Consider the following 144,179-nt stretch of genomic DNA (forward strand, 5'->3'; position numbering starts at 1 on the left):
TGAATGAATGAATAATTCATGAATGAATGAATGAATAATTCATGAATGAATGAATGAATTAGTGAGCAGCATAGCATACAAGCCAATAGAAAAGCCTCTGGAGTTAGCTAAACGTATCTGTCAGGGAGTTATACCTAATAAGTCATGAATTTTTGTTTCCTTAGACCAATGTACATTTTAGATGTATTATCAGGATTTTACAGAATCATAAACTAGAGCAAAATTTTAAGGAAGGCATTGCTGCACACACATTAATATTAGAAGCACCATATTATCTCTAAAGTCATGAAGGGTAAGTGTCACAGAAAAGTAAGCCATTGGATTACCTCTAACATGCACCATTAGAATGTGGTCCACTCACATTCCCAAGTTTTGAAATGTTTTTTAAAAAATTGCTTATTTTGTTCATCTTTTCTTATAATGATCAGTTTTTCTCTATTGATATCAGACCTAAGATAATTTTATATATGAACCATCACCTTTCTTAAAACATTCAAAACTCATAATCTATAAGAAACGAAGTTCATTCTTATTATTTTTAATTGCTTTGAAAAATAAGAATGCTATGTTTATTTTTCATTGCTTTGAAAAATAATGCTTTGATGCAAAAAATAATTACGTCTGAAAACGAGGAACAGTGTGGTTATTAATAAAAATCTGTAATTTAACTAGAATAATAAAATAAAATCTCAAAAATCTTTATTGTCTTCCTTCTCATTGTTTCATAAACAAAGATATAAGTGTTATTGAACAGGACAGAAATCCTCTTTCTTGGAAGAAATCTGTCGGTATTTAAGGTTCTGGAATGGAAAAGAGCTAACTCAAACCAATGCTCTACCATTTGCTACCTAAGTATAGAGTAGAAGAGGCCAGGTGGGGTGTTCACTCCTGTAATCCCAGCGCTTTGGGAGGCAAAGGTGGGTGGATCACTTGAGGCCAGGAGTTCGAGATTAGCCTGGCCAACCCTGTCTCTACTGAAAATACAAAAATTAGTTGGGCGTGGTGGTGCATGCCTGTAATCTCAGCTACTCGGGAGGCACAAGAATCACTTGAACCCAGGAGGTGGAGGTTGCAGTGAGCTGAAATCACGCCACTGCACTTCAGCCTAGGTGACAGAGTGAGACACTGTCTCAAAAAAAAATAGAGAGAGTAGAAGAGTTATAAGGTCTGAATGTGCCCTTTAAGCTTAAATATAAATGATGAACAGGAGCCAAATAGAGGAGTATGTGAGGAAAGATCCCTCCAAGCTGAAGGAATAACAAGTGCAAAGCAGTAGGCAGGAATGAGCTTGGTGTGTTTGAGAAACATTAGGAAGTTATCCCTGATGAGTGAGAAGTGCAGTAGTTGTGGTAGAAAATGGTAGGTTTCAAAGTTAGAGGCCCAGCAAAAGCCAAAAATATACAGGTTTGTGGGCATAGTAAGGGTTTGGATTTTACTTCAATTGCAATGAAATCTATCCAGAAAGTTTCAAATAAGGATAAAATGTTTAGTTGAGGCTTACATTTTTAAAATATTACTCTTCCTGCTTTGGATATGACTTATGAGTTGTCAAAAGAAAGTTCTGCTAAGAAGCTACAGCAGGAGTACAAGATTGAGATGCTCTTGATTGGACTTGGGCAGCCATGAAAAGGGTGTGTGCTGGTGGTTATCTTGTGATGTGTTATTTTGATGTGTTATTCCTTCTGCCATCTTACCCGTACTGTGGTTTATCCCCAAGCCCCTCACCAGCAAGTCTGTGCTTTAGACTCTGCCTATTCCAGGCACTGACAAAGATTCAGAAGGAGAAGAGTTATAATTCATTATTTCTTCTGCAGTAGTGCAGCAGCTCAGATTCCTGGAGTGGTGGCAGTGGAACACTTCTTAAAATCCAAACTCTAGTTGCCCTGTCCTGCTTTGTGGGTGAAATTTTGGCATCGACTTCTTGCAGTTTCGTAGTTTCTAGATGGCATCCCCAATCCTTACAGTGACTTCTTTACCCTCACCAACATTATTTCAAACAACTGATCTTGGATTAAATCTGTTTGAAATATATAGACTGATTTTCTTCCCTGACTGAACTCTGACTAATACAGTATTTTTCTTTGTCCAGTAGTAGTTCCAAGAAATCGTCCTGCAAAGATGGGAACCTGGGAGAGATTTTCTGTCCCGGATGGGTTTGATCAAAATTATGACCTGGACTCCAGTATAAAATGGGATGTCAGTCATACATAGCATTTAGACAAAGTAGCCTCGAGTGAATGATTGCCAGGGTTCTGTGGTGGACTCTGGCTACACTGGAAAATGACATAAAGAAAATTTTGGGTTCAGTGCTTTAAATTCTACTTGTCAAGTTACGAGCAGAGAACTGGAGTATTTCAATTACCGCCCTAAAATAATCTCTTATCTCTTATTTACAAGAGATAGGATGGCCAATATGGCAAAGACCAGATCCAAAATTTAACACTGTGGGTTTGAAAAATTACAATGTAAATTGAATTCAGAATATTAATAGGCCTCTTATTTGAATTTTTTTGCATTGAATAAAGGGAATAAGACACAGGGAGCTGGATGCGGGATATTTCAGCTGACAGATAAATCTGTTAAACTTGAACCTCTAAGTCCCACTGTGTGTCCTGGAGGAAGCAGCCCCTTCTTCCTTGAGTCAGGTGACAAATCCTTCCCTATCTCATCTGAAGCAGTTATCTCACAGAGTGGCCAATCTCTTCAACATCCACTCATCACCTCTCATTGTCTCTAGAACCATAATTGGAACATGGCTTAGGATCAAACACACACTATGTGCCTGAAAGAGAACACATTGCACAGAACCTGAGTTGTCACATGGGAGTTCTCAGCCTTTGACTTACATTCTATACGTCAACCAGTTCAAACAACTGAAGCCCTTTGAATGAACTCTGAGAATCTGCCAAAAGTATTTATTGAAAGTCATCCTCCTAACCTTCCCCAAAGGGACCCATAGACATTTGCCATGGTCACTGCGCACTGAGGAGGAGGAAATACTCAAGCTTTCGAAACATTATTGGATATTTAATCTCAGTTGACACTATTTCCCAGGAACTGAAACTGCCTCTATGTTCTACCAGTCAAAAAGGGGATTTCCAGGAGTCATGTGATGAAGATTTAGCTCAAATCCATCAGAGGTGGATCCAGATGATCTGTCAGCCTCTCTCTCCCAAGTCTTTAAAGGTAGCATTAATCTGTGTTTTCCCCAGAAATGTGGTATTACATTTGTTTTTATTATTTTGATAGGGACAAAAATTTCCAGATCCTTATACTTGGCCCTATCCATTATACTGGTTCTAATTGTTTTTTCCTTGCTTCAAACTGGGCAATTAATATCAAATTATTGAAAGAGACATCTTTATATACTTGCCTTTTTAGTCTATGACAAGATAGGTAGGTCATAGGAAAAAATAGCAAACTACTTTGAGTAGGCAGTGACACCAATTGCAGTTGGTGTTCCAAGTGTGATCTCTTTGCTACAGCAAATTAAGATACCCATTCTCATTAAATGTGCAGATTTTGGTCTGGCAAGTGCCCCCTCACCAGGATTGTAATTATTAGACCATACTGGCAGCAGCAAAACTTCATTCTATTATTTGGGGAATGTGTCCATTTTCTGATTATCTTTCATACACCAATGTTCAGGGCACTTGATCACTCACCGTCCCACAGGATATTATACTGGTCCAATACATTTATGACATCATTCTGGTCAGACCTGGTAAGAAGGAAGCAGCAAATATCCTAAATATGTTGATAAGATATATCCATGCCTAAGGGAAGAAATAAATCCCGTGAAAACTCAGAGATCTGTCATCTTCACGAGGTCCTAGGAATCCAGTAGGATTGAGGAATTCCCAGGTATTTCTTCTAAAGTGAACAGCAAGGTGCTTTGCCTTGCATCTGTATGACACAGAAAGAGATGATGAATGAGCTTCTTTAGATTTTGCAGGCAGTGTGCACTTCATAAAATATGCCGTTCCGAATCATACAACAGGAAATTTTGACATTAGGCAGGATAATGGCCCTTCATAGATGTCCAGGTCCTCTGGAAGCTGTGTATATGTTGCATTATCTGGCAAAAGGGATTATGCAAATATGATTAAGTTAAGGACCTTGAGTTGGGGGAGATTATCCTGGATTATCTAGGCAGGCTCAGTCTAAGCAAATGGGTCCTTAAAAACAGAGACTATTTCCTTCTGTTGCAAAAGAAGGACATGCAACTATGAAGAATAGTCAGAAATGTAGCAAGGCTTGATTTGAAGATAGAAAATCAGGGAAGATCATAAAGCAGGGAACGTGGGCAACCTCTAACAGCTGGAAAAGCAAGGAAATGATTCTCAACTAGAGCCTTCAGAAAGGAATGCAGCCCCGCCAAACCTTGGTTTTAGTGCAAGAAGACCATCTTGAATTTCTGACTTACAGAACTGTAAGATAAAAATCATTTTTTGTTGTTTTAGTCCACTGACTTTGTAGTAATATGCTACAAAACAATGGAAAACTAATACAGGGCCACAACAAAAATAGGTTCTAAAGCTGGAGCAGGTATGGTGCAGCTGCTTTCCTGCTTGGGCTTTAAAACCCAGCAGATTCAAATGTGCTCCAAATGTCTATTGCAGATAGGAATGCGATGGACTCTCTGGGAATCCTGATAGAAGAATCATGATGCAGGCTCCTACAGCTTTTGATTGCAGCTATGCCTTCTTAACACACATAACTTATTTACACTTTGAAAAGCAGCTCCTGGGCATGTTCCTAAGATCTGGTAAAGCCTGGGTTCCTGGCATTCCTGTCGTGAAATGCCAAGTGCATCTGAAACTAATCTGCCTGTCTATAAACTCATTGTTATCTGATCCACCAAATCATAAAGTTGCGTGTGCATCGCAACACTCCATTCTCAAGAGGAGTTACATAAGGCTTTAGCAGTGTCTGAGAGCACAAGAAAGTTTCATATATATTTGGTTCAGAGTCTTGTGGCACCTGTTTCTCCCGCATTATCCCATCACTCTCAGACAGCTCCTTTTTGTAACTCCCCATGAACACTGAAAGGTTAAGGAAAAAAAAAAAAACAAAAAACTTCACCCGTATCAACCAATATTCAGCAAAGTTCCCTACTAGAGAGGAGGTTCTTAATAATCAGGTAGACAATATAATCAGTTTTGAGTGTTATCACTCAGTCTTTTTCTACAGTTCATGAAAAAAAGCACCTATACTGGCAAGACTGTTAAAGTTACGTATAGGTTTAGCAATAAGACATTCCTTTTAACAAGCCTTATTTGATTCCTGTTCCTGCTGTATTTCCAACCTGCCAACAGCAGAGATCAAGGCTAAGTTTCTAATATAATTCTACTACCTAAAGGACTGACCAGTCACCTAGGGGCAGGACAATTAAATTAAAATCCTTATACCATGGAGGAAGCAAATTTTCTCTTCACTGTAAAACATACTTAATCCGGATGTGAATATACCTGCCTTGTCCACAATGCTTCTTCCAGCACCATTACCCATTCTCTTATTCATGATTATGGTAATTTACACAACATTGTTTCTGTCTAATGCTTTCCAATTCTAACATCTATCCCATCATCCAGAAATAGTCTGCCTTATACAGTGGCAGAAGACCTGTTCAAGATTCAGATATGGGTCCAGTTGGAAGAACACTGTGTCTCTAGGGTGCTGTCCTACAAATGCAAAATAAACTTTGAATATTATTTTGACACCATAAACAATGAAAGGAGCTGTTTATTCTAAAGCTAAAACAAAAGGGTCTTGGAACCAAGGAGTGGAAGCTGGTAGGAGTGGCTTCTATCTCTAGCACACCTACTAAATCGCTCAAAAAAATTTCGCTTGATCCCAGAAATTTAGATGCTGATACCTTAATGTAACTAATTACCAAGAAAAGAATGCTTCCGTTAGGAAATACAACAATATTTTGATGGAAATAAAATTGGTACCTTTTTGTGGTATGCTTCATCTCAGCTCTGTTGCCTGCCTTTTCCTCCTTCTTATCCATATATGAAGCTATCGCGTATATGTGTATATATATAAACTTTTAGTTCCGATTGCAAATTCTTAGGAAAGCACATCTGAGTGTTCCTGCTGGCATCAGACTCTAACTCCAATCTTATTAGCAGGGGCCAGGGTGCCACTAATCAATGCCAGAAGCCAAAGAGAAAAAGGGGTCATCATTGTCTATTTGTCTCAACACCCACGTAGTTATATTCACTATCTCATTAAATCTTCACATAAAATGCAACCGAGGTGTTAACTGAGAACTTCTTGCCCTTTGAGTTACAAATATGATTAACTTGAAGCTCCAATTACATGCTCTGTGGAGGTTCAAAGTTTTTTTCCCCTAAAATGTCAGTAAATTCTCAAGAGACTTATATTCTCCATCTACAGGGTCCTGTTTCCATACTTGTGTCTCTGCTCCATTGTACTCTAACCCAACTGTAAAGCTCAATCACTTATTTAATTTTCACTGAAACAAAACTATTTACATACATCATGCTCCATACGAAGTGTTTAGGAATATAGAAAAAGTTGCCTAACAGCAAAACATCAGGAAATCCCATTGTAATTTCTCTCATGAGATTTTTAATAAGGCCATCAATGGTCCTTTAATTCATGCATTGAAAAATTACAATGTAGTAATTGTAACAGGAGTTACAAGAATGAGATGCTTTTGATTGGACACGGGCAGACATGGAAAGGGTGTGTGCAGTGGTTACCTCCTTCTCCTTGGTCAATTTCCATTCAGAAAGCAGAAAATCAAAACATAATCAAAACATCAAATTTTCTTATCCTGTACAACTTAACTCTCTTTTAGCTGTATTAGTAGGAATACAATCTTCCAATTCAAAATATTTATCAAGTTTTTATCTTCCTCCAAAAAGAAAATCTCTTCTTCAAAAATCTATCAGCCATTAAATGATTAATGATACGATAAATTTATTAAATGATAAACTTAATAAATTCTCACATAGCTAAATGATCATGAAATATTAGAATGATTATCTTTTTTTTCTTATCTCTATTTTAAAGAAGAGTAATATTAGACCAAGCAGTGGTAAGTTAAATGCCACATTAGGAAGAAATGGAGTTTTAATCCACGTATATTTTATTCCAAGTTCATGCTGTTTTCACTGCAGCAGACTTCTTCCCAGATGTTTATTGAGGCCTTGCTATATGCCAAAGACTTCATATATTACACTTCATTTATTCTTCACAGTAACCTTGTAAAGTCAGCAGTCAAGATATTTAAAAATCTGGCATGTAGTCAAGATATAGTCTAACTCACTGTGGCATGCTTTCAAATCTGTTTCCCTATCAGTAAAATTAGACATTTGGACTTAATTATTTGGGTAGCCACTTTTGATACTAATCTTAGGAGATCGTATTATGTTTTCTGTCATTCTTCCTCACTCTGTAGTAACAACTTTACTCTAACTTCAAAAAATCAAAAGGACTCTATTTCTAGCACTTATATATTAGAGTTAAATTTTTTATTTAACTCTAATTTTATTGCCCTCTAGAATATGTATCTGTTATATTCTAGAGGGCAAACCAAATAATATTTTTATGTTCCCAATGTCTGTGTATAATTAAAGACTTAATGAATACTTGTTGACTAACAAATGATTACATATAACTATATAATGTTGGTCTGTATATGAGGGAATAATTCATATTTATTAACAGGATAATATTCAGTCCAATTCAAGGGAAAAACTCCTTTTCTGGATATATTTTATTTTAACAAGTGTAGACAGACACAAAGACATCTGTCTGTCCATAATGAACTCTTTGGAAAACAAATACTTATATTCATTATCTTTGCTATTAGTTATCCGTACAATTCATGCATATCTTCTATGTGGAGAAATACATAATTTTTCATTGATGGGATTTAGATGAAAAGATCAGTAAAAATTTCGATTGTACTTTTTCTTTGTTTTCTCTATTTTGTTGTCCAAACACCTCCTGAACACAGGTTACATGGACAGCAGTGTGCCATGCTGTGGGGCATCATGCAGATGACAGCGTCTGCTTGACTGCATTTCTGGAGGAGAGTCAATTGATTTTTACACGTATGTGCATGAGAGCTTAGAGTGCATTAGCATATTCTTTTACTAAAAATAAATAAATAACTAGGAAAATGGTTCCAAAAATCAGTGTTCATCTTGTTAGCTGTTGAATTTTTAAGCTGTTTTGTAACAGAATGTTTTAGATGTAAATGTTATTGGCAATTAGGTTCGCTTATTTGCCTTTCTTGTTTTCTTCAGTCAAAAGCATTATCTTATAGATAACATTATTTTGTGGAGCTAACTGGAAATGAGAAGCGGGAAACAATTTTACCAGCCAGTGTGATTAGTGGAGATACATAATTGCCTGCCTATTTACTTTGAAGTTGCCATTTAATGAAGTGGTTCTAACTAAAGCTCTAATGGAGAAAAATTCTTAATTCCTTTTTAATATTTCCCAATGTCTGGGAATGTAATTTAAAATAAATTTGAATGTTGATTGTTAAATTATATTCTTCCCCATCAGCACATCAAGTTGTTTCTGTTTATAGACAAGGAAACAGGTCATTTAAGATGTTCAAAGTAAACAGCCAATCATTAAAAAATAATCATAAGCACAACCAAAATGTCAATTCTTATACAGTAAACCCAATTTGAATGTTTATTTTTTCATCCAGTGTTCTTCATATATTTATTCCAAAAAAGTTATAAATTTTCATACATTTCCTGCATCATGTTGTGTATTAAAATTCTTTATTATGAAATCAAATGGGATTGTGTGCATAGAAATTATACAATCGATATGTTTACATTTCTATTCAGCATCAGGCTAAATTTTAAATGTCAATCTCAAAAGTCTCTTACCATATGATTCCATTTATAAAACATTCTCAAATGACAAAATTATAGAAATGAACAGGCTAGTAGTTGCCAGGTGTTAGGAATGGTGAGGGAAGGAGGACATGTGTGACTATAAAAGGCTAATCATGAAGAAATTCTTTGTGGTGATTGACTGAATCTGTATCATGATTGCAGTTGTGGTTATCTGAATCTACACATATGATAAAACAGCATAGCAACTACACACACACATTGTACAATGTCAATTTCCTGGCTTATATCTACTCTGCTTCTGTAGGATGTAACCATGGGGGAAAACTGGTAGAAGGCAACATGAGACCTCTCTGTACTACTTTTGTAATTCCCATAAATCTATAATTATTATTTCAAAATAATAATATTCAAAATAAAGTTTTAAAACTATAATTGATGTACTATAGTGTAGTAGTTGAGTTCATGAGCTCTAGAAACAGATTGCCTGGATTGGAAACCTGGCTTTATCTTTTACCAGTTCGTTTCATTTCTTACCAGCTGTATGACCTTGGATAAATCCAGGAAATTTAACTGCAGTTATCCTTATCTGCAAAATGTAGATAATAATACTCCTTATGTCACATGTAAATAATTTAATACATTTTCTGACATATAAGAAGTGCTATTAAAATGTTTTTATCATCATCATCATCATTATCATTATCAAGATTATGAATTCCATGATTCATGGAATCATTGATTCAGAATTTGCCTTAGAGTAACAGTTTTTCAGAGACAGTTACTGTTTAGGACTCTTGTCCCAACCTGCTTTTTTATTATTATTAATTATTATTATTATTGAGACAGGGTCTCACTCTTTCACCGAGGCTGGAGTGCAGTGGCACAATCTTGGCCCATTGCAACCTCTGCTTCTGGGACTTAAGTGATCCTCTCACCTCAGCCTCCAGAGTAGCTGGGACCATGCTCAGTGCTCACCACCATGCTCGGCTAATTTTTTTATTTATTTTTATTTTTTTGTAGAGACAGGGTGTTGCCATGTTACCCAGGCTGGTGTCAAACTCCTGAGCTCAAGTGATCAGCCTGCCTCAGCTCCACTACCCTCAGCTCCAACCTACATATTATTACTGTCCTCTTTCATTCTTAAATGTGTCCTATTGGGATTATAAGACATATGATCGCCTTCTTTAAAAGTTTATTACACTAAATTTAAATCCAGTACATGCTGATCCTCTCCTGCACCCTAGACCATGTTGTATTAAAACCTCTGTCTAAAACAATCAACAATAAAAAACTAGTAATTTCATATGGAGCCTGTTCTTTTTTAGGCATCACTAATTGTCAAAAACATCTTTATATGATTGAGCTGAAGTCTGACTTGCTAAGATGATCCAAAAATTCCTGTGATCCTAATCTGTCTTCCAGAGCTATACAAATAAAGTTAATTTCTCGTTTCATGTTCTGCCTTTAATATCTCTGAAGCTAACTATACCCAGTATGTTCTCAACCCTGTCTTCTCCCTGCCTACCCACCTTAGCATTAATTTTTGCTTAGGCTGAATATTTTCCATGCCATCCATCACTTCTAATCAGAAAATATCTTCATCTCATTGCTTTTCCCAGAAGTCATTACGATTTGCCCAATGTTTCTTTAAAACTGTGGTTTCTGGAGACAATACCACCTAGACATGGTCTACGTGCTGTATAGAGTGACACTATTGCCTACTTCATTTAAAACTTTGAATGCATTTATTAATGTGGTTTAATATCATGTTTGCTTCATCGGCAAGCATAACACATTATGTAGGTGCCTGTGTAATTAATATTTGAAATTGAATGCTATTACTTTCTTGACAAATCCCATATTCCATATTAGAATAATTTTCCTGATTGTAACTAGTCAGGTTATATATTTCATAAATACATAAATTAATATATAATAAAGTATATATTAAGTATGTCAATAATGAATGAATACTTATTTGGAGTAAATTATATAAATTATATGTCAAATATATAAATTATTTAGTTAAAATCATAAGTAATATATTAATGACAAAATTATATTTGTTATCATATATTCTTTTATGTGCATATGTATAATGATCTACCTGAGAAAATGATCTCAAGTTACATAATATTTTATCATGTTTAGTGAAATGTAAATGATAGACAATATAATACATACAACTTTAGTTTGGAGAGAATAAAAATATTTTCAAATAAAATGACTCTAAGATTTCACCCTGAACATAATAACAGGTGTATTTGGAGAACACGATGCTAATGAATGTCATATTACACTTAGGTATATTTATATTAAAGACATTTTTTGTTGAAGCTGGCTTGTCTATTCCAATGCAAACAGGTTCTACTACTTATAATTTTTACAACCTCCTTCTAGTCATAAACCATCCCAATATAGTCCCCATGGTTAGCTATATTTCATTCGTGCCACTTTATAACAGCCTGTGTAGAGATATCTTTGCCATTCCTTCACATTATGATATATCTGAGTGCTACATGAGAGTGTCTGGGAATTGGGTAGTTAAGTCATCCCCGAGAAGATTTACCACATAGCAACTCATTGTTTACGTTGCCTGCAAAGGAATCCTGGCAAAGAAAAAAAAAAAAAAAGAATAACATGCTTCCTTTGACTTAGAATAAATTGACATGGTATATATTATGCAAAGTGATTACTAATGAAACAAAAAATAGTATATTTGTGCTTATGTATACAGCATAATGCATTATAATCAGAAACCTCTTAAAGTATTTTAATAACACATTTACGTGTGATTTTGGTGTAATCTTTTAAATTTACAGCCAAGCAGAGTAGTAGTAAGAAATAATTTTCTCAGTGTTGAGAACAATGACTAAACCATGTAAAAGGCATGAAAAGTATGAAGCGGAGATCTCAGGCCTAAGTTCTTGCAAATGAAGTACCTGGACTTTATAGAAATAAAGTCAAAGACTGGAACTAATCCTTGCTCTGTCACAACTAATCATACAACCTGAGAAAGTATTTACATTTACTGACCTTCAGTATGCTCAAGTGAAAACTGGAGATGCTGAGATAATAGGTGTGAAAAACTCTTTGATAATTGTGAAAAATGTCAGATTCCTGCAGTATGAACAGTTGATTCAAATGAAACATTGAGCTTTGGAGAAAGAATTGGCAGATCAGTTGTCCAAAAGTCAAAAGATGGAGGTTCTATTGTCACTGATTCTTGTGTTTCTGGAAAAGTACCTTAATGCTTCTGAAGCTTGGGTCTCTCATCAAAATACTAAAGTTTAATCAGATGATCAATAAGGCTACTTTCAAATCCAAAGTTTGGTAAATTAAAAATATATCATTGGGGTTGATGTGCATAAAATGAGGTGTGAAGTTTTGGCAAGTAAAATTATTATAGAAAACAATGAAGAGATGAAGATTATAAGGAAAACATTGAGGCGAGAGAGGAAATCCACAAAGGAGATACAAGCTTAGACTAGTTAGACTAGTAAGAAAAGAAGCAAAACATGTATTACCCAATAGGGGAAAAAGAAATAATTTAATATTTATTGTACACCTTGTGCCTATCAGCCATATGATAGATCCTCTACATGCTATATCTGATTTCACTCTCACAACAAACCACGAAGTGCATTTTTACTACTATTATTCTATACATGAGATGATTTAGGGCCCAAAAGCCTGAGCCAGAGAGGGTGCGGCTGCAGTTAATATCCAGGTAAAGTTTCTATCTTATGCTGCCTCCCGCTAGCCATGAAATATGTGGAAACCAAATTATAGTTATTAAAGAGAAAATGGTTGATAGTGAAACATACCCTGAAAGATTTCTGATAAAAACGTAAAAACCAATGGAGTGAGAGGAGTAACAGAAGCAGAAATGGGAAGAAAAGAGTAGGGGGCTTGGGTTCAATGAACACATCTGGCAAAGATCAGTTTGGGTAATAGATTGGAGTTAAACAGAAATAAATGGGCCATACTGATAAGGAGGACCCATCTGTGATCAGAGAATATGAGATTCCAGCAGATCTATTTGGGAGGCTATATTAATATGCTGTGGTAATACTTCTTACCTAAAGGACAGAATAAAGGGTGACAGCAATCCAGACTGGGTATTTTCAAGATATTCACAGAAAGATCAAAGAGGATATAAGAGCAGACAATGTTGGAATAGTTGACCATGTATTCTCAGTTGGGTAGGAAGCAAGTAAAAGTATGAAGAACTGACAGGTTACAGAAACACGAAAGGAATAATCTTTATCAAAAAGATATTTCTGACAAAACATTTCACATTTTTGCTTTAGCTCTGCAATCATAGGCACTTATTGTTTAAATGAATGATTTAAAACCCTTCACCAACAGCAACAACAATTTTTCCTCCACAGAGTTCTCATATAACCAATCAGAATTCGGAATATAAAAGTAAATAACATATTACATTGAACTACCAGTCAGAAAGTTGTCATTTTGCAGCCCCAACCAACAACAACAAAAAAAATGCACATACTAAGAATGGATGAAATATGAGCTCTAGCATTCAGTAAAGCAAACTCTATTTTTTTTTAAAAATCTCCTTTTTATTTTTCTATACTCTTAAAAATCATGAGTTTGTCTTTTATTATACGAATTTACTGCGTGCTTTTCTACAAGATTTTTAACAAGAGTGTAAAAGATAACTTTATAACTGATTTTTATAGTTTAATAGTGTTCTGCTTTTCTTTAGTTAAAAAGACATTAATATATAATTATATGCCATGGCTACTACTGGAACTAGGCTTTTTGTTTTTCACTTCTGGGAAAAAAAAATGCTAACCTCCCTTTCTGCTGCTTATTCTCCCAATCTCTCTTCCCCATTCCCCATCTGATAAACACATACTTTTCTTTCCAGAGCCAACTTAAAGGACACCACTCTTTACAGCCTTCTCTAACACCCAACAACAGTTAGCTTACAAAAATACTAACCCCTCTTGATTGTACCAAGGTGACAGGCACTTTGGTGTTACTTGTTAAAGGAACAGAATGGGGCTGGTGAGCCACCATCAAACCCTGGCTCTGATATGAGCTGTGCCATCTTGAGAAAGTCATTACCCTCTCTGAACCTCAGCTTGCTCATGATAGATATCAATATTATAGCTATTGTTTTGTATATATTTCTACATAGCATCTGATTAGTAATCATATATATGTATGTATATATAATATGTTAGACAAATATTAGACACATATATGCATATATTAGACAAATAAACTCAATTATGTATTGTCCCTATCCCCAGAATCTAACACAGTCCTCATAATAAAGAATGTAGCTAATAAATAGTTTTCTGAATTAGTAAACGAACAATAAAAACAACAGTAATAGCAGTCTGTTATTTACTAAGGCCACTGGCCCATGGCGTGTGTTAGCAATTGCACAATCTTATTTAACCTCAATAACCATTAAATAATTTATGGAGTATCTTCATTTTACTGTTGATATTGCTGAATTTTAGAGTTAAATAGCTTGTACTGCATCATATGATGAATATGAGCTCATGTTAGTCTGATGCCAAAACTGAATGAATAAATGAATGAATGAAACAAATGGGTTATTCAATCAAGTTAAGCCCACACGTGACAGAGGAAGAGATAGCCAGATCCTAAAATGGATCCTGCTCTCTGGCTTCTAGGTATGTGCTTTTCGTGTGTGAAGTCTCTTTTACTCACATTCTAGCCCTCTTGGACCAGGAAAGATGGAAAGAATGACTTGCACCACACATCACATGGAAGTACAAAGAAAATGTTTGCTTCCAGAAGCGTATTCACGAAATCTAGTCTAAACAACAAAAAAAATTATATTGTTTCCTCTTTTTTAAAAAAATGCCTCGTCAGCTGTAATCAAGAAAACAATTCACTTTTATATATCTTTTAAAAATAATCTAGGCCGGGCTCAGTGGCTCACGCCTGTAATCCCAGCACCTTGGGAGGTCGAGGCAGGCAGATCACGAGGTCAGGAGTTCGAGACCATCCTGGCCAACATGGTGAAACCTCATCTCTACCAAAAATACAAAAATTAGCCGGGCATGTTGGCACATGCCTGTAATCCCAGCCACTCAGGAGGCTGAGGCAGGAGAATCGCTTGAACCCGGGAGGCAGAGGTTGCAGTAAGCCAAGATAGCATCATTGCACTCCAGCCTGAGCGACAGAGCAAGACTCCATCACAAAAAAAAAAAAAAAAAAAAAAATCTTAAAAGCCACTTACTTGTGATTGCTACTTTTTAAGTTCCTTCTCTACAGTGTCTTAAAATGTCTAATCAGTTTTATAGACTTATATAATTACACTCTCAAGGATTGAAAAATTTAAAAATCTTTCATCACTTCAAATATTCGGCAAAATCCTTTTCTAACTATAATGTCATTCTGTTTTGGTGCAAAGTTAGATTTGTTCCCAGAGTTGGTAGGCAAATTTTGATGGTTTTGAGGCTCTGTATGGTTTCCTTTTTTTCTTTCTTTTGAGACAATGTCTTACTCTGTCACCCAGGCTGGTGTGCAGTAGTGTAATTATAGCTCACTGTAGCCTCCAACTTCTGAGTTCAAGTGATTCTCCTGCCTCAGACTCGCGAGTAGCTGGGACAACAAGTGCACACCACCATGCCTGGTTAATTTTTTATAATTTGTGTAGAAACAGGTTCTTATCATATTGCTCAGGCTGGTCTTGAACTCCTGGCTCCAGGCAGACCTCCAGCCTCGGCCTCCCAAAGTGCTGGGATTACAAGTGTAAGCCACCACACCCAGCCCTCCACATGTTGTTTAAAAAGAAACAAGTCTTCCATGCTGAGATCTCATGGTTGGCGTGCTTTGGAGCAAGCTGCTCTCTTACAACGGTGTCTCTACATTTCCTTTCAGGGGCACATTTGAACCCCCCTCTCAGCGCCTGCAGGAGATTGGCTGTACCTAGCAACAAAATAATCTGTGCAGTCTAGATTGCAAAGAGGATGGATCATTCAATAGGTCCATCCATTACATGTGAAAAGATGTTCCTTCAGGCAAGCCTACCCACAAATCCTGTATTTTAACTATTGTACTGACTCTGTTAATTTATATGTCTGTAGAGTTTCAGAATCCTCATCACATGGGCCTTTTAAACTTCCACTCTTCTGCCTGGAATATTCTCTTTTTAAATCTCATAAGGGCAACTCCTTATTCAGGACTCAGTTCAGTATCCCCCCCAGGAGAAACTTACCTGACCATGCGAATTGCACCCCAGTTTTCCCATATTTCATCATCTTCTATTATGTTCTTCATAATGCTTAGGACCATTTGAAATAATTTTATAATTTATTTATTTCTTTAATAGAACGTAAGCCTCTTGTTCACCACCAAGGTAACATCTAGGCCATAAATCAGCCAATAAATTTAAGAGAAAAGAGGCATTTTAAAAGACTAGCTGTGTTTTTCAAAGTTCTCATAGCAACTTGTTGAAAATTCTGCTATACAATTTACTATTTGGAAATATATACATCTAATATTTAATATATATATATGTAAAGTATTCCATTAGACCCTTACCTTAAAGAATGGTAATATTCCATTCATTTCATATACTGTATAGACAGTGTCCATCAAATATTTGTAGTTTTATTACATCTTTAAGCAAATATAGTTGAACATAGCTAAGTTTTAAGCAGAGCTGTGTTTTAAGCCAAATTATATGAATACCTCTCACTGATCACGTGGTCTTCAAGGTGTTTTACTCCTGCTAAAATTTTCTTAGTTCTTTGAACTTACTCTATGTCCAAGAATGTGTATGTAAAGCTAAAACTTAATAAAGTACCATTTCCTCCATCTTTTAATATTCTATATTTTTTTTGATAGCACTGAAATAAGGAGATCTTCACTGAATAAAATAAGTTTCTGTGTTTGGCAATTAATAGAAAAGTGATAATAAATAATACCTATATTACTAGTGCTTTAACTATTTTATATTCTATGTTTATGTTCTATGGAAACTCCATAGAGTTAGACAGGTTAAAATGTAGAATTAATTTTAAGTCACTTACTTTATGGTATAGAAAATGTCCTTCCGAATTCTGTGTCAAGAGGTGATTCTGTGTAGCTTGAGTGCTTTTGGATTCAAGAGGTTAAGAGTGACCTCTGGTGGCAATGGTATTTCTCATTCACCCTTACTCTAAAGGGGAGAAAACTGGCTTCCAAGATTGCTTTCCACATGCTAAGACTGGCAGAGTTTATAGTTCAAGAGAATTGGTCATTATTGGTCATGCATAAGTCAATGTTTAACCTGCTTTTTGGGGGCTGGGGGTGGAGAGGCAAAAGGCAGAAGAAACCTTCATCTCTAGTATTCGCTTATTTATTGGGTGCAAAATGTCTTTGGTGTAAATGCCAACCATGGCATTTCAAGCCATGTCAATGAGACATTCCTGAATGCAGAGTTGGAAAAAATTGGTTATCATCAGCTCTAGCCAGTGGGTGCAATCTGGTTCCAGTACACCATTGGTTGAAACTCTTTTTGGGAGCCCTTTACAACCCTCTCCTTGATACATATTCAAAGCTAGTCAAACAAACAAATAAGCAGGAGCACTGACAGCAGTGAGTTTTCTGTTATCATTATGGAGAGAATGATGCCTCCAGGAAATAGAGCAGCTGGATAAATTTCCCCAGGTAAATTTGAATAGCAAACAAAATGGCAATTTTTTTATTATAAGTATATCACAGCTATTACATGGGACGTCTTTATATTAATTTTTTTTTTGAGATTCACATTTAACTGAGCACATGTATTTTCATCTGCTAAATCTGACAATCTTAGAAGGATCACAGAATGAAAAGTTTAAGAGAAATGAAATATTGGCCAGGTTTAGCAGCCTGCAAATGCTCTCAACTAGTACTCTACAGCTGGTGGAGATCTCAACCAGTGATTCTAAATGATTTACACATAAGACAAGACAGATTCCCTGAGCCTTTGGGGCACCAATGGCAGGGCTGGGGTGTTCAGAGCCCCCAGCCATCATCACATGCTTCTAGAGGCCCAGTCCATATCTCCCAGGGTAATGTGATATTATCCCATCTACGTTTGTCACTGCTTGAGGAAGGTTGGAAGGTTTTCTTCTACGGTGCTTGTTCCTTCTCTCTTACCTCCACTATGGTCTACCCTAGTTGCCAGACACTGGTAGACAGAATGTTCATAGAGTTCTCCAGTCTGGCAACACGATGGGGCTCAGCTATAGATCCACTGATGACCATGAAACTCTACATCACCCTGGTCCATCCTGGTGGCATCCCTGACTGGCCATTGAAGTTTCTGCCCTTCTGAAGGAAAGAGAGCACATCTTTGAGATGCTTGAGGTTCATAAAAAGGAATTTTCAGGAATTGAAGCAACTTAATGAAAGCCAGACTTGAGAACACTTTAACAGAAATACAAAGACCTGGAAATCTCCAATTCTTTATGTTGGCTTTTTAAAAGTTACCTAGAAAAAAGACTGAAAGAAGAGAAATCTCAATGTTTAGAACAAGCTGGGCTGATAACAAATGTAACAAGAAAGATTCAGTGTTTTAATGGCAAATGATGCATCAAAACATTTAAAATATCAAGTAGCTGCTTCAACTAAATTTCAACTAAAACACTCTTCATTATACATCAGCAAAATGAAGCACAACTTCAGACATTAAAATGCTTTGATAAAAATTCTAATCATGAGGAAAGTATGAAGACTTTTTTATAAGCAGAAAGATGGGAAAGAAGAGTTCGTGAACATTAAATGAAATTCAGTGCTACAAAATGCTAAAGTGGTATGGAACAAGTTCTAAAAGTAAAAATCAGATCAAACTTCTAGGTGAACCCTTGCTGAAGCTCAGTGATCTGACTGCTGTTATTGGAGAAGATGACATGGATGGTGGGAACTTGGAATTTCCTAAAACAAATGTTTCAGGAAATGGAGATTTCTTAGAAGTTTTGAAGAAATGGATTGATGTGGCCTAGTAAAACTTACTGTGGAAGGCTGAATAATGTCCCACACTCTCCCTGGCAAAGGTGTCCACGTCCTAAGTCCCAGAACAAAAATGTAAATGTATTATATTCACTTACATGTCAAAAGAGACTTCGTAGATATAATTAATTTAAGTATCTTGAGATGGGGAGAGTACCCTGGGTTACCTGGGTGAGCTCCAAAGTAATCACACAGGTTCTTGTAAAAGGGAGGCAGAAAGATCCAAGTCCGGGAAGGAAATGATGCAATGAAAGCAGAGGTTGAAGAGATGTGGTTATGAATCAAGCAACGTAGGCCACCTCCAGAAGCTGTGGGAGAGAAGGGATGGATTCTCCGATAGTGCTGCTCGAAGAACTGCAGCCCTGTTGATAAACTGACTTTACCCCAGGGAACCTGACTTCAGACTGCTGATGTCCAGAATGCAAGATAATAAATTTACATTGTTTTAAGCCACTGTTTGTGGTAATTTTTTACAGCAGGCATAGAAAACTAACACACTTATTTTAACAGAGAAGAAATAAGTGAAATGTACCTTAAAACAACTGAAGAAGATAAAATAATCAATGTACCTAAATATTATGTTAAAAGTATTAAACTGAGCAGATTTGCTGCAACTAGGAAATCATGGTCAGAAAGTAAAAAGCAATAGTTCCAGAAGACCTTTCACGTCCTTCTTCAACTACATCAAGAAAAACAAATGGATTTTCATGAAATACACAATTTAGAGTAAATTTACCCCCCCAAAAAATAAAGAAGACTCTTACCAAACCAATTGATAAAAACAGCCTTTCATGTTAAGAGCTAGACACACCAAAATCTGTCAGAAAAAGTGTAAATGATTACTGGCAAGTATCATCGTCAGCTTGTTTCCCATGAGAGAAAAGCTCATGTTAGCGGGTTGAGAATTCTGATAATGAAGAGTAACTGATGAGTTCAGGAAGGAAAAATGGCAACTTTAGATGGAAAGTTTTTGAGTTAGAATTGAACATGAACATTTTAAGAAGGATCTTGATATCCCTGGTGTTCTAAATTGGACATTTGACAGAGGCCCGAGAAGCCCACCAGGGAATGCTCTCTAGAGTACACAAAGGAGTACACAAAGGAGTACTCAAGGAAGGAGTACACAAAGCTGTGATGGTGTAGAAAATGAGGGTCTAGTGGCTATTAAAGACAAGATGCCTCCCTCCCAGGGTTAGAACCCTAGGAGAAGGAGATGTACCAGGTGCTCCACAAGGGAAAGACAGAGTACATCATGATGCACCTTGTACTGGCATTTGCTGGGGACCTTCTTTTCATTTAACTCTCCCAAATGAAATGGAGAGGCTAGTCCTCAACTAGTCTACTCAATGAGTCTACAGCAAATGGGTATTTTTTTTAATCTTCTAAAGCAATTTTAATGTTTTTCTATCTTGGCAATATTAAGGACCACTGTTTAAGGGATTATATGATAGTGCAAATAGAAATTTTAAAGGTTATAATTCTTAGCATAGTACTTTATTAATGTATACATATTTTAATTTATATTATAAATGTAAATCTATAATGCATAAATATTTATATGTGAATCTGATTGTAAATTGTTTCTATTTTATTTTAATTTTAGATCGTGTAATTATAATATTTTTTGGTTGATATTTAGCAAGACTCTTCTCAGAAACACAGCAGTTTTTTTGCCTCTCTTCCAAAAGAAGAATTTCCTTTTGTTTAGTTTCACTGTTATTATACAAGCAAATGGAAAGGTGACAAAAATATTGTTGAGAATATTTTATATACCTCATTTATGTAAAAGTGAATTTCATGAGTAAATTATTCCCTTTTCTTCTATTTTGTAGCTAGTGAATAGATAGTATTTCAATTGATGGTGTTTAAAAAGCCCCCTGTAATGTGCACTGTAGTAAGGGTTTTATAGGAACAGTCTCACTTTTGGATATTTTCAAAATTCAAAGTCCATTTGTGTATGCCAAGGGCTGAATTTGCTCTAGCTTTCAGACTAATATGTTTACATGAATAAATTTTAGTTTAAAAGAAATACATATCTATGTCTCTTATTGAGCTTCTCATAAGACCCAAATCCGCATTATGGCCCATGAGGCCCTGTGTGAGCTGGACTCTGCTGTTCCCCCAGACCTCATCTAGAGCTCTCTGTGCTCTGGGCACCCTGACCACCTACCAGAAGCTCCAAGGCCCCACGCTGCTCTTCTCTTTTGTTCACTCTGTTCTTTCGAACTGAAATCCTTTTCTGCTTATACTCTGCCCATTTTCCAATTGAAATTAATTTCAATTAAATTTCCCAATTGAAATTAATTCCTCCCGTTCCTCTTTGCATCCTGTGCTTTTCCAAATTTCTTGGCTAATATTTATGACAATTTGTAATTACACAACTATGTATGCGATTATGTGTTGGATGTACATATCCATCCCACATCTCCACATAGTCAGGGACTGTAGCTTTTTTCTTCATTCACTATTTCCAACGTTTTTAGGGCAGGGGATGAAGGGTGCGTAGGGCGTTTGGATAGGACAGTTCTACCTTGTGCATGCGTATTAGGTAGGTTTTGTGCAATATCCGTGCATAACAAATGACCTTCAAAACTTAGGGGCTACGATGACAAAGATTTACTTTTTAATTGCAGTTCTGTTGATCAGCACTTGTTCCTCTGGGCTTTGCTAGGTCTGAGTTTCAAGTTTGCTGTCATCGGTCTGGTCTGTTTTTTATTCAAGGGCCCAGGCTAAAATTTTGAACAATAGCTACAGAATCATCTTCTTCTCATGAGGGGTACCCTAAGCACACTAGAGCAAGCAGAAGACAGCATACTTCTTTAAAGCCTCAACTTGAATTGACATGTTCTCACTTCTGCTCACTCCCACTAATTAAAGCAAGTCATGTGAAGGAGGGAGCTAAACCACCCACTTGTCAATACCCTACACTCATATAGTTCCCTACGGGGCTGATAGCAAAACTCTTCTCCCCTTACCCTGCTCCTATAGAGAACCCTTCCTAGTGCCTGCTAGACAATAATGACTAACTAGGTATTGTGAATAAACTTACTTTGACAAATTGTCGTCCAGAATGGTTTTAATAATGTACACAATATTTGGGAGTGTTATTAGCATTGATAAAAGGGCTTTCTATATTAACAATCTAAGTATAAATACCTAATTTACTTTTCTTGGAGGCTGTGGTTTTTTTTATTTTTCTTTTATGTTTTATTTTTAAATCTGTGATACTCTTGCCATATATAATTTAACCATTTACCAGCTTGTTTTTAAATGGTTTGAATATTTTGACAAGCAGAGGTTTTGTTGTTTGTTTCTTGTTTTTTTGTTTTTGTGTTTGTTTTGTTTCTGTTTCTGTTTTGACATGTTTTTTACCTCTTGTGCTTTTCTTTGATCGCATTAGTTAATCTTTTTAATGACAATTTATGGTCCATAAGATGAACATACCATAACTTATCTAATGTTTCTTGTTGTGAATAAAGTTGTTTTCATTTTTTTTCTTTTACAAATAATAATGTGATGAAGATCTTTGTAGGTTATGAAGACTTCATATAATTTTTTGAAAGATCCTGGAAAAAGACGGATCAAGTTCAAAAGTATTTTTAAAGTTATTTACATATTTTATCAAATTATTCTCCAGAGAAGTTGTACTACTTTTCCCTCCCTTGCACACAAGACTGTGCAAGAGCCATCAACCCTTCTCGACCTAAATGTTAACATTAAAGATATTTTGGACTAATTTAATGGTGAATGGTTATCTTATTTTAATAGTACCAAAGGATAAGTACAAGATTCTGCATTGTGGGGAGACTGCGGTACAAAATGAACTTTTAAAAGATATTTGGGATTAGACGAAATGGCCTGCTCTGCTGAGAAACTGAAAGAAAGGGCTTGAGACCCAGAGTGAAACGGAAGGAAAAGAAAATAGCACTTTGGGATGGAAAGGGGACGTCAGCACACCCCAGGTCTGTACCCCTGACCTTGCAGTCTTCGGGGTCCCTGACAGGCAGTCGGGCTCAAAAGGAGGCAGGGGGCTTCTCTCCGAGGGTCGCCCCGCAATCTCTGGGTTATGATCCCCACGCGAGTACCTGGGAGTTCCCCGCCACTCGGCCCCTACAGGAGGACCAAGCAGAGGAATTTCTGATTCATGTGTTTTTCCGTGGGATGCCAGAAAGGGAGATTTGAGAGCTCCTACACCAGCTTAGCTTGGGACCCCCTACGCAACAACATCCAGGTCCCGGAAGATGCCAGCTCTGCCTGGCGCCCGCAGCCTGGATCCCCTGCCCGGAGTATGGGGGCGCGGGGGCAGCCACCAAAGCTGAAATGTGACCGCGTCCCGGTGCGTTCCTGTTCTGGGGCGCGGAGCTGCCAGGAAAGGGGCTGCGGTCTCCAGAAGGGGCCAGGAGGCAAAATGGAAGGAAGCGCTGGATCTCCGCGGAGGAAGTCATTCTCATTCCCTGCCGAAGAGTAGAGGGCAGCAATCGACTTGTGCGAAAGGAGGGCACGTGTGGGTCTGCCAGGGTCCTGCAGGGGGGATGAGACCCTCGCTCCGCTCCGGCGATCCCTTCGCTCTCCACCCTCGGCCAGCCCCTCCTGTCCTCCATCAGGCCTCGCTGAGGATGCCTCCTAGGTTCCAAAGCGCGAGTTGTACCTGAGCTTGACATTCATTCCGTCTCAGAGTACAAAAGCCATGCCCGCGGGGAGAGGGAGAAAATTTCCTACAGGGGCCTCAAGACTGCGTTTCAGGAAGCCCTAGGACCCACTGATCCTGCAGCTGCGCCTCTCAGTTGCCTCAGGTTTGGAGTAATAGTCACTTTCTGTTAAGCTGACATTTATGGAGGGCCTGGTGCGTCCTGGGTGCTGCGCTATTTAGGCTGTTGCACAGAGGAGTGGCCAACTCCAGCAAGGCTCTTGCTTTGCGGCTTCCCTATTCTTCCTCCGCCTGTAATCCAGAGAAAACCCCACATTGTAACCAATCCAGGGGCAGCGTAGCAGTGCCAAGCGGGCAGCTCAGAGGCCGGTGGTAGGACAGGGCGTGATCAACAGGCCTTCTGGTATTTTCTAACATACGTATTAACAAGTAAGAGGAAATTAAAAAACGAAGATGGACAACAGAACTTCACTCTGACTTGAGCGACTTTTATCCTCATTTGGATAATAGTCTTCAAAAACTATTTGTGAGTGTATATGTGCTATTCACAAGGCAATGGCTACTGACCCAACATGTATTTACATCTATTCTTCATTATTGGCATTTCACTCCGTAAATGTCTTAGCCTAGACAATCAACAAAGCCATAAACCAAATCCTGATTTGTAGCATTTGCTGACTTCTGTGTTTAAATTACCCATCATAGCCAATTTTAAGTTACAATGTGTAGTCGTTGAATACAGATTTGGAGAGAGTCACAATTGCACACTTTTTTATATTTTTCCACCTAAAAGGTACAATAGACATAAATAACTCTAAGAACACAGATAACAGCAAAATGTAGCAACAAATTAGGAAGAAATGAATTTTGAGTCTCCATTACTTTTCCAGTAAAATTTATCTAACAAGTGTATTACAAACAAGTGTATGCAATTGAATTTTAACTCAAAATTTTAGTAATTTGAACAATTGATACTAGTTAGGGTGTGAGCTAGCTCCAGCACATAATCCTGTCCCATGAAGAGAAGTTTTATGGCTTATATTTTTAGATACATGTAAGTTTACTGGAACTCAAATACAGAACAAAATCCCACAAAAATTAACATGTAGTGTCATATATAAATATATACACTTTTATATGTATATATATATACATACATATATATGTATTCACATACATATATGTGAATACACACTTTAATACATATATATGTATATACTTTATGTATATATTTTTACATATGATATATTTTTAATATATGTATGTATCTGTATATATATACTTTTAATTAACAGTCATGTTTCAGAGGGCCTACTCTGACAGAAATGTACATCTCTCAGAATCATTATCATCCAGTGCAAGTGTCAGCTAACTACTGCCAATAGGCTAGATCTCTCTAGCTTGCCACCTAGTTTTGTACTGCCAGGGAGCTATGTATGGATTTTACACATTAATACTGTAAAGACCATTATCTTTTCCACATGAACAGTTGCTTGAAGAGTTGAGGGTATTGGCAGTAGCAACAATAGACAACTAAAGAACAAAGCAAATATCCAATATGTTTAGATGTGTTGACAGCAATGCTGTTATTTCCTTGAGGAGTTAATGTTGAGTTTGAAGTCACTAAAGAATCATCTCCTATGAATAGTCTGCTGGGAACAACTATACATGAGAATATTTTTAAAGAAGTTGAGAAAATATGAATTTAGTACAACCTGAAGTACAATCTGCTAAGGTATCTTTCAATTGAATCTGAGAGAGTATGTGGAAGAGAAAAAGTCTAATTTGAAAAAATTTACAAAGCTTGTGAAAATATATGGTGTTTATTTATTTATTCATTTTATTATTCATCAGTAGTACTTTACAGAAAATATTTTAATCTATCATTTGTTATTTAAACCAGCATTGTCATTGCTGAACTACATTCACTCTGGTGAACAGTTCAGACAACTAGAAATGGAAGATGAATACCCTGAGCTTGTCCTACTGCATGGCAGTTTGAAGGGTTAGGACTCAATTTTTTTTGAAATTTTTGAGCTTAAGGAAGAGATCAAAATATTTTTCTGTATGAAAAGAATTTTCCTTGGCCTGTACTAACAACCACTGAATGACTTTGGAAGTTAGCTTTTGCTGCAGACTTGATGTTTCTTTTATCTTTCTTTCTTTCTTTATTTTTTTGAGATGGAATCTTGCTCTGTCGCCCAGGCTGGAGTGCAGTGGCTCCATCTCAGCTCACTGCAACCTCCACCTCCTGGGTTCAAGTGATTCTCCTGCCTCAGCCTCCTGAGTAGCTGAGATTACAGGCACGTGCCACCATGCCCAGCTAATTTTTGTATTTTTAGTAGAGATGGTGTTTCACCATGTTGGTCAGGCTGGTCTCAAACTCCTGACCTCGTGATCTGCCCACCTCGGCCTCCCAAAGTGCTGGGATTACAGGCATGAGCCACCACGCCTGGCCTTGATAATGTTTCTTAATGAATCCAACCTGTATATATACAAGGCAAAATGGTGCTTATATATGGAAGTTATACTGCAATATATCCTTTAGATAATGAACGTTATATAAATCCCTAGTAATGTTGAGTTGATCTATAAATTTCTTATGTTGGAAAAAGTGAAAACAAAATGAACTCCATTGCCATACTATATGAAGCAGCTATAATTTCCCAGATCAAGCTACAGCTTCAATTACATTTTTCTCATCTTTAGGAAGGGACAAAGGAAATTCCCATATCTCAGAATCTGTTTAATTTTCCAATTGAGAAGCTGCCACCTAACTTTTCTTTTCTTTTTTATTTTATTTTATTTTTTCACATAGTATCTTTTTTTTATTATTATACTTTAAGTTTTAGGGTACATGTGCACAACGTGCAGGTTTGTTACATATGTATGCATGTGCCAGGTTGGTGTGCTGCACCCATTAACTCGTCATTTAACATTAGGTATATCTCCTAATGCTATCCCTCCCCCCTCTCCCCACCCCACAACAGGCTCCAGTGTGTGATGTTCCCCTTCCTGTGTCCATGTGTTCTCATTGTTCAATTCCTACCTATGAGTGAGAACATGCGGTGTTTGGTTTTTTGTCCTTGTGATAGTTTGCTCTGAATGATGGTTTCCAGCTTCATCCATGTCCCAACAAAGGACATGAACGCATCATTTTTTATGGCTGCATAGTATTCCATGGTGTATATGCACCACATTTTCTTAATCCAGTCTATCATTGTTGGACATTTGGGTTGATTCCAAGTCTTTGCTATTGTGAATAGTGCCGCAATAAACATACATGTGCATGTGTCTTTATAGCAGCATGACTTATAATCCTTTGGGTATATGCCCAGTAATGGGATGGCTGGGTCAAATGGTATTTCTAGTTCTGGATCCCTGAGGAATCGCCACACTGACTTCCACAATGGTTGAACTAGTTTACAGTCCCACCAACAGTGTAAAAGTGTTCCTATTTCTCCACATCCTCTCCAGCACCTGTTGTTTCCTGACTTTTAAATGATCGCCATTCTAACTGGTGTGAGATGGTATCTCATGGTGGTTTTGATTTGCATTTCTCTGATGGCCAGTGATGATGAGCATTTCTTCATGTGTCTTTTGGCTGCATAAATGTCTTCTTTTGAGAAGTGTCTGTTCATATCCTTTGCCCACTTGTTGTTGGGGTTGTTTTTTTCTTGTAAATTTGTTTGAGTTCATTGTAGATTCTGGATATTAGCCCTTTGTCAGGTGAGTAGATTGCAAAAATTTTCTCCCATTCTGTAGGTTGTCTGTTCACTCTGATGGTAGTTTCTTTTGCTGTGCAGAAGCTCTTTAGTTTAATTAAATCCCATTTGTCAATTTTGGCTTTTGTTGCCATTGCTTTTGGTGTTTTAGACATGAAGTCCTTGCCCATGCCTATGTCCTGAATGGCATTGCCATAAAGGTTTTCTTCTAGGGTTTTTATGGTTTTAGGTCTAACATTTAAGTCTTTAATCCATCTTGAATTAATTTTTGTATAAGGTGTAAGGAAGGGATCCAGTTTCAGCTTTCGACATATGGCTAGCCAGTTTTCCCAGCACCATTTATTAAATAGGGAATCCTTTCCCCATTTCTTGTTTTTGTCAGGTTTGTCAAAGATCAGATAGTTGTAGATATGTGGCATTATTTCTGAGGGCTCCGTTCTGTTCCATTTGTCTATATCTCTGTTTTGGTACCAGTACCATGCTGTTTTGGTTACTGTAGCCTTGTAGTATAGTTTGAGGTCAGGTAGTGTGATGCCTCCAGCTTTGTTCTTTTGGCTTAGGATTGACTTGGAGATGCGGGCTCTTTTTTGGTTCCATATGAACTTTAAAGTAGTTTTTTCCAATTCTGTGAAGAAAGTCATTGGTAGCTTGATGGGGATGGCATTGAATCTATAAATTACCTTGGGCAGTATGGCCATTTTCACAATATCGATTCTTCCTACCCATGAGCATGGAATGTTCTTCCATTTGTTTGTATCTTCTTTTATTTCATTGAGCAGTGGTTTGTAGTTCTCCTTGAAGAGGTCTTTCACATCCCTTGTAAGTTGGATTGCTAGGTATTTTATTCTCTTTGAAGCAATTGTGAATGGGAGTTCACTCATGATTTGGCTCTCTGTTTGTCTGTTATTGGTGTATAAGAATGCTTGTGAATTTCGCACATTGATTTTATATCCTGAGACTTTGCTGAAGTTGCGTATTAGCTTAAGGAGATTTTGGGCTGAGACGATGGGGTTTTCTAGATATACAATCATGTCATCTGCAAACAGGGACAATTTCACTTCCTCTTTTCCTAACTGAATACCCTTTATTTCCTTCTCCTGCCTGATTGCCCTGGCCAGAACTTCCAACACTATGTTGAACAGGAGTGGTGAGAGAGGGCATCCCTGTCTTGTGCTAGTTTTCAAAGGGAATGCTTCCAGTTTTTGCCCATTCAGTATGATAATGGCTGTGGGTTTGTCATAGATAGCTGTTATTAATTTGAGATATGTCCCATCAATACCTAATTTATTGAGAGTTTTTAGCAGGAAGGGCTGTTGAATTTTGTCAAAGGCCTTTTCTGCATCTATTGAGATAATCGTGTGGTTTTTATCGTTGGTTCTGTTTATATGCTGGATTACGTTTATTTATTTGCATATGTTGAAACAGCCTTGCATCCCAGGGATGAAGCCCCCTTGATCATGGTGGATAAGCTTTTTGATGTGCTGCTGGATTCGCTTTGCCAGTATTTTATTGAGGATTTTTGCATCAATGTTCATCAGGGATATTGGTCTAAAATTCTCTTTTTTTGTTGCGTCTCTGCCAGGCTTTGGTATCAGGATGATGCTGGCCTCATAAAATGAGTTAGGGAGGATTCCCTCTTTTTCTGTTGATTGGAATAGTTTCAGAAGGAATGGTACCAGCTCCTCCTTGTACCTCTGGTAGAATTCGGCTGTGAATCCATCTGGTCCTGGACTTTTTTTGGTTGGTAGGCTGTTAATTATTGCCTCAATTTCAGAGCCTGTTATTGGTCTATGCAGAGATTCAACTTCTTCCTGGTTTAGTCTTGGGAGGGTGTATGTGTCGAGGAATTTATCCATTTCTTCTAGATTTTCTAGTTTATTTGCATAGAAGTGTTTATAGTATTCTCTGATGGTAGTTGGTATCTCTGTGGGATCAGTGGTGATATCCCCTTTATCATTTTTTATTGCATCTATTTGATTCTTCTCTCTTTTCTTCTTTATTAGTCTTGCCAGCAGTCAATCAATTTGTTGATCTTTTCAACAAACCAGCTCCTGGATTCATTGATTTTTTGAAGGGTTTTTTGTGTCTCTATCTCCTTCAGTTCTGCTCTGATCTTAGTTATTTCTTGCCTTCTGCTAGCTTTTGAATGTGTTTGCTCTTGTTTCTCTAGTTATTTTAATTGTGATGTTAGGGTGTCAATTTTAGATCTTTCCTCCTTTCTCTTGTGGGCATTTAGTGCTATAAATTTCCCTCTACACACCACTTTGAATGTGTCCCAAATATTCTGGTATGTTGTGTCTTTGTTCCCATTGGTTTCAAAGAGCATCTTTATTTCTGCCTTCATTTCATTATGTACCCAGTAGGCATTCAGGAGCAGGTTGTTCAGTTTCCATGTAGTTGAGCGGTTTTTAGTGAGTTTCTTAATCCTGAGCTCTAGTTTGATTGCACTGTGGTCTGAGAGACAGTTTGTTATAATTTCTCTTCTTTTACATTTGCTGAGGAATGGTTTACTTCCAACTTTGTGATCAATTTTGGAATAGGTGTGGTGTGGTGCTGAAAAGAATGTATATTCTGTTGATTTGGGGTGGAGAGTTCTGTAGATGTCTATTAGGTCCACTTGGTGCAGAGCTGAGTTCAATTCCTGGATATCCTTGTTAACTTTTTGTCTCGTTTATCTGTCTAATGTTGACAGTGGGGTGTTAAAGTCTCCCATTATTATTGTGTGGGAGTCTAAGTCTCTTTCTAGGTCTCTAAGGACTTGCTTTACGAATCTGGGTGCTCCTGTATTGGGTGCATATATATTTAGGATAGTTAACTCTTCTTGTTGAATTCATCCCTTTACCATTATGTAATGGCCTTCTTTGTCTCTTTTGATCTTTGTTGGTTTAAAGTCTGTTTTATCAGAGACTAGAATTGCAACCCCTGCCTTTTTTTGTTTTCCATTTGCTTGGTAGATCTTCCTCCATCCTTTTATTTTGAGCCTATGTGTGTCTCTGCACGTGAGATGGGTTTCCTGAATACAGCACACTGATGGGTCTTGACTCTTTATCCAATTTGCCAGTGTGTGTCTTTTACTTGGAGCATTTAGCCCATTTACATTTAAGGTTAATATTGTTATGTGGGAATTTTATCCTGTCATTATGATGTTAGCTGGTTATTTTGCTCGTTAGTTGATGCAGTTTCTTCCTAGCCTCGATGGTCTTTACAATTCGGCATGTTTTTTCAGTGGCTGGTACCGGTTTTTCCTTTCCATGTTAATTCTTCCTTCAGGAGCTCTTTTAGAGCAGGGCTGGTGGTGACAAAATCTCTCAGCATTTGCTTGTCTGTAAAGGATTTTATTTCTCCTTCACCTATGAAGCCTAGTTTGGCTGGATATGAAATTCTGGGTTGAAAATTCTTTTCTTTAAGAATGTTGACTCATGGCAATTAAAAAATGGCAACTAGGGTGTTAATAGCCAGAGGCTTGAGTCATTACTGAGTATGTTAAGAGAACGAAGCCAGTCCAGTATGACCGAGTAGGAATATATAATTGTCATTGCACTTCATTTGTTACAGCAAATACTCTAAGCCAATAGGAAATCTAAGCTATATCTAGATTCCCAATTAGAACATGAGCCAAATACTTCTTGGTATACAGTTGATCCATTTATTTTAATGGCTGCCTTTTCATTTTCATCTTTTCTTGCTGCTACCCATCTATGTATGTAGTCATTGGGGGGAAAATGTAGCCACATTTTTTATGGGAAGACTTTGTGTTAAAAGTGAACATTTTGAAGGTTTTTAACTGGTGAAACTAGCCTGGAATGATGCCACCAGAGACTGAGTGGAAATCGCCCCTTTTGAAGGTGCCATTCTTATGAGCCAAAAGTTTGTCATTTAAAAGTTCATTTTGAGGGAATAACATGTAATATAATTTGAAATAAAGGTATAGTAACCTTAAAAAGAACATTATAACTGATTGTTGTGAATGGGGTGAATTTGTTAAATGAGTAACTTTGATAAAGTTTTTCATGCACAGGCAAAATGTATTCACTAGATTTCTACATAGTGATCTGCTTTTACTTTGTAATTTGTAGTTCTCAAAAGACTTTTTTTTTTAAAAAATAAAGTCCATACTTACACTTAGAAAAAAAAAAAAAAAAAAAGAATGTTGAATATTGGTCCCCACTCTCTTCTGGCTTGTAGAGTTTCTGCCAGGAGATCAGCTGTTAGTCTGATGGGCTTCTCTTTGTGGGTAACCCGACCTTTCTCTCTGGCTGCCCTTAACATTTTTTCCTTCATTTCAACTTTGGTGAATCTGACAATTATGTGTCTTGGAGTTGCTGTTCTCAAGGAGTATCTTTGTGGCGTTCTCTGTATTTCCTGAATTTGAATGTTAGCCTGCCTTGCTAGATTGAGGAAGTTCTCCTGGATAATATCCTATAGAGTGTTTTCCAACTTGGTTCCAGTCTCTCCATCACTTTCAGGTACATCAATCAGATGTAGATTTGGTCTTTTCACATAGTTCTTTATTTCTTGGAGGCTTTGTTCATTTCTTTTTATTCTTTTTTCTTTAAACTTCTCTTCTAGCTTCATTTCATTCATTTGATCTTCCATCACTGATACCCTTTCTTCCAGTTGATCGAATCAGCTACTGAGGCTTGTGCATTCGTCACGTAGTTCTCGTGCCTTGGTTTTCAGTTCCATCAGGTCCTTTAAGGACTTCTCTGCATTGGTTATTCTAGTTAGCCATTCGTCTACTTTTTTTTCAAGGTTTTTAACTTCTTTTCCATGGGTTCGAACTTCCTCCTTTAGCTCAGATTAGTTTGATCGTCTGAAGCCTTCTTCTCTCAACTCTTCAAAGTCATTCTCCATCCAGCTTTGTTCCATTGCTGGTGAGAAGCTGCGTTCCTCTGGAGGAGAGGCGCTCTGATTTTTAAAGTTTCCAGTTTTTCTGCTCTGTTTTTTCCCCATCTTTGTAGTTTAATCTACTTTTGGTCTTTGATGATGGTGACGTACAGATGGGGTTTTGGTGTGAATGTCCTTTCTGTTTGTTAGTTTTTCTTCTAATAGTCAGGGCCCTCAATTTCAGGCCTGTTGGAGTTTGCTGGAGGTCCACTCCAGACCCTGTTTGCCTGGGTATCAGCAGTGGAGGCTGCAGAACAGCGGATATTGGTGAACAGCAAATGTTGCTGCTTGATCTTTCCTCTGGAAGTTTTGTCTCAGAGGAGTACCCGGCCGTGTGAGGTGTCAGTCTGCCCCTACTGAGGGGTGCCTCCCAGTTAGGCTACTCAGAGGTCAGGGACCCACTTGGGGAGGCAGTCTGTCTGTTCTCAGATCTCCAGCTGTGTGCTGGGAGAACCACTGCTCTCTTCAAAGCTGTCAGACAGGGACATTCAAGTCTGCAGAGGTTTCTGCTGCCTTTTATTTGGCTATGCTCTGCTCGCAGAGGTGGAGTCTACACAGGCAGGCAGTCCTCCTTGAGCTGCAGTGGGCTCCACTCAGTTGGAGCTTCCCGGCTGCTTTGTTTACCTACCCAAGCCTCGGCAATGGCGGGAGCCCCTCCCCCAGCCTCGCTGCCTCCTTGCAGTTTGATCTCAGACTGCTGTGCTAGCAATGAGCGAGGCTCTGTGGGCTAGGACCCTGTGAGCCAGGCATGGCATATAATCTCCTGGTGTGCCATTTGCTAAGACCATTGCAAAAGCACAGTATTAGGGTGGGAGTGACCCAATTTTTCAGGTGCCATCTGTTACCCCTTTCTTTGACTAGGAAAGGTAATTCCCTGACCCCTTGTGCTTCCCGGGTGAGGTGATGCCTCGCCCTGCTTCGGCTCATGCTCTGTGCACTGCACCCACTGTCCTGCACCCACTGTCTGACACTCCCCAGTGAGATGAGCCTGGTACCTCAGTTGGAAATGCAGAAATCCTGGAGCTGCTCCTATCTGGCCATCTTAGCTCCATCCTTGCTGCCACCTACCTTTTCAACTGGAAATGATTACTCTGTAAAGCAATGACATAATAAAATACAAATATCAAGAAAATAGTCTGACAGAATTCTATCTGCCTTTTAAGGAATAAATACGTACAATCGAAATTATATGCTAATGGATTGATATCAGTATTTGGCAGTTCTCTTAAATGTGAAAAGCTATTTCAAAGACAAAATCTGTAAAATCTCGTTTCAGATCAGCATTAACAGATGAGCAATTATTTATGATGAGCACAACTTTGAACACTGACTACATAAAATGTTAATAAAATAATTATCAAATTGTACTTGATTTCTATTTTGTGTTTCATCTATAATACTAGCAAGAATTTTTCTTGTTATACGAGGATCTGCATATTATCCTTAATTTTGCCTTCAGCCTGGTAACCTAAAATATGTAGTATCTGGTCCCTTAAAACAATTTGCTGATCTACTTGAAAATAAAATTAGTAAGTATGAATTGACCCTTTAGAATTCTTTACAAAAACACTCTGCTTACCTGATTGCTGCTGGTAATCATAAATAAAATATTTTGCACCCCCCCAGCACTTTGAGAGGCCAAGGCAGGCAGATCACGAGGTCAGGAGATCAAGACCATCCTGGCTAACATGGTGAAACCCAGTCTCTACTAAAAATACAAAAAATTAGGTGCGCGTGGTGGTGGGCGCCTGTAGTCCCAGCTACTCTGGAGGCTGAGGCAGGAGAATGGAGTGAACCCGGGAGGCAGAGCTTGCAGTGAACCAATATCGCACCACTACACTCCAGCCTAGGTGACAGAGCGAGACTCCATCTCAAAAAAAAAAAAAAAATTTTACAAATTTTATAAAAAGTCTAGTACAATAATATATGATATAGATTCAGTTTATATTTAAATACTTGATATTAGATATATGGCCACTTAAAATATAATAATGAAAGAAAGCAATATTGTTTGAAATAAAATATTAACTGATATAATATCTATTATTATTCTTGACATATATTATGCCTGTATCATGTAGAAGTAATCTGTAAGAGTGATTTCAATCTTTCTAGCCACTTTCATCCAAAGTTTAATATATATTATTACACATCAGTAGGCCATGTATCAAAATGCAGTATCAGTCTATAAGCAGTCATTGCATTGTGACAAATTGCTTTCATGTTCCCTGTAAAGTTTTCTTCAAGGTACATTCTTATAACAAAGCTGCTTTGGAAAGATAACCCCTGACCCAGATGAAATTAGAAATGTTTTCTCATGGAAAAAAATCTCTCACTTTGCATTCAAAAGCTGTGCTAGTTGAGGACTTTATGATTTATATGATTGCTGTTTTCAGCAAACCAATCTATATGTTCTAGGGAATAATATATACATACATCTTATAATTGATATTTCTCTTGGCAATAAACCACTTCTTACCCTACTCCAGAGTGCAGGAATTGTTTTTCTTATTTTGCTTCCTTTGTCTCTTTTTGATGAGGAGTTTACCATGTGATCAACTTTTCTAAACAAATTCTGAATTTTTAATTTTGCAATGTACATATATTTGCTTATGGAGTTTACTGGATATAGACATAAAAACACCTATCACATGATATATATTATGGACTGAAAATTCCCTAAGTTTTTGATAACAGCAATACATTACTTCCCTACTTTGTCAATTCCACTCTTACAAATTGTATAATATTTTCCTTAGGAATAGGGGTATCTACATGCTCATCTTAAGTCTTTAAACTTTGAAAATCGGCGTGACGCGGTGGCTCACGCCTGTAATCCCAGCACTTTGGAAGGCCGAGGCAGTGGATCACGAGGTCTCAGGAGATCGAGACCATCCTGGCTAACATGGTGAAACCCCGTCTCTACTAAAAATACAAAAAATTAGCCAGGCGTGGTGGCGGCGCCTGTAGTCCCAGCTACTTGGGAGGCTGAGGCAGGAGAATGGCGTGAAGCCGGGAGGCGGAGCTTGCAGTGAGTCGAGATCACGCCACTGCACTCCAACCTGGGCGACAGAGCAAGACTCCATCTCAAAAATAATAATAATAATAAAAATAAATAAATAAACTTTGAAAATCAACTTTAAATTCCAGATCATTTATATAATGTTATATCCATACACTCAGAACCACTACAGGTAAGTCAGAAGCTCAAGGACTCTGTTGCCTTTTTAATTCATATATTCAGTCAGCATTTAAAGAATAAGTACCAAATGCCCAGCACTGACCTAGATGCTAAATCCAGCCAAATAATAGTCATTGTATCACCTTATTCTTATTCAATAATTTATTGATTTTAATAAGTTTCATAATAATGGAACGAAATGGGTTATCATTTTTAAATGTGTGCTTCAAATATCATAATTTATAATATTATTTTATTTATTTTCCTCATATCGAATAACTATTCTATAAAAGAATGTCAATGTTTATTCTTCTTCCTCAAGTTTTACTTTTAGTTATCTTTTACATTGAGCATGTAGAGTTGAATTTTATTCTAAAAACTAATTTCTTGAACAGGCCTTTGCTTTAAGCTTAGGTTTTGCAGTATGTTTTCTTATTCTGGGAAGATAAATATATTTAATATACTTTAAATTGGATCATATTTTATGAGACCTCAAGGGATCTATTCTTATATGAACCAAACATTATTGCATAATTATTACTTCAGATATCTTCAAATAATGATGACTAATTAAATATACATACAATACATTTATCAGTGAAAAAATTGCAATGACATTTTCTTTACCCTTTTGAAAGTGCCTGTATTCTTTGCAGAAGAAGTTTTAAGAAGGAGCCAGTATAACAACAACTGAGGACATGATTTAGCATTAATATTTCATAATGCAGTTGAGGTTCATGGTTAACTCAAGAAATGCCAACATCCTCCAGGTAAGCATGACTCTGGGATTCTCTAACAAGGTGATGCATAAGGCTCCATGGAAGATGTTGGTCTTTGTGTGTACATTTTATTAATGATAAATTTATTTTATTATTGATTTAGAAAAGTGTTCTGAAGAGACCTTCATTATAAAGAAAAAAATATAAAATCCATAACTCTCACTGAATTTACGATTTATACCACAAACTATGCTAACTTTTAGTTTTCTAGAATATCCATAGCCTTAATTCTAAATTGAGTAAAGAAAGTTTAGCCACTTGACCACTTTAACAAACAAAAGTTCCTGATGTGTTATTCTGGAACTATGGTCTGTAATTAAGCATTTACCAGGAGTATAACCAGTTAGTTATATTCCATTTGGAAAACACAAACAAATGTACAAACAAACCAATAAAAATAGGCAAAGGTAAAGCATAAATCTTTTACATGGTTCGAGAAGAACAATTTATGTATAAGTGAAAGATACTAGGCTGGTTGAGTTTTGGTATTATACCATACTAGACATTTTCCGTATCTACATTTTTGTGTTATCATGTCATTTCTTTTTAGAAATGACGCTGCTAGTAATTGATTTATTTAATGTATGTATATTAAATAAATACATACATTATTTATTTTGTCAGCATATGTTCATTTCCTTTCTTATTCATTTTCTATTTATTTATTTACTATTTACTCATCTTTGAAATACAAAGGCCCAGGAACTATGGCTGTGTGGGAGGCAAATGCACTGTTTCTCACAAATAATTTAACAAAAATCCCAAGCAGGGTGCCCCTTACATTCTCTCCTAACCAGAGATGAGCTTAGCATAGAAAGCACATGGGATGTGTCTGCCATAGATGATGACATTCTGATTTTCCTGTAGTTTTGTGGTATTTGAAAGGTACTGTTGATTATTTTTTCTTTAAAACATTCCTACAGAGGAGGGTAGAACATATCTTTCTCTAAATTCTACTAGAGAGTAAATTATGCAGTAACCTCTTGCAAAACAAAGTCTATTAAGCAAGTCCTTGTGTTTATAAGTGAAAGAACCTCTGATTTTCTGACTATTTGAAATGTTTGGATAGTTCAAACTCTGAGTTTGGCTCCTTTTCAATAGTTTTAAAGAAATTTAGATAAATCAGTGCCTAATGAAAAGCTTTGTAGCATATTCATGTATACAATATAAAAAGAATTTCCTATCATTTCCAGACAACTACTTACAACTAACAAACCATTCTGGGAAAACAAAGCAAAATAGAACAGCAACAAAAATAAAAGAAATACCTCAAACATAGCAAGAGCATTACTAGCTTTCAATATTTCTTGCTTTCTATTTTTCAGTAGAGGTCAGGAAAGTCCCTTCCCTCACCTTTTGTAAACTACTTTTTCATTTTCCCTCTGTGTAGTTCTTTCCCCCACTTAATAGCGCAGTATCAGTATATCTGGGAGCCTGTTAGAAATACAGCATTTCAGACGCTACTCCAAACATATTGAATCACAATCTTTCATTGAAGAAGATCCCAGAGTAATAAATATACACATTAAATTTTGAAAAAGAAGGGGTAGAGAGGGTTTGACCTGAGATCCCTACTACCTAGGTGAGGTACCTTTAATTTCAAATCAATGTTGCCCACTTGAGCTTTTCATATCTGAGGGAGTAGCTAAATGGTAAGAACATTCCTACTGCAGTTCATCAACTTTAATATGTGGACACAGATAGAGCCATATACTATTATCTACAATTGATATAATAAAACCCATTGGTTTCATCTACTCTGTATTGTTTAAATATTTTACAATAAGCATGGATGAAATTTCTTACATAACAAAAACATTTTCACTGAAACAAGGAACTAAATTCCATTGTGCAAATTTTGAAACCAACATTAACACTAATTAAAACTTGAAGATTTTAATTGACTCAGAGATTATACCATATATCATAAAAATCCTTGTACAACTTTAAAAAACAAACCAAACTTACACTGAAAACAGTTTTTACGTAAACATATGCCATATAACATTTTTAGAAAGAAAGAAGACTGCATATCCTCTCTACACCCACATACACAATACTACATAAGCACACAAAAGTCAGTTTGAAATAACTGTTCCATCTTTAGTGGATGAAGACAAATAGGAACATTGAGCAATTTTCTACTATGAGTTCCAGTATAAAAATCAAGACATTACCAAGAGACTATTATAATTAGCTATAGCCATGTTATTTCCTGAGTATGATGATTCTAATAGAGTCATTTTCCACGGTTTATTTCTTTGCTGTTGCCAAAAGATTGTCCAAAGAAGAGTCATTATAGTTGAATCTGGTTAATAGCCCTTGTTTCTTTGCAAAACTGGAATTGTAAGAGCATAGATGGATATTCAACAACAAAAATAAAGAAAACCTTGATGTGGATTATGCAAAAGGCTCTCAACTAAATTATTTGGGCAATAGAGTTTATGGAAGAAAGCAAGATAAAATGAAAGTATTTTAATGTATAGTGCATAATAGAGAATAAATGAATAAGACTTTAAGTTGTTAATGCCGAATGTTTTATAGAATTATGTGGAAAGAAATATCAAGGGAAATCTTGGGAACTAAACTATATGCACAAGCTCTTGTGCAATCATTTGTTATAAGTAACTGATTTTTAATAAAGAAAAGATGATTAAGCAGAGGCATTTTGTATTAGCTTGCTGTTAATTAGCACTCCAAGTCATGATTGAACTAATTCTTCATGATTCTGTATCAGTAAAATTACACTCATAGGGCAGAATCCCATTTACTTGGTTAAACTCCATATATCTGGCTTGTGTGAAGGTTCTCTGCAGAGACACAAGGAGATTATTTACCCAAATTAGGTAAGAGACACACCACAGATCATCAACTCTGTGTTCAGACATGCACAATCAAAAGAAAAACTGTGCCTAAAGCTCCATAAATTTGCTTTATAAGCTTCCAGTATTAAAACTGAATGATATTTCAAGCTGAATAAATTGCTTTGTCTTTAAAATTCATTTTTAAAATTTAATTACAGAAATGTGGAGGGAAAGGATTTTAAAAAAATAGTTTATTTATTAATTACTCTATATTTCAGATACTCTACTAAATGCTTTGTGTCCACCATCTCACATAATGTTTGCAAAAAATTTGGGAGTCAACTACTATTTTTATCTCTATTTGACAAATTAGAAAAATGGAGCACTGAAAGACTAGTAGACTAATTGACATATTTCAAAAACAAGGCGGAACTCAAATGAAACAAGATACTATGAATACAAATTTCTTTCATGTTATATAAATAACCCAGTTAAATTATATGTGGATACTAAATTCAGAGTGTTTCCACATCCTTTATTCTCATGAAATTTCTTATACTTTTTTCCAAAAAACATAATAAAATAACCTGCTTCCAAAAATGTATATTACTTTACCTTTCTCTGTGACTATAATGATAAAGTTTTTTTGTGTGCGTGATGTTATTATCTGGAGAAAAGTGGTGGGCAAAAATGCCATAGTATCACAAAGGTAAATAAAATGAACACAGAGAGGCCACCATTAGAGGCAACTGGGGTCACTGGTGACAATTGTAAGAATATTTTCAGGATGATAATGAAAGAAGAGTCCAGGTTGGATACTGACAGGAGAAGTTAGCAAATATAGAACATTTTTCAAGAAGCAGAATAGCAATGGAAAGTAGACAGGTAGTAATTTAGAAAGGAGTCATAGATTAGCTTCTTCTTAAAAATTAAATACAGAGACTTCAACATGTATAAATTAAAGGAAAGAATGGATTACGCAAAAGCAGGTCTGGAGATACCAAAAAGAAGATACATAATAGAAGGTTAAGGATAGAAGCAGAGTCAAGTAAAAGGATAAAGATGAACACAGCAGATGCAGGTTTAGAAAGTAGCAGGTTTATTTCTGTTGTGCTAGAAGTTTTAGAGATAATGGTAATGAAGAAAAATATCAGAATCACTGTTTTTTTGAGATTAATCTTCAGAAAATATTGTACGTGGGACCAATTTAAATGTATAAAGACACCTCAAAACTTATTGCAAAGAAAGCAACCCAATTTACAAGTTTTCAAATGGGCAAAAAAATTGAGTGGATATTTCACCAAAGAAGGTATAAGAATGTCTAATAAGCACTTGAAAAACTGTTTGAAATCATTAGCTGTTAGGGAAATACAATTTAAATCCATGATGAGATGCCATTACATACCTTTTTCAATGACTTAAAAATAATTCTGACAATACTGAGTGCTGTTGAGGATGCAGAGCAACTGGAACTTCCATACATTGTTGGCGCGAATACAAAAACAGTATACCCACTTTGGAAAACAGTCTGGCAGTTTTTTAAAAAATAAAGTTACATATTCACTTATCACATGACCCAGTGATCCCACCACTGGGTATTTATTTTAGAGAAATAAATATTTATCTTCATACAGAAGCAAATTTTTATAGTAGTTTTTATAACCATCCTAAATTGGAAACAATGAAAATATCCTTTAACACATGAACTGAAAAACTATGGTACATCTATGCATTGGACTATTATTTGGCAATAAAAAGCTCAAACTATTGATTTATGCAACAACTTAGATGAATTTCAAGGCATTATGCTGAATATAAAAAAGTCTCAAAATATTATATTAATATAATCTATAATTCCTGATATTGTCTGGCTGTGTCCCCATCCAAATCTCATCTTGAATTGTAGCTCCCATAATTCCCACATGTTGTGGGAGGGACCTGGTGAGAGATAATGGAATCATTGGGGGCAGTTTCCCCCAAATGTTCTCGTGGTAGTGAATAAGTCTCACAAGATCTGATTACTATAGAAGGGGTTTCCCCTTTCATTTGGCTCTTATTCATTCTTGCCTGCCACCATGTAAGACATGCCTTTCACCTTCCACCATGATTGTGAGGCATCCCCAGCCGCATGGAACTGTGAGTCCATTAAATCTTTTTTCTTTATTAATTACCCAGTCTCAGGTATGTCTTTATCAGCAGTGTGAGAACAGACTAATACAGTAAAGTGGTACCAGTAGAGTGGGGCATTGCTGTAAAGATAACCAAAAATGTGGAAGCGACTTTGGAACTGGGTAACAGACCGAGGTTGGAATCATTTGGAGGGCTCAGAAGAAGACAGGAAAATATGGAAAAGTTTGGAACTTTGTAGAGACTTGTTAAATGCTTTGACCAAAATGCTGATAATGGACAATGGAATCCAGGCTGAAGTGGTCTCAAATGGAGATGAGGAACTTGGGAACCGGAGCAAAGGTGACTCTTGTTAAAACAGCAAAGAGACTGGTGGCATTTTGCCCCTGCTTTAGAGATATGTGGAACTTTGAACTTGAAGGGGATGATTTTGGATATCTGGTGGAAGAAATTTCTAAGCAGCAAAGCATTCAAGAGGTGATTTGGGTGCTGTAAAAAAGCATTCAGTTTTAAATGGGAAACAGACCATAAAAGTTCAGAAAATTTGCAACCTGATGATGTTATGGAAAATAAAAACCAATTTTATGAGGAGAAATTCAAGCGGGCTGCAGATATTTGCATAAGTAATGAGGAACCAAATGTTAATTGCCAAGACAATGGGGAAAATGTCCCGAGGGCATGTCAGAGACCTTTGTGGCAGTCCCTCCCATCACAGGCCCAGAGGCCTAGAAAGAAAAAGTGGTTTCATGAGCCAGCCCCAAGTCCCTCCTGCTGTGAGCAGCCTCAGGACTTGGTACCCTGCATCTTAGCCCTGGCTAAAAGGGGCCAAGGTACACCTCAAGCCATGGCTTCGGAGGGTGCAAGCTCCAAGTGCTGTTGGCTTCCACATGGTATTGAGCCTGCAAGTACACAGAAGCCAGGAATTGAAATTTGGGAACCTCCGCCTAGATTTCAGAGGATGTATTGAAATGCCTGGATGTCCAGGCAGAAGTTTGTTGCAGGGGCAGGCCCCTCATGGAGAACCTCTGCTAGGGCAGTGTAGAAGGGAAATGTGGGGTTGAAGCCCCCACAAAGATTGCCCTCTGGGGCACTGCCTAGTAAAGCTGTGAGAAGACCGTCACTATCCTCCAGACCCCAGAATGGTAGATCCACTGACAACTTGCACCATGTTCCTGGAAAAGCTGTAGACACTCAATGTGAAAGAAGCCAGGAGGGGTCTGTACCCTGCAAAGCCACAGGGGCAGAGCTGCCCAAGACCATGGGAACCTACCTCTTGCATCAGCATGACCTGGATGTGAGATGAGACATGAAGTCAAAGGAGGTCATTTTGGAGTTTTGAGACTTGACTGCCCCACTGGATATCAGAATTGCATAGGGCCTGTAGCCCCTTTGTTTTGGCCAATTCCTCCCATTTAGAATGGCTGTATTTACCCAATGCCTATATCCTCATTGTATCTAGGAAGTAACTAGCTTGCTTTAGATTTTACGTGCTCATAGGTGGAAGAGACTTACCTTGTCTCAAATAAGACTTGGGACTGTGGACTTTTGAGTTAATGCTGAAATGAGTTAAGACTTTGGGGGACTGTTGGGAAGGCATGATTGGTTTTGAATTGTGAGGACATGAGATATGGGAGGGGCCAGGAATGGAATGATATGGTTTGGCTGTGTCCCCACCCGAATCTCACCTTGAATTGTAGCTTCCATAATTCCCATGTGTTGTGGGAGTGACTGGTGGGAGATAATTGAATAATGGAGGCTGTTTTCCCCCATACTGTTCTCATGGTAGTGAATAAGTCTCACAAGATCTGACAATTTTATAAGGGGTTTCCCCTTTCGCTTGGCTCTCATTCACTCTTGCCTGCCACTGTGTAAGATGTGCCTTTCACTTCTGCCATGATTGTGAGACCTGCCCAGCCACATGTAACTGTGAGTCCATTAAGCCTCTTTTTCTTTGTAAATTATGCAGTCTTGAGTATGTCTTTATCAGCAGTGTGAGAACAGACTAATACAATTCCATTCAAATGACATTCTCAAAAAGATATAGTGATGGAGAATAGATCAATAGTTGACAGGACTTAGGGATGGGAAAGGGGTACCAATAAAGAAATAGCACAAGAGAGTTTTTGGGGTGATGGAATTGTTTTGTATCCTGACTGTAGTGGTATCCTGAATATAGTTTTGTGTGTGTGTGTGCACATGCATACGTACATACACACAGATATACACCACCCACACACACACATGAATAAAATTGTACATCCCAAAAAAGTAATTTTACTGAATTAAAAGAATATGTTTTTGGGCTAGACTGGATAAGAAAATAGTTAGAGCTAAATTGCTATGTATAATACAACAATTGGGATTTGGTAGTTATCTTCCAGCTGCATAAGTGAAACATTGGAAGACTTGAAAAGGAGATGAGAGAAGAAAGGACTGACAAAAAAAAAAACAAGGCAGCAATATGGGACAGGCCAGGGCCTAAGAAGAAATTTGCTCAGAGAAAATTCCTTGCTGCAAAAGTAACCAACATAAAACTATCAGATTGTAAATTTCTTCCTCTTTTGTTGTTGATATCTCCCTTTTATTCCTTCCATTTATTTAATGAAAATTCTACTTTGAGCAGAAGTTTTGTGTTAGTTACTTTAATGAATATAGAAGAAATGGCCTCTGTCCACTTATGGTAGCTAGCTGCCAGAGACATGTGCATAGAACAGCAGCTGAAAGAAATGAGATGGTGAGAGAGAATTGAGAATATAGCGTAGCAAAAAGGGCATGGAAAATAACCACTCCTCCTCCCAAGGAATCCTGCACAACACTTTGATGAATGTTGCATCTCCCATAAAATGAGCACATTTACATCTAGTCAAGGGAAAGGTGGCCCAAAAAGGCTAGGGGATCTGGAGACACTTGGGTTACACATATGCAACTACAAAACCTAATTCTAATTTACTTTTTCTGAATTATGCCAATGATAATCACTGTGGGCATCACAAACATTATTCTCATCATTTAAATTATTTGATGTCTAAACTCCTTTATACAGTAGAATTTTTTCCATGAAGTCAAATATATGTTATTGGGATATGCATTTATATAGACCTAATTCTAGCAATCATATTCTTTACTTTTACACACCTTTGCAACTTTCACACTTGCCATTTTATTGGAATGTTGTTTTTAACTCGACATAAAAATCCACTTCAGCATCTGATAGCAGATTAAACATAACATCATTCCATATGTAACAGTGTGAACTCATGATGTAACTATTGTCCCTTGGTGGCTTGTGACCTCCCAGGCACCCAGGCTTCTCTAAACTAGTTAATAGCCCCAGAATGCACCAAGAGCTTTTTGGCCATTATCGTGCTGTCCATCACAGCATCTCATTCAAAATGCACAAAAGAAGAGGATGGTGTCATTTGCAGGCAGTTAAAACACACCAGAGAAGTATGCTGGATTCTGAAAAGCTCTGTGACATGTGCCATCACAGCCCTTTGTTTTCACTGCTGACTTGAGTGAAACAGGCAGTAATATAGAGCACCCTATTCTTACTATTATCCTGGAAGAATATAACTTGTATAAACCATTTTGGCTCTTACTTCATTTCTATTTACTTATTTTGAAATTATATACTTCTTCTACCTCTCACTCCCTATTTCTTTTTATTAGGAAAACCATGCTTTCTGTCCTGTGGAATAATCTATTTGGAGATACTTGTATTTGTCCGCCAGGACTGACATAGCAAAATACTGCAGACTGAGTGAATTAAACAATCTAAACGTCATTTTCACACAGCACTGGAAGCCAGAAGTCCAAGATCAGGGTGTTGTCAGGCTTGTAAACTGCTGAAGGTCCTTTCCCTGGCTTACAGATAGCTGTCTTCTCAATGCATTCTCACACGGACTTTCTTCTGCATGCTCATGGCTGGGGTGGTGGGGGAAAGGAGAAAGCAGGAGTTCTGGGCATCTCTTCCAATTCTTATAAGAACATCAGTCCTATCTGATCAAAGACCATCTCTTATGACCTCAGTAACCTTAATTGTATCATTAAAGGCCTTATATCAAAATATACGACAGTCACATTGGGGGTTAAGGCTTCAACATATGAACTAGGGGGACACAGTCCATCCATAATGCTTGGGTTCCGTTGAATCCTTTCTTTAATGTTTCATTTCTTAATTCTATGAAGAAATTTGCACAAAGGCAGAAATACGCTTTCTGAAGAATTCACTTGAACCTTTATATGACAATTTCTTTTATTGAAAATGCATCTCTGTTTCTTTTCTTCAGCATAATTATGTCCAGAAGGAACCTTGGATCTTCACCCATTGATTAGGTCTGCTCTGGGAGTCAAACGTAGCTCTCTGAGTTTCCCAATTGAATCACATTGCTCTTTAATGTCTCAGATTTAAAATCAATAAAATGGCAAGAGAAATGTGCACCATTTATTTCCATCACATGAAGAATGATATGAGAAAGGGTATGTTTAGTGATGTGATTGAGTGTTCTGGCCATGCAGCAAACAGTGAGACAAGTAAACTATGAAAGAAAAGGAAAATATATACTTAAAGGCAAAAAAGAAAATAAGGAAAGAAATCCTGATGTATGGGTTAACTAATTAGTTGAAAATACCGTAACAGCTCATTGGGCAATTTCATAATCAGATGAGCCCAAGGGATGAATATGATCAAGTTTATAACAGTTCATTTTCTTTGAATGCAGCTGTATACAATGCCTCAGGAGATTCTAGAAGCAATGAAACTACAGTGACTCTTTTGATTGATAACATATTCAATCTCTAAAATCCATGAATAGAAAAGCATATGGTTATGCCTTGAAGGGTATCCATAGACACTGTGGAGCCCCTTCTGGAGAGAGAGTGAAGTAGCTGAAAGCTGCTGTGAATGGAAATCTCAATTGTGTTGCTTTCTTAAAGATGGTCTTTTATTTTTATTTTTTTCATTTTTTTCTCAGTATCTAAGTTCATAGGGTTAAACTATGTTGTGATTGCTGTAATTGTAATTTCTCTCCCAGTGATTTTATAGCCAACAAGGGAACATCAGCACCCACTGATTCTTTGTGGGAAATAATCTATTTAAAGATATTTGCTTCAGTGGAATTTTTTTTAATGCTTCACTCCATTATTTTATTACGGAGAAATATGCATGAAGGCAGAATTGGAGCTTCCAAATAATTCATGTATCTCTATATTTATTATTCCCTGGAAGTGATAAGCCTCTGCTGATAGCAGCCCAGATGGGTGCTAGGGAAGCAATAATAATTTAAAACATAATGGGAATTCAGAGTTGCAGGACATCTGCAAACATCAAGGACTCTTGTTAAGGGGGTAATGCCACTCTCATCATATGACTTATTTCTTTCTTTTTCTTTCTTTTTTTAAATGTTATTATTATTATTATTATTGGAGACAGAATCTTGCTCTTTCACCCAGGCCAGAGTGCAATGGCACCATCTCGGCTCACTGCAACTTCTGCCTCCCGGCTCAAGTGATTCTCATGTTTCAGCCTCCCAAGTAGCTGGGATTACAGGCACATGCCACCACATGCCCAACTAAATTTTTGTATATTTAGTAGAGACAGAGTTTCACCATATTGGCCAGGCTTGTGTCAAACTCCTGGCCTCAGGTGATCAGCCCGCCTTGGCCTCCCAAAGTGCCGGGATTACAGGCGTGTACCACCACGCCCAGTGTGTATGACTTCTTTCTTAGAGTTGTCTCTCTCTCAGTAATTACTGGGTTTTCAAACACGTATATTTAACCAACCCTTTGGGTGGCACACAGGCATAGTCTGATTCAGCTATTTAAACATTGATTGATATGATATATTTTGGTAAGATACAAAACATCTAACATTACCCAACAATCTCTTTCCTTTCAATTGGTAGAAATTTACATTTAAAGAATATAGTAAACAAGGGTAGTAAGTAGTATGATTTTGTTAAGCAATGTCTGAAATATATAGTAAATGCAAATTTCCTTCTCTTACATCCTTTCTTTCTAAAGCCAAATGTGTTCTCATTTAGGGCTGCGGTTTTCCAGGCTTGAGGGTGGGGCCTTTGCTGGGGCATCACCTTCTTCTACCCAGTATTTCCCTGTCTCCTGTTCACATAATCAGTATTCCTTTATCCATAAAAAGGAGAATAGTTCTCAGATTACCCCATCATGGCATTTCTAAATACTGTTTGGAAACACTACTACAAAATAATTTTTTTTTGCACACAAAATTTCAATTTAAGTCAGTTCTTCAAAGTCTCTTTAAAACTTACAAAAGTTTATAGTTCCTTTTTTTGTCAGTACAGTGATTTGTAACTTTTTTTTTTTTTTTTTTTTGGTTTATGGATCCCTTTGAGAATGTAATGAAAATAAAGAGTCCTCAATATAGAAAAATGTACATGTACATAATACAAAATACAACTCCTAGGGTCCCAGGCTCCTGGGTCCCCTGAAGTCCATCCATGGGCTCCAGATTGAGAATGGCATAAGAATCCAAAGATCAATTTATTTACTACAGAAGATTCATATTTTAATTAGAATTTTATAAATTCTAAGTCATTATGAAGCTTGAAAAATCATCCTTTACCATTGCTAATATCATGAAGCGAAAATTTTGAATCAATTTGGTTTCACAGGCCATGTGTGAATATTGATTTCAACCTGCCACATAGCCTTTCTGCACACTAACTGAAGAGATTATTCTGGCTGCATTTCAAGGCAACACTCATCTACCTCAGTGATAAATGCTGAAAACAAGCCACAAGGGATCCAGCTGCTTCAGCCACATCACAGCCTGCTTCTATATGTGTCCAAAAGATTAGTTAAATAATATTGATAATTCTGCATACAGTAATTATTTCCTTGTTTCCATAGACTTGAGTGAGAAGTTATTTGAAATTTCCAAATCTATGTCAAAAGACAGATGATTCTGAAAAGTGCCAGGATTTTGACTATTTGTGGGTAAAAATCCTTAAATGCTTAGAAATTCGACAGTGATTATTTATTTTGTATAAATGTAAAATACATTAAAAGCCTACACTTTAATAAAGCTAAAAAGAAATGTCTTATTTTTTTCTGTTTACACAGGGCATCAATTTTACCCAGATTTTCATTTCCTTAACGCACTTATAGAGTATCATTTTAAAGTTGGTTCATTGTTCAGATTGCCTATAACAGACTATTTCCACTAAATATAATGCATAATCTTTTACTTACATGTTAAGAAATAGTTTCTATTGATTGGAATAGTTTCACAAGGAATGGTACCAGCTCCTCCTTGTACCTCTGGTAGAATTCGGCTGTGAACCCATCTGGTCCTGGACTTTTTTTGGTTGGTAAGCTATTGATTATTGCCACAATTTCAGCTCCTGTTATTGGTCTATTCAGAGATTCAACTTCTTCCTGGTTTAGTCTTGGGAGGGTGTATGTGTTGAGGAATTTATCCATTTCTTCTAGATTTTCTAGCTTATTTGTGTAGAGGTGTTTGTAATATTCTCTGATGGTAGTTTGTATTTTTGTGGGATCGGTGGTGATATCCCCTTTATCATTTTTTATTGCATCTATTTGATTCTTCTCTCTTTTTTTCTTTATTAATCTTGCTAGCGGTCTATCAATTTTGTTGATCCTTTCAAAAAACGAGCTCCTGGATTCATTTATTTTTTGAAGGGTTTTTTGTGTCTCTATTTCCTTCAGTTCTGCTCTGATTTTAGTTATTTCTTGCCTTCTGCTAGATTTGAATGTGTTTGCTCTTGCTTTTCTAGTTCTTTTAATTTTGATGTTAGGGTGTCAATTTTGGATCTTTCCTGCTTTCTCTTGTGGGCATTTAGTGCTATAAATTTCCCTCTACACACTGCTTTGAATGCATCCCAGAGATTCTGCTATGTTGTGTCTTGGTTCTCATTGGTTTCAAAGAACATCTTTATTTCTGCCTTCATTTCATTATGTACCCAGTAGTCATTCAGGAACAGGTTGTTCAGTTTCCACGTAGTTGAGCGGTTTTGAGTGAGATTCTTAATCCAATCAATAGAAAAAGAGGGAATCCTCCCTAACTCATTTTATGAGGCCAGCATCATCCTGATACCAAAGCCTGGCAGAGACACAACAAAAAAAGAGAATTTTAGACCAATATCCTTGATGAACATTGATGCAAAAATCCTCAATAAAATACTGGCAAACAGAATCCAGCAGCACGTCAAAAAGCTTATCCACCATGATCAAGTGGGTTTCATCCCTGGGATGCAAGGCTTGTTCAATATACACAAATCAATAAATGTAATCCAGCATATAAACAGAACCAAAGACAAAAACCACATGATTATCTCAATAGATGCAGAAAAGGCCTTTGACAAAATTCAACAACGCTTCATGCTCAAAACTCTCAATAAATTAGGTATTGATGGGACGTATCTCAAAATAATAAGAGCTATTTATGACAAACCCACAGCCAATATCATACTGAATGGGCAAAAACTGGAAGCATTCCCTTTGAAAACTGGCACAAGACAGGGATGCCCTCTCTCACCACTCCTATTCAACATAGTGTTGGAAGTTCTGGCCAGGGCAATTAGGCAAGAGAAGGAAATCAAGGATATTCAATTAGGAAAAGAGGAAGTCAAATTGTCCCTGTTTGCAGATGACATGATAGTATATCTAGAAAACCCCATTATCTCAGCCCAAAATCTCCTTAAGCTGATAAGCAACTTCAGCAAAGTCTCAGGATACAAAATCAATGTGCAAAAATCACAAGCATTCTTATACATCAATAACAGACAAACAGAGAGCCAAATCATGAGTGAACTCCCATTCACAATTGCTTCAAAGAGAATAAAATACCTAGGAATCCAACTTACAAGGGATGTGAAGGACCTCTTCAAGGAGAACTACAAACCACTGCTCAAGGAAATAAAAGAGGATACAAACAAATGGAAGAACATTCCATGCTCATGGGTAGGAAGAATCAATATCATGAAAATGGCCATTCTTTCCAGGGCAATTTACAGATTCAATGCCATCCCCATCAAGTTACCAATGACTTTCTTCACAGAATTGGAAAAAACTACTTTAAAGTTCATATGGAACCAAAAAAGAGCCCGCATTGTCAAGTCAATCCTAAGCCAAAAGAACAAAGCTGGAGGCATCACGCTACCTGACTTCAAACTATACTACAAGGCTACGGTAACCAAAACAGCATGGTACTGGTACCAAAACAGAGATATAGATCAATGGAACAGAACAGAGCCCTCAGAAATAATGCCACATATCTACAAGTATCTGATCTTTGACAAACCTGACAAAAACAAGCAATGGGGAAAGGATTCCCTATTTAATAAATGGTGCTGGGAAAACTGGCTAGCCATATGTAGAAAGCTGAAACTGGATCCCTTCCTTACACCTTATACAAAAATCAATTCAAGATGGATTAAAGACTTAAATGTTAGACCTAAAACCATAAAAACCCTAGAAGAAAACCTAGGCAATACCATTCAGGACATAGGCATGGGCAAGGACTTCATGTCTAAAACACCAAAAGCAATGGCAACAAAAGCCAAAATTGACAAATGGGATCTAATTAAACTAAAGAGCTTCTGCACAGCAAAGGAAACTACCATCAGAGTGAACAGGCAACCTACAAAATGGGAGAAAATTTTCGCAACCCACTCATCTGACAAAGGGCTAATATCCAGAATCTACAATGAACTCCAACAAATTTACAAGAAGAAAACAAACAACCCCATCAAAAAGTGGGCGAAGGACACGAACAGACACTTCTCAAAAGAAGACATTTATGCAGCCAAAAAACACATGAAAAAATGCTCACCATCACTGGCCATCAGAGAAATGCAAATCAAAACCACTATGAGATACCATCTCACACCAGTTAGAATGGCAATCATTAAAAAGTCAGGAAACAACAGGTGCTGGAGAGGATGTGGAGAAATAGGAACACTTTTACACTGTTGGTGGGACTGTAAACTAGTTCAACCCTTGTGGAAGTCAGTGTGGTGATTCCTCAGGGATCTAGAACTAGAAATTCCATTTGACCCAGCCATCCCATTACTGGGTATATACCCAAAGGACTATAAATCATGCTTCTATAAAGACGCATGCACACGTATGTTTATTGCAGCATTATTCACAATAGCAAAGACTTGGAACCAACCCAAATGTCCAACAATGATAGACTGGATTAAGAAAATGTGGCACATATTCACAATGGAATACTATGCAGCCATAAAAAATGATGAGTTCATGTCCTTTGTAGGGACATGGATGAAATTGGAAATCATCATTCTCAGTAAACTATCGCAAGAACAAAAAACCAAACACTGCATATTCTCACTCATAGGTGGGAATTGAACAATGAGAACACATGGACACAGGAAGGGGAACATCACACTTCGGGGACTGTTGTGGGGTGGGGGGAGGGGGGAGGGATAGCATTGGGAGATATACCTAATGCTAGATGATGAGTTGGTGGGTGCAGCGCACCAGCATGGCACATGTATACATATGTAACTTACCTGCACATTGCGCACATGTACCATAGAGCCTAAAGTATAATAATAATAAGAAGAAGAAGAAGAATAATAATAATAAAAAGAAAAAAAAGAAACTAAGAAGGAAATTTTTAAATTTCTTGAAACAAATAAAAATGGGAAAACAAGATAAAAAAAAGAAATAGTTTCTATAGCACAGACATCATTACCTGATTCAGCCTGAATGAGCTTTTTAAAAAATGTATAAAAATTCACAGAAATAGAATATATTAGTCCGTTTTTATGCTGCTGATAAAGACATACCCAAGACTGGGCACCTTACTGGACTCACAGTTCCATGTGGTTGGGGAGTTTTCACAATTATGGTGGAAGGCAAGGAGGAGCAAGTCACATCTTACATGAATGGCAGCAGGCAAAGAGAGAGTGTGTGCAGGAAAACTCTCATTTTTAAAACCATCAGATCTTCTAAGACTTATCCACTATCACAAGAACAGCATGGGAAAGACTCGCTCCCATGAGTCAATTACCTTCCGCCGGGTTCCTCCCACAACACATTATGGGAATTGTGGCAGTTACAATTCTAGATGAGATTTGGGTGGGGACACAGCCAAACCAATATCATACAATAAAATGCAAAACGTACTTTTAAGATGATATTGTATGAACGGTTTAGACAATTTTCAATAATGAATAGTATTCATTTTCAAAGGTATATCATGTTTAGAAATGTTATATTTTAAAACATAAAAATGAGCAGTCCAGATCAACTTTCTGTGATATATTAAATTTTGATTGCTAGTATATAAAAACAACACACAAAAAGCTGTCTTACACATCACTCTCTTTGGAAATTATTAAGGAACTTTTTTAGAGATGAACATTTAATTGAAAAAAAATAAGTTCTATGGAAAAGGTCACTTAACTCAAAAAAAGTTACAGATATAAGTCTATTATTCAAGTCCCTTGATATCAGGAGTCCAAGGTTGTATGTACAAAACCATGCTTTATGTCACATAGACAAATAATTCAGTTTCTACTCTTTTGATAAACATCAGTTTGAAGTCTCTAAGCTCCAAAATTTAGACTCAAAGTTATTACAGTACACTAGAATTAATTATATGTAGTCAACCCTTCATATCAGTGTGTTCCACATCCATGGATTCAACTGACCTTAAATCAAATATACTTTGAAAAAATGTCACAAAGTTCTAAAAAACAAAACTTAAATTTGATGCACACTGTGTACTACATTGAATCCATGCAAATGAAGTGATGTGTAGACCCTTTAGTATTATCCATAATCTAGATATAATTTAAAATATACAAGAGGATGTACATAGGTAATAAGCAAATACTATGTCATTTTATATGAGGGACTTGAGCATGTGGATTTTGGTATCCATAAGGAGTCCTGGAACTTATCCCCCATAGATACCAAGGGATGACTGTATACCAGTAAATTATAAAATAATATAAAAATAAAACAGTGCTTTCTAAATGCTTACTTCTTTTTCAGAAAAATAAACTTCAAAAATTATTTGATATTTGAAACTTCTTAAGTCTTCTTAAATGAAGACGACTCATCTATCACAACATATTTTCTTCAGACACTAGATCTGTTACTTTTTTCTTTAGACACTAGATCTTCACTTTATGAAGAAAATAATTCCACATATATTTAAAACATACTATATGCTCACTATTGGCTAAGTACATTACATGTATAATCTCATTTAATCCTTAAAATGACTCAATGAGTGATGTCATTTTACTGATGAAGAAAGTGAAGCTTTGAGAGACGAAATACCTCACACCACTGGCAGGATGGAGATTTCAGCTGCAGTCCTCTTGACTCCAAATTTTGAGCTCTACCCCCTACAACCATCATCCATTACAACTATCATGGTCTTAAATGTCTTCCCTAGTACTACAACTTGTGAAATGTTACACAAAATTTTAAAACATTGTCATCTTACTAAATAAAGGCACCATATCATTGTAGTTACAAGTGTGGGCTGTGGAGCAGATTCCTGATCCCACCAGCCAGTGGTCTAAATTACTTAAACTCTCGGTTCTTCAGTTTATACATCTGCAAAATTGGTGTAATTATAATGCTAATTTTATAAACCTGTTATGGTTATGAAATGAAACCTATCCAACAATACATAAAAATTACTAAAAAAGGGCCTTAGAACATAATAAATAATGTATGTTAATTGTTAATTAACTAGTATTATCAAGCTATCTTTTCTTCAAGTCACGTTTCCATGAAAAAAAAACAAAATTTTTATCAGACAGAAGTCATATATTCTGGTTTTTCTTCTCCTTTGAAATGGAATTGCTTTTTAATATATGAAGCTAAATATTTAGACTGTGTTTCACTTCACTCTCCAAGACAACTATTTTTCCCTAGGAATGAGCATTTCATATTGAAAAATATTTCATTCTATAATTAACCCAGCTAAAGTCTAGAACATAAGGAAAGGAAAGAAGAAAGAAAAACTAAAGAAGAGAAATAAAGCCCTGGAGGCTGGACATTTACATCACCTCTAGGAGTGAAAATAATAATGCCTCCTTCACAGATTCACTGCCAACACCTTTTCCTTTATACTGGGCGTACCAAGCTGTTTACCATATGGGTGTTATTTAGCCATCTCAATTGCCTAGGACTGATTGAATGGCACCCACACACACACAAATGTCTACACATTTTGTAACTTAAAAAATTGAATAATAGTTATTACTATTCTAGATAAAAGACAAATGTTTTACCTTTTCATTTCAGTTAATATTCTAGCAACATTAGCCAAAAATCTTCTTAAAACTGTCTTAAACTACTCATGATCTTTGATGATGCTTTTTTAATCTTTCTACTTACTTTATTCTAAAACATTGAAGCAAGTGATTAGCAGAGTGATTTAAAGTCAATTTCCTAAGCAATGAAATTTATGTAATGTTAATAATGTATGATCACACTATTAGGCCATATTGTCCTCTAGAATAAAGACACTACTTTATCAATGCAGGCCCTCCACACATATTACTAAACAGAACGCTAAACACTCCATAAGCTCATGGTAATGGCATACAAGAAGGTAGGAAGGATGAAGTGGTGGAAAATGTAGTTATTTCAAATATATTAACTTTAACTTGAGAAGAGTCAGAAAGTTTCCAACTCATTTGCTAAAATTTTATCTTGAATTTGTTAAAATAGAATATCTTCTTCAAAAGAAACATAGACTTTTAGACTAAGAAAATACCATAAAAGGGATATAACTCACAGACACACAATGGAAAAAAATTATTAGTATTAATCTTCTATATTTTATGGTAGGGGGAAAGAACTCTAAGCAAACGGCAATGGTCACTGACTGAATTTTGTTAAGTCATTTCACCATTTTGGCTTTTGTTTGCATTTCCACAAAATAATTGATCTAGAAATCTCTGAGTCCCTTCAAATATCTAGCTTTCTGCCTTTCTGCTTCTAGTAGTGGTAAACTCATTACATTTGTTATAGTTTGCTGTAAAATTCAAATTTTGATAATATTCTAGGCTTCCTATATTTTTATCCATCAGTTGTTTCTGTCAGTGACTCAGGAAACACTAAGCATACTCTCTCTTAGAATCTTTTACATATCTGCAAGTTTGCTAATGTGTCCTTTCCCCCACAAGTCTTCTCTTTTATAAGCTAAGTTAGTTCTGCCAAAGTGGAGTAAAAATAAAAACAAAAAAAAAAATAAATAAAAGGAAAAATAAATAAAAATGTAATACATCCATTTTAATGAAAACACATGGATTGCATTGAGTAAAACAGTAAATTTTAGATATTGAAGATTTCGTTAGAGCTGTTTTGCCCTAAACAAACAAAAAAAGCTATTTACTTAAACATCTCATTTTCTTCAAACACATATTCCACACAGCCTTCAGAATAATTATTCAGAAATACACAACTGAACAATTGTCCTCTTTATGTATTCTCTTTGTATCTCTTAAATTGTTCTGGATAAGATCCAAAGTTTCTAATATTTCACAGGGGAACTGATCACCTGTCTTTAGCTCACACTTTTGCTACTCTCTACCTTGCAGTTTTTGGTAAAGCACGGAATTGTCTCTGGTTCCTAAGCCAGAAGCTGCTGTTTCTTTCGTTCACTAGTTAAGCTGGTGCTTCTTCACCAGGCTGATCTATAGTCATTGTTTAAGCAACAACCAAAGCATTACCCCTAAGGAAGCCCTCTCTGGCCTCCAGATGAGATTGTCTCTTCTTATTACCCCATATCATCCAGTGCAAATATCTTAACATTATATTCACCACAGTGATTTACAAATAATGCTTCTAACAGATTCTTCTACACTCAATTCTGAGCTACTTGAGAGTAAGAGCTCGGTTTTGCTCATCTCTGTACCCCTCATGCTCAGCCCAGTGCTTGGCATATGTCCACCTATTGATAAGCACATGATAAGCACATGAATATGTGTATATTAAATAGGACAAATTCCAGTATGTAACAGATATTTGATCAACTGTGTAAGAAATACCATTGATCTGTACAGAATGTATGATAAGGGCAATGAAACAATAAAAAATAGGCACCTATTTATATTGCCAGCTAATTTGACACTTAACTTGAAGGAAAACTGTGACACATGGCGGATGTTTATCACAATCATGTAGAATGTTCCAGTTTCAAAGAGCATCACAAGTGATGTAACTTGAAAGTGGGAGGAAAGCTGCACATCCTTGAAACCCCCTCCTAGGTTCTGTTGTTGAAAGGGGGTGGAAAATGAGTAGAAACTGTATAGATGGCTGCTCACACTTGCCAGGGTAGCTGTGTCCAGCCCCTCTTTAGTTCTGCCAAAGTGGAGGTGGTGCATGGAGCATGGTCTGCAAAACAGCAGATGAGGTTGGCTTGGTCCCCATGGAAACCAGATCTCCCATTGAGAAGTAAACATGTTTGGTACTTTTGTAATCAGAATCCATGAAAAAGTAAAAAACAATTCATTTCTATTATATTTGTATTGTCTTGAAAGGTTTATGCCAAGTTAGATTCACTGGAATATACTTCCAGTTCTATCACAGACTTTGTCAAGTTATGCTTCATTTTAACCATTGACACGGAGATTGAAAAAGTTTCTCAGTTTGATTCAGTACTCTATAGAAGTCTAGAAAACTAATTCTATTCTATTATTTGATTAGGAATGCATGGTAAAATGACCAATATAGCCAAAGTATATAATTGTTCACTCCAGATCTCTACCTGGCGGCAAAGACATCTCAGTATCAAAATAATTTTACATTAAAAATAATGCTAACTGAAATTAAATAAACAGGTTCCTGGCCATAGCCCAGGTGACATCGTTTCCCTGAATCTTTAGACTATGCATTACACTTTTACGTAAACTGGAAAAGATGACTTTTCTTCCTAATATATTGATTTGGCAGTTTTTAGGAGCTGTTGTGAAAATATTCAATCCTACCTCTTGAAATTCTTTCTGGGTATTAAATTTTTATCTATACAAGTGAAATAATTCTGTACCTATTGTCATTAATTCATGTTGGAGGATTTGATTGGTGGAAAAATTATATGTATAGCAATAAATATCCAGTATCTGGAAAATTCTATCCCAGGTCCTAATTATAACAAACATTGTTACCCTTTCTTACATGTAGAAGTAATCCAAACTCACCTATACACTCTGGTTTTTGGAAAATTAAAACTTTGCCTCAATAATTTTATATGTATAAGGTTGAAACACTGAGATATAAAAAGTTTGTTTATTAACTGTACATTAGGGTCTAAGTGACATTAAACATGTAGATATTTCTAGGTAATGTGATATTTGATATACTATAGACAACTGAGAGGACTGTCCCCCTCATCTTAATATACACATTTTTGTATTGTCTAGGTCAAAAAGTAAAAATAATAATAATACAGCTTCCCTAAATATGAAGTCACTCCTTCTAATATATTTACATGTGAAGGTTCCAAAATTACTACATCTAAAACTTAGCAGATTTTTCGAATTCATTCCAGAACACTTGCCAATCTTGTATAAGATTCTTCTTTTGACATTATTTATAGAAATTGGCATCCATGTGTTTCTAATAGCTCATAAACACCAAGAATTCAGGCTGCTGTTTATTTATTAGGTTTGAGTAGATTTTTAAAAGGCTGTATTTCAATAAGCTGTGCTGTTGTCATGACTGATAATAATATTACAGAGAATTTTCTAATATTTTTGTTAGAAATGTCAATAGCATTTTGTATCATGTTCTAATATAACATAAAGTTTCAAAGTTATTACAAATATCTTAGCAAACTTTAAAAAAAAAAACCCAAGATTGAAAAAGTAACCATCTCAGGAATAAGCCCTTTTCATGTGTACATGATGTTCTGGAACAGAGCATTTCAAATGTGGTCTATGAAACCTGAGGCAAGGACAAAACCTCAGCTGCAGCAGGTTTTGACCTTGCTCGTTTACTAGGATTGAAGGGTCCAGGAATAGGAGGGATTTCTTCCAGCCTATTTGTCCAAGTTCTTTACAATTACTTTCCTAATACATTGCACTGATCCAGTACCTTGTTACCTCTGATGGCTTCAGTCAATCACATTTTCCAATGCTCGTCTCTTTTTCCTTGCTCCCTTACCTGACTTTCATTTGCATGTTTTACCCACTTTAGTAAACACTTCTCTCATTGGAAAGGGGCATAATAAAATTAATACACTAAAGCCAACACCATAGAGCCACAGTGCAATAAGCTATCTCATTCAATGACCTTTCCAATCGAAGAATGTCCCTTATAATAATATCAAATAGTAATTTCTCAACCTGTATTAAAGCACATCTTATGAGGGGTAATTTGCTCCTTCCCCAGAAGCCAATTTTATCTTTAGATGTGGTTGATTTTTAGAAAGGTCTTTCTTCTGTTAACTTCAGCCTGTTGGTTCAAGTTTTGCCCTCTGAAGAAACATAAAATAAGCCATTTTTTTCTATTATTCCCTTTTTTACATACCGGAAAAACAAATAGTGGCCTGTCTGATTCACCTACAGTACAATCTTATTTTATGGGTGTTTTCTGCATTTGGGAAGGAAAGCAGTTTCCAAATTGAGGTCAGAATCAAAAGTGGCTTCCCAACTGGCCACAAATGTGATGATCATGAGTCTTAGAATCTAATTCAATTGAGCATGCTCCCTGATTGAAACAGTTTAGAAATTTGCCTGCTGTTTAACCACCTCACTGTTACTATCCATTATCACTTACTGTATTTGTCAATGTTCAGTGAGAAAAGAGAGAACTCACTAGTTATACTAACAGATAATTTAATCCTAAGAATTCTAAATAGGCATAAAGCTGATGAAGGTAAAAGGCAAAAATAGAACACTAAGTCATCATGGAGCCAACGATTGCAGAAAGTGGCTGCCACCTGCACGAGTGGAGAAACAAACAAAAGAGCATGGAGTTATTAAAACTTAGTAGCTCAAAAGTTTCAAGAAAGGGCTTTAGAGCAGGCACCAATTCTCAGCTTAGGGGAGGGACCTCAGGGAGCTGGAATTCAGACCTCTAAGGAGGGGGTCCTAGCCTACTAGCTTGGTGTTTTTGAAGAGGCTGGCTTTATAAGTATTGAAGAAACTGCAAACAATCCAACAGCTGCTGCTATTGGAACAAACCAACACCGCAGGGAGAAGTAGCAAAGCTGGAGAGACAGGGACAGCAACAGAAAAACAATAGGAGCAAACAGAATCCCCTTTTCTTTTTCTAGTCTTTCAGCCTTCTTTTAGCATCCAAACTCATAGGGTCTAACAGGGAGCCAGCTGCCAAACCAGAAATGTGGTTTGCAGAGGCCCAGCCCAAGCTTTATGGAGAAGCATATGGGGTGGGTTTTGAAACTGAGAGATAATAGCTTAATAACTGACACACTTACTTTACTGTGTTTTTAATTATTTGCATAAATAACTGCTTTTTTAGCCTAAAAATTTCTCTTTGAAGGCAGAAAATACGTTTGTGTTCATTCCATTATATGAAATAGTATTTGATGTACTTTTGCTGTTGAATAAATGCATAGTTAATGTATAATGGCCCTGTGTTTATCCATGTTAACTAGCATTCTGTTAAATGTATCAATTGTTCTAGTTTTAATTTTTTCCCCCACAGAAATAATTCTGGGTCTCTTAGTTATTACTCCCAGCTTTTGGATCATCTGCAAATTTTGTATGCATTAACTATTATTACAAATAATTGATGTAAAATTTGTTGTGAAACAGTCTTTCTCTAACCTCAAAGGATGTAAACATCACCTGGTGAGCCACTTAAACGTAGGTTCCTGGGTCTTACTCCAGTGATTCTGATTCAGTAGATCTGAAGTGGGATATGAAAACTTATATTTCTAACAAACTCACAAGCATGCCGAAGCCGCCCTTCATTTTTAGTTACGTTGCTTTAGTAAAAAGTCAGAATGTGTCAGTCTTTTAAAGCTGCTTCATACTTTAATTCAACAAAACATTTATTGGCCACATAATATCTATAAATCACCCTGTTGGAAATTTCAAGAAATCCTGCAATGATTAAAATATGGTCTCTCTTCTCAAAGGGTTTTAAATTAATAACACAGTAGACATGCCTGACAGCTATAACTTGACTTGCACATTCTCTGAGAATGATCTTGTATGGCAGACACAACTGAATGTGTGTTGAGTTCCAAGCTCAGGAATCTGGGAGTGGCCAACCCGGAGATCCATTACTTATCTGTGAGGAAAATCTCAGCCCCTCACCACAACCACCATTCTGTGGAACGCGGGCCATGCAGGGAATGGAGGCCATGTGTTTTGGGTTAAATGAAGTTTTCTAGGTGGAGGTTGTTAGGGTAAGGGTGTTAAGTGAAAATGCTATACAAAGTGCACGATTTTTGTAAGGGATTGCAGTTCTTTTGCTCAGCCTACCACCACTGGGCCGTGCAATTATCCTGTCCAGCCTGCTGCCACTGGACTATCCTGTACATAATTCCCCCAAAAAACCCACGTGTCATTCACTGGCTCTGCGTCTCTTCTTCACCCTCTTGAAGCTGGTCCCATACCAGCTGGAGTGGATACGGATTTAGCATGACAATAACTTAGTATACAACCTACAATCATTAAATAAGGACTAAAACAGTGCAAATAATGTTATTTGGGATACACAGAGGAAGGAAACATAATCAAATAGTGATTTTTTGCATGTCAAATCTGAAGCTGACTTTGGAAAATTCATTAAAATTATGTATTACTTGTTTTTATTCTTAATAAATAAGTAATGTGGTTAGAATATCCCATTACAGATCAGTGTTATTCAGCTTCAACTATTTTATTGGTACTCTATATCCATCACTTAAGTAATTTCAGTGTCTATTCTTTACTCAGAGTTCTGCTTTTATATACTTCATGATAGAATCATTTTAAAAAATCAAAATAAGGAAAAAATTTCAGATAAACCTCTGAAAGTGGTGTAATGGAGAAAGTGAGAGGGACAAAAGTGAAGGAAAAAATGAGAAGAAGCTGATGATCTCTCTCCATGACTCCAAAATGCTAGAACGTCATCATCAGAGCACTAGACATTTGCTGCCACACATATCTACAGATCGTGTTCTCATAGCCACAGACTGTACTAAGTGTAACCAGATCATTTGTTCAGAAAGGGATTTCAATGGAATGATGAGAATGAAGCAGATAAAACCAATTTCCTGTAGTCAATACCGAGGGGAAATATCAATTTAAATGGAATACCACAGACCCACAGCTTTGGGCCTGATTCCCTAGGTTCAAATATTGGATTTCTTAGCTGTTAAGGTGCAAACTAATGTGGTAACTCTTATATAAGATTATTTTGAGGATTTAATGCATAAATTCAGTTAAGGCACTAAGAAGTATCTGGTAGATAGAAATTACTAAACATAGCTGAGTTGTTACTTTACAGATAGCTCAATAACATCATCTTCATCCAAAGTATAGTTGGTCTGTTATCCAAAAAGCATTATTTGAAGACCAGCAATTTTTGGTAATGCATTTGAATATTTTTGAAAATGAATTTAAAAATTACAATTTGTAAGACTAAAACATATTACTTAACATGTTTATCCCCTTTGCTTTCCTTTGTCTTATTGAGAAAGATAAAATAAGTAGTATAAAGAATAGTTTAAATAGATATTTGGATAAATATTGTGATGCGTTGTAAAAGTTTACCAAAATTTAAAACAGCATAGATAATAAAAAATGAGCAGTGTTTTATCTTAGTTTGAAAATATAAGCACTACTATGACTATGCTAACAACTTGTACATTATAGAACATTCAAGTTCTTGTTTTACACTTGTTTTGCATCTTTAAACCTTTAGCTGTTATTATTCGTTAAAATATCAAGGAGCGTTAAACAAGGCCAATAAAATAATATAATAAAATTCTTCCATTTGGCAATTAATTGTAATTGAAACATGGCTAAAATGGTGCTTAGTACTTAGAAATACTTAATGTTATATCTCTAAATTATCTGGATTCAGGCCACTTTATTATATGAGAAAGAGGCAAGCCCCATCTTAAAAGATGATTCTGCATATTTTATTGCTGTTTTGGCCAAACTATCTCCTTTATTTCTTCATCAAAAAAGAATTATCTCAAAAATACGATGTCTAGGGACATATTGGCATTATAGACTGATATTATATGCCTTTTCTCAACACATAATTGTTACAAAGGTTAACCTAAAACCAATAAGCTTATATGTGTCTGTATATGTGAGCGTACATATTTCCTCATCCTGAGCCCTGCTTCTCTCAGATACTTTTACATGTGTGGGCGTTCTTCATTCTTTTCATTCTCATGGTACCTAGCTGTGAAACTCAGAAATTGAGTTTCAGATATCATGGTAGAAGGAGGAAGATCTTGGGTCTATCCTGATTCATCTAAGTCAGTGGCTCTCAGCCTTAATTGCACATTGGAATTTTCTGGGGAACAGAAGGGCTCGGAATTTTTTTTTGTAAAATCTTTTCAAGTGATTATAAAATGCAGCTAAGTTTGCAGACCATTGCTTTAAATCAACAAGTAGGTGTATTTTCTTACTACTATATTCTTGCCACCACCCATTCAACCCATTTTACCTGGATCCTGCCAACCTCTGATTAAGATACCTATTGAGCATTAGTACACACACGTATCAGTGCATTCGTGATGACAAAAAGATTCTCCCTTTTTATAACAATTAACATATTTGGGAGATTTATGCTTAATTTTTTTTTAAAAAAATACTTATTTATGCCAGTGTATATGAGGCACCAGCCTAGCTGCTACTGGAAATACAAAGGTGAGTTGGATATAGTGTCTGCAATCAAGGAGCTTGAAATTTGTGAAAAGAGACAAATTCATGTGCAAAGATTTTTTAGTATCAGAAAGGTTTTAATGCAGTTTTTTTCAACACTGGCTGTACACTACAATCACCTGGAGAGTTTTAAAAAATGCTGATGGCTGGCCCCAGAACTGCATCAGGGTTCCCCAAGAACTGCATCAGAATTTTTCAAGTGCTCCCCACGCAAAAGTCTCTAATGTGCCTCTGGGACTGGGAAGCACGACTTTAATGTATGTTCTAACAGCAATAAAAGTTCTATGACAATGAGGAAAGAAATGGTTTTGAGGAATAGGGAGCATTGAATGTTAATGGAGAATGCTCATGAACTTACTGTATAGCAGATACTTTACATGAGTTAATTCACTTAATTATCACAAAAAAACCCTGAAATAGATGCTATAATCCCTTTTTTAACAACTGAGAAAACCAAGTCACAGAAAAAGTAACTTACCCAAGACCAAGGAGATAGTGGAGTCCAAACCTGGGACTCTAACGTCAAGGCTTGTTCTCAAATACTATGCTATTCTTCCTAAAGAATGGGAATTTAGAAAGTAGATCAATGTAAATACATTTCAGGAAAAGAAACAGAATGAATGGTATGGAGTAGTGTTTACAAGCAAAGGCCCTGGGGCCAGATATATGCCTCTTCAAATTCTGGGTCTATCATGAATTAGGCAAGTTACTTAGCATCTGTGTGCCCCAGTTTTCCCATACGTACAGAAAGAATAATAAGAGCACTTATTTCACAGAATTGGTATAAGATAAAATAAATCAATACTAAAATATTAGCAATGATAGTTGCTTTGAGAAAAAGAACAACTACCAGGGAAGTTGAAATGTCTGGTTGTAGAACAGTGAGAAGTCCAGTGTTAGATTATGGGATGCATAGTAGCCTAAATAGTTAGCATGTGTGTAATTCCAAGTTTAAACCTACTGTCCTATTGTAATAATTGGGAATGCCCGCTTTACTCTTAAATATGTCCTGGTTTGGACAATAAAGAGAAGATCTACCATCACTGTAGTATATAAAGTCTTAACAGCCCAAGTAAGGGGTTTATAGGAAGCATCAATAAGGGACTTCGACTTTGGAAGAGAAAAAAAATAAGATCTGTGTTTTTAAAAATAACTCAGGCAGCAGTATTTGATGGATCACAAATTTGTAAAATGTTATAACTTCCAAATGCAAAGCAGTATACACACGTGCTTTGAAAGATACCATGGGCGCTGGGGACATAAATCAGGGGGAGAAGATTTGAGAATGACATGTATCCTAGTGAGACCGAATCTTTAATCTTTGCAAACAAGCATCAAGCCAGGAACTGTTTCATTATTAAGGCCATGTGTGGCCTGAAACACTTAAAAAGACCAGACCTCAATAAATTTGGCCAAATTTTCAGTAGTGTGTGGGTTTTGATTTTTCTCACTGTGTGACATAATAGTAATCCAGTCCAGAGTGAAAAACACAGTGTCATATCTAAGTCTTCATGACCCATGGCCTGAGAATGGGGACCAGGTGAGCAAGCTCATCTGTGTGATAATAAAAGGGAGTGTGAAACAAGAAAAGAAGGAGAGAAGTGGTTGCTGTCAGTTGTTTTAAGAACTGTCATTCATCTGAAAGAGCACAGGTGCCCAGCTCTTGTGAAAAGGAGTAAGTCTGTGTTATTTTCCTTACCTAGCTGATTTTCATGTGTATATGATTCTCAGTCTGAGATCCCTCTAAAAGAACATATCAGCTCTCACACAACATTCAAGAAACATGGAAAATAAGTGAACCTATGACTGAAAACTGAAGCCAGAATTTCTGCATTCCTGAAAGTACCCATAGTTCCTTTAATTATACTCGGGGCTTGTAAACAGGAAAGTGTTTCACAGATATAGAGAATCCAAGGGGTGAGCCAAAAAAATAAAATAAATATATGGTTTGGGGAAACCAAACTAGATTAAAGCAACATGATTTTCTAAGAAAGAGAAATAGAAGAATAGTACCAACGATGGAATCATGAAAAATGCTACTTATTTGAGAAAGGTTCGTAACTGAGAGAGAGATTGTCAATTTTGATAAATATAACAAAGATACAGGAGATAAAATAAGAGGAAATATTTATTTAAAAAATTGTCACTTTAAGAACACAAAATCTCCTTTACCTATTGTCACATTTCCAAACTTTGCTTTCAGAGAGAGACAGAAAGATCCTAGAGTTTGTTACTTCTGTGGTAATTACTGAAAATAATATTGTAATAATGATCTCCAATATATTTTTACTATTAAATATCTTCATCTTGTTTTACTAATTCCTGTTTGTCTAATTTCTGAGGTTTTACAGGCTCTTTAGTACTGCATTGCTCTTAGCCAGATTCCCATCCATGCAACATAAGGTGGTCTCTGATGTCAAAATGAATCTCATATAATTTGGTAGTAAATCAGACCAACAATTTAAGAAGTAATTTTCAGAGAAAGCCCCATTGTGTTTAAATACATCTGCAAAGTACTTTGTTCCCCTCAGCATCTAGAAGGCACACATGAAATCGATTGAGGTTATTAGACATGAAATATTTCAATCAAGTTATTCCACAAGAAGAAATAAGAATTTATTATTTTCATTAGCAATTAATACGCAGGTTATCACTTGATTCATTAGCATGCTTTTGCAAACACAAGTTTGTTATCTAATTTGCCTTCCCAGAATTCCTCTCACTTCTCACTCTCCCTGGCAGGAAGTCGCTGTGGTGACATCTGTTTCTTGTAGAACTATCAAGAATGATAAGCAACTTCTTGTGTTGCTTAAGTCATGGATTTTTTCCTTCTTTTCTCCAACAGTGAATGTGCTTCTTTTCTCCCACATGGAATAGATAAATACCGGAACCTAAAATATCAGAGTACTAGAGAAACGAGAATGAAACTCTTCGAACACTGACCATGAAGGAAGTGCTTAAGAAGTACGTTCAAAGGTATTGGGGTTTCTGTGTTTTTGTTATTAAAGTAGTGACCATATCAAAAATGTTAGCTGGCAAAATTTTTCCTTTATATCATCCTATTCAAAAATTCAAATAGGTGCAAAGAGTTAAAATCATACCTCATTTCCAGTTATTTATTTCTGAACAACAAAACACCCCAAAAGTTTTTGACTTAAAATAACATTTTATAATTATCCTAGTGGATCTGTGACTGACTACGCTCAGCTAGGTGGTGGTCTCAGTTGGAGTCTCTTGTGCATTGCAGTGAGATATTGGCTGGAAGTGCAGCCATCTGATGACTCGACAGGACTAGATAACCACAGTGGCCCATTCATATCACTGAGAGTTGATGAACGCTGTTGGTTGGGAGTTCAGCTGGGGCTGCAAATTTTAGCACTTAGACAAGCCTCTCCTAGTGGCTTGGACTTCTGATGGTATGGTAGTTTGGTTTCCAGAGAGAGTGACCATAGTACTCAGATAAAAAATGACAAGTTTATTAATGACTCAGATTCAGAAGTCATGTGGCATCACTTCTGTCATATTTTACTGTTCAAAAAGTGAGTCACTGTGTCAACCTAAATTCAAGAGGTAGGATCACACAAGGACCTGCATACAAGGTGGCATGTCTCTTTGGGAGGAAGGGAAGGAATACATCGTTGAAGAGTAGATACCAGACCTCAAATTAAAACCTTATATGAAAAGCCAGAGATAAATTTTATACAAAAAAATTCAAATTTAAAGAATTTACAGATTCAGGGTCCAGTTTGTTTTAAAACATATAATTTCATTCAGTGTCTAAGATTACTTTACATAATACCCAACTACATTGGATTTTGTATTTATGAGTACATATTAACATACATATGTTTTAGTAAATAAGATTTCACATTACTATCACTACTGCAATACTTATACTACGGATAAGTTTTTGTTTTTCAATATTGATCATTTCCAATAATAATGGCTAATGTTCACTGAGGATTAACAAAGTTGTAGAAATTGTCATGCTTTTGGTATATTAATCCCACAACAAATCTATAAAAGAAGTACCATTAATATCCTCAATTTATAGATGAAGACAAATGCTCAAATATTAAGAATTGACTAATAATCTTATTGCTAATGAGTGACAGAGCTGAAACTTGTTACCAGGGAATCTGGATCCAGACCTCATACTCTTAAATATAATAGCAGCTACAAAATATCTCAACAAATACAAATGTGATCATGTTACCCTCTAATGGAATCTGGGTCAGAGTTTTAAGTAATGTCTATTCCCTCCAGCCAAAGACCAGGAACACGTGTAGTAGAACAAGCTGGGCTTATTACACATTGAGGCATGGAAGAACACCCAATGTGGAAACATGGAATGTCTCAGTAAGACGGTTTTAGAAAGAGCCTATTATAGGATTTGGGCTTTGACTGGGTGAGTTTTGATAGGTTCTAAGAAAGCAGTGATTTGCTCTAGATTGAATGCCATAAGAAAGTGGTGGCAATAATATGATTGGGTATCTCATGAAATATTATCTAAAAGAAACAAAAACTTCAGGAAGGATAAAGCTGTAATTAAGTTAAAGAAATAGCAGTCCCTCATACTAGCCAAGAAACAGCAATTTTTTGTATTTGGTGGTTTGCACAGTGACCTTGTTTTTGTCTGTGTTTAAGCAAAATTATTAAATGTTAGTTTTTATTTCACTTTATCATGATTCTCATTGTCTAATGTTGATGTTCTGTATGACTGTTTATATCCAGCTTCTGTCCAACAGCAGAACAACATGGCCTAGATGTTAGTGTCAGACCAATTCCTGGGTCAGAAGCTGCTTTCTTAAAATTTCTTTAAAAAATGTCTTAGTAGGGGCTGGGCACGGTGGCTCACGCCTGTAATCCCAGCACTTTGGGAGGCCGAGGCGGGTGGATCACGAGGTCAGGAGATTGAGACGATCCTGGTTAACACGGTGAAATCCCGCCTCTACTAAAAATACAAAAAATTAGGAGCTTTTGGGCAGAGACTATGGGGTTTTCTAGTTATAAAATCATATTATCTGCAAACAGAGATAGTTTGACTTATTATTATTATTTGGATGCCTTTTCTTTCTTTCTCTTGCCTGATTGCTCTGGCTAGGACTTCCAGTACTATGTTGAATAGGAGTGGTGAGAGAGGGTATCCTTGTCTTGTTCTAGTTCTCAAGGGGGATGCTTCCAGCTATTGCTCATTCAGTATAATAATACTGGCTGTGGGTTTGTCATAGATGACTCTTATTATTTTGAGATATGTTCCTTCAATGCCTAGTTTGTTGAGGGTTTTTACTATGAAGGGATGTTGAATTTTATTGAAAGCCCTTTTTGCAGCAAAATGTTTTCTTGGGACTGTTTTGTTGTTTTGTTTTTGGAATTTGTTTCAGAAAATATAAAACAGGTGTGGATCATCTGTAGTCATTTAAAGAAATTTATAAGTGAAATTTTGAGTGTATACTTCATAAAACATATACAAAGCTTAATTTCAAAAGCAAATAAAACAAATGTTTATATGTATAAATACCACATAAAAAGTGTTGAAATTAATATCAGAACTTCAAAAAATGAACCCCCAGTGTCTAGAATGCTAAGACAAGAACAAATAAAACAAATTTGTTAATTCACAGATATTTATAGCCATATATAAAGTACTAAATATAACATTGCTATAGACTATTATTCAGGGCAAATTCATATTTTTTTTTGAAATAAGACCTTACAAAAAGGTCTTAATAGTTTTATTCTATAAATTACTAAGCAAACATTATGAAATTAGCCTTATTTTGTTAACTATTATTACTGTTAAGTACAAAAAATGAGCAAATTCTTTCCAATAATTCCAGTTGCACCAATTAATAATAATTGTATCAATTGTAATACTATCTAGAGTAATCATTCTATCTCTTATAATTTTATTATAGTCTGCATGTAGAACAGACCTGATTTGATTCCCAAATATCTTGAGGAAAGTGTAAATGATGTAATTCAAAGAGGAGCCATTTTTTTTAATAAAGTAAAAATAAATATTTTATTCATTCTTCCTGAAAAATGCATTGTAACCTATTAGTACTAAGATGAAATTCAAATCTTGTATAATGAACCACAGGAAATTTACAAACATATTCGTATATCTGAATGGAGCCATATTTCTGAGGAATAGGGAGAAACAAACTGCCAAAATGGAGGTTATAAATAGGTTTTCTTGGCTTTACTCACATAGATCTTTAGATTCCCAGTTAGAAAAACATGCACTATAGTACATAGATGTTTTTAGTATAAATATATGAGAGACACATAGTAAATTTTGGGGAACATTTTATGCCATTGTAACAGTGAAATATTTCACTGCTAAAAGAAATCTAATAGAATTACCACGAAAGTGTACAAAATAGCACTCTATCCCATCCTTTGCCCCCTCACCTGGGTCCTGACAGTCTCTCCCCCTCCATCTTTCTCCTATTCTCTGTCTCTCCAACTGTTAAATCCTAAAAGTTGGAAGTAATTTTTTATATTAAAGAACAACATTTTATCAAAAATTTTTATTGCTAAACACCTGAATATTTGAAGACTTTATTCATAAGATATACTCTATAACTTAAAAAAGTAGCAGGTAATAATTCACAGTCCAAATGCTATTGATCATTTACCAAATAATTATTACACCAGCATCTGTGATCTAAGTTATGTTGCTAGTGATTAGCATGACTGTAACCAACCTTTAGGTGTGGGATATTAATAAAATTTTCATTAAGTGCTTGCTATATGCCAGATGAATACTTTGTGATAACTTAGGTTCATAGAAGCTAAGTAATTTGCACAAGGTTATAAAACTGGTAAGTGGCAGAGTCAGGATTAAAATATAGCCAGACTGGCTTTTGTACCCCCACACTGAACCTCTACACTATACTGTCCTTGCTATAGAACATCTGGTGGCTCTTCTTTTATAGATAAGGAGACCAACATCCACTGAGTTAAAATAAGTTGTGCAAAGTTATTTTTCTCTCAGTATCATAGATTTCCACTTTTCTTGTTCTAATTGCCCCCTTGTAAAACCTGTGCCTTTCTCCAGGGATCCAATATTTTATTTGCTCCATCCACAGGCCAGCCCTGGGCAACGTTCCTGGTGTACCTTGACTTTGGTTTAGGCCATTTGGCCAAAGTAGAAAGGTCCTGAAGTATACGGGCTAGGCCAGAGAGTCGCAGTTTTAGATCAACAACAGAATCTGAAAAAGAGACAGATAAATAATGAGGAGAGGGAGAAATCTTGCAAACATAAAAGGGGAGAATGGGGGAAATCAGTCTGCAAAAGAGACAATCTTTAGAAGAAGAGAAAATTTTCTGGATTTGAATATTTGGGGAATGATATATTGGTTATATTCTAGTTGCCTCTCTACTATGACTGAATGTTTGTTCCACCTACCCACCAACAATTTATATGTTGAAATCCTATTCCCCCAAAACAATGGTATTTGGAGATAGGGTCTTTGAGAGATAATTAGGTCATGAGAGTGGAGCCCTCAAGATGGGATTAGAGCCTTTATAAAAAAAGACAGGATAGAACTTGTTTCCTCTCCCTTGGATCTAGGCCATGCAAAGATACAGCTACAAAGCAGCTGTCTGTAAGCTATGACGTAGTTCATCACCAGACACCTGATCTTGAATTTCCCAGCCTGCAGAATTGTGAGACATAAATATTTGTTATTTCAGCCACACCATCTATGGCATTATTGTTGTGGCAGCCCAAACTGATCCAGACATGCTCCAAATTCATTCTTCACACATGGGTTCTTTTTCCTCTATCAATGGAAGTTACCAGCAGGCTTTGGAGCAAAAGAGTGCTAGGTCAGGTATTTATGCCCCTTGTTCCCTTACTGCTAGATTCTTGTGGCTTGGCTGTGTAGTTCCTCAAATGACTCCTTCTGATCAGGCTATTAGCGCTCTCCTTATACTCTTCTTCCAGGAACCACCTCTTCCCCTTCCCCCTTCAGATCTAGCAGTGATGATGGCTCTGTGTTTTTGCTATCCCTAGAGTACAGCATGGTCTTGGTGGTGTCTTTAAGTCCCTGACTGAGACAGTAAACCTGGAAGATGGGAAAGAAGAAGTCAATAAAATCTGATTGAGCAGAAAGTAGAGAATACAGAGAAGCATATTTTACCTGTTTATTATTAAGAAAGATTTTCTGAACAATAACAAAGCAGTGTGCAGCCTGAAGAAACAGAAATGTCACCATTTGAAGGTGAAAGTCAGGCAATTAAAGGTATTTAGTAGAGTAAGAATTTCAGGATGTAGGCCCAAAACTTACAAGAAATAAAATCAAAATCAATTCATGGTTGTTCAAAGTGTCCTATACCAAGTACTTTGGAGGGCCTCACCATTTCATAGCACTCATTTAATCAAACATTTTACTTTAATTTAGATCCAGTCTTTGTATATTAGTGTCATAAAAGGAAGGCTAACTATAAAAGAAAAATAAGAATATATTAGGCTTAGTGTCCTTATTAGATACTTAGAACTTGGCTAAATACTTTTTAACATCAGGTTTCTTGAGCTTTAATTTACAAATAGTAGTATTCACCTTGTTTGAGTGTATAGTTCTGAGTTTTGACTAACATATATAGTCATGTTACCCTCACCAAAATTAAGACATAGAATATTCCCATCAAACTAAAAAATTTACTGGTGGCCATTTATAATCAGTTCCCTCCACCAAACTCAAGTACCAGACATTAGCAACTGCTGATCTGATTTCTGTCCCTACAGTTTTCTGTTTTCCCAGAATTTCAAATAAATGGAATCTTACAGTATATAGCCTTTTATGTCTGACTTATTTCCCTTAGCATAGTGTTTTGGAGAGTCATCCTTATTATTCTATCAATACTATACAAACTATGTATCAAGAATTCATTCCTAGTTGCTGAGAAATATAGTATTTTATAGATGTACCACAATTTTTTTATCCATTTTCCTGTTGATGAACTTTTGGGTTATTTCTAGTTTGGGGTGATTATGAATAAAGTATCTGCAAGTATTCAGGTAAGTTTTTTGTGGTAACCTGTGTTTTCATTTCTTCAGGGTAAATACATATAAATGGGAATGTTGGGTTATATAGAGCTATATAGAAATTCTCTAGGCCATAGTTTCTTCATTTATAAAATAGAGATAAATTGTTTTTGTGTGGATTAAGTGGGTAAACATGATGTGGCATTTAGAACAGTCTCTGGCACATAGTAAAAACTCAATAAATGCTAGCTATTAACATTATCAGGGACATATTGTCAATTCCAGTCCAAATCCCAAATTGGCCTCTTGCCTGAAATTCTTTTAAGTTCAGAAGGATCTGTATCTGTGGATGTGTTTATTTATTTTGTCCTTTGTTCCAGCAGAGTTTAAGAAGACATCTGTCAATAATAGAGAACTGAAGCTTACCTGAAGATAATAAATGATAATATTTGAATTTTGTTTCATCTTTGGAGTTTAAGATTCAGCTTCATAGTGGTAGGATAATCAGCAGACACTCATACCTAATATGGCCTTTAAAATACCCCATCAATATTTATCAACTTATGTGCCTATGTAATAATACTGATCCCTACAATAGCACTCCATTCCTTTAGTTCTAGTTTACGAGATAAAAAAATAAGGCACGAGCAATTAGAACATGTCAATAGAAAGCTTAGCATTAAAGACAGAACCAGAATTAAATATTCCTAAGGTGTTTGTCTCCTATTTATCAGACCACACTGGCCTTATAAGTGTTTGTGTGCGTGTGTGTGTGTGTGTGTGTGTGTATTAAATAACATACTCATATTAACAAACAGTTCTGCAATTGAATTAATTTTATCTTTCAACCTTAGAATTTTAGACTCTTTATGACTCCCAAATGCTATAAAAAACAACTATATTCCATATTCTTAATCTTTCTCTTGCTTGGCAAGTTATTAACATAACATCCATGACAGGAAAAAAATATAAAATCTCGAAGTTTCCTCTCAAAAGATAAAAATTAAAGAGGAAAATCCACGAGTTCTAAATTGTGTATTCTCTCTAACACTTTGCCCTATATATTTTAGAATTATTTTTGTTAGTTTGAGACAATTTTTGATAGTTTATTTAGAATATTTATATAGTATAAGAAAAATCCATTTCTGTTAAGGCATACACACACACAAACTCTAATATATTCAAAAGAATTCAATAAGCCACCTAGATGATACTTTTACAAATGGGAATTATGCATGTGAAATAGGCTCAAATTTCTTTTAGTGAATTTCCCATCCTTTGGATTCACCTGATGTTTGAGCTCATGCAGTCCTGAAGAAAATCCAGCTCAGAGTGAAATTTAGGAGGGCAGAACAAAGCAGGCAAACTAAGTGATGAGAGCTGTCAGTAGATCTGCCGTGGGATGAAATTGGCAGGTTCTGCTTGGCTCTAGTCACAGGTGGAACATAATTTCATGGCTTTATCTATACCTCTCCTGAGCATTTTTTTCCACATCATGGAAATCTGGTTCAATTCAGTCTGACAGATGGATATCCGACTTGTAGAAATGTGGGAGCCCTTGCAACTCACACTAAAAGAAACATGACCACCAGCCTTCTTGGGAACAGAGATACAAAGTCAGTAAGTTGTGATATTGGGGACATCTGTTACTGAGTTTCATGTTCCCAGCTCCAGGCACGCACTGTGTGAACCATAATATACATATGGCCCCCTGCAGATAATTTTGCTACCTTGATTAAGCTTAAGTATAGAAAGAAGAACCAGATGAGTTGCATAAATGTTGGATTTACCTAATTGCATTTTAAATCATTCTCTGAACATAACCAGTGTGATTTAGCTCTGCAGGTTCACTGTTGCCGACATACTAAATATATTTGGGGCCCTGACTCTGATCACCAGGATCAACTAAAAGGGTTAATGGTCATGAAAATGTTATTTAATGTCACTTTACGGGTATTTGCAGTTTTTATTCAGAATTTGAAGAAATTCAGGATGTTAGTTCATGAATATCACAAAATGCTACAGTTTTTTTCCTTTCCTGATTGCCCTTTCTCCCCATAAATTGTGTTTTCACTTTATATGTTTGGAAATGCAAGATGAAAATGACTAATTGGAGAAAGGATGATGCATTGGGTAACAAATGAACTTTCAAAGAAGTTCACTTTTAAAACAAATTTGGCTGTATTTTTTCAGGTTGACAATCTATACAAATATGTGCAAGTGAAAGTTTCTCACCATTTCTCTCTTATCACCTGCATAACATATACGATTCCACAGAACACCAACCCTGTGCTCAGCTTTTACTGAAGGACTTGTAATTGGTGCCCCTGCAGTAATATACATCCTGATTTGAATGTTTTTTTCCCCAAAGATTTGTCCCTCTTTTAAGTTTCAAAAGTCACCTTATCAAAGGACATTTCTTAGTTCATCCTCCTGTCTCATTTTTATTTTTTCCCTCCGCTTTATTTTTCTTCATAACACATCTCTACTCACATCATATTTATTTGTATATTGTTTGTTACTCCTCATGAAACATAAACCACATCAGATAAGCTACTTTATCTGTTTTTCTCTGTTGTATACCAGTGCCTAAAACAGTACCTAAAACATATAGTGTCTGCTCAATAAATAATATTAGTCAAACCAATGAAGATGAATTGGCCTCAGGAAACATGAATAAGTGAAACCTGGAACCCTCATAGACTTTCCTTGTAGCTTTTCTGTTCCTGCTGTCTGTTACCCTATTTTCAATCAAACCAAGGCGGTTGTAATGTCTGTCATAATTTTAGATCTTTTCATTAATATCTCTGCCTCCAACTAGGGGATAAACTCAAGGAAGAAATGGACATAGCTGTTGGGAAGAGATGGGGATTTTCTCATAAACCATGCTATTTTTTTGACCTTAGAACCCACCATGATGAATCTCTGAGTAGGTCTCATCTCCCAGATCCTCAACTCACCTTTTCTCAGACTGTACTTAAGCACGTCTGTCAAAGGTGGAGTAGAGAGGGTAGGGTGATAAGAAAGAGCTCCTCTTGTTCTTTTCCACATGGATTGTCTCCCTTTTAATGGCCTCACAAGTCCCCAGATTTTCCTTTTGACATTGTTTTATACAGTATTCAAATCTATTTGTATATATGAAACTTATTTTAATGCCTGTCTTTCTGAATCCCTGACTCCATTCCTGTTTCTTGTATTTTTCTATCTGTGATTATCGACTCCATATTAAAAATGGGACTCCTTGCACTTATTGCAGTACACGTGTCAAACTGATCCCTCAAAACTTCCTGACAAAAAATAGACCATTCTAGCTCTTCACTACCTGTTTCTTAATAGACAGATCAAAAAGGTCTCTCCATCCTAAGGGTTTCTCTCTCATGGCAAAAACTTTGGTGAGAGACACACATCAATGTCTGTCAATGAAACCACTGGAAATACTGTCCCAATGTGAATGTATTTCCAATTCAATCTATTCTATTATCCACAGTAGGCAACCAGAATTCCCAAGGAACTGTAGAAGTGGTGCCTTTTTTTTACGGCATAAGAAGTATATAGACTTGAATATCAGGCACAATTGTGACAGTGAGAAAGTCATGTAATTACTTGGAAATAAGAGGCTAAATTTTCAGGGTTAAACCAAAATTGGGAATGAGACAGCCACATTGGAGGGGGTCCCCAGAGAAACTCCAACCAGCCTACCCACTGAGGTAGAGCCTTGGGAAGTTCATGACATTTGCACCAGGGAGGAGCCTGGCCCCTCCTCTTCCTGTGTGGAATCTGGCATTCAAGCTACAGGCTGGAAGCACTCTAGCAGGGACGCTGGCCTAGCGAGAGTCCCTGTTTCCCCCTTCTATTCATTTTCACCCAATAAAATCCTGTCTCACTCACCATTCAAATTATCTGCAAGCCTGAGTTTTCATGGCTGTGGGACAAAGAACTCTGCCCTTAGATGAACTAAGGAAAAGTCCTGCAACATTTTTGGCGCCCAACGTGGGGCTCAAGAAGCAGTGAGTGAAATGGGGACTCAGAACCTCTCACTGTCGCTTCTAAGCACTTTTATCCTTGGACTTCTGAGGGTTGGGGATACATACCCCCAAACCCTGTGGCTCCCTGGGGTTGGGGGAAAGGCCCTTTCCTTCCTTTTTCAGGACAGGGGAGCAGGGGCTCCTTGCTCCCCCTCCCCTCCATGCTGGGGCTGGGACACATGGCTCAAGAGTCTCACACAGCCAGCTGGCTGGTTCCCAGCCAGGGGCCACTGCAGCCTTTCCCTTTCCCACCCAAGGGGTTCAGCTCCATCGGACAGTAATTAAACTTTTCTCCCTGGTGGAGGAACCACTTGCCTAAGAATAAGAGGTTCTCCCCCAGGCATTTGAAAACTGTTTCTCTTCTTTCCTCTTCTCCACCCTGTCAGCAAGTTAACTGTTAAAGTTTTTTTTGTTTTTTCTTTTAGGAGATGTTTTACTAGGCCAGCCCTGCACCCCCACAACCCACCCACCAACTATCACCGTATTCTCTGCAAAGTCTTGGTTGTGAAATCAAGCCTCCCTCTTGTTTTACATCCTAGGGGTGTGGCCAGTAACTGCCTGGCAAGGATTTGTTTAGCAGCCCTACCTTAGGGGATGCCCCTCTCAGGTTAAGTAATCTACATGTTTTCCTAGCCCTGTCTCTTAAAAGGCCCTACCCACCAACTGGGTTTTCTTCTGCCTGTCTGTGTATACTATATGTGATGTCTGTAAAAATAACTCTAATTAATTTGGCCTAAAGAAAAGTGCTTGGATCTAATATTTTTTAAAGTTAAAAGCTGTGGTACCTTTCATTTCACATGACTTCAATCTTTAAGAAATAAAAACTGCCCTAAAGACTATTGGTAAAATGCAGGTCAGATGCAAAGTTTGCTAATTGTTTTGAGGTTACAAACTGCTTTTTGGGTTTTGAGAACCATTTTACTTGTCAGCTACATCACTGGTAGGGTCTGGGGACATGTGGAACTAACCACACCCTTAATTATGCTGGAGTCAAATCTTGGCTGCACTCATCACACAATTAAAGCAACTTACCAAGTTTTACCAAATTGCTAGGAGTTCATTGAAACTATTAGAAACAGATTTACATGCAAGGTGTGTAAGAACAGTAAAATGTGTTTTTTTAGTGAAAGGTTATAAGAAGGCTTGGAAATGTAAACTTTTGCCTAGAGTTAAATGATTGTTTTGAGTTAAGTTAGGAAAAAGCTAAAGGTTCAAAGAAGAGGTGGAAGAATTGTGGAAATTAATCTTGCAGAAGAAGGTCTCTATGTAAATATTTTTGCTAAATTCAAAAGGCTATTAAACATTTTTTTCTGTAAATTGAGCATTGAAATAAAAACACAACAAGAAATTCTTAAAATGCTAATCTCTTTGGCAAAATTTATAAAGGGTTATGAAAGGTTTTTGCTTCTTTAAAATTTGTGAGTCATCATTTTGGCAAAATGAATAACTTACAGTAATCAGGAATTCTATTTCATAATATCAAGTGTCTTAAACCATGAACATTTAACGGCCTTCCCAAAATCAAACTTCAGTTTTAAAATTGTCTTCCTTGACACCTGGGTTTGTGGATAGTCCAGAGGGCCCCTGGAATGTCCAGAGAAAAAGAGGTGAACAGAATTATTTAACATGTTTAGGTACATGGGATTGACAAAATGATGCTTAATCTTCTTTAGGTTAGGTTATATCTTGGTGAATAATGCTAATATATGTTCCAAAACTGTATGGGGTTTCTAAAATTCTAATATCTGAGTATAGCTATCAATCATAATTAAGGTTTCTTGTTAAGTTATTGTAAATCACAGAGCTAATCAAACTTCTTTGTCAATCGTGTTTCTAACTGTAACTACCCTGGATATTTTGCTATTCAAAAATTGTTGTTTTGTTTTAATCCTTTTCAAAAGATGGTTTATAATAAGCTATAGAACTGTAACAGGTGCTCTCAAATACAGGTTTCTGATAACTTTGGAGATTGTGAAATTGGAATAAAGAAAAACATATAGGACTCATAAAGAGCTGAAATGTTCATGAATACAAGCAAAAAAAAAAAAAACTAAATGGACTAAACTCAGAAACTGAAGCAATCCTTTTAACCTTGTTTGGAATATTGCTGATCCTTGTTTTGTTTTTAAGAGTAAAGGAAACTTATTTTGAACTATTTGTAGACTTTAATCATTAAGTAAGGTATACACTCCTGTTATTAAAATTTAGAACATGTTTGTTTCTCTCTGCCTGGTTCCTCTAGAATTTGGAGACTATCTGTGAGTATTCTTAACTTATGGCAGTGTAGTTGTTTGCATCAATGCAATAAAAATCCATTTTTCTTTTGCAACAGGACACAATTGGAAAAATGGTTATTTTACCAAGGCTTTGATTGGAAGGGTATACTTCCCTTTAAGGAGTAAAGCTTGACTTACAGAGCTGATAAAAGACCAATGGGAGACTGGCCTCATACCCTCATCTACACAGTCCCTGTACAGGGTTCTTGACTTGTTGTCAGTAAGAATGTCACTAACAGGTCCAGGAGCTCCAACTTTATTGTGGGACCTTAAGAGGAAAGGATTACCCAACTCACAGCTGTTTGAGGATAAAAACTGATGGCTGAGCTGGGCTTTAAAAGGTCTTATCTGAGATTCCTTGTGGAACAAACTTCTATCAAAGCCAATCCAAAAGGCCTATATAGAAATAATTATTCTTGATACACTTTATGCAAATAATCAGGCCAAGCATAAAACTAAAGTCTATTTTGCAAACAGCTCAGTCCTATTATACTTTGTTTTTTTAACAAAAATGAGGACTAAAAAGAGAGAAATTATGTACCAAAACTTGCATATATTTTTAATTAAATTCTAAACTCACTACTTGTTTTTAAGTTTATGCCTACATTTTAGACTTACCCTGCTTGTTCCTATGAAACTACCAGCAATCTCTGGCTGCAGCTCAGAAAGAACAAGAGGGATAGGTAATGTAGAAATCCACATCAATATTCTATTTCTGAGCAATTATCCTGCAAATCCTGCCAGGTGATGGGAATAAATAGGATGTTCATCACTTGGAGATTTCCTTTTGGGAAAGTAAAACCAAGGGAGCTAACCAAAACCAAGCGCCATGCACCCAAATCCCAGCAAGCATAACTATAGCTGCCAGGTATCTGAGTGTATCACAAGACATCGTTTCCTCTCCTTTGTGGGAGGAGGACTCAGTTCCACAGTTTCACCTTAGCATTTGGCTTATGATAAAGGGCCCATGCAACCCCCCGCCCCCCACCCTGAGACACATTTTTGTCCCAGACTCAATTTCAAGCTTCAGGTCAAAGCCATAGGAAAGAAAACTGGATATAAGGGATCCAGAGGCAGATGACAACAGAAGTTAAAAGGCACAGCACAGATGAGCATAGCTGATTCCTGCTGATTAAACCAACCCCAAGCTTTCCGTTTCATAGATAAAGGCCATGTTAGTATCCGTGGCATAAACGAGGTCTAGGGAAGTCCAAGGCTACTGACAGTAGGTGGAAAAGAGACCTAGGTGAGAACAGATAATTCCTATTCTCTAGGCACCCCTGCTTCATGGGTACAAGCCACTTTGGCACTCATGGCAGGACCTGCCAGTGTCACCAGAAATCGGGGATGCAAGGACAGAAGAGAGAAAAGAGGATTCTCTTCCCTCTCTCCGTCATGTACCTTGGGTATCTACTAGGAAGAGAAGCAAACCAGGTACTTCTGATCCCCTCTTTCTAGATGGGTAGTCATTCATCTTCAGTCTGTATCCCTTTAAAATGCATCCGGAACCCCTGGGACTTCTTTGAAAAAAATAAACGCCTTCTTTTTTCTTCTCTCCTCCTAGGTTCTCTCTTCACTGATAGGTAATTGTGTCTCTGTACTATGAGACACTCCCCTCAGATGCATCCTCCAAACTGGAAAGAGTTAATTTCCCAAACTTTAAACTGGTTGGCTTAGGACTGGGCTCAGGGTAAGGGAACCCAGAAACCCAACATGCCAGCAAAAGGGTACAAGTTTTTTTTAACCAGTCAGGTTTTTGGCTTCCCTCTCCCCATGCAAACTGGTAAAAGGCCTCATAATTTTTGAGCTGTCCTTATGTCCCCTTTGTTTTATTTTGATACATGTTTTCTAATAATCTGGTTTGTCTGTTCTTGCCTTCAGGCCATCAAACTCCAAACAGTCATGCAACCAGAGTCTCTGACCATGGTCCCTTCTGCTAGGAACCATTTGGTAGGCCTCTAGGGAAGCTCTGACTGCGGTTTCCCCAAAGCAGTGCCCTCTTTTGGCAGGAAGCAGTTAAGATCGGTCTTCATCCTTATCCTTATTTGAAGGGCAGTTAGATGTACTTCTTTGCAGGCGGGAAAGAGACAGCCAGGTGGCAAGGTGTCCCTGGAGAAACTCCAACCAGCCTTCCCACTGAGGTGGAGCCTTGGGAAGTTAATGACATTTGCAGCAGGGACGAGCCTGGTTTCTCCTCTTCCTGGGTGAAACCCGGGATCCAAGCTGTGGGTGGGAAGCACTGTAGCAGGAACACTGGCCTAGCAAGAGTCCCTGTTTTTCCCCTTTCTTCCTTTTCACCCAATAAAACTCTGTCTCACTCACCACCCAAATTGTCTGTGAGCCTGAATTTTCGTGATGGAAAGAACCCCACCTTTAGCTGAATTAAGGGAAAGTCCTGTAACAGGAACACATTGTGTATATGCTTTCTTAATATCCTAAAGGTATTCTGTAGAGCAGGACAACACAGTTGGGACTTTGTTTTTCTTTGTTTTTAAACACGTACTTAAGCAACCTAGTTTTGTTTGGTCCTCAGAGTAACTCTACTAAATCTATTACCATTAAGTAAAATGGTTTTTTTTTTTTTTTGCTGAACTATGATTATCTAAGCTTGGTGCTATTAATTGAATTTGCTGAGGAAAAATTCACCAAATACACTTTACTCCATTATATTAACTTTTATTCCCCCTGGCCACCTGTTTCATAAGCCTGGACATATTTTCCTTTTCTTTACTTAAGACATGTATCAAATCTACATCTATTTAAATGAATTTAAATTATGAAGTTTGTTAAATCAAAGATACATTACTTTGTTTTGATAGCATTTTAATATTATATGAAAAGGGAGGAGAGTAGCATTGATTCTTGTTTTTCCTAATTCTTTTATGGGCAAATGCTTATGAGATGAAAATGGCCTCTTATCAAAACCCATGAATATTTCACTTCGTAAAGAAACACAATCATCTCCAGGTTACCAAAGGTCAGCAAAATCTACTCCAAAAATGCAAGTTACATGGTAAGCTAACAATGAAAAAGCCACAGCAACGAGGGTGGTGAGTTAGGGGGAGGGTGACAACGGAAATAGTATCAATGAACACAACTGCAATGGATGTGGAATTGACATTTTCTGGACTGCTAACCCTCACCCTCTTCCTCCACACCAGGAGCCCTGCAAATAGGATGCTGGGATCCACCTAGACTTTAATAAATATATCTATACATTAATCTATTCTATTTATTGTCTACCTTGCTCCCAAGAAGAATGAGAGTGTTCAACATTTTTTTTTAATTAGAGGAAATTAGAAGAAAGAACAAATGAGGGTAGAAAAAAATGAAATCAGGGGTGAGGTTAGTACATGAAATGCACACAATAAGATCTGTTGAATTTGATATAGATGGACCCCAATATTGTTTTCAAACCTCTCTAGAAGCCAAAGAAAAATGGGAAACACAATACATTATGTGATTTAATTGTCCACAAGATAAGTCCAACTAGTTACTCAGTACTTTTCTGGGTACTGAGTGCTGAGAAAAATATTTCCCGTAAGACTTTGTGTAAAGTTACATATAATGTTCTTTCATAAGCAGACCTCATAAGTAAAGATAAAACGTTTAAAAGGTTGTTTCTTATAATATGCTAATGATGTGATGAATCATTGGAAGGAAATCTACTCATCACAAATAGGTGTCTCCTCTAGCCATTTTAATACAATGAGAGCAGAATGTACTGAGAAGTAGGAGAATAGGGTCTGGAGGCAGGAAGTTAAAGCCATTTCACTCTGAATTCCTACAACCAAATTGAAAGGAAAACCCTAACTTTCCACAGCTAAGTAACAAAAGGACCAGAGGCTACTCCCTTTGCAAACCGCCATATTTTCTGTGCAGCAGATGGAAAATTGAAAGTACCTCTGATTGGTGGCTTATTGCTTTTGCTCTTCTGTGTGGCCAACTTTTCTGCATGGCACCCGTTCTGCATGGCCACCTTTTCTGTGCAGCAGATGGGAAATTAAAAGTACCTCTGGTTGGTTTGCTTTTTGCAATTGCATTTTGCAACCAATCTTGCACCTGTAATCCCAGCACTTTGGGAGGCTGCCACTGGTGGATCACGAGGTCAGGAGATGGAGACCATCCTGGTTAATGTGGTGAAACCTCGTCTCTGCTAAAAATACAAAAAATTAGCCAGGCGCGGTGGCATCTGCCTGTAGTCTTAGCAACTCAGGAGGCTGAGGCAGGGCAATCACTTGAACCTGGGAGGTGGAGGTTGCAGTGAGCCGAGACTGCACCTCTGCACTCCAGCCTGGGTGACAGAGGGAGACTCCATCTCAAAAAGAAAAGAAAAGAAAAAACAAAAACAAAAAAGAGTGTAACATTGTAACTTCACTTCAGCCTCTGATCGGTTGTAGTTTGCAACCCATCAGACTTATTGCAGGCCAAGTTTTCGTTTGCATAGAAGTGCAACTTTGTAACTTCATTTTGTAACTTCACTTCAGATGTTTGCATAGGAGTGTGACCTTTGTAACTTCACTTCAGCCTCTAATTGGTTGCTTTCCGCAACCAGGCTGATTGCAGATCACCACTTCATTTACATGGGGTGAACACCAAGTGGCCAATGGGAAACCTCTAGGGTGTATTTGGACCCAGAAAGATTCTGTATTCGGACCCTTGAGTGGTTGCTCCACTGCTCCCACCCTGTGGAGTGTACTTTCATTTTCAAAAAATCTCTGCTTTTGTTGCTCCATTCTTTCCTTGCTTTATTTGTGCATTTTTGTCCAATTCTTTGTTCAAAACACCAAGAGTCTGAAAACTCTCCCCTGGTAACAGTACTAGATAGTATATTCTTTTCCCACAGAGCTCTTGGAAATATTAAACAGCTCTACTTCAGAGAACACCCCTTGAGAAGTTTTAGAAATGTAGATATTCCCATGCTGCTTGTTATATTTGAACACCTGTATTTTAACTTAGAGTCACACTGCAGTCAAGTTTAACAACCAGTTTTTACTGGTGAGGGTGCTGATGATGAAACATTCATTATATATGCATACATTTGTTGTATAGCACTTTATTTAAACTTGTAAAACCAATGGGATTTGTTAAAAGTGACTTAATTATATACTAAAAATAAATAATTGACTGATTTTACTGGATAGTTAAATCAAATCTCACCCGTGATTATAAACATATCAGATAATGTGAGTTTACCTTTGAATACTAAACCTGCTTCACAAGAAGAGTTTGTAAATGTCATGTAGCCATGATTAACTAGGTCAGTATGTCATTCCTGCTCTTGAAAAGCAGTCATGTACTCTCCTTTTCTATTGAATCTGTATATGTGTCTCCATAGGATTGAGAATCCATTGTATTTACTCAATATTCAGTTACAATATTACCAGGTGTACTAGTCCCTTTTCACATTGCTGAAGAAAAGAGGTTTAATTGAATCACAGCTCCACAAGGCTGGGGAGGGCTCAGGAAACCTATAATCATGGTAGAAGGCAAAGGGGAAGCAGGCACATATTCACATGGCCAGCAGGAGAGAGAGAGAGAAAATTGGGAAGTGCTACACACTTTCAAACAACCAGATCTCATGACAGCTCACTCACTATCAGGAGAACAGCAAGGGAAAATCCACCCCCATGATCCAGTCACTTCTCACTAGGTCCCTGCCTTGACACATGGGAATTGCAATTCAAGATGAGATTTGGGTGGGAACACAGAGACAAATCATATCATTCTGCTGTTGGTCCCTCCCAAATCTCATGTCCTTCTCACATTTCAAAACATAATCATGCTTTCCCAACAGCCCACCAAAGTCTTGACTCGTTCCAGCATTAATCCAAAAGTCTTTTGTCTCCAAAAGTCTCATCTGAGATAACACAAGTTTCTTCTGCCTATTGGCCTGTAAAATCAAAAGCAAGTTAGTTACTTCCAAGATACAATGAAGGTACAGGCATTGGTTAAATGCTCCCATTCCAAATGAGAGAAATGGGCCCAAACAAAGGGGCTACATGCCCCATGCAAGTCTGGAACTCAACAGGGCAGTCATTAAATTTTAAAGCTTGAAAAATAATCTTGTTTGACTCCAGGTCTCACATCCAGGCCATGCTGATGCAAGAGCTGGGCTCCTAAGGCCTTTGGCTTTCCACCACTGTGGTTCTGAAGGGTGCCACCCCTGTGGCTGCTTTCATGAACCAGTATTGAGTGTCTGTGTCTTTTCCAGCTGCACGCTGCAAGCTATTGGTGGATTTACCATTCTGGGGTCTGGAGGACGATGGCCTTCTTCTCACAGCTCCGATAGGCAGTGCCTCAGTGAGGACTCTGTGTGGGGGCTCCAATCCCACATTTTCCCTCTTTATTGCCCTAGTAAAGGTTCACCATGAGGTCTCTGCCCCTGCAACAGACTTCTGCCTGGCCACCTAGGTGTTTCCCTACATCTTCTGAAATCTAGGTAGAGGTTCCTAAACCTTTGCCTTCTGTGCACCCCCAGGCCCAACACCACATGGAAGCCACCAAGCCATGGGGCTTGAACCCTCTGAAGCAATGGCCCAAGCTTTACCTTGGCGCCTTTAGCCATGACTGAAGCTGGAATGCTGAGACACAGGTTGATGTGGCCCAAGGCTGCACAGAGCAGCTGGGCCCACAGCCTGGCCCATAAAACAATTTTTCACTCATAGTCCTCTGGGCATGTGATGGGAAGAGCTTCCTCGAAGAGCTCTGAAATGCCCTGGAGACATTTTTCCTACTGTGTTGGCTATTAACATTTGGATACTTGTTACCTATGCACATTTCTGCAGGTGGCTTGGGCTTAAATTCCTCTCCCCAAAAATAGATTTTTTTCTATACATGGTCAGGCTGCAAGTTTTCCAAACATTTACACTCTGCTTCCCTTTTAAACACAAGTTCCAATTTTAGACCATCTCTGTGAACACATATGACTGTACCTTTTCAGAAAAAGCCAGGTCACATCTCTAATGCTTTACTGCTTTGAAATGTCTTCGGCCAGATACCTTAAATCATCTCTCTCAAGTGCAAATTTCCACAGATCTCTAGAGTGGGGGCAAAATGCCACCAGTCTCTTTGCTAAAGTATAGCAAGAATGAGCTTTGCTCCAGTTCCCAATAAGCTCCTCATCTCCATTTGAGACCACCTCAGCCTGGATTTCATTGTCCATATCACTATCAGCATTTGATCAAGAACATTCAGCAAGTCTACAGGAAGTTCCAAACTTTTCCACATCTTCCTGTCTTCTTCTGAGCCCTCTAAACTGTTCCAACCTCTGCCTGTTTTCCAGTTCCAAAGTTGCTTCCACATTTTCAGGTATCTTTATAGCAATGTCCCACTTCTCTACATACCAACTTTCTGTGTTAGTCCATTTTCACACTGCTATAAAGAACTACCTGAGATTGGATAATTTATAAAGAAAGAGATTTAATTGACTCACAGCTCTGCATTGCTTGGGAGGCCTCAGGAAACTTATAATCATGGCAGAAGGCAAAGGGGAAGCAAAGCATGTCTTACATAGCAGCAGGAGAGAGAGCAAGGTGCGAGACTGCCAAACACTTTTAAACCACTAGATCTCATGAGAACTCACTATCACGAGAACAGCATGGAGGAAAACACCCCCATGATTCAGTCACCTCCCACTAGCTCCCTCTCTCAACAGGTCAGGATTACAATTTGAGATGAGATTTGGGTGGGGACACAGAGCCAAACCATATCAACAGGGTCCTGTAGTTTTGGGGGTGACTCGAGATAAACTACTTCTGTACTTTTGTTCTTTTGCTCTTCTCCTTTTACAGTCTATCTCTTCTGCAGTTGCACACACTGGACAGCATGATACATTTCTAAAGAGCCTGTTTCCTCCTTTTGAGTTTCTGTCTGTGCCTTTGGTCTCTGTAATACTGTCATTACTTTCCTTGCCCTTCTGGTGCCTCCTGTTCTGGTACTAGTGCCTCTCTCTGTGCCTATGACCCCCCAAGAAACAAGCAGCAAGGTATTGTTCCCACTCAGTGATCTGACCCTTTCCATACTGTTCTCCACCTTCCCTATTCAGACCTTTTCCATGCTTTGAATTGCAGGAGATTCTCAATCATGGATAATACAGTGTTCATAGAAAGAAGCCTATGAATTCTTAGTGAGAGCCACCAAATCTCTTCCTGGGAGTTGGGAATCCAAAAAATTCTCTACACATGATACTTTCATTTTCCATTCATTTGAAGTGCTCATGTCACAGCTATGAGATAAAATCAAAGTGGCTCTCTGTCCCTAGGGCTGTGCAGACATCAGACAAACTTTGATACTTTACGTCAACTTGATGTGTGTTATACATGCATCTTAATAGTTTCAAAGAGTGAATGCTCAAAAACACACGGGAATAGGGAAGATGCTTTATATAAAGTCCTCTCAAGGTAGCAGATTTTTCACCTGTCAGCCTAGCAAATAAATTAACATCAGTAATAGTATAGTCAGGAAAAACATTCCCACATCTGAGGTTACCTGAGGTCACCTTTATTTTCCCCAAATAACCATGACAACAAATATACGCATCTCCAAAGCTTCTCTCTCCATCAGTACTGGCATACCAGTTTTCATTTTAAGATGAAGACAGCCTTCAAAGTAAACAAGTCTTTTAAACAACCTGAGAAAGCAAGTGAATTAACATGACACTTTCTCAAATATGTAGGAAAATATTGTTCTATTTTTACTATTATCATTAATCACATATATTTGTCATCCACTACACAGAATATCCTACTACCATGTGCTGTCAGAGAGGGAAAAAAATTGGACCACTCTCTCCCATTATTTCAATTCTGAGCAAAGTTTTCATAAGGAATGTCAGTCCTTGAGGGCCAGACAGGCACGTTTGGTTAGTGCCTTCACATGCTCATATCACATGGGTACTAATTAGTTTATTGAGAGGAGAGTAATTCTATGGATGGATCTATCTTCCCTCAAATAATTAATTGCAGCTCCCAAAAGTGTCTGGCACCCCAAGGAGCAGCTCACATCTTTGGAAGAGCTATATCATATAATCAGGATAAAACCTTATAAAACAGTTTAGAGGGATATGGTAATATCATCCCATCAAAAAGCTGAAACCTGCACAAAAAACACATTTCAACCCATTGTTTTCTTTTGTAAACAACATCCAAAATTTGTAGCTGAGGTAAAGGATGAAATTTTTTTTAAAGTGATTATTATGAACAATAACTAACACACATGGTATATTTTCTTGTAATTGCTTTACAAATAGTAACCTCATTCTTACAAATTCCCATTAGGTTGGTGCATCATTATTTTCTCCATTTTACATATTAGGAAAGCAAGGCAGAGGTTAAGTAAATTATCTACATAATCATCGAAGAATACACTATTAATGAATGGCAATGTTAAATTTGAACTTGGCAGGATTCTGAATCTGTGCTCTTGACTACTACCCTATAATACTAACTTCAAAACAGAAAATCAGACATACCTACTAGATATAACCTGCACCTGATTCTGAACATAAATTTGTGTTACTAATGTCTTTTGATCTTTATAAAATTAGGAAGTATCAGTGATTAGTAGTAATAATAGTTCAGTTTATTGAGTGCCTACTAGAGTTGAGCATTTTGTATACATCATTTATTACTCCAATTATAATTTTTCAAAATGGTTAGGTGATCTACCTATGCACACATAAAGAACTTTAGAAAAGTTGAAACACTTGCTTAAGGTTTCATAGTCCCTTGTATTTACAGCCAGTTGGCTCTGAATTCAAATATTATATATATTCCACTCTAGGATCCCTTTTACTTAAGCAAATTTTATAAAAAGAATAATTAAGGTCCATAGTTCACCTAAGTCTTAGTAGAATGCCACCAGTATCTATTTTTCAAATGGATTTGGAAATAAACATGAGGCAACAAGAAGGAAGAGAATGAAAAACAGGGTGAAGATTTTAGTTTGAAGTTGCATTAACCTTTAGTCAGCATGGACCAGTGAAATGGGTAAATAGAAATTGACCCACCACTCTCACTTTATCTAATGTCACATTTCTTTAAGAATAACTTCCAGATGCTGGCCTGGGTGTGCATTTTGCTGTTTCTGGCAAAGAAAACTCTTTTGCATTTTGCCAGCCTGAGAGAACAGAATCTATTAATCAGTGCCAGCCATGATTTGTTCTTTCAACATAAAAGCACAGTCCTTTTCCTTGGAATGTTCTTAGTTACAATAATCTTTTACTTCACTTCTGTCTACAAGTGTGCACATTCATATTTATGCCATGAACTGTGTTAGAGTTTAGCACTGGTTTTTTAATTTAGTGAGTCAATTATCATAAATCAGTACATAGCAGATTCCTTGGGGAACATAAGTAGTCCTTCTAAGGCAGTGGTTCTCAAACTTTGGTCTGTATTAGAACACCTAGAATGTTTGTGAAGCACACAGAGGCAGGCTTGTTGAAGTAAAATAGGGCCCGAATCTCTGTATTTTTATCAAGTTGCTAAGTGCTTCAGACACCAAGCAAAGTTTGAGAACTGCTGTTCTATGACTTATTTCAGCTCTTCCCATTTTTGGTTCTCAAAGCTGAGCTCATGAAGCCTTCCAGATTCAAGTCTTCCTTTCTTACCTAGTTCCTGAGCTGAAACAATGGAATCTAGCAGAAGTTGCCTTTCCAGATTCAAATGGCTTCTATGTGAGTTCCTGAATCATAACTTCTTCCTGTCCACGTGCCCAGTTCCCAGGCTAGGCTAAGGTTCTTACTTCTTTAGTACTCTCGGCAGTAACCTAGACATGAGGCTTTTCTCCACAATGCGAGCTCTGCAACCAGAGTTACACCTTCTTCTGGCTAGTCCCTCTGCCTGGGTCCTGAAATATATCAACTGAAATTTATTTCCATCTGAATACCTTTTAAGCAATTTATCCATTCCACTTGATTTTTGAATGCCACCTGTAAAGCAGTGTTCTCAAACTTTGGTTGATGTGGTAAGCAACCTTTAAGATGACCTCAATGATTCACTTGTTTTAGAAGTCACACCTTTGTGTAATTCCTTCATATTGAGTGTGAACTGGACTTGTTGAGTCAGTTCTGATTAATAGAAAATGAAAGCAGTACGAAGATGTTAGGAAGTTATGAAAAGACCATGGCTTTCACCTTGCCAATATTTCTCATCCACTCTCTTGAATTACTTACTCAAAAACATACGACCGCCATGTCAAGAGGCAGGCCTATGGAAAAGCCCACCTGGTAAGAGACCAACTGCCATAAACCAAGTAGCTGGAAAAAATAAGATAAGCCTTACCTGAGCATAAAAATCTCATTGGACAACTTAGGCAGGAATCAGGATTAACAGGTTCAATAAGGAATACTCACTTCTTGCTCTCATTTTATGAAAGGACATGTCTACACAAACAAACCATATTAAAAATTACAGCATCTACCCACAAAACAAATTGTTAGAAGAAATAAAACTTTTGTGCACGTAAAAATTTGCTATATGCATCTACTGAGCCATCTTTTGGCTTGTTCTAAAATATATGTTGCCAACTTCCTGACTTTACGAGAAGGGATTTGTTATTTAAGGGCAAGGGATAGAGAATAAGAATAGTGAAACTGTCTTCTAAGGAGTTATTTAATTTTGTTGGAGCTTATGTGTCTTGGAACAAGAGAGTAATGTTAAAACCGTAACCACACAGAAAGGGCTTTAGAATAAAAATAAAGTATAATATATTGGGAAGTATAATGATTGAGCCACAAATTTACCAAAACAGAAAAAGAACTTCCAACATTGTGATGATATTACACATTGCCAACTTGGTTATTCCAAAAAAAATTATTGCATTTTTGCATTTTTTTTCTGTGAATACAACTTTTTAATCAAGTAATCTCCAACTCCCCAAAAAACTTTGTAATTTTTAGGCTAATATATTTTAATTTTTGTACTCTATTACAGGTTTATTTCTAAAATGTCTTTTTCTAACATTCAGATATTTAGCAATAGGGCAGTCTTTTCAATGTAATACTAGTCAGATTTACATTATTATTTATTTGTGTCTATATATGTAAAAGGAAATTTTATGTGCATAAAATTTCCCATTTCCTGACTGAATCTCATGTGTCTTCTTGAGGACTGACAGCAGAATAATTTTTTCTAGGTCCTCCCTAATTCTGAATATCAGGATACTTCAAGAATTCATCTACTTCAATATTGCAGATGTATCCAAGATGAAATTGTGACAAAATCCTTTTTGGAGTTAGTGAACAACTTCCAAAGAGAAAATGAGAAATTTTCAAAACTGTTTTAACTTGTTTAACTCACAAGAGCACTGTGTAGCACCTATAACCTCACCACTCTTGTAAAAGTTGATTTGTAAGTCCATAGTGGTTAGTTCTACATTCAGGGAGTGGCTTAAACTTTATGCCAATGGGATGATGCCATGAACACTGTTTTATAATCCATTTTCTGTTTTTTAAATGGAAATATGCAATATCTTTCCATGTCACTAAATATATGGTATTTTATCACCTAGATGTCTTATTATTTATTTAAGCAATATCCTGGTATTGAACATTTAGGTTGCTATTTTTCCATGTGATAAACTCCAGTAAACATTCTCATTGATACATTTTTGTGCGTATCCAAGATTATCTCTTTAAAGTAAATTCCTGGAAGTGGAATTGGTAAGCCAAATACAGAAACATTGCTAAGGTATTGACATGTATTGCCAAATGACCTTCCAGGAAGCTTTTGAACACTTTAGATTCCCACCAGCAGTGGAAAAGAATGCTCGTTTTCTCATACATTCACGAGTGGTGTTTTTTTTGTTGTTGTTGAGGCTGTATGTTTGTTTGTTTTAATTTTGGTTAATTTTATAGTAGAAAATGTAATCTAATTGCTATTTGTTAGTATCTCTTGGATTTTCTGTGATGCTAAGCTCTTAAACATTTCTAGTGGCTTCATAATATTATTGGGATGTACCAAAATTACTCATTAATTCCCCATTTTTTACTTTGAATTGCTTCTAAATAATGAATAACGTGGAAAGTAACCTTTTGCATATGACTAAAATTTATGTTTCTGTTTATCTTCAGAGTGGATTCCCACAAAAGAAATTAGCAGAAGAAAGAATTTTGCTAAATTTCTTTTCAGAAAGACTTTACTCATTTATCAGCAATAAATAGTATCTGTTATGAGTTAAATTGTGTCTCCAAAAAGATATGCTGGGGTAATAGCCACTGGAAACTTTGAATGTAATCTTATTGGAAATAGGGTCTTTGCTAATATTATCAAATTAAGATGAAGTCATATTGAATTAGGTATGACTGTCCTTATAAGAGGAGAACAGACACAGACACAGAGGAAAGACTGCCATACAGAGATGGGGCAAGGATTGGAGTTATATTGCTACAAGCCAAGGAATGCCTGGCACTACCAGAAGCTGGAGGAGACAAGGGAAAATTAATGTCTTTTAGAAGCTTCAAAGGAAATATGTCCCTCTCAACAACTTGACTTCTAATGTGATGGTTAATACTGAGTGTCAACTTGATTGGGTTGAAGGATACAAAGTATTGATCCTGGGTATGTCTGTGAGGGTGTTGCCAAAGGAGATTAACATTTGAGTCAGTGGGATGGGAAGGCAGACTCACCCTTAATCTTGGTGGGCACAATCTAAGCTGCTAGCATGACTAGAATATAAGCAGGCAGAAAAATGTGAAAAAGAGAGACTAGCCTAGACTCCCAGTCTACATCTTTATCCTGTGCTAGATGCGTCCTGCCCTTGAACATCAGGCTCTTAAGTCCTTCAATTTTGGAACTCACACTGGCTCTCCTTGCTCCTCAGCCTGCAGACGGCCTATTTTGGGACCTAGTGATCATGTGAGTTAATACTTAATAAACAATAATAAATTAATATTTATATATTAATACATAATGGAATGTATATTCCATATATATGTATATATATTCCATTAGTTCTGTCCCTTTACAGAATCCTATTAGAAATGTCAAACTCTTAAAACATTTTTTTTTTTAGAGACAGGGTCTTGTTCTGTTACCCAGGTTTGAATGCAGTGGCGTGATCATAACTAAATGCAACCTCAAACTCCCCAGCTCAAGAGATCCTTCCACTTCAGCCTCCCAAGTAGCTAGGACTACAGTCATGAGCCACCACACCCAGCTAAATTTATTTTTTTGTAAAGACAGAGCCTTTCAATGTTGCCCAGACTGGTCTCAAACTCTTGGTCTCAAGTGACCCCCCTGCCTCGACCTCCCAAAGTGTTGGGATTACAGCGTGAGACACCATGTTAAATGAGAAAATAAATTTACGTAGTTTTAAGCCATCCAGTTTGTGACACTTTGTTACGGCAGCCCTAGGAAATTAACACACCATTATTTTCAAAGTGCTGCTAATTTATAAGACATTGGTTTTTAATTGTTCTGATTTTCAAAAATATCTGCTAACTTAAAATATAAAGATTGTATTCAGTGTTCTGATTTTCATTGAAGTTAAATATTTGTCTTAAATACTAGACATTTACTTCTATCAGTTTTCTCACAATGTTTTTATACTTTTTTCTCAGTTATTGTAACATTAGTGTTCTTTTTAATCAATATATTATGAATATCACTTTTTATCCATCACATTAATTACAAATGTTTTTCTCTAGTTTTTGGTTTCATATAACTTACTTCCTAAATATATAAAATAAACAGAAATAATTTTATGTTTGTAGAATATTTTTACTTAAGAAGAATAGATTGTCAAATTACAACCACCATCACCACCACCACCAACATGAGTTTCTCCTGGAAATATATCAAAATATTATCAAAAGTCTTAAAAGTCTGTCTTTTAGAAGCAAAAAGAGAATAAAAACAGTGCATACGTAGTTTTAATTTTATGAATGACAGGTTAAGGATAGAGAATATTTTTATTCCTCACTGAATATTACATTCTTAGGGAGAATATTTATTTCTCTCTAATGAGTAACATGAAGGCAAATTGTTATCAAATATGGCAGAATGCAAAATTATGTAATTAAAAATAAGATCTAGAAAAACTAACATTATTTTTAAGGAAACCGAAAGAAGGAAAGAATAAAAGATAGAAAAGAAGAAAGAGAGAGAGGAAGGAAGAGAGAAAAAAGCTGTGGAAAACTTTTAAGAAACAAAAGCAATCAGAATATTTTTAGATAACTAAATAATGATATCTTGTGAAGAAGGTAAAACATGTAAGATCTGCAGGAGTAATGGCTCTGTCAAAATCCCCATCCATGATAAAGCAAGAGGCCATGATGATAATCACTGTGGGAACCTCTGAGACAAGAATTTATCTTCAAGAAGAGCAATAAAATGCTGACAAGTACAATTTAATTATGATGGAGTAGGTCCTGAATGACTGTAAATCTACCACTGGGGTCCTTATGAAAATTAAGATGCAGGAGTATATGTTTTAATTTATAGGATTCTTTTTCAGACTGCTTATAAATCAAAAAAATAGCAGAAATTTCAAGGACAAAACACATGCTCTACTCATTTTCTGAGGCCTTCTTGGGTGGGTCAGGTTTTTTCCTCGATTCTACTAAGTCAGTAAGCCAGAATTCTAGTGCTTATCTTTTTCTCTTCCTTGTTATGTCCATAATCACAAGGTCTAATGAATACACATAATGAAATGATATGGTATGGACTCCTAAGATTAAATTGCAAAATCTATGAATAAGAAATCAAGTAGGATCTTACAAACTTACTTAATAAATAGACCTTAACATGGAAAATGATACATAAATAACATCTGAGCTTGTTCAGTGGTTATGAATAACCATAAGAATGTTTATTCTATGTTATATTACAAATTTACTTTACTTAACTTTTGCAATCATAAGAAGTAGGCTTTCTTATGCCTCCCTTTTAGCCAATAAAAATTGATTTTCCTTGATTTAATGAAACTTTAAAAACAATGAATATGGGAGGCCAAGGGATGTGGATCACTTGAGGCCAGAAGTTCAAGACCAGCCTTGACAAGACTGAAATCCCATCTCTACTAAAAAACAGAAAAAATTAGCTGAGTATGGTGGTGCATACCTGTAGTCCCAGCTACTTTGGAGGCTGAGGCATGAGAACAATTTGAACCCAGTGGGTAGAGGTTGCAGTGAGCCAAGGTTGCTCCACTGCACTCCAACCTGGGCAAAAGAACAAGACTCTGTCTCAAAAATATATATATAAATAAATAATAAAGATAAAAATACCACATTGAATAATTTTTCCCCCTCATGAAAAGAAAAATGTGAAGTATAAACCCAATTATAGCCAATGACTTTTCTTATGTTACATTTGAGATGAATTGCTTGAACATGCATATTATGATGTTTCAATCTGGGTAAATATTATGAAAATGGGAACCTAGTCCTAATTCTCATTTCTCACTCCATCGAAATCTTGTAAATAGCCTTTATGGTAATGAAATAACTGTGTGACAAAAGGGTGGAAATAAAAACAAGGCTGGAAATTTTCAGGTACAGAGAAGACTCAAATTGGGATGGCCACCTAGCTCACGGCAAATTGAGAATTTGATCTTGCTTCCCAATTTCATCTCAACCTGCTGGCTTGATATAATGTGATCCTCTATTTGTGAGCATGGTGATAAGTCTAAGGCGATAGTTCTCAATCAGGGAACTGGCTGGTCCCTGGGTACCTGGGGACATTTGACAATTTCTAGGGATAGTTTTGGTTGCACAACTTGGGGTAAGAGGGTTGCCACTGGCATCTAGTGGGTGGAGGCCAGGGATGCTGCTAACCCCCCTACAACGCACAGGACACAACCACCTACGACACACAATTATCTGACCCAGAATGTCAATAGTGCTCAATAGTGCTGATGTGAGAAACCCTGGCCCAAAGACAAATGAAGCAAAGGCAATCACAATTCTTTCTCAAGACGTTGTTGGGTTTTATTTTTGTGTTTATGTATGTCAAAGCTGGAGAAGAAAGCTCAGTTTCCCTGTGTGATAAAGCTTGGAAAATGGTGTCTAGAAACTGCCTCACAAAGGTGGCAGTAGGTGAGGCTGAAGTCACCACACAAAAGAAGCAAAGGTGGAGGAAATACCAGAGTTCTGGTGGCTTTCAATTTAATCTCTGATTGCATTGTCTCCAGTTACAATTTGGCTTTCCCCAGTTATGGATTGTTAACTAGTTAAGGATTCTATAACCCAGTTATGAAAGTTATATCCCGACAAATGGATATTGCTGTTTATCTAAAATGCCAAATTGTCTAAATTTGCTATTATGGCATCGTGCTCTCCTTTACAACTTCTTCCCAGTGTACCCAGTGTTCAGAGAAGTTCAGGTGAGATGCTGCCCTGAAACCTGCAGTATCTAGAGTGGACTTGCGTGCCCCCTGTGTTTACTCTCAGCAAGGGGAGCTCTTGTGCTGATTGGCCAGCGAATACAAGCTTTTAAAAAACTCTACTGCCTAAACCTGTGTGGTGTAAGGCTGCCTCCGAGAAGCAAGGGGAGTCCGTTGTCAGGAAGGAACAATTATCAAGGAAGCTAATGTGTTTCAATAATGCTCTGCCACGCTGACTCCAGACCCTCTGAGTCATTAGTTATTTTTAACCCCTAATAATGAAGACTTTTGGTTCCAGCCCCTGCCCCTTCTGAGGTGCAAGCTGACCCCAGAAGGATTAAGTCTGAACCAACCCCCTTCCAGCCCCCCTACCCTACACACACACACACACACACACACACACACACACACACACACTTTCTTCTCTTCTTCTGACTTAATGCTAGGGACAGACCACAAGTCCCTCATCCCTCAGTTCTCCTGAAGTATTTATATATCTGTGTTTGTGTTGTGAATGGAGAGGAGAAGGGAGCAGGTAAGCTGGAGTGGTACTTTCCCTTCTAGCTCTGAGGATTCATCTTCAGGTTTGTCATACAAAGTGAATGGCCTCAGCATCCTCAGGACTCTGAATACCATGATTCCTGGCTATTTTGCTAAGGCAAACAAAAGACCTTTTTACACATTCTCCCTAGGACAAGTTTGCCAGTCTAGATAGGCATAAATAATAAAGAACCTAAAGATCTGCTCAAAGGTGAAGGATCTGGCCTCATGCAGAGAGCAGTTTCTTTCCCTGAACAAGTGAAAATCAATTACTTTCTGATAGAACTTTCCTTTGATAAGATGCTGTCATCATAGAACTCCCTATCTCAATACGATTTCACATTGTATGCAGGAAGATAAATCATTAATCAACCTTCTCAATGGCTCTTTCTTCTAAGTTGGATTTTGTCATTTTTGTGATGCAGAGAGAATATTTTCAATAGCATGTTTAAAGCAGTAATACCACATTGCTAGTCCTGGAGATTTATGACTAAGGGAAAACAATACTCCAGGGACCTTCACCTGCTATCCACCCCTCCTCCATTTATCCTCCCTCTCTTCCATCCTACTTCCTTTTCAAGTTGATAACCCTAAAGAACCATGTTATACAAGACCATCTGCTGTTCAGATATTATTTAATTTTTAGATTTCTTCTAAAAGTTAAATGACAATCGTCTTAATATTTCCAGAGTAATTTGATTTAATGTACAATTAGAATAACAATACCTATTACCTGTCAATGAATAAGAAGTCATAGTTTCTCTTGTCTTCAGCACTTTCTCTGCCCCAAAATGAAAAAAAAAAGAAGAAAATGGCAAGGAAGATTTAATTTTACCTCAGCCTAATCATTTTTCTGTGTTGCTTTTCTTTTAATTACTCTCTTTTAATTTTTTTCAATTACCAAGATAGATATTAATTTGACATAGTTAAATTCTCATATCTTTGATAAAATGCACTATGCTTGAAAATTTGTGGTATGTATGGCAGAACTTTCTGATTCAAGTTCATTAGTAGCAAGAAACTCTTACATGCCATAAGCACCATTTCTTTTAAAAAATGTGTTTGAATCTTGCTTAAGTTGTTAAGCCCTATATTTCCATTCAGCAGATATAAAAAGAATGCTAACATGAAAGCATTGTTGAACTAGTTTCCAAGGCAAAGCAAATTTTACAACACACAGAGCTGTTTCCATCTTTGACAAATGGAAATTTGTGTGACAAAGTATTGTTTTATACTTTTCTCAATCCATATCCATAAGAACTCACTACCTGTGGGAGTTAAAAGTCAAATTAAATGACAAATGTGCTTGAGAGCTAGAGGTGCTTAGTGGCCCTGAGTGACACTGCTCTAGAATTGATAATGTCAACAAATAACATCTATATTAATAGACGTCCTTGCCTCAGTTTTCTTATGCATAAAATAGAACTTGCTATATCTTTTGAAAACAGGAATTAAATATTTAACAGAATTCCTTCTTTTGATCTACATATACATGCATATAAAGCTTTAGGGCTATCTACATACATGTACACAGGTTTCCTTTTCTAATGTCATTGTATAATATTCAATCCTAACTGGATTTTATAGCATCCTCATACTCTATCAAAATCCGTTTTAATTTCCCTAACCTGGACTATAAATCTCCTTTTCCTATATCCACAAGATAATCTCAGTTTTTAATGTTCTGCATGATATTAAGTAAAAGTCAAATGGAAATTACAATATCATATGAAAGTTTAGAAATAAGTGATCAGTCAACCCCGTATCAAACCACAGGTCATTCATGTTTGTCTTATGTAGACTTTTCTTCTGAGCTGTGCTCACCATTTTCCCTTTGAAAGCTTCCTTTTTCTCTGTGGGTCTGTATCATTTTGTTGCCTCCTGGCTTCCTGGGATGAGAGAAGACTCAAAAGTTTTGACTACTGTCCAATGAAGGACAGTAAAAGACTCTGAGACCTGCCTACTCTACATGTTCTCATTTTCCAGTATAAAGAAGAGAGATGAAAGAAATTGTATATAGGCATGGGCAAGGACTTCATGTTTAAAACACCAAAAGCAATGGCAACAAAAGCCAAAATTGACAAATGGGATCTAATTAAACTAAAAAGCTTCTGCATGGCAAAAGAAACTACCATCAGAGTGAGCAGGCAACCTACAGAATGGGGAAAATTTTCGCAACCTACTCATCTGACAAAGGGCTAATAACCAGAATCTACAATGAACTTAAACAAATTTACAAGAAAAAAACAAACAACCCCATCAAAATGTGGGCAAAGGATATGAACAGACACTTCTCAAAAGAAGAAATTTATGCAGCCAAAAGACACATGAAAAAATGCTCATCATCACTGGCCATCAGAGAAATGCAAATCAAAACCACAATGAGATACCATCTCACACCAGTTAGAATGGCAATCATTAAAAAGTCAGGAAGCAACAGGTGCTGGAGAGGATGTAGAGAAATAGGAACACTTTTACACTGTTGGTGGGACTGTAAACTAGTTCAACCATTGTGGAAGTCAGTGTGCCGATTCCTCAGGGATCTGGAACTAGAAATACCATTTGACTCAGCCATCCCATTAGTGGGTATATACCCAAAGGACTATAAATCATGCTGCTATAAAGACACATGCACGCGTATGTTTATTGCGGCACTATTCACAATAGCAAAGACTTGGAACCAACCCAAATGTCCAACAATGATAGACTGGATTAAGAAAATGTGGCACATATACACCATGGAATACTATGCAATCATAAAAAATGATGAGTTCATGTCCTTTGTAGGGACATGGATGAAATTGGAAATCATCATTCTCAGTAAACTATCACAAGGACAAAAAACCAAACACCGCATGTTCTCACTCATAGATGGGAACTGAACAATGAGAACACATGGACACAGGAAGGGGAACATTACACTCTGGGGACTGTTGTGGGGTCGGGGGAGGGGGGAGGGATAGCATTAGGAGATATGCCTAATGCTAAATGGCGAGTTAATGGGTGCAGCACACCAGCATGGCACATGTATACATATGTAACTAACCTGCACATTGTGCACATGTACCCTAAAACTTAAAGTATAATAATAAAAAAAAAGAAATTGTAATAAATTTGTTCCTAACAACTCATTTCAGTGGTTGTCTTTGTTTTGTTTTGTTTTTTTTTTTGCTTATTTTTACTTAATCATTATTTAATTTACAAAGGAAGATTTCGACTCCGTTTACGTGCTGCTATATTAGTCCATTTTCACGCTGTTGATAAAGACAAACCTGAGACTGGTTAATTTATAAAGAAAAAGAGGTTTAATGGACTCACTGTTCCACATAGCTGGGTAAGCCTCACAATCACGGTGGAAGAGCAAGGGACATCTTACATGGTGGCAGGAAAGAGAGAACATCTGCAGTGAAACTCCCTCTTATAAAACCATCAGATCTCGTGAGGCTTACTCACTGTCATAAGAAAAGCACGGGAAAGACCCACCCTCATGATTCAATTACTTCCCACTGGGTCCCTCCCGCAACACTGTGGGAGCTACAATGGGGATTGTGGGAGCTACAATTCAAAATGAGATTTGGGTGGGGACACAGCCAAACCATATCACTCGCATTTATTTTATGAAACAGTGTTCTATAAAAATTTTTTTAAAACTCAAGAATTTTATTTTAATTATCTTCATAATACATTTTAAGTGGCACAAATTCATAGAGGTAGAAGTGGAAGAGATGATGTATCTATTTACCTTGGCACTATTATGTATATTTTATATATATATATATATTCTAACCACAATGTATACGTCTTAAATTTCAATTACTATAAGTCAAAAATATGCAATTCTCACCATGTATTGTTAATCAAATGATAATCCATAATAAGCCTAAACTGATAAAGAAAAAGCTAAGCTCACTGTAACCTAACACATTCACAGACACACACAAACACATTTTGTAAAAAATTAAAGACCCTAGCCAGCTAAAGGTCAAGATGACTAATAAAACAAACTGTGCTTCCAGAAAATGGTAGTTCCGAAGATCGATAAGTATTTGTAGTAGGAGCTTTGTAAAGTAGTTTGGTAATCCTATTTCAAAGACTGGTAATTATCCTCCTCAATTCAACATATCTCCCTTAATTGTCCTTAACAGTAAGTACATTGGCCTTAGAATACAAACAAATGAAGTTCTATGGGGTTACTCTTTACTGGCCTACATGAATCAAACAAAGACTTAGATCTTTGGAGGTGAGGACAGTATTTTGAAAGCCGCAGATCTTAAGTCTTCTCATTGGTCCATTCTGCTTCTGCCAATCTTCCTAAACTTTATGGAAATGTTTTGGCTCCTTCCCTGAATCAAACTTATCAATTTTATGACTTATTTCTTCAATACCCTACTCCTTTATAGAAAAAAATAAATTCTTCTGAGAATACTAACATTACTGGTATATCATATTACCCTTCCCAAGAGATAAACGTATGAGACACAAGTAACATTTACGAGGACATTACTTTTTGGAGAAGACTTCAGTGTTATAATCAAAAGTATACATTGAATGGTAGGATTTTTACAAATAATAATAGGATGGTAAAAAGATATTTTGTGTGAAAGGATCTATTTTTCCTCCTTAAATTATTTTATATAGACTGCAAATTATTTTATACTTGTTTTTTGATTTGGCCACAGCATCCATACAATAGTAGATAATAGACATCTGATGTTTTTGTAAAAATAACTTAATACAGATATACTTTTTGGAGAAGGATGCTTGTACCTAACTTATTTAGCAGTTATTTCATAGGTTTCAATTTACTACTAGTATCTTCCTTCTTGATTCAAAAGCAACTAAATTTGAAGTGGAAATACCTTCATTTTATTCTAGGAAGAATATATGGACCAAAATTTTTTGGGATTTAATCTCAGCTCTTTTACCTGCTGACTTCAGGACAAGATTCTTGACCTTAACCTTTCCAATGTTCTGTTTCAATAGGAAAAATCCACATAACTTTTAGGGTTGCTGTAAAAATTAGAATGAGATCTTTTATGTGAATACATTTATAAATCATGAAGATCATGAAAGTTATTATTTTTATTATTATAACCAAGGTTTTAATATTATGCCTATTATATCATTAATCAGCTTTCTTGTTGTTGTTTCTGTGATATTTTTTATTTAGAAAAAAATTGACCTTCTCTAGCTAAATTCCTTTTTTTTCCTGTAACTTTTTAAAATTAAACTTTTAATTCTGAGATAATCGTAGAATTACATATCCTGCTCAGTGAAATGTCTGTTTATTGATTTTGGCTTTTTCTAATTGGATGGCTTTTACTGCTGAATTTTGAAAGTTCTTGTATTTCACATACCAGTTTTTTTTTCAGTCTGGTGCTTCTCTTTTCATCCTTTCAAAGTGTCTTTCGTAGAGAAAATGTTTTAAATTTTGATGAGGTTCAATGTACCATTTTTTTTTATATTTTATGTTTGGGTATTATATCTAAGATGACTCTGCCTAGCTGTAGATCCCAGTAATTTTCATTTATTTTTTTTCTAGTGGTTCTATACTTTTCAATTTTACATTTAGGCCCATGGCCAATTTTGATTTCATTTTTGATAAAAGGTGTGATTTTTAGGTTGAGATTCACTTCCTTGCCTATGGATGTCCAATTTCTCCAGTATAATTTGTTGAGAAGGCTGTTCTTTCTTCACTGAATTCTTTTGCACATTTGGTGTAAATCAGTTTGGCATTATTTTTGTCTGTCTTTTTCAGTGTTCTCTATTCTTTCTATGTAGCTATGTGTCTGTCCTTCTGTTAGTACCACACAGTCTTGCAATAAGCCTTATGTATTAGGTAGAGTAATTTCTCCCACTTTATTCTTCTTTTTAAAGATGGTTTTAGCTAATCTAGACCATGTGCCTTTTCCATGTAAATTTTACAAAGAGTTTGTCTAAATGTATAAAAAACTTTGCTGAGATTGTTACAGGATTCTATTAAATGTGTAAATCTATTTGGGAATAATAGACATCTTTATTATGTTGAGCTGTCCAATCCATGAACATAGTATGTCTCTTTGATTTGTTACCATAAAAAGTTTTTTTTTTACTTTCCTTGGAGTAATTATAAATGACACTGTGTTTTAAATTTAGCTTCCTCATAGTAATTGTAGAACAGAGAAATGTGTTGATTTTTTATTCTGCAACTTTGTGGAACTCACTTGTTAGTTCTAGGAGCATTTTTTATAGTTCCTTTGGAATTTTCAATGTAGATAAACATGGCATCTGTAAATAAAGACAATTTTATTTCTTCTGTTCTAATCTGTGTATTTTTTATTCCTTTTTCTTGCTTTATTGCCATGATTAGATGTTCCAGTACTAACTTGAGAGAGAGGTGAAAATGAACAGCCTTATCTTATTCACAATTTCAGAAGACAACATTCAGTCTTTCCATTAACCTATACTGAGATATCCATGGAGAATAAATATAAGAGTTTCTGTGTTATTTTCATTTCTGAATTATCTAAAAGCAAGACTGAGCCCCAAAACCGACAAGTGCATAAAGACATGGAAAATGTAGAAGACAAAAACTGAACAACACAAAGCTCTAGCCAGGAGTTAGGGAAGGTATCAAGGAGAGAAGGTATCAAGACAGATAAATTATAAATATTTACTGGTTTGCTTAAAGGAGAGAATGAAAATGAATCTAAATGTATTAATGATATTCTGAGTTTAAATTTAAGGCTAGCAGGTAAATTATGATGCTCTTAAATGTGGTAGTTAAATGTTAAATAGAAAACTGTTTTATATGTATGTCATTCTGGAATTTTGTATATATGTATAATTTATTTTAACCGTCTATAATTTTAAAAGTTTGCTATTTTTAACTTAAAACGCCCTATCTATATGTATATATACAGCATTCTACAGTTATAACATTTGTATTTACACATGCCCCATTTTATAGAACAGTGAAGATTAAAAAATATTTTCTATATCTCTTATGTGAAACTCCACAAAAAGATATTCAAATATAGTCCTTCCAAATTTTACATAAAAGATGTGGTGAAATGAGTATGAGCATGCTTCAGTAAAGATACATCAAGTCAAAATTTACTAATAAAAGTAACACATATTCTCAGACACACTATAGATGGAAACACATTAGATATCCTTGAAGTTTACAACTGATTAGATCTGAAAATTTGATCTTGATGGAGATTGGTGAGATGATTTACACTGTCTCATTTGCAAATATATGTAATTTTCAGAAATGTAAGTTTTCCTTTTTGCTTTAAAGAAATGTATTTTTAGTGTAGTCAGAATATCCCGATGCATAAAGTAAAAAATTATGCATATGCGAAATGAGACAGTCTCGGTCTCCTAGTTTTCCATTTGAATTAGACAAATATGGATCTAGTAGGTAACATGTCTCCTGAAAATATGGTTACATTTTATAAGAGTGACTAAGTGGTCCAGTGCTCAAAGAATGAGATAACATTTTGAGATCAGCTAAGAATTCAAAGAACCTAGAAAACGTTGATGAGTGCTCTTCGAAAAACCTTATGAACAGGTTAGTTTCAATTTTCTGATTATTTCAACAGGGAAAAAAAGAGACTGCTACTGCCATCTGTTGGTCAAATAAAACATCGTCAGCTCTGGTCAACTGATTGCCTTGCTGTTAGGCAAAACCTTTGAAAGTGTGCAAAGGACTCGTAGTAACCCCAGCTTAGCTGTCCCTGGATAAACCAGATTCTGTTAGAATATCAACTAAATACCAAACAAAAGGCTACTGTTAAAATGAGCTTTCTGCCCAGTGCATTGTTCTTTCCTAGTGTTTTCTGTTCAAGAAAGGGAGGATGTTCACATCTTGACACAAAGGGATCTGCAAAAACAGTGTAGCTCAGAACTGAAGTATCTGTGGGTCATTATGTTTTCATGTGTGTGTATTTGTATGTATATGCTGTGTGGGGTGTGTGTGTGTGGATGCAGGCGTGGGTGCGAGAGAGCAGGAGAGACAGACAAAAGGACAGGGAGGCACACAGGGACCGAGACAGGGAGGCAGAGAAAGAGATGAGTGGTAGAAAGAGATGGAGGATAAGAACATATGTAGTAGATAGTCTATCTATGAGGCACAAGCAGTTTGAAAACACCCTTTCCATCATTCTGATGAGAGCATTATCTTCAGAAAATGACCATTAGCTAGGAGGCCAGAATTGTTGTTCCTTGTTACTCAAGGTGTAGACCCCAACCAACTGTATCAGCAGCACCTGGCTGCTTGTTAAGAATGCAGAACATCAGAGTCAATTCTAAAGTCAGAATCTAATTTAGAAATAGGTTTTCTTTCAGATTCTTAATCTGCATTTTTAAGCAGAACATCATAGTCAACCCCAAAGTCGGAATCTAATTTAGAAATTGATTTTTCAGATTCCTAATCTGCATTTTTAAAAGATCTTCAGATGCATTTAATATAAGCACATATATATATATTCACATATGTTTAAGAAGATATTCTAGTTTGATTTCATTAATGCATTGAAACAGATTGTTTGGCATAATTGTCTGTTACATTCATTGATTCAAAAATGCACATTTTAAATTCATATTTAACATTTTTGAAATTGTGATGTGTACTATAATCTATAGTGTCAGATAATTTAGTTAGTAATAGTGGTTTTTATTTTACTTTAGTGGCATATAGCATAATGATGTGTCTTAAATTAAAGAAATGTTGATATAGTAAGCATCATTTTGTTAAACAGAGAAGTAATCCCGTGAGATGAAACATAGAACAGATAATAAAGAATAGCTAATATTTGCTGATTACTTATTATATTCTAGATGCTATGATAAGTGCATGCATTGTTATACTGAATCATGAGAGGCACTCTAATAAGCCACATTTTATAGACAGAAACTAGGGCCAGTTAAATAAACTTTCCATGTCATTGTATGAATTGTAAATATTAGATTCATATTTTTCATCATAAACTATTATTTTGGAAAGATGCTTAGTTAGTGCTTACCTTATCTTGCTGTGTTATTAAGGGCCAGCCTCCTAAGGTATTAGAAAACACATGTGTCTTGAAAGTGTGGGGAAAAGCCATAGGAATTCTCTAGGAATATCTGTATTTGATAAAAAATTTTTTAGACATCTATTCTTTTGTTAATGTTACACAAAGAAATGAGTGCTTTCTAAAGTAATACCATCCAGATTTTACCTCCTGTCTTTCAGGCAAGTGCCATGGACTACAACTTTCATAAACTACATTGCTCAATGACAGCATCAATACCTCCAGTTTGGAGATCCTCAAGGGAAATGGTCATAATCGTAATCACTATCAGTTGAGTACTCACTGTATCTCAGGTACTGTGATAAGCCCTTTGCATACAACAACATCCACATTATTATGTTCATTTTGCTATTATTATTTTAGCAGAGACGAAATCTCACTATGTTGCCCAAGCTGGTCTTGAACTCCTGGCCTCAATCAATCCTTCCACGTTGGCCTACCAAAGTGCTGGGTGGGATTATAGGCATGAGCCATCAATTCCAGTCTATCATGTCAATTTTAAAGATGAGTGAAGAGATCTTAGAGGACTTGAGCTCTCAATGTTGTACAACCAGTAAATGGTGGAGCTGAAGCTTCCTAATTTGAATTCACACGATGACTAGTAGGAGAGGTGAAGAAGCATTTATTAATAAAGTTGCTGCAAAGATAACAAAGCCGACAAAAAAGGTGTCTGATTTGCATGAGACAGTCTGATTTATGGTTTTTCTTCCAGGTTGTTAATGAGAGGGCCCCTTGCACTATCAACATTGTCCTGGCTTGAACAGTAAAACAGTTCACCTCCATATAGTAAGCTAGCCAGGATAATTCATAAACAACCAGAATTGGGCTTCATTCTTTGTGAGTTAGGGTATTTAGAAGTAGTGGGTTTCATTCAAGTTACTTTGTGTGCACCTCAAATAACTGGCTGCTGGATACTTAAATCAGAAGGATAAATAGAGAAGTATTTGCATGGCTTTGTCCAAATCATGTATACAAATGTGATTTCTAATGAATAACAGCACCCTAAAGCTAGATCATCAGGGCAAGGACTTGCTTTGCTGATGTCAGTTTAGAAGTAAGCATATTTATTGCACTATATAAATATTACTAATAAGAATGTTGATAATAACTCCCCATTAAAGGTTGCACTCACTGTGTGAAAGCCTATGCCTGCTGATAAATTGCCCACAGGTTAAGTCAAGTTGATATAAATACTGTAGTGTGCCAACGGAGAAGAATAACACAAACACAAGTTCCAAACAATTATGGAAAAAAGCCATGTCGTATTGCACTAAGTATTTTAAAGGCTTTTTTACTACAATAAAAACATACCTTAGACATATATTGTTTTACAATATGTATTTTCTTTCACAATTGTAAAACTTCTGTCATTCATCATTTTAATTGGGATGAGAGCATGACTGAGATCTGAGTAGAACAAATTGTCTCAGGTATGCTTAGAAGATCGGTTCAGCTTAAATTAAAAGGTGTTTTCATGCTGGGTAGATGCAGAGATCTCCTTATTTTGATCAATTTATCTCTACAACTCTAGAAACACTTCACATATTGTCATAATATTTCTCACTGTTATTTGAATGCATAGTGAAATAATATAGTTATCAAGTGACACTTTTAATGTGTTCATTTGTGAAATAATACTTTCAAAACACAAAAATAGTGTAATACCAACACAATATAAGTGACCAAAAGACAGGAGGATGAATAGGAATGGCAAACCAAAATGAACTTCTTTATCTCCAAAAGGAAGTCTAAATTTTCTAATATTTTTCTTGTGGAATTTTAATTCTAAAATTGCAATAAAGAATCTTAGATTTAATGCCTCTAAATTTATTTTGGCAAAGTTTTTGCGTAGCCAAACTTCTATCAATATGAATAATTTAAAAGGCTTTATCTTCTCTCCTCAGTAGTATAAATTTTGCTATACTTCTTAAAAAGCTCTCTCTCACACATTGATAACATAACCATCATCTTAATATCTACTTTTTGGGGGGGGCTGAAAAATAAAAAAGGAACCTTAGACCAGTAGAAAATGTAAGGGAAAAGCTAAATGATTTTCTGAAAGTTTTAGATTGTATAGTATAAAAACTGGGTTACTCCATCCCTAAAATGAATTCTTAGTCATGACTTTCATAGTTACTTTCTTACTCTTTCTACTTTTAACATGTAACTTATTTTCTTTTTTTGATTGTATTAATAGGACTATTCGCCAGTTGATTTGTCCATATTCCTATTGAATTTCTACAAACAGCTTTGTATTTCACGTGGTATTAATATATTTTTCCTGTTTGTATAAACACAGAAATTAGGAATAATGAGAAAATTTCCCACAGCCACACATAAAGCAAATAATTACAGCATACTTCTCTCCGATACCATAATAAGAGCTACTATTTATTTGGGCCTATCATGTACCATACACTTTATAAATTATCTCAACAAAGCTGCAAATTATTATCATCATTGTACAAATTAAAAAATTAGGATTCAGAGAATTGGAATGATATGCTGAAAGCCACAGTGTGATGTTTGTATTTGAACTCTTCTCTGTGTGGTGCAAAACTTGAACTTTTCTCACTATACTATTTTGTGGTAATTATCTAATCTATAACTTGAAAATGCCAACATTCTCTGTGCTGTTTCAGGCCCTAGGAAAGATAACGTGCTCAGACTAGTTACCACCAAAGAAAAAAAAGTGGTATTTCTTTAAGGCAGAAGAGATCTAAACATGAGGGCCAAATTAGGAAGATGGATTAGGGGGATAACAATGGAGACACTATACATACTCCAATTACTTACAAACTATGTAGGGAAATGTAATTTTGCTTTAGAGATGTTACATATATTCTTCGAACTTTAATGAAAAAAATCATTTATTCCTTTAGAGCAAAATAACCCTCATAAATACTAATTGATGTATTTATTGTTAATCTGTTAGGAAACCATACTTAATTGATGCCTATGCTCACTCCCCAGTTTATTCCATTTTATTCTTAGTTTTTCTTTTCAAAAGATACTCTTAAAATAACTTAAACAATACCAACACAAACATTTTAAAGTCTTTCTACATGGAGATATTTGTTTCTTTACTGCTCCTTTTTCTATTTACGCATCTTCTCAAAATATTTTTAAAAATCTATTGATATTTTTATAGTATAGAAATGAAAAGGAGAGTTCAAGTAATTATCTTCAACATACAAATTTCTTCTACAAAGAAGCGTGGGGGAAATAGAAACTGGTTTTCTATGAGTTAACTCAATTGACTTCTTGTATCAATTAAGAGCATCGTATAATTGTTCATCTTTCATACTCTTGCCCTGTAGCTATAATGAAAAGAGAGAAAAAAGTAATTACTCATGCTTTGCCTTATTCTGAATTGGGCAAAATTCAATAGTTTTAACATATGGTAGAAATTCTGTTTATTTTAGTCCTGAGACCCTGAGATATTTTTCTAGCACATGGTGGACAGAGACCCCTATTTCTGCATTTAGGTCATATGTTTATTTATGTCTTAGTAATTTTAAAAATACCAGACCACATGGCAAGCCAGTCCATAATGTCTTCTGCATAACTGTGTGGGAGTCAAACCACAAATATTATCTATATTTATGTTAGGCTGCCCCACCCTTTGGCTGTCTCCGTAGGACTGTTTACCAGGACGACACTCCTGGGTAGCAGTGGCGCCACATCCATTTGGCATAGCTGTCTACATGGGATCTTTTCTTCTGTTGTCTTTCTTTGGCACGAACTAGTGAATGAAGTCATGCAAAAATGTCTGTCTAGTCATTGGGATGCCTAGGTCTGTGATGATGGAGACTGTTAATCTGGTAGTATGTCCTACTGGTTTTGAATTATCTTTTCTATATACAGGCTAGTGGTTGGCCTGAAAAAATGTGTATCAAGCTTCACATACCTAGGAGTGATGCATACAGGATAGGAGCACAGTACGTGAAGTAATGACCCGTAGTGGAGATAGGTCACCTGCTCCAGCTGGTTGGCAAACTCTCATTGAGCTTTCCAAATAGCCCTTTAGTTTGAGTTTTATCTAGACATACTTTCTTGGAATTATGGAGTATACACAATGGTTTCATATACACTCCTGTTACTTTTCAGATATTGATAACCTACTTGTATCACAGCACAACTCTTCAATTTGTCTACAGACTGGTGAACTAGAAAAGGACTTAGATGTTTTCAAGGGAGTAGTTGCCAGTTAATCATAAATACTTATTATAAGCACTCACTACATGATAGGGTTTGGCTAGGTATCCCCACTCAAATCTCATCTCTAATTGTAATCCCCATGTGTCAGAGGAGTGACTAGGTGGGAGGTGATTGGATCATGGGGGCGGTTCCCCCATGCTGTTCGTATGATAGCGAGTGAGTTCTCATGACAGCTGATGGTTTTCAAGCGTGGCACTTCCGCATTCTTGCACACCCCTCCTGCCGCCTTGTGAAGAAGGTGCCTGCTTCCCCTTCTCTTTCTGCCATAATTGTAAGTTTCCTGAGGCCTCCTAGCCATGCTTCCTGTTAAGCCTACAGAACTGTGAAGTCAATTGAAACTCTTCCCTTTATAATTACCCAGTCTCAGTATTCCTTACAGCAGTGTGAGAACAGACTACTATACTTTGTGCCCAGAGTACTTAAAAGAACAGAGAGAGGAAGAGATTATTTATAATGCAAGAGTGGTGTCAAGAAAAGGTTAGACTGGTTAAAGGTATTAAAAAATTTAAGAGGACATAGAAACTACTTAGGCTTCACGGTAAGGCAACATTTGTTGTAGAAGGCAGATCTGAAAAGTCATCAAAAGCTGACCATGAGTCCCACAGATGAAGTTAAAGGATCATTAACATCATCAACAAACATTTACTGGATATCTGTAATATGCATAGGGCAAAGTGATTGTACAAAATGGAGGGTAGCAAAATGATATCAGACATAATCCTATTACTCAAGATGAACAATCTAATCAATAGCACACATCAGTACAAAAATAAATAGCAATTCATGACAACAAGTTGTAATGCTAAATAAGTGATTCTTGACAATAAATATTACATAGTAGAATGGGATTAGGTGTTCAGGAAAGAATGTATGAATGAGGTGAATTTTTCAAGCCTTAAAGTCATGAGGATTAGATGAAGTGTGGTGGTAGCAGAAACAGTGAAGTAATGAGGCTATTGTTAGAATTAAGGAAGGTTGAAGAAAATATTAGTTTAGTGGGAAATAATGTTGATTTCAGTTTAAGGCCTGCTAATTTTGAGTTAACAGTGGAGCAGAAGAGAAGTTTAGCATACAGGTAGACATATAGGTCTGGCATCCCCAAGGGTACCTACATGTACACTACAGTCCTAGCACCCTCTACATGTCTTCAGCTTGATCATGGAGCAAAGCCATTTGATTCAGGTCCTCATCTTGAATCATAACGGAAGTGAAGACTGAAAGTGTAAAAAGAAGTCAGAGTTATCATAAAATTGAAACAATAATAGATCTTTTAATTTAAAAACTGACAAGTTGAACTTTAAATCCATTTTTTCTTCCCACATATTCAAAAAGACTTCAAGTCCATTTTAAGTCAATTTGAGTGACAAAAATGCAACCTCAAGGATGGCACTGAGTCCTTCTGCTGGTCTTTTATTTCCTAGAGAGTCTCAGATACAAGAATGTTGTTCCTTTGTTAGGTGGAGAGTAGCAGCAGAAACATGTGTGTGTGTGTGTGTGTGTGTGTGTGTGTGTTTATGTATATATGTTCTGGCCTTGCAAAAATGAAGCTGCCTCAAATTCTATTTCTCTCCTCCCACTTACTGATTTCCAAAACCTCAGGTGTGTGGGAGGGGGAGGTAAGGACATAAATAGTAGGGGTTCCTTTAATATCTAATATCTGTGTTCAGAGGAATATAAAAAACTTAATGTGATATTTGGCAGAAGATGAACATAAAGCCAATAAGAGAAGAGATCAATAAACAATACGGTCAAATCCATTCCACAGAATACTTTTATTGCACCATATTGAATTTATAGAAATGCCTTTGGTACAAATGCAAAATTATTTATGAAACAATAGAAAATCTGCTTTTAAGTAGGAAAAAAAAATCACTGCGCATGATTTCAGTGGAAAAAAGAAACAGATGTTACACATACTTTAAAAAAACACAATCCCATATGCAGTTCCCCATGAAATATTCAACACACACAAGTTTAGGGCTTACTGGCTTGATTTCTTTCCTCCCTCTCACCTTCATGCTAATCTTCCACATGTCAGCATTTTTTTTTGGAATCAGGGTGTGTTACTAAAGTCAAATATAGACAGCCGATTGAGGACCGGTTCCAGTCGAATTTTTTGTAGAATGCCCAGCAATGTCCTCAGCCATAAAAAAAGGAAGAGGGTGCAGTCACTGCATATCAAGAATGCAAGCTTGCAGGCAGCGCTGTACCATTTTCTATCTGTATAACCAGAAGTGGGTTGACCTCTGCAAATAAAGTTAGTAATTGAGCAATATATGAGTAAGGAAAAGGGTTATTTAAATACTCCAAATTCCTGTATTGAAAATGAAAAGTTAGACATAAGCTTACCAGTTAAATTCCCACCACCAAGAGTGACCTATATTTAATTTGGTTCTGGTATTGTAATTGGAACTAAGTTTGTACATTAAATTTAAAAAAACACACTGAATAAGAAGCAGCTGACTGTTCCAATCACATATTTATCTACTTTGTTTTCTTTTCAATTGGCACCAGAAGTCCCAGGAACTCATATGTGTATTATTTTTACTAGCTTTGCTTTTCTAATGTTGCACTTAGACTTTTGACACTGTTTTCTGTCTGTTTCTTTTTCCCCATCACACAGTTAGATCTGGAATATTCTGAAATCCATAGCCATTATTAAGAAATACCTGGATACTCCATCACCCATTCAAAAATGCAAACCTTTTGTTTTTATATATGAATTTACTTATAAATTTAACAATATTAGGGCTATCCACCCTGAGTTAGACTTTACTTTGATTAATCATAATCAACAAAAATCATTTATAATTAAATAGAAAAATCAGGAGATTTTAGTTTCCCTTTGTTTTCTATTAAACATAGAGACAGGCATGTCCCACACGGATTTCAGATTTGTCCCTGAGAGTAAGAGTCAGTCACTCTCTAAAGAGCCTCAAGATCCAAGATCCTGTGGGTTCCAAGTGCACTACAGGCTGGCAGCAGTGGGTTTTCCCCTAGACCTATAGGTTAAGCTCCTGTGAGAAGACTGGATGGCTGGGATGAGGGAGGAGATGTTCTAACCACTACTACCATTTCACTAAGAGTAAAAATATATCAATCACAACCTCCTTTCTCTTTTATTAGAACACAGATAGACAAGCTTTTCCAAACATTTTATAAAGCACCGACAACATTCTTTCCTTCAATCAAAGTACATAAATCACTTACTTAGGTATTTTGGATTTATTAATGAACAAAGATAGCAAGACCCTTGACCTCCATAGAGTACTTATATTAAAAATGATACAGATTTAGTGTTGCCCAGGCTGGAGTGCAGTGGCGTGATCTTGGCTCACTACAACTTCCGCCTCCTGGGTTCAAGCGATTCTCCTGCCCCAGCCTCCTGAGTAACTGGGACTACAGGCATGTGCCACCACTCTCGGCTAATGTTTTTGTGTTTTTAGTAGAGACAGGATTTCATCATGTTAGCCAGGATGGTCTCCATCTCCTGACCTCGAGATACGCCCGCCTTGGCCTCCCAAAGTGCTGGGATTACAGGCGTGAGCCACCACGCCTCGCCTCAGCTGCTTTTTATTCAGTGTGTTTCACGGAATAGTTTTGGAACTATTTGGAACTATTTGCTTCTTACTCAGTGTGTTTCCACAAGCTTTACCAGTGGGTGCTGTGGCTCACACCCATAATCCTAGCACTTTGGGAGGCCAAGGCAGGAAGATCACTTGAGCCCAGGAGTTGAGACTAGCCTGGGCAAGACAGCAAATATGTACAAAAGAAAGAAACAGAATTTAAGGCAGCTTCATATATAAATAGGTCTAACTACAGAAATAGCATATGGATATATATGCAATCTAAGCATGCCAATTAATATATATTATTCATGTACATTCATATGTAATTTATATATATGCATACATGCAGCTATGTTCACAGAGTATGTGTGGTTTCTGTATAGACTATCTTAGAAGACAAACAGAAGTCACCTTATTTGAGAACAAGAGTCATGGCCTTGTCAATTTAGTCTACCTTTCATAATAAGAAAGGCTCTTATGACACATGTAGGGGATTTTCCTGAAGCTCTCTCATAATTCTTATAACCCATAGCAATCCAAAAGATACTTTTAGTCAAACCACAGAAACAGATTCCTGACAAGATAATAAAGCAAAATAAAAGTAGATGGAGAGGGATACATAAAATGCAAATCAATACATTATCAGATACTATGAAAGCAGATATATCAAATATTTCTGTCCTTAGTACTGAGCAGAAAGTCCCCGTAGTTAGTACTATACCTGATGAGATGCCCTTTAGTTATCAGCTATTTACTACTAGACAAACCCTAAATCTGCTTTCCCTACACAGTAAGAAAATCTCAGCTACTTGTAACTAAGATATGCAGAATTATTTTTTCAGCATTGTCTTCACTTCCAAAAAAATCTTCAAGAAAGGCATTGATAGAAATAATTAAAAACTGCCTTACATTGGAGATTACCGATCATAATTGTTAATACTAAAAACCACGAGCCTTACCACCAAGTGCTGTGGCTCACACCTGTAATCCCAGCAGTTTGGGAGGCCAAGGCAGGAGGATCATGTGAGCCCAGGAATTTGAGACCAACCTGGGGAAGAAAGCAAGACCCCTTCTATACAAATACTACAAAATAATAGCCCAAAGTGGTGGTGTGCTCCTGTAGTCCCAGCTACTTGGGAGGCTGAGTTGGGAGTATCTCTTGAGCCCAGAAGTTTGAGGCTGCATTGAGCTGTAGCCACCATTGCTCTCCAGCCTGGGCAACAGAGTGAGACCTTGTCTCAACATCAACAACAACAGGAAAAAAAAAAAAAAAAACTACAAGGTTTATAACTATAAGATTTCTCCCTTTTTCCTTCTACCTTCTTCTCCCTCTGTCTCTTTCTATGTTTTTTTCTTCCATACTTGAAGTCTTACATATTTTCTCTAAAAAGTAAGCCTTGAGAAGTAATTTCTATAACTTTACATCAATGCACATTTAAAGAAAGAGTGGAGTGTGTCAAGTATGCAAAACTGGTGATAAGACACGGGCTGTGAATGCCTAGATAACAACCCAAACTGAGACAGAGCCAAAAACTGAAATTTTAAATATCCCCAATGGAAAGCTGAATGCAACAATTCAGTTTGGTACCTATTAACCGTTGTGCAGAGTCCATAGTGCTTAGAGTTACAAACTATGGTGGTTTTCAAACAATACCTAGGCTTGAGGTTTGACGCTTTAGTCATAAGATATACCAGCAAGATAGACACTCAAAAGGATGAGAAATCTAACTAGATGGCACTTGAAAGAACAGGTAGAGAAGAAGATATGGCCTTCAGAAAATCAGTCCTTGAATATGAAGCCCAAGTCACCAACTGAGTTCTGAAGCAGTGTCCAGCTCCCACATAATAGAGCAGATAGGAGCAAAGCAAGGCTATTGTCCCAGAGGAACCAGGGAATTAGACAGGCAATGAGAGCATGAATTAAAATGGAAACCAAATCAGAAGCTGAGGTCAGTGACAAGTATAGCCAGGACCTTGGCTATAGATGCTCTGGCGCCAAAAACATCTTTGGAGCAACAACATCACAGAAGGCTCAAAACTATGTGAGGCCCAAGTGTCAGCTCTGTCGTCCATGGTCTCAAGTCAAGTTTCCCACAAATATTACTGGTAAAATGAGATTGAGCTTGTGGGGACATAGCGATCTTGCTTAGTTCAATACTAAAAAATTCAGAGAGGAAATCTACCATCTATCAGAATGCTACGTTCTATATGTCTGCTGTGCCAATTGCTTTGCGCATATTTTTTTTCTAATCCTCACAAGCACTTTTTGGGTGGGCATTACTACTTCCATTATGATGATGAAGGAGTCAAATACAAAAGAAAGGCTGGATTAAACTCTTAAGACCATGTTGGTCTAGGAATCAAGGCAGGGCTTAATGTATGCATAGGGATCTGAAAAGTTAAGTATTGCACAGGGAGATAACTGACAGATGGCTTTCAGCTGATTTCCTGAGAGCATTATCATCTATCTGGAAGTCTTGTAGTTACCTACCATATGTAGTAGTCATGGGGATCTGAATATCTATTCAAATGATATGGTGAAGCCCTGAAATGTGCCAGAAAAATCTCAGCATTGAGAATACTGTCATGAACTAGTCAGACATTGTCTATTCTCGGGAGTCCTTATGCTATTCGTTGATACTCCAATGAATTTTCTAAATCAATCACGGAAATCCTATTCCCAATGTCCAGCCTAGATTTGTGAGACATGAGAAGTCAGATGAGCATATTTGTGAAAGTTTTTCTTTCCAAAAATGTTACCATCGTTCTCTTTTATTATGCAAGCACAAAGGAAATTAGCCTCAGTGTGAAGTTGACACTAAGCGTGACAGAATGTTGGAGCAAACACAGATACCTAGGCATCTGATCATGCTGCACCATGTCTTGTTCTATTTAGGAACTGTGGTTATGTGAAATACATTCTTGATTCCTTAATGTTTGAGCCACTATAAATTGGTGTATTCTGTAACTTGTAGCTGAAAGTTTCTGAACTGTTACACAGTCCGGGACCTGAATCAAAGTATTTGTTCTCTAGGTTAATTTTGCTAAATAAAAGACAGGTCTTTGAAGGCACAAAGCTAGAAAACATTGCATGAGTTGAACTGGGGCAAGTAAAGAGAGAGACCGACTCCAAATGGCAATAAGTCAAGGAATAAAGTTGAGAGGAAAGAAAATGATCACTGAGGAAGCAGAGCATGAGATGCCTAAGTCCCCCTCTAAAAACAAAACAAAACTATAATGGAAGGGAGGAAAAATATGGGCAAGAGCCAGGGTCAAATATTGAAAAGAAAAATCAGCCCAAATGATTTTCTGGGATCAAACTCAGTTTTCACAGAATTCCAGGAGTGGATTTTGTACCCACCATTTCCATTGTCATCATTGGTTTTAAAGATACAGGTTGTAGAATATTCTACTATAGTCAAATAGCATTGACCTTGATGATTTTCATTACAACGAACTCAATGTCTCTTTTGAACAGTCCTCTCAACTGCACTGATATTTCTACCCTTGGCACCAGTTTTATACTTCAGAGATGTAAACAGTAAGGTAGAATAGGGGAAGATAAAGTGAATTTCTTATAGAAGGGTCTTATATTTAAGTTCTAATTTTTAAATTGCATATTTAAAAAATAATAGCAATCAGCTATTATTATTACTATTTGGTGTTTTTTTGGTTGACATTTAAAAAATATTTAATTGAATTCTCAAACTTAAGAGCAAACATTATTCTTTAAATAATATAGATACAATAAAATAATAAAAATGCGAATATTACAACAAGTCTGTGCCTTTAACAATTAAAATACCCCTTTAGAAAGATGAAGCTTAAAAATAAAGACATTGAGAATGTTGATAGACACTAACATCAACTGTAGTAGCAGTTAAGTATTTCTTATATTTTGAAAACTTTAAATACTGTGAGTCTATAAAGAGCACAGTTTTATGTAGAAATAATATGAAATTAAAACAATAGCTCATTGTTAAAGTTTCATTCTAAGGACAGCAGACATAATTGAGTAACATTAACTCGCAGGAAATAGGACCCAGTGGTGACATCCTGATTACCATTCTCAATTAACACTGCTACATTTTTTAATGCCTGTGTTTAATGTCAAAGTATTAAGAGGCTTCTAATATAAAAAATCTATTAGTGTTTCAAAAATATGTTCCAAACCAGGGAGACTAGAAACAGAATGAAACCATATGTCATTTGCACTAAGGTGATAATTTCAGCAACAGGAATTAATCAAGTTTCTCAAGGGAAGGCTATAATTTAAAAAATAGTGAAGAAACTCAGTGTAGAACACTATGCTAAATCAGCTTAAGACACCAAACAGCAGATCTGAAAAGATCTGAGAAGTATGACACATGAGAGAGAGAACATTTCCATATACCTCACTGCCAAGTGGGTCTCTTCACATCAAATGCTGACCTTCCCATCTGCTCTTGCTTAACACTGGGGACCCTCACAGGGCCAAGCAATAATATGCCCTCTATATATTGTTCTGGAATAAAAGAACAGTTAAAAGAAAAAAATCAGAGAACAACTCAATATTTAGTATTCTAGTGGGAAGAAGACTGCAGCAATGCTATCTAGATCTGGGCGCTAGCTCTGACTTTGCCACAAGTTGTTTGTAAATTGTGAACAAATTATTTGACACCCAGTTATTACATCTCTAAATTTGAATTACTGGGACTCTAAAATCCTTCCCAAATCTTCATTCTGTCGACAAAGCTCTGACTTAAAAAAAACTAGGCCTTAAAATATCTCAGAAGTTAAGATAAAGAAAAGGAAATATGGAAAATTACCAAAAATTAGTAACGGTAGATGACTTGAAAAATTGTGTTTGTTTTTAAGATTGGAACCATCTGAATAAAATTAGGTAGAACCAATTCCTTAGGGACTGAGTATATTTAAATAGGAACAGCCACTCTAAAATACAAAGATATATTGTAGGAAGAAAATAGGAAGCAAAATTTCCAAATGGAAGAGATTAATATTTAGAAATTGTTTCTTCATATGTTAGTCAACAAACACGTATTATGTGTGTTCTCCATGACAGCTGGCTAGGCACAGAAGGTTTAAGGATAAATGAGAGAAACTTTGTTGTCTGGAGGGGGATAGTCTGGCAATGAGCTCACAATCTAGTTTAGAAATACAATTATGATGATTTCTTAAAATGTTACAAAAAGAAATTCAGTCTGTAATGGTATAGTCCTCAAATGGAAATTTATAGACAGTTTTAAAACACACAAAAAAGATTTTCATCCTGAATTTATTAGGAAAGTCTAATTAAGCCACTTGAATACTAATCTGAAATAATGACAAATTAAATTACAGGCATATCTGAAAGATTTTGTGAGTTGGATCACAGACCACTGCAATAAAGCAAATATCACAATAAAGCAAGTTACACAAATTTTTTTTGGTTTCCCAGTGCATATAAAAGTTATGTTTACACTATCCTTTAGTTTAGTAAGCATGCAGTAGCATTATGTCTAAAAAAATGTGTAACCTTAATTTAAAATACTTTATTTCTAAAAAAACTTTATTGCTGTGGCAGTTTCTTAAAATAAGACAACACTGCATTGATAGCCTATTTCAAGGTTTCTTCATCGCACGCAATGCTGTTAGATGAAACTACCCTCAGTACAAAATCTTTCAAACTTAGAGTTCAATCCTTTCAAACCCTGCTTTATCAACTAGGTTAATGTAACATTCTAAATTGTTTGTTGTCCTTTCAACAATGTTCACAGCATCTTCACCAGGAGTAGATTCCATCCCAAGAAACCACTCTCTTTGCTCATCCATAGAAAGCAACTCCTCATTTACTCAAGTTTAATCATGAGTTACAGAAATTCAGTCCCATCTTCAGGCTTCACTCCAAATTCTAGTTTTCTTGCTATTTCTACCGCATCTATAGTTACTTTCTCCACTGAAATCTTCAACCCCTCAAAGTCATTCACAATATTTGCAATCAACTGCTAAACTCCTATTAATGTTAATATTTTGAACTCCCCCAATAAATCATGAATGTTCTTAATGACATCTGTTATAGAATGGTGAATCCTTTCCAGAAGGTTTTCAATTTACTTTGCCTCTATCCATCAGAAGAATCGACATCTATGGCAACTATAGCCTTTTTTAAATAATAAGACTCAAAAGTCAAAATGGCTTCTTGATCCACGGGCTGAAGAATGGATGTTGTATTAGCAGGCATAAAAATCACATTTTTCTCTTTGTACTTCTCCATAAGAGTTCTTTGGTTACCAGGTATATTGTCAGTAAGCAGTAATATTTTGAAAGGAATCTTTTCTTCTGAGCAGTAGGCCTCAACAAAGGACTTAAAATATTTAATAAACCCTGCTCTAGAAAGGTGCTCTGCCATCCAGGCTTTGTTGTTCCATTTAGAGAGCACAGGCAGAGTAAATTTAGGATAAGTTTTAAGGTCCTCAGGATTTTCAAAACGGTAAATGAGCATTGACTTCACCTTAAAGTCACCAGCTTTACTAACCCCAACAAGAGAGTAAGCGTGTGCTTAAAGCTTTGAAGCCAAGCAATGACCTCCTCTCTAGCACTGAAAGTGCTAGATGGCATTTTCTTCCGTCTTAAGCCTCTTTCATCCACATTCAAAACCTGTTGCTGGCCAGAAACTTTGGGAGGCCAAGAAGGGAGAATTGCTTGAGCTCAGAAGTTCAAGACCAGCCTAAGTAAGATGAAGAGATCCTATCTCTACAATTTTTTTTTAATTAGCCCAATGTGGTAATATGTACCTGTAGCCCCAGCTATTTGGGAGGCTGAGGCAGGAGGATCCCTGGAACTCAGCAGTTTGAAGCTGCAGTGAGCTATGATCACGCCACTGTACTCTAGGCTGGGCTACAGAGCAAGACTGTCTCTTAAAGAAAACAAAAATAAAAATAATCTGTAGTTTAGTTCAGCCACCTTCATCAATGATCTTAGCTAGATCTTCTGTATAATGTGCCACGGTTTCTACATTAGCATTTGCTGCTTCACCTTGCAATATTATGTTATAGAGAAGGTTTCTTTCCTTAAACCTCATGAACCAACCTCTGCTAGCTCCCAACTTTCTTCCTGCAACTTCTTTACTTCTCTCAACCTTCATAGAACTTCATAGAACATGAAGAGAGTTAGAGCCTTGTTCTGGATTAGGCTCTGTCTTAAGCAAATTGTGTGGCTGGTTTGATCTTCTGTTGAGATCACTAAAACTTTCTCCATATTAGTAATAGGCTGTTTTGCATTCTTATCATTCATGTGTTCTCTGGAGCAGCATGTTTAATTCTCTTCAAGAACTCTTCTTTTGCATTCACAACTTCTCTATTTAGTACAAGAGGCTTAGCTTTTAGCCTATCTTGACTTTTAACATGCCTTCCTCACTAAGCTTAATCATTTCTAGCTTTTGATTTCAAGTGAGACATGTGCTACTCTTCCTTTCATTTGAACACATCGAGGCCATTGTAGGGTTATTAAGCAGCCTAATTTCAATACAGTTGCGTCTCAGAGAATAAGGAGACCTGAGGAGAAGAGAGATAGGGGACCACTTGTTGGTGGAGCACTCAGAACACACAATATTTATCAATTAAGTTAGATATCTTATATGGGTGTAGTTTGTGGTGCCTCAAAACAATTACAATAGTAACCTCGAAGATCACTGATCACAGATCACCATAACAGATATAACATGAAAAAGTTGGAAATATTGCAAGAATTACCAAAATGTGATACAGAGACATAAATTGAGCACATGCTGTTGGAAAAAATGGTGCTATATTAGTCCATCCTCACACTGCTAGAAAGAACTACCTGAGACTGGGTAATTTATAAAGAAAAGAGGTTCAATTGGCTCATGGTTCCACAGGTTATACAGGAGGAATGGCTGGGGAGGCCTCAGGAAACTTATAATTATGGTGGAAGGTGAAGAGGAAGCTACCACATATTCACATGGTCAGCAGGAGAGACAGCAAAGAGGGGAATGCTACACATTTGTAAACAACCAGATCTCATTAGAAACCACTCACTATCATGAGAACTGCAAGGGGAAAATCCACCCCCATAATCCAATCCCACCACGTCCCTCCCCCAACACTGAGTATTGCAATTCAACATTATCACTGAGGAAGCAGAGCAAACCATATCAGATGTCAACAGACTGGCTATGCAGGGTTGCCACAAACCTCTAGTTTGTAAAAAACAGTATCTGGCCAGGTACAGTGGTGTTTGCCTGTAGTTCTAGCTACTCCAGAGTCTGAGGCAGGAAGACTGCTTAACCACAGGACTGTGAGGCCAGCCCAGGCAACGTAATGAGACGCCCCCCTTCACCCAGGCCTATAAATTTTAAAAAATATTTTTATCATTTATTTTCTATTTTAAAAAATTTAAAAAAACAAAGAATGGGATCTGTGAAGCACAATAAAGCAAACCACAAGAAAACAAGGTATGCCTGTAAAAAAATAAGGAAAACAGGATGTTCTCTTGTCATTTGACAAAGGCATAATGCATGTACTCTATAAAAGAAACATCTTTAGTTAGAATACTTAATGAGTATATATTGAGACTCTTTTTCACCCCTTCTCAAGCAAGGAACTTCTGAAGACTAAGATTATTGGGTAAGAGACTAAACATTTTTTTTGTAATGTTAAACACAAGACTAAATTGCTTTGCCAAAGAGTTCTATCAATTTAAAATGTATTAGTTAAAAATTTCAATCCATTCCCATAAACAAAGAACATATTAATTATTTCAGATTTTTGGTATCTTACCAAAAAATTATGACTTTTTTTAAATGTGTTTATTTTATCACTATTGAGAGTCAATGTATTTCCATATGTTTACTAATTCTTTTTTTTAACATAAAGTGTTTATGGTGGCATCTTACCAGTTTTTTAAGGGCTTCCTGCTCTATATTCTTCTAAGTACTAAGTGGTTTTAAAGTTGAGTATATAAAATCTTCATCATATTTCCTGTGAATATTATTTCCCTATTTAGAGTTGTCTAAACTTGTCTATTTTTGTATATTTAAAGTTTTCACCCCAGTGTCTCTGGTGCCTCTAGTCCCTACTCACTAAGAAGTCCCTCCGTTTTCTCCCCTCCTCAGTGGTGCTGCATATTTTAAGGGAGCTAGCTTGTTTTAACCATGCACCCATATTTTTGGTATATTTTGATAGCAGTACCTTCTCCCAGAGGAAGAGGCTCAGAAGAGAAACAAAGCAGAGAAAATGTAAAATATTTATGAAGTCAAAATACTTCATGAGCACCTTCAAAGCACCAGATACTTTTCCAAGTTCTAGAGATAAAGAGGCTTAAACATGCTGTAAGAGAGATTGCTAAGTAAACAATCATAATGCCACAGGGAAAACGCTAAGTTATGATGGTGGTGTTTTCTGGAGAAAGAACACCCACATTACTCCTAGGAGGTGTCCCAGAAGCATTTATGGAGAAGGGAGTTTTTACCTGAATCTTAGACACTAAGCTGTTGTTAATTAAGCTAAATTGGTGCTGACACACATTCCAGGAGAAGTAATAAGCAGGACAAAAGCATGGAAGAGTGAAAGATATGGCTTGATTGGGTAAGCAAATAATTTGGTAGACTGCAGGTAGGGAAAGAGAGACATGAAGCTGGGGAAGTAGGCAAGGATCAGATTACGAACAGCCTTGTTTGTTGCATGAACATTATCCCAGATGTAATTAGAATGTTTGAAGAGTTTTAGTTAAGGGAGTGAAGCAGAGCCATGAGTGGATGGGTGTGTTTTAGAAGTCATCCTGAGAACTCTATGGAGGAGGGCTTGGTGTTGGGGATGGAAGAGGGTGAGAATGTGATAGGGAGAGTAGTTAGATGCAATACACCAGATGAAAAAGGCTGAGGCTTTAGATCCATGCTAACCAGGAGAATATAGGGTGGGGAGAGGACAAAACTGGGAGCTACTTGAAAATATGTAGAAGGTTATGACAGGACTTAGTGGCATGTTGGCTATGGATGTCTAGAATGAAAGATGGATTGTAGATAACAGTCTTGTCATGGGAACTGCAACCCTGATGTTGTTTTTCCTTCAAAAAGATCTATTGCATAGTTCTAACATAAAAATCAGAGAACTACATAGTCTTCAGGATAAATGATGTGTTAAAGGTGGTTTCATTCTTATGCCCACAGATTATAAAAATAATATATGCTTACATTAAAACATTTGAAAAGAAAGTTGTTGTTATATTTGAGAGCATTTTTCTTTCAGGCTTTCTTTCCAAGCATATGGGGCTGGGACAGTTAATGAGTATGCATCTCTACGTCTCTGTGTAATAGAGATCCCATTTTATACCATACTGCAATCTGAGTTTCTATTTAATATTATATCATGAACATTTACCTATCTTTAGAAATGTTCCTCAGCATCATCAAAGTTTATTTTAGTGGCTATATTAGATTGTTTTATGGCTGTCCTACAATTAATTTAACTTTTCCCTCTTTGTTTGATATTTAGGTTGTTTCTTTACCTACCTACTTCTGTTTTGTGTGTGCATGTGTTTTGGTTCCATTTAGACATCAGTGCTTTGATAAATATCTTTTTACCTAAGTATTTTCAAACTTTTCTGATAATTTACTTGTCATAAATTCCTAGAAGTTGAATTACTTTGTCAGAGGGTATAAACTTTTCTCATATCTTGTGAATATTGAAAACTGTTTTTCAGAAAGCTTAAAATACCATGTTCTTATTTAATTAGCCATATGATTTTTATTTAACATAGAATACACCTATCACTAAATTGGATTTGTCTGATATAATTATTTTAATTCCACTGGTTTTAACATTTTGAAAAGACTAGAGATTGTAGTATTGCCAATCATAACTCCTTACTCTCTCTCTATATATATACATATTTTCTTTTTCTGAAAATAAACCACATAATTTTTTTACAGATTTAAGATTTTTGAACTTAAAAATGGAAAAATGGATCAAGAACAGAAGCTACTCACCTCTTCTATGTTGGATATATGTTTCCAGTTTCTGCTAAAATTAATACTGTTCATTGAAGTAAATTTGGAAAATATACTAACATCAATAGGAAAAAGAAAATTACTTACAACCCCATCATTTAAAGAAAATTGTATTGAATGTGTGTTCCAGCATAGCAGTTTGTTTCTTTCGTTGAAAGATCTGAGCCAAGTACCTAGAACAGTGCATGGAAGATTGGTGGTATTTAATAAACATTTATCAAATGAATAAATTTTTTTAGTTTAGTTTCCAATATTTTACATGGGTATTTACAATAGTTAACATTTATTGAACAATATATCAAGCTTCATGCTAAATGCTACATGCAGCATCTCATCTAATACAACAACCCTGTTTGATAGGCATTATGATGATAGTTCCCAATTAGCAGATACAGAGTCTGAGCTTTAAAGAGATTGTTGCATGTTAGATGTCACATTAGAGCCAACTGTTTAAGCTATGGTAAGCTCCCAGGCACCCTGCCTACCAAGGGCATGCTTCTAACCACTACAGAATTCTGTTTCCTTGATAGGCAAATAAACTACAATAATTTTACTAATGCATAATTATTTTAAAACAATTGTTTAAATCATTTCCTAAATCCCTGAAAGTTTGATTTCTCTGTTAGTAACATTTCTTAAAACATTTCCTTTTTTCTGAAAATCGCAGTACTTTACTATTTTAATATTGTGATGTCTTTATTATAAATAATATTTAGTCTATGTTCTGATTATTATGTTAGATGTGATTGCTATAAGTGAACGTTAGGTCAAGGAAATTATTATTATTATTATTATTATTTTTTGAGACGGAGTTTCACTCTTGTTGCCCAGGCTGGAGTCCAATGGCGCCATCTCAGCTCACCGCAACCTCCGCCTCCCAGCTTCAAGCAATTCTCCTGCCTCAGCCTCCTGAGTAGCTGGGATTACAGGCATGCCCCACCATGCCCCACTAATTTTGCATTTTCAGTATAAACGGGGTTTCTCCATTTTGAGGCTGGTCTCGAACTCCTGACCTCAGGTGAGCCGTGTGCCTCGGCCTCCCAAAGTGCTGGGACTATAGGCATGAGCTACCATGCCTGGCCAAGGAAATGATTATTTTTAAGATTCCTGATTCAAAGTAAGTAGTTTACACTCTCTACAAAATCATGTGTTCATTATAACTACATTAGCAGCCCTCAATCTTTTTGGTCTCTTACACACTCAACATTTATTGACGACCCCAGGGGGCTTTTGTTTATGTGAGATTTTACTGTCTTTGTTTACCATTATAGAAATTCAAATTAGAAAAACATAAACACACAAGCTCACGTTCTGTTAGTTGTCGAAGTGACGACCCGCCACACATTAGGTAACCTCTGGAAAACTCTACAGAACAGTTGGGAAAAAATGAGAGTGAGAGGGCAGATAATGTCATGATATAATTGTGAAAATACTTTGACCTTATAGTCTTCCTGAAAAGTTCTTGGGGATCCCCAAAGGTTCCTGGATCAACCATTGAGAACCCCTGTACTATACCATTCTTAATATTTTAATTTACCATTTAAAAATATTTTCATATTGATGGGCAAAGACAATATATCATTTATGATTTAATTTGCATTTCCTTGAATCCTAGCTATTTGTGTCTCCCTTTTAGTGAGCTTCCCTCCTCATGTTGATTTTTTTATCTTTCACATTTTCTCATTGTTCGTTTCAAAATCTTTCTTCAGGTTTTCTCCTGAAGTGTAGACAATAACAACTTTGCTTTTTGTTTTGCTCCAGCTTGCTGTAGCAAATTTATATTACTTGTTATTGACTGCTCTGGCAGACTATAAGCTCGTAAACCATCAGAATAAACCCAACCGACTTCATATAAGCCACACTGATCCTTGTGTAAGCTACAAATACTACCAGAAAAAAAAGAAATTCTGAAACACTGACAATCTGCTTAACTTCTCTCTGAGTGTTTGGGATGTATAATGTCCCTAAAGGTAAGCAAACTTCTCATTCTTTCCTCCTAATTCTGATCTCAAAGGTGCAAGTCAGGAGATAAGCCATAGGGAAAGAGGCAAGAACTCTGAGGCTGTTCCTGCCACAAGTGACAGAACAGACAGGCATCCCTCCACCACTGTTATTATACTACCCAAACAGGATCTTTATTGCTCTTACTTTTACCGAGTTGAGTCTTCGAACACTTGTTTCCAGAATACCCACTGTTCCAAACACGACTTCTTTTGCTATTTAATATCAATCTCTTAAAAAATATTTAGTTTCTAAATGATTCTACATTTGTATTTCTAGCCATCGTCTGGCTACATTTTCCACTTTAACATACAAAGTTTGGATGTGTTCTGAATATAATATTGCAGGAATCATGTTGTTTCAACCAAAAATGTATTGTTTTGTCTAGATATTAGTCATATTTCCTTCTATTATACATAACTTCCTATGTTTAAAAAAGCCAATTTGATTTTTCCACAATAAAGTTGAGTATATCTTTTTAAAAAATCCCTTGCAGCATTTAGGTTTACATAAATTATGTTCTGTCAAAGTATTTTATAATGACAACATTAAATATTACCCTAAGGAAAAATACAGCTGAAAGTTGACTGAGAAATAATACCTTGGTGCTATTCCATATTAGAATAATTTTTTATTTCCTGGAGATAATATTTTATGGCTGTACTTTTGAAAGAGAACCTATATTTGCCCTCAAAGTAGAATATTTAAATGGGAAAGTTAAGGATTCATGATGCATTACTAAATTATGAATTTGACTGCTACCTCTATATATTTGTACTCATCAAAGCCCCCTTTCCACTTTGGGCTAAATGAAGTGGTTAATAGTTTGGGCAGAGTACTTAGCTTCTGAAAACAGCCTGCAGATAAAGGATGCCATTAGTGATAAATATACTACACAACTGACAATTTATATACAGTGCTGGTGACTAGAGTAGTACATGATAATTAGTAAGCACCCCTGGTGACTCTCTGTATCCTCCCCTCCATCTGTTGCTTCACTTTCAGTTTTAGGCAAATTGAATATTTGAGTATTTGGATGTTTTTGGCGCTGTTACATTTTGTTTTAAATAAATACATGTGTATACATATGCATATACATTATATACTACAGTAAATAGATAATGCTATTTACTCAAGTACACAAGAACTTTTGTGTACCTAACATGGGTTAGACTAAATATTCAAACATTTGAAACATATTTCCAGGCTTCATCTAATATCCAGCATTCCTTTTATGTCTATAAAGATGATAAAATCAATTCTGAGTATTGTGAGAACACTATCATTAAAAAGCTGAAAGAGTAAAAGCAGCCCACACGTAAAATATTATCTCCTGGTTTTAAAAAGAAATGTTGTCTCATTTCTGGAATGGGAGACCAAATATTTAATGATACCCACAATGTGATGAACTCAGGAAGCAAACATGCTTGAGAAATAGTCATTAAAAATATGGATGATAGACTCTGACTTCCTGAGTTAACGTCCATGTTCTGCTATTTGTTAGCCATATAACCTTGGTCAAGTTTCTTTATCTCTCTTTGCCTTAATTTTTCTCTCTCCTGTCTTAACTTTTGCATCTGTAACATGAACATAATAATAGTAACTGTAAGGTTGTTGATGAGAATTAAATCAGCTAATATTAATAACACTTATAATAGTGTCTGCCATGGAATAAATTATAATATGCTTATGTTAGCTCATTTTGGACTTGAAACTGTGAAAGATGACCAAAGATATACTCATGCTAATTAATCATAAAATCTTTATTGCTTTATTATTATTTCCAAAATAATTTTACTGTGTTAATAATGTCAGAATGAATTCAGTTGAATTTGATCCACAGTTTTGTCATAAATAAAAAGGAATGCTTTCTGCTGAAAGAGAATATCTGTTTTAATACTGGCAATTGCTTTTTGGAAGTGTTCCGAATAAGACTTGTATCAATTGATATAACTAACTGTGCTTATTAGTCAATGTACCAAATACTTTTTTGAAAAGCTACAAAAAAATCTTGAATTGCATGTGAGTATTTTTAATTGAACAAGAGACCATAACTAAAACCCTGGAGGTATAGATTAGATAATTAGTCACAGTGTGCTCTTTGCTGATCCCAATAGAAATTAGCTAAATCTAAACTACTAATAAGGGACAGTATAACATGAGTGTAAATAGTGGCCCTATTACTCTCTATCTCTTCATCTATTCTTTTAAAAATGTCTTTCAATGCACATTTTTTTCTTAAATATTGGTCAGAATACAGTTTTAGGATGAAATGTATTATCACATAGCTGTAATAAATAATACGGACAAAAATTCCTTAATTTTCCCCAGTTTTTGAAATAAATTCTAAAATATAAGGCAAACAATGAAACAAATTATCTTATTTCATGTTTTAAGAATATTGATACCATTAATATTTGTTAACAGTCAAATTATATTTCTAAGTTTCTAAAGTTAGAAAATAACACCCCAATTATTTATGTTATATCTGCTGAATTTAGAATAAATTATAAATAAAACACAAATTTAAAAAGCTAGAGTTGTGGTCAAAATAAGAATGTTTTATTTACATGAGAACTGCCACTTTGTACCTATTCTGATAACTGGCTCATATAGCCGTCATTTATATATACATGCAATAAGACCTAGTCTAAATGCCTCCAAAAGCAGCAGACTGGGGAAAATTAAGCAAGGCAATAATGTGGTAAGAATAATTCCTATATCAGTTAGCTTTTGCTGTGTTACAAACCACGCCCAAATTTAGTGGCTTAAAACAACTGTTTATTATTGCTCATGAGTCTACACAGGTTGGCTGAATGATTCTGCTGATCTAGGCTGGCCTTTGCTGATCTTAGCTAGGTTCATGCATGTATCTGCAGTCAGCCAGTGTGATGGCTAGTTCTGACTAGCTGGGATAGTGTAGCACTCACGTCTGAATATTGGACCACTGACATCTCTCGGGGGCAACAAGAATAACTAAACCATTCTCTCATCATGCAGAAATTAGTTTAGGCTTGTTCAAATGCTAGTCAATAGTGAAAGGAGAGAAAACACACACAATATCCTGATGGCTGAGCTCAGAACCAGTATATCACTTCTGCCAAATTCTGTTGACCAAAGCAAATTACAAAGCCAACCAGATTAGAGGAATGGAAGAATAAACTTCACCACTTGAATGGAGTAGCTATAAAGAATTAAGGTCATTTCTGCAATCAGGCACTGACATGTTGGGTAATTCAGGAATAAATATTATTTTTTAACTGAGCTCATTCCTGATCTAAGTACAATGAGCTCTATAATCAACAAATTGCTCTTTTTGTTTTTGCCTCTGAGACCTTCTCTATATACTGATGCTCCTCAACTTATGAGGAGCTTACATCCCAATAAACCAATCATAAACTGAAAATATAAAACATTATAATTGGATTTAATATACCTAAACTGCTCAGCATCATAGCTTAGCCTTGCCTAACTTAAACGTGCTCAGAACACTTACATTAACGTGGAGGTGGACAAAATTATCTAATACAAAACCTATTTTACAATAGTGTTGAATATCTCATATAATTTATGAAATACTATATCTAAAGTAAAAAAACAGAATGGTTGTATAGGTATTCAGAGTGTGGTTTCTAATGAATGCATATTGCTTTCACACCGTTGTAAAGTAAAAAATTTTAAATCAAACAACTGTAAGTCAGAAACCATATGCAATATTAGTCAGGTGACGGAAGTATGAAAAAAGGGGCCAATCCCCTTGTCTTCAGAATGCCCTGAGATTTTTTAGCCATGGTTCAACTAAACCACTTAATTGTTAATTCACAAGAAAAGATTTCCAGACTAAAGACTGTTGATTCCCTGTTAATAAGTCAAATTCCTATACTTCCTTTATTTTAAATTAGCTGAATGGAAATAGCCATTGCAATGGTAAAGTGTGTTCATTTAAAAATACTGACTCTATCGAGCTTCAGTTGAGTTGCCCTCCCAATCTGAAGCAAAATAATGTATTAAGCTAGTATTTCAGCTATGTGCCTATAATCCGTAGCTAAAAGTCTTTATGCAACAATTTAGAAGGCTCCAGTCATTTCTATTGAAATGTAGTCAATGCTTACTATTTGTTTTTCTGTTCTAAGCACCAGAATCTTACCTGCAGTTTACAATGAAGATAAGACTCCAATTCCTGTGCTTCTTTGTGAAAGTCTTTCAACTTTGGATCTCTATAAAAGTGAGAGAAAAAATTAGTTGAGAAAAATCTATATCGTATACAGTTAATGTGAGTGTAGATTACACACATATGTATATAAACACATATCTGTCTTTGTTACACAATGAAAAGGATCCTTGACTATCATCTTTCACACAAGCTTGTTCCTCCTCCTATATTCCATATCTCAATTGATGGCACCACTTTTTATCTTGTTACTTAAGACGGAAACCTAGAACTCTTTCTTAATGTCTTCTCTCATTTATTCCCTGTCTATAATGAATAACCTAGTGACATGGTTTGGCTATGTATCCCCACCCAAATCTCACCTTGAATTGTAATAATCCCCATGTGTCAAGGGTGGGATCAGGTGGAGATAATTGAATCATGGGGGTGGTTTCACCCATGCTGTTCTCATGATAATGAGTTCTCACAAGATTTGGTTTTATGAGCATCTGACATTTCCCCTGCTGGCACAAATTCTCTCTCCTGCTGCCCCATGAAGAGGTGCCTTCTACCATGATTGTAAGTTTCCTGAGGCCTCCTCAGCCATGTGGAACTGTGAGCCAATTAAATGTCTTTTCTCTATAAATTACCCAGTCTTGGATATTTCTTCAGAGCAGTATGAGAATGGGCTAGTAAACTGGTACCAGAAGTTGGGTGCTGCTATAAGGATACCTCAAAACGTGGAAGTGACTTTGGAACTGGGTAACAGGCAGAGGTTGAAACAGTTTTGAGGGCTCAGAAGAAGAGAGGAAAATGTGGGAAAGTTTAGAACTTCCTAGAGACTCGTTGAATGGCTTTGACCAAAATGCTAATAGTGACATGTACAATGAAGTCTAGACTGAGGGGGTCTAAAATGGAGATGAGGAACTTGTTAGGAACTGGAGTAAAAGTCACTCTTGCTATGCTTTAGCAAAGAGGCTGGCAGCATTTTGCTCCACCCTAGAGATCTCTGGAACTTTGAACTTGAGAGAGATGATTTAGGGTATCTGGCAGAAGAAATTTCTAAACCACAAAGTGTTCAAGAGGAAGCAGAGCATAAAAGTTTGGAAAATTTGCAGTCTGATGATGCGATAGAAAAGAAATGAAGATTTTCTCAGAAGAAATTCAAGCCTGCTGCAGAAATTAGCATATGTAACAAGGAGCCCAATGTTAATCACCAAGACAATGGGGAAAATGTCTCCAGGGCATTTCAGAAACCACAGCAGCACCTCCTGTCACAGGCCTGAAGGCCAAGGAGAGAAAAATGATTTTATGGGCTGACTCCAGGGACTCCCTGCTGCTCTGTGCAGCCTCAGGACTTGGTGTCCTGCCTCCCAGCATTGGCTAAAAGGGGCCAGGGTATAGCTCAGGCCATTGCTTCAGAGGGTGCAAGCCCAAAGCCTTGGTGGCTGGGAACCTCTGCCTAGATATCGGAGGATGTATGGAAACACCTGAATATCCAGACAGAAGTCTGCTGAAGGGACAGAGCCCTCATGGAAAACCTCTGCTAGGGCAGTGCATAAGGGAAATGTGGGGCTGGAGCCCACATGCAGAGTCCCCACTGGGACAGGGCCTGGTGGAGTTGTGAAGGAGGGCCACTATCCTCCAGACTCCAGAATGGTAGATTCACTGACAGCTTGCACTGCACATCTGCAAAAGCCACAGACACTCAATGCCAACCTGGGAAAGCAGCTAGGAGGGGAGGCTTTACCCTGCAAAGCCACAGGGGTGTAACTATGCAAGGCTATGAGAGTCCAACTCTTGCATCAACGTGCCCTGGATGTAAGACATGGAGTCAAAGGAGATAATATTGGAACTTTAAGGTTTAATGACTGCCCCTTTGTTTTGGCCAATTTCTCCCATTTGCAGCAGCTGTATTTACCCAATGCCTGCACCTCCATTGTATCTCGGAAGTAACTAACTTGGTTTCGATTTCACTGGCTCATAGGTGGAAAGGACATGTCTTGTCTCAGATGAGACTTTGGACTTGGACTTTTGGGTTAATGCTGGAATGAGTTAAGACTTTGTGGGACTGTTGGAAGGGCCCGATTGTGTTCTGAAATGTGAGGACATGAGATGTGGGAGGGGCGAGGGACGGAATTATATGGTTTGGCTTTGTGTCCCCACCCACATCTCACCTTGAGTTGTTATAATCCCCATGTGTCAAGGGTGGGACAAGTTGGAGGTGATTGAATCATGGGGGTGGTTTCCCCCATGCTGTTCTAGTGATAGTGAGTTCTCACAAGATCTGATGGTTTTATAAGCATCTGGCATTTCTCCTGCTGGCACTCATTCTCTCTCCTGCTGCTCTGTGAAGAGGTGCCTCCCGTCATGCTATATGTGGCCAAATTCCAATATGAGGTGATGCACTATGTATGTAGACTTACTAAGAGAGTGGCACGACTGGATTTGCAACTCTCAGCCTGTCACCCTCTTCCAAGCTGAGGGTGTAGATAAATTTTCTGGAGCGCTTTACCATCCACCCTCCCTCCATTGCTGTATGTACATAGACACACCCACACACAAACACACCCCCATGCACTGGGAAAGAAAAAGAGGTGGTTCTCCCCTCTTGATATAAGTCAAGTGATAGGACTTGGCCCTTAAAGTTTGTTAGGTACAGAAGCTGATGCCAGATGTGTGCCTTAAAAAGTCCACAGGGAATAGACTGAATGGCAGAGGTAAGAGGCTACAATGGAAACAAATCTCATTAAAGGCAGAAGAAAGGTATGTGATGCTCTCTGGCTGGTGAGTAACATAAGCACCATGTGCAGCCTGAAGCCCTTTTAAATGCTACTACAGGTGACTGCCTAGTAGGTTTATATGACCCCAATAGAGTGATGGGCCTTTGAATGCTCATGGTAGTGGCCTGAAGGAGGGGTCATATGTGGAGTGAAATGGACTACGTGAGAACAGTATTGCCCACCTCAAAGGCACCTCAATCAGAAGTTCCCAGCTGTGCATGTACCTGAGGAATCTAGGAAGGCATCTAGCAGGGCATATTGGTATTAGCAAACAAACACATCCAGAGAGCACCATCCACTAGATTACACCTGTGCCTGTCAATAAGCTCCTTCCGGTTTCTTATATCTCTCCTCTTTCAGTCATTAACCTGGAAGGGAGTCAGGGTCATCCCAGAGATGAATGGTAAGAAGGGATATGGAACAGCAAGGTGATCCTTGCCCTGGATAAATTCTCCTTATCCCTGGCAAAGTAACTGGGATTAGAACTGTGGAAAGTGAGAATGGGAAGTAAAAGCAAGTTTTGGTATCAGGAAAAGATGCTACAACAAGTTTTTCTAATACAAACTTTCTTTCTCAGAAACTGACTACAAAGTTTTTTGAGAATGTGTTTATATACAGTATTCTAAAATTTATACAAATTTGATGACATATGTTTGCAGCATTTGGTGGTTCCTTGGACTATAGAACTATGCTCCTCTTAGCCATAGGTATACCTCCATGCATTTGAACAGGTAGTATCAAATGCCCTAGAGCTTTTCTCAGAAAGGAAAATAGAACATCAAACCCCCTGAGAAGTTTTCTCACTAATAATAAATAAATCTTTCAAAACACAATAAACTCTCTGGCTCAAGGAATTTAAGAACCTGGGGAAATATTCTGTGGTAATCCCTCTGGCAACATGTTAATTATAATGCAGTCTCCCCTCCCTGCTCAGTGAATCCAATCTATTATAATATGAACAACAATCTATTTACTACAACACATTAAGAAATCCAAATATCTGGAACAGGTCATATCTCATTTGCTATTGCTGATTAAAACAAATAATAGGACAAGATGGCTTTCTGCCTATTTTATCACTGCCCTTGTGTCTAAGACTGCTTTTGAAATAGAACTAATACTTTAATACTTGAATAAATATAATTTTCTAGTTGTACTAATCATATGAAATAGTTTGAAAACTGTTACTTTGAGTATTTTTGCAGTGGTGACTTAGGAACTCTCACTTATCAAGACTGTGTATTTTGTTGAATACATCAACGAGGTAATTCTGACACGTCATCACACTGTGGAAAAATATGATCAGTTATAGAATAATAAAATTCACTCTATTTGCCATTTTATTAATAGATCATTTTGTAATTATTGGCATGACCTCTAGCTTCTATTATTTTTCTATGAGCTGTAAAAATGGTGCTAAAAAATAGTATAGAGCACGCCACTAGATGTTCAGTTAAGTGACAAGCAATGGGTAAAACTGAGCCTTTCCTAGTCCTGTCACTGCATGCCCAGTGTTAGAGGACAGACTGTCATTTCTCCACTGTCACTCACTTCATAGTTGTTAGCTATTCTTTTGTGAGTTTAAAGAGATTTCTTATACTCCTGTTGAAATACCATTAGTTCCACTTTTCATGCAAAGAACAATCTTGAAAAGACAGATTATCTATGCATAAAGGAAATGATTTACCCTGAAGGGCATTTTCTTTTTCTTTATACAGGGTATTTTTAAATGTCTCAAGTGATGAGGCTGGTTGTTCAACCAAGTTCAGGAACACACTTTAATTCCACCCATTATCTATCATTGTGAACACAAACCTGCTGTTTTTCTCTGCTGATAATCTATCATCTTCCAGGAGTGCGGATGGCTTCAAACCGCAGGAGCAAAGAGCAGTCACAGATTTGGCTTACAAGGAGATTTATAAGTTGAACTCCACACAGAGAAATATATTCAACTCAACATTTCCTTGCTCAAGTTATATATAATGTTCCTTCCCTGTCTCCTTTTGGAAACTTAGCTACAATAGAGAACAGTAACCAGATAATGAAGACAAAGTAGGAATGGGTAAATCTAAAATGTATATCTAGTCTCTCAGAATTAATTTCCAGAATATTATTTTTAATGGGAGACAAATCCTTATTTTCTGCACGTAAATAGAAACCAATAGGGATGTCCTACTGAAGGACTCTCTCTCCTAAATGTCCTTATTCTTCCTTCATTATGCTATCTATTTTCCCAGGATAGCAACATTAATTTGACATGGCTGAATTATGCTACCTACTGTTTCCTGTATAGCACTTTCAGTGCCTCGGGCTGGGTTTCCCGCTTTGGGGATAGGGGCCAGAAAGATATTTCTAACTCTCCTGTAGTATGAGAAGCAATTAAGCTACAAGTTGCTTAGCTGTAAGCAGTTAACCTCACAAACCTAATAAATTATTTGATTATATGGAATGCTTAGAACTTTGACCCCTTTTAGTAAATATGCATGAAATTGCAAAACTTCTTTTCTTTTTTTTCACTTGATTATTTTAATATCTCCCACTTTACTCCATGCTTTAAGATGTACAAGTAGCAAATAGGATAGATGCACAGGTTCTCCCATTGCCAAATCATATGACTCTATTGTCTTTGCTGCTACTATATTCATTGTTTCAGTTGAAGATTGTACCACTTTATTTCTGCATATGAGAGAAAGCTGCACTTTTGTCTTTGTCCCCTGTACTCAATTAAAAACAAACAAACAGGCACAAAACATGGACACTAATGAGCCAAAAATGGTCTGTAATTAATTTTAAATTCACTACTAGTTTAGAAAATTAGCTAACACTGCAAATTGCATTGACCATGATCGGACCCTTGATAACAAGGCCTATTGTGTGAAATGTCCAAGTCAGCAGAAACACAAATGAAAACCTTTCAGCTTTAAACATTTCTACCAGCATGAAAATTGAACAAAGCAAGATGAAATCTGAATTTTTTAAAACAGCTTTAAACAACTATGTCTCACACAAGCTCAATTAATAAATCACTTCAAAGTACACTTTCCTTTTTGCACATTCGTTTTTATGAGGTCAACCCATCAGAGGAACGATAGGTATGAGAAAGCAAAATTCTGCCTTTTATTTCTAGAACCTCAATAATAATATTCCAGGCAGTCTTAGTGCTCAGATAGATAAGTGTAGAAATAGCCTTTATTTGACTGTGAAAATTAATTTGAAAATATGCAAAATTAAAGAAGTTTGCATCATTATTTAATGCAAAGAAAGGGAAAATGTATCATAACTTTATAGCTGAATAATTCCCTAATCCTGTTTATACCTAATTAATCCTGAGATTGCTTGGCTTTTAAAGAAGTGCTCTGACAACTAAATCAGAAGTTTATTTTCATTCTAATTCTCCTGATATGTTATATAGTACTTCAACATTTACTTACTTAAGACTTGTAATAATTTCACATATATGTTTTTGTTGTTGTTTTTTTTTTACTTTTAAAGCAATACAACTTTGATCTGTGATTTTTGAAATAGTCCAAATGGTACAAATATAATTCTGGATCACAGGTCATCCTCAACCATGATGCTCCCTGGGTTTGAAATTCAGTCTCATCATTTGTCAACTAAGGGAAATTGTTAAATCTATGCAACACTTAGTTTTGTTAGTTATACAGTAGAGAAATCTGTTATTCCTATCTTGTAGAGATAGCAATTGCAGGAGCAATTTATAGGACTGAGTCAAAGAATACAGAAAAGATATTTGTTCTTCTTTCATAATTTTTCTGTTGATAATCCATTTCCCCTGAACTCATGCCCTTACCTTCTCTAGACCTCCAAACAGCTCTGGAACTTGTGGCCAATCTTTTTGTTTTTCATCAGTTTTCATCATTATTTGCTTCCTGAGTACTCTCACTCATGAGAAGATAATTTTCCCTCATCATTCACATTCTCTTTCTTTCTTTTCTTTTCTTTCTTTCTTTCTTTTTTTTTTGAAATGGAGTCTTGCTCTGTTGCCCAGGCTGGAGTGCAGTGGCACCGTCTAGGCTCACTGCAACCTTCACCACCTGGGTTGAAGCGATTCTCCTGCCTCAGCCTCCCAAGTAGCTGGGATTACAGGTGCCTGCCACCATGCCCGGCTAATTTTTGTATTTTTAGTAGAGACGGGGTTTCACTATGTTGGCCAGGCTGGTCTTGAACTCCTGACCTCAGGTGATCCACCCACCTTAGCCTCCCAAAGTGCTGGAATTACAGACACTCTCTTTCTTGAATACCTTTCCAATGAAAACATGTACACAACACTTCCTCCTATCCATTGAAAAATCTCATTTAAAATTATTAATGACTTCCCCAACAAAAGAAAACAGATGCTCCCCCCCAAAACTCCAGACGCTATACGATGTCTGACACCACACACAGCTAATCTTATATAAACTAAAGATTCATTTTTTTCTCTCCTTTATTTTTTTTCTATAGCACATTGTTCTGCTTATGAATGTTATACATACAGTCAATTATCCAAGCTAATGGAGGCAAGCTGTGGGAGAGATAATTAAGAACAGTACATAATCTACCCTGCTATTAGTGCAGGTGTCAGCAAAGAGTCTGGCCTGAGACATCATTGTAGGGGGTGTGTAGTGAGGAGAAGAGAGGCTTGTAATCCCAAGATAGTTATAGAGTGGCAGGGAAAAACCACTGAGGAGGGGTGGGGGAAGAAATCCTGGTGAGGAAGAAAACGTTAAGACAGATGATCACTCATTAATATGAATGTTGTGAATAATCTGGAATTTACTGTTATGTTTAAATGCCTATTTGGAATATGATACTAATTAGCTTAAAGCCATAAGCTTGATTTATATCATGAGCATTTTCCCTACCTCACTGTTTATATTTTAAGGTGACAGACCTTGCCGTTGGTCTCAGAAGTCAATCTTACAAATGTGCCCTTGTGCTAAGTAAAGAAAGTGGCATAAACCATACCAGGTTGGGTATATTGAAACAACCAACATATTCAGTACAATATATTTAATCTTCCTGTCATTCAACATACACATTCTATAGATTGTGGGTCATTTCTGTTCATTTTGTATGTAAAAATCAAGAAGTATATTTGAAAATTATAATCAATGGGTGTTTAATACTTTTTTTCAGCATTGTTTCAATCATATGGTCTATTTAAATGTGCAAGAAGATGTGAGCTTCTCCTTATTAATTCGGTAACTATTAAATAAAGGCATATTATATTGTTTCCTGCCCTAATAAAGCTTATATACTGATGAAATTTTGTATATGCAAGAAGGCAATAAACTCTTTCTATATTATAAAGACATAGTAAGCACTTCGCATATACATTAAAATTGAAATCAACCACTGAAAATAAAGAAGCATTAAAATGTACATGGCAAAATAGCAAGAGCTGTCCAGAATTACTTCATTCGGTGGCTTAAAAAATGATAATAACTGAAATTCCTTGGCAATCTAAGGGAGTTTGTCATTTTTTTTTCCAGCAAGTGCATCAAAGCAGGAAAAGAGTAGCAGATGCAGACCTTCAATTTATAACCATCTTTCCCATAGCTTTATGCTATGGTCTCCTTTGGGCAGTAAGACTCCAGGGTCTCAACTAGTGAATTTTTCAATTACCAATACCATCCTGCCCTGAGAGATAGGAAGTGATAAAACAACAAGTAAGAAATCATTTTTCATAATTCTTCAGAGTCCAATCTAGCCTCAAACCCACTTCTCTTGCAGTCCATTCATGCTATGGAAGCTGAGTTTTAGTGGATTCTATTGCCTCAGAGTGGAATCACTTCACATATTTTTCAGTAGATTAGCCTCTAGAGTATTTCTTTTTTACTCACAAAGTCTAGTAAAACAGAGTAGAGCCTACAAGCATCCTCAGTAAGGAGACATAAATATCAAACAAAATAATTTTAAAGTAGCCTTGCTTTCCAATATTTCAGACAATGTTGGTTTCTTTTAATAAGCATACCAACATTTTTTTCCCAACTGGTTGAAGAATTCTGGAATATTTAGATTAAGGATTCAGTACATAAAATCCCAGTTGATTTGTATGCCAAGAATTATGAAAATTCTGAAAGGTCTGCATAAAAGAAAGTTGAATATCCAAAGGAACTAAATTATAAATTGTTATAAAATAATTTCCTCTTTCAAAGAAGAGGATCAATAATATATTGAATTATTAAAAAATAATATAAATAGTCCATTTTAATTGCTTTACTTTTGAGGTCAATAGATAATGACTTTCATTTTTATAAAATATTTCCATGTTAATGACTTCAAGATCTATTGTTTCAGGGATTTTCCCTAGGCACATGAAGCTAAAGTTGAAAGCAGTTAAGGGTGCTTAAATTCCTTTACACGCCTATTATAAGCCAATATTCAATCAAAACGATTATTGCTAGCCATTAAAAAATCCACTAAGTATCAAGGGTAATAACTCTTGCACGTTATTACTGGGAATTTCTACAAAGCAAAGGGCTTTTGTGTTGCTGTTTTCAAAGACTGCTTAATTTATTTGACATCCTTGGGAAAAAAGAAATCTGCTGTTCAACCAAGAAAAAAAAAAAGAGTAGGTTTGTCCCCATTATCTCTGAACAAGAAGTGCCAGGAAGCTTCGGGCTAGAATTAACAAGAGATAGGCTATTACAGTTGTAAGAGCATTTAGCAGCCTTCCCTACTGACTCCAGGGTGATAATATATACAGCCTGGGTATAATCTGTCGCCTCTGCTGCTCTTTCTTTGCCTGTCCTCCTCTCCTTCTTTACTAATATACATGCCTTATTGTAAATCATGATAAGAAGTGAACAACAGTATTTTTCTACTAAAGTGACATCATTCAGTTGGAGTTTTACCTTTGGCAAAGTCATATAAAGAATCGCCGTTTATATGTAACCATTTTTAAAAGCCAAACACAACATTCAAATATAAGAATATTCTATGACTCATGCTTTAGAAAGTAAATCAAATCTGGTATCTTTTCCAATACGAAAGGTGTTTTCACATATTGTTAATTTTCACAGCCAGAGAATGTAAATATTATTTAGACTATGGTATCATCATTTATGAAATAAAAAGCAGCAGTGTTAATAACTGAATAATTTTCATCTCATTATTTTGTGATTAAGAATACCCACAACTATTGTTGTAAATAATAATATCTACCTGGTACTGAGTATAGTCCAAAGTAAATTTAAGCAAAAACAGCTTCTTCCTTGAAACTTACAAGACGGAATGCACCACAAGTGATGTTTGAGTATTTTTAGTTACTGAATTTCTCCAGGTGTTTTGAGTTTAATTTATCTTAAGTTGATATTAATCCTCTTGACATTAAAAATGCAAAGCAAAACAAAAAAAAACAGCATATGCATGTCATTCAACAATTTTAAAAGGTCAGGCATCCTAAAATCCAACAAATAATATTAGGGTATAAAATTATAAGATAAATACGATATTATTTAGTATGGAAATTTCTTTAAGTCAATTTTTTTTCAAGCTTTACACTACTGACATTTAGGGTTGTCTAGTTCTTTGTTATTGGAGGCTGTCCTGTGCATTGTGGATTTTTAGTAGCATCCTCGACTTCTACCTGTTAGATTTTATTGGCGCTCCCATCTCACCCCACAAACACAATATGAATTGTGATAACCAAAAACATCCCTGGGGGGACAAAAGCACCCTCACTGAGAACCACTGCTCTAAGTGAAAAACCTAATGTAAATTTGACAATATTGTAATTACATCATTAACATTGGGAAAAGAAACTATCACCAAACTCTCAGTTGCAACATACATATTACGGATAGCAAGAGAGAGCTGGGCTTCTCACATATTTCCTACATACATTCTAGGAAATTGAAATATTACAAATAGATCAAAAACTTATGATTCAAATATCACAAAACTTTTGAAATACCATTGTCCTAGTCTGCTTGGGCTCCCATAACAAAATACCATAAAGTGAGTGGCTTAAACAACAGACATTTATTTTCTCACAGTTCTGAAGGCTGGAGGTCCAGGATTAGGGTGCCAACAACCTACATGGTTGGGGTCTAGTAAGGGCTCTTTTTGTAGCTGGCAGGTAGTTTCCTCTTCTCTGTGTACTTACATGATCCCTTCTTGGTGAATGGGGTGGGGGTGGGGGGCACAAACAACCTCTTTGGTGTCTATTCTTATAAAGGCAATCCCATTATGAGGACCACACTGACAACTCATTTAACCCTAGTTACCTCCCAAAAGTCCCAGCTCCAGACAATACCAAATTGGGGGTTAGTGCAGCAACATATGAATTATGGGGTGACAAACATTCGGTTCATAACCACCATTAAATTTCTAGCTTAGAAATTGCATGTTGGTTGAGACAAGAAGTAAAATATCTGTTCCTATATTCCTGGAAGAATAAGATAAATAATTGTCAATTACTTTTTAGTGTATCACATATCTTCTTTGTGTGTTCAGATTAGATAAGCATTATTAACACTACTGGACATCTTTATTGATTAATTTTAAATTATGCTGGGTCTTCCTCTTATGAGTTTGTGTTTTATTTATATTTATATATAATAAAAAGAAAGAAATCAAAAAACTACCCAAAATATATAGGATCCAAAAACTATGTAAAATAGTATTTTTCCTATTTACTAAAACACTAGTCTCGGTACTGAAAGTATGAATGTGATTACTCTGACACACAGGGAAGGAAGAGTGACTCTGAGGAGTTGAGAGGGTGAGTCTGAGGGGACGCTCAGAGTGACAGAGTGATTCTGAGCAGCCATTTCATGGCAAAGTTGGATACACGTTGTGACTCATCCTGTTGTACACTTAGAATTTGTATATTTTTCTTTATATACTTTACAACATAATAAAATATTTAAGAAATGTTATGAATCACACATTTACTGCTTTTGCAGGAAAGATAAAGAAGACAGCCTCAACCCTCAAGCAAGTCAAAGTCTAAAGAAAGATTCAGACCTGCAAACAGATTGCACAACACAATGTGGTAAATGATAAATGACATATATGAGCAGAGTTCTTTACTAACACAGACGAGGAAATAATTAACTGTGCCTGGGGAAATCAGAAAAGATTTTATGGTAAGTAGCATTTGAACTGGGTCAGGAAGCATTGTAAGGGCCCATATTGCTACAAGTTAGTTACAAAAAAGTAAGTTAGTTTTGAAGAAAAATTATAAATATAGGTTACCTGACTGTCAATCACCTTCAGGTAGCTCAATATTTATTGATTAACACCAAAAAAAAAAATGTGAACCAGATGCAACCGAGTAAAAAAATCCTGGCCTTATTACCCAGAGCTTTATCTAAAATAGTAATAGAAAGCCTGGACATGTGTTTATGCTCCAGCTGTGGATGTCTTTGTCATTGAAATAAGCTTTTCTTTTTTTAACCATGTGACAATGAAAGGCAGAGGACAAGGAGACAATCGAAGAGATGAAACAGTAAAATGTCACATAAATGCTGATGGAGTACATTATGCAAATTGATACTATGCAAATACTTAAATGTAGTCTTAGTAATAAAGAGATACGAAAACATGAAAAAAATTCTTCAAAAATGGTTGCCAATCATCAGTGGCTGATTATGAATACAAAAAACTAACCCTTGAGGAAAAGAGCAATGGCCATGTTCTCATTGATCCAAAATTGAACTGGAAGCAGGTGCAGGCTCTGAGATACAGAGTCGCAGCAGCATCCATCTTAACCAGAACTGGAGTTCAAAGAGGAATTACTCTCAACCTTGTATACTGGTAAAAGAGTCTGTTTCAGAGAGTGGTGAGAAAAAGCATTAATTTTAATGAAATAAAAAGTTTGGCTTAGGAATTTCTGTTTTAGTGTAATTGTATTCTTGAGTACCGGTCTTCTCTGTCAAAGCCACTGTTGAATGATATGCTGGAAAATTACTCAACCAGAAGTAAAATTTCACATTATTTAAAACCTCTATTTACTTCACTATCTTTTTAATTTGGGAAATTCTCATTCTTTTTTCTTTAGCAAAACTCTCTCAAGATGGAACACTCAAATTAGTCAACTCTCAGGAGTGCTCTTGTAAGCTTCAACTCTTAAATTGTGGTTTACTCCTCACAACCACCTAAATTTTCAGACTTTTCAGTCTTTCTCCACACTACATATTTTCTTTAACCTCAACTTGGGAATTCAATAATTAATCCTACTCTATTTTGCAGCTCAATGCTGAATTAACATAATGGCATTTGCCACACTTTCCTGGATTCTCTCCTTTTGTCATCTTTCTGCTATACTCTCAAAACTATTTACTCCCCATGAATCAATACAAGCCCACCTTTAATCCCCTTTTATGATGGATATCTCACCCACAGGTAAAGATGAATCACATTACAGCGTCCCTTGGCATTCACACAAAAATGTGTTTTCTACTTTAAACTACATCAATAAGGTGCTTCCTACTACAATTACATTTTTGTCTATTGTTTGAAACATTTGTTCCAAATATTTACTATGCTCTTCAAATCCCCAAGCATATCCCTATCCCACAGTGTTAGTAAAGATGCACATCAGTCAAAAATCCCATAACTTCTCTACCAGGCTCAGTTATCCACATCCAGTGCTGCGCACCCACTTCTCCTTTTCTCCTTCTCCGTCTCCGAGATCAAACTTCTCCAGTTCTCAGCCAGCAAACCTTTGACCTATGAACTAGAAATTATATTCTCTTTCCTTTTCTGTGATCTCACTCCACTAATTATCCTCTTTCTCTTTTGCATTATACAGATTGTCTTTTACTTACCTAATTAAAATAGGTAAATTCTACTCAATCCAAAAACAACTCTGATTCCTTTTTCCAGAGAACAACAAAAACCATATCTCCATGTTACTGCCTCCTGCAGTTACTGACTTAGCTCCCTTCATGCCCTTTCTCTATTTGCCCAAACTTCTTGAAAGAATACTTTAGACTTCCTTTTATTTGTATCCTGAATTTTTATTAATTTCTTGTAAAGGGGTAAATAGGGAAGCAAAAATCTGGCTTGAGTATATATAGAAGGCTATAGGTCCTTGGGCAGATTATATAAGTTTTCTAAGTCCCAATTTCACATTCTATAAAATGTTGATACCCACTGTGCAAAATTGGTACAGGAATTGAATAGCATAATATTATAAAACACTTGACACAACATTTGATATGGTATAAATGCCCTATAAATATTATCTATCATTATTCCTTAATATTGTTGCTCTTTTTTTTTTTAATATTTTTCTTCAACCCACTATAACCACTTCTACCCACAAACCCATCCTGCATAATTCTATGGAGTCACCCTTGTGAGAGTCACCAACAACCTTGTCAAATCCAATGAACTACATGAAAAGTTTTTGTTCTGCTTT

The 144,179-nt window shown here is 36.4% G+C and overlaps 2 long non-coding RNA genes across 2 annotated transcripts; both read left to right on the forward strand.

Moving 5' to 3' along the window:
• Window positions 1-23,318: 23,318 nt before the first annotated feature.
• On the forward strand, window positions 23,319-91,504 carry LOC103890122 (uncharacterized). The gene is made up of 3 exons (XR_654481.4): window positions 23,319-23,647; window positions 88,769-88,830; window positions 91,228-91,504. It is a non-coding gene; the product is annotated as an uncharacterized LOC103890122 (long non-coding RNA).
• Window positions 35,936-67,263, forward strand: LOC129058518 (uncharacterized). The gene is made up of 3 exons (XR_008523668.2): window positions 35,936-36,065; window positions 65,702-65,820; window positions 67,123-67,263. It is a non-coding gene; the product is annotated as an uncharacterized LOC129058518 (long non-coding RNA).
• Window positions 91,505-144,179: the final 52,675 nt, after the last annotated feature.

This window comes from Pongo abelii, chromosome 2, assembly GCF_028885655.2.
Source record: "Pongo abelii isolate AG06213 chromosome 2, NHGRI_mPonAbe1-v2.0_pri, whole genome shotgun sequence".
NCBI lineage: Eukaryota > Metazoa > Chordata > Mammalia > Primates > Hominidae > Pongo > Pongo abelii.